This window comes from Dreissena polymorpha, chromosome 7, assembly GCF_020536995.1.
Source record: "Dreissena polymorpha isolate Duluth1 chromosome 7, UMN_Dpol_1.0, whole genome shotgun sequence".
NCBI classification, from domain to species: domain Eukaryota; kingdom Metazoa; phylum Mollusca; class Bivalvia; order Myida; family Dreissenidae; genus Dreissena; species Dreissena polymorpha.
This window is the reverse complement of record NC_068361.1, coordinates 1,507,498-1,643,626: the sequence shown is the minus strand read 5'-3', so window position 1 is coordinate 1,643,626 and position 136,129 is coordinate 1,507,498. Positions and strand designations below refer to the sequence as shown.

The following is a 136,129-nucleotide window of genomic DNA, read 5'->3' as shown; positions in this document are numbered from 1 at the left end:
TGTGAATGAGTGTCACATAATATTTAAACATGTTTAACAGCATGTCATGTAAGAAAAAAAAACATTATGAAAAAAAAAAACACTTAAAAGACACTCAGGACGAATCTATATATTTTAACATACATTTTTGGACACAATAAAACACTTGAATGAATGTTTTTTTAACAGAATATAAACAACTAAGAAAATCAATCAAAACATAAATAGATAGATAGATGGATAAATAAATAAATAAATGAAATAATAAAATATCCGACAAACGCAAAGGTCGTGACAATATTTGGGTAGTTAGTATAATCTTAAACAAATATACAGTAGACGAAAGTAATAACTCATCAAACGGAATGTACGGTATAATAATACATCAAATTGATTTTTTGCATTTTATTTTTAAACATAATTTCAGCAAGCTATGATATGTAAAATATAAATGCATGTGTTTGTACACAAATAATTATAGGAATGTCATGTTGTTCGTTTCACAGATAAATGCAGATAAACTTTATAATAAAGTTCGCCACCCTTCAATGATGACTTGTTTAAACCTCGTTTATCATGAAGGCGAAGATTTAAACAACTGCCTCGTCTCGCTAGATTGCTTGTACATAAATCGAAAATGTACATGATACTTTGGTATGTATAACGATGTAGCTTCATATGTACAACCTTGTTGTAATTGAGATGTATGTTGAAAATCAATAAAAAAGAAGATTGATCTGCCGCAGCCGAAAAATTATTGATACATTTATAGATTCACTCCTGTTTCAGAAAGGTCCGACCAAAGTGTGTGTGCTTTTTGAGATCCGAATGCATTATTGAACGTCGACATTCGTTTTAACCCATTTATACCTGGCGTCTAGAAAAAAGGCCTTGGCAAACAGCGTAGACCCAGATGAGACGCCGCGTGATGCAGCGTCTCATCAGGGTCTGCGCTGTTTGCTTAAAGGAATTTCTGTAAGAAATATTCTAATTATAGAAATAAATATATTAGACATCCCTAATTTTGGAAATATAAAATTGATCCAATTTAGAAGGATGGGAGAGTCCACTAGGCATAAATGGGTTAATATCGACTCTTTGATCCGAATTGCAGAAGCACGAAACATGACTTGTAACGATACGCGCGGGGAATGCCATCACTGAAGCGGCACGACGTTCAACGATACAAATGACACTCAACGACATAAATATATTCTCAGGCTTTGGAAATATCATCTAAACGCTTGAAAGAAATGTTTTCAATTTTCAAAAGACATCTTTTAAACAGTGTCGGCATCGAAAAACTTCCTTCGACTGAACACCTTTTTATCTGATGTAACTTCCCTAAACAGATCGGTCAAGGAAGTGTGAATCAAAATGAACATTGCATGGTCACCGAGCAACGGCCAATACAATAGCCGGTGTACTACATATATGATGTGGTTGTAATACCTTTATAATTGTGAATGACATCAAACACAAATATTTAATGAAAGCAGTAACAGGAAACAAAAGATAGCAACGTTCAACAAGCATATTCGCTTCCAACAGATTTTATATGAATAAATTGAATACTTAAAAACAGTGTCATTTGCGTAATGAGAAGTTAGTAGGGCCGGAGCGAAATGTTGATATAGTGTGATACTTGCGTTTTGAGGATGGCAACCTATGTGCATTGATTTGACAGGCTCAGTGCTCAGCTCGTAGCAAAGCACCTACGTCATTACATACTGCTTGTCAAGCCTCAACTTATTTTAGGTCTAATTAGTTATGGTCGAAAAAAGTTTATTTTCCCGTTTATTCTCTTGACTGTAAATTGCATTAAATTAGTTCATTGATGTCGAAATTGCATTCAGTAAAAAGCAAGCATTCCTAACAATATGTACTTCTTACTCTGGAATGGTTTGGGGGGGGGGGGGGGGCGTTAGTGATGAGTAAGGTGGGTTCAAAGAGACATGGTCATGGAGAACAATAAAAAAAATATGAAGAGTTAAATAAGTAGGTAGTCATGAAGACCGGAATATCTAGGTTTATACAAATGAGATTTAGTAAATTCAATATTTCACATTAACGCTGTTATTTTAGTCGTATCCAGTGTTTGATATGTAAGGAATTAATTTTCCTCTTCGATATCCGTTATGAACCAGTCTCATTCCTCACGCTTACAAACTTGAAATACGAGATTTTATTCTTCTAATGAATGGGGGCACAATTATTTTAATGAGGCAAAACAGTAAGTCATAAATCGTTACGATTTATTTGATTTCGTAACATTCTGATTTATGGAGCTTATAACGGCCACCGGAAAAACTTTGCGAAACCGAAATTTCGCAAACTTAAGTACCCTTTTTCCTAAAGATTTGCTACTTTGAGACATAGTATGCGATAAAAGTCTTATCGTTGATTAATAATTGGTTATTTTCACTCAAAAAACGCGTTTTCTTCACTATGAAATTTATAAGCAAAGTTGGGGTTCCCATGGGATTTTTGCATTTTCCCATGGGATTTTCGATTTTCCCATGGGTTTTTTTCTCCCATGGGATTTTTTTTCTCCCATAATTTGCAAATGGGAGAAAAATCCCATGGGATTTTGAACATTTTAAAAAACGTGTTTTATTTGCGTTTGCAAGTATTTTAACGTTATTTAAGGACTGTATATTGGTTTTATGCCAATTATATATAAAAATATTTAGTAATAAAAAAATCCCATTTTAAAATTTCTTATTTTGGGAGATTTATTCATGAAACTTTCAGAAACATCATATTTTATGAAATGATGAACAACTACGATGTTTTAATGCGTTTAGTCGTGTTTAAAAAAAAAAAATCCCATTTTTTCTCCCATGGGATTTTTTCTCCCATGGGATTTTTTTCCAATGGGATTTTTCAGTTTCGTAAGCCGATTAAGTTTCTTAATGCGAAAAACAACAATAAAGGAAATAATAATTATAATTTTGAATAATAAATTGAATAATATAAATAACATGAATATTTTTAAAATGAGTTACAATTAAAGGTTTATGCTAGTAGAACTTATAATTTCTTGTTCGAGCAGATGGTTGAGTCCAATTGGTGAGTATGCCAGCTTAGAACCAGTATAAATGCATCGCAGACAGACAACGCTGCCATACTGTACACACCGCTGAGTAACAATCTTTATTGCATTTCATTTTGCAACAGAAAATGAACTCCGTAGTATAATTGATCTTATATATGCCCTCTGCTTTTGAAAGCGTGCAACACATTAACATAACAATAAGTCCATGCCAAAAACTATGTGCAAATTCCATTCAAAGCTATATACACATTATAAAGGTCAGATGACCCGCGTCATGCGAAAATGGGTCTTATGTCATATGCGGCCGAAGTTGGTCCATCCTAGCTTGTCCAACCGCGCAGTCTGGTCAGGTACTACGCTGACTGATATATAAAGTCAAGCCATGATTCGTGGTCTCATATCCAAACTCGGTAGCTTCTGTGCGAAACTTTCACCGGAAACGACGGCACCGAGACGGGCGCTCGAACTTTGCGGATGCGCGTTATATGTTATATATAATAGCGCGATGTGTTTTTTCTTGCCTCAAATTAGTAAGCCCAATCAGCGTTTTATTGTGTTCTTTGCTTCTACTATTAACAAGAACTTCAACTGATACGAACATGAATTTTATTTTAATATGTTTATTTAATGATCGGAAAACTCATTGTATATTTAGACTACTACTTATAAAACAAAGTCGGGTTTTCAACATCTGTTTTCGGCATATAAATTGTTATTCCAAACCAGATTTTACGCACTTTACTGTACAAAATACCGTTAGGGCCACCGTGGATACTGATTAAAATCCAGAGGGCGAGAATGCGAGTAGAGGGAAAACTAGGCTTCTGGGACAGAACCGTTTCCCATCCGTTTCCCATCCGTTTCCCATCCGTGTCCCAGGAAATTCTATATATAAATGTATAATATCTTTTTCAAGATATTATATATCCCCCAGGAAATTCTATATATATATAAATGTATAATATCTTTTTCAAGATATTACATATTTCCGAAAAGTCAAGCTCGGGGCGGCATCCCATTCGCAAACGCGGCGGCTCGAGGACTTTTGACCACTACCATTATTCGTGAAGGCCTTTGAAAAATATTTCGTTTATATGTTTAATTTCAAAGTCTTGGTAAACAATGTCGTTTGGTTTGATCATTCCGAGTAAGAATGCCGTGGTAATAGCACCTTTGCGATATTTTTTCTCCTTTATATCACACTTTAAGTTTAACACGTATTTGTCAATTAACCTAAGTTGATCCCGTTTTTTAACGTTTACCCACTGTTTCATTGACTTTTTAATGGATGCTTCCATCTTTTCAAACTCATTGTTTTTAGTCCCGAGCATTTGATTAAGTTCATCATGCAGTTGGACGCTGTATGTTTTTGGTATTTTAAACGTTTTATTGAATTTTAATAAGGTAGACGTTCCATCGTCATTGTCAATAATCATACCACATTTTCCGAACCCTAGAAGCTCCAAATACCTCTTATTTTCCTTATCAGTTTCACGCTTACTACATTCTAGAAAAAACGGATAAAATCTCATTTTTTATATTAAGGATGCTTTAGTTAAATTAGTTTGATAAAGCATACATTTGCATATATTGAATACCAATTTTCTCATCAGGTGCACCTGAGCTTATAGTAAGTCTATAAAATTTATAATCATCAATAGTTGTAGAAGGTGGAAAAGGCGGTATAGAAAAAAACGTAACAGCAGAACTTGTACCATACAGCTTATCTTTAGATTGAAGAAGAATACGCCATTCTTTAGCATTTTTGCTACCTTCAAAAAGCCATTTTGTAATTGTCATATCTTTTTCAGCTAATAGCGCAATTCTCCAAATTTTTACTAGTTCAGGACACTCAATTGTAATCCATCCTGAACCAGTAATAATCCACGCATCATTAGTAAGTTGAGTAAAAGCATTATATGGTTTAAAAACTTGACCAATTACTGGGCTTGAAGTAACAATAAACCCAGTTACACTAACACTTCCTTCCAAAATAGGAATATATCCACTTAAACATGGCACACTTATGTTTTCTTTAGCTATACTAATATGCTTATCAACATAATGTTTAGTTGCAGCGTCTTGATTGTCTGAAGGATCCAATACATTGATTATTTTGTTAGAACTCATTTCTAGTATACCAGTTAAAGTACCACCTGCTAATGGAAGATGCTTATCAACATAATGTTTAGTTGCAGCGTCTTGATCGTCTGAAGGATCTAATACATTGATTATTTTGTTAGAGTTTATATTTAGTACACCTGTTAAAGCACCACCTGCTAATGGAAGATGCTTATCAACATAACTTTTAGTTGCAGCGCCTTGAGCTGCAGAAGGATCCAATAAATTAGTTATAGCGCGACCATTCATGTCTAAAGTACCAGTCATAGTCTTTGAAACAGCGCGAGTATCAACATAATTTTTTGTTGCAGCATCCTGAGCATTCATAGGATCCAATACATTGATTATATTGTGAGAATCCATATTAATATTTGCGTCAGCGGTATTTTTACCATCTCGCCTTAAGAACGTATTAATGGCCTGTGATAATGTAACCCCTCCTGAAATCACTCTTTGCGACGATCCGACGTTTGTTTTACCAAATATGTTTACAGACATTTTTTTTTTAATACAATGAGTTTATCACATGTTGTAAGCTTACGCTCTCACATTGTTTAAGAATGTAAAGACATAGGTGACCACAAAATACCTCACCATCCGTTTGTACTCTTTCGCTATTATAATACACAGGATTCCTTATATAGCTGACGAGTTCAACAGGCGGTGCTAACCCATAACTGTCAAAGTACAGTTTTTCATGACCGTTTTTGATCCATGCAGTCCAGTGTGTACCATTTCCTCGCGAGTCGCATAGATTTAGAATTCCACACTCTTCCTTTTTAGGGCTTTTCGGAAGTTCATCGCGAACATAGACACCCCTAAAGTGTTTAATTTTTAACTTTTTAGCGGCATCTATTAACTGGAAATTGGATAGAGGTTCGTTTGGTAAGACAACTCCTTCAACATTAATATACTTTTCGGTATTAAAACTCATTTTATATAGTGCTATTAATGTTTTGTTTTTATGACCGTTTTTGATTCATGCCGTCCAGTGTGTTCCCGGCATATTGGGATGACGTGGATAATTGTCGCGCACATACCTTACTCTAACGTTTAAGCTTTTTAGTTGCTTTGCGACATCAATAAGTTGTGATGTGCTTGAGAACGTGCTGTATATGGGGATGTGGGGGATAACACGCCCACCCACGCTATTAAACTTTTTTATTATTATTTTTTGATTGTCTGTGAGATTATTGTTCATTTTGTTTTTTTTTAAGGAGGTTATGTCCATAAGCCATTGTATGAATACCGTCTTTTAGTATAACACGCTTATCATCATTTGCGCTAAGAGCTACCTTATTGACCGTTTCAGTATATATTTCATGAGCGTATGATCTGATAACGTTCATTGGTCTTAGCACTTTTTGACAAGAAAACAGCGTGTTTTTATAATCGTTGTGCGTAATGGTGTTTTCGATAACGCTCTTTTTTACCCCCTTACACTTTTTGTTTTCCTTTCCTTCATACATTTTACAAGAATACAGTTTAGCTCGGAGTCCAACAAATTCCTCTATTTGTTTTCCAGCTGCCTCATCTTTAAACATTCCGATAACCTTTTTGTTCACACCCGTTTTAATTCCTGAGGGGTGATCTTTTGGATAATCGCTTGTATCAAACAGTCTTTCAACATCGTTTGAAATGTCTGCATAAAAATCTTTAGTTTTAATTTCGTAGACAAGACTGTCTGTGTCGGTAAACAATAGCTTTGCCATTTGTCCATATTTAGCCTTGATGTAATTATAGTGAAACTCATACATGATTGTCTTGCTCAAGTCTAGAATAGACATTCCGAGATAAATGGGTTTGTTATAACATAACTTGGTTTTTCTCATATGTACTGCTATTAAATTTTCATCAAATATAGTCAAGCGGTCAAAATTAACCATTGCAATGAGCTTTTCCGCCTGTGTATTATTATTAACCAATCGGATATCAACACGATTTTCGATGTTCTCCATTGTTTTTCCAAACACACTGTTGTTCATCAACTTGAAGAAGTCTTTTTCAAAGTTGTTAGCTGCAGCTGTTCGCAATTTAGTGTTCAAGTCGATATATGTTTTTAACCAAGGGCTTTCATTAAACCTAATTCCTTTGTGAATTTTGGTAACTTTGAGCCCTAGCTTTTCATACTGCTGTAAGTTTTCATAATGTACTACATACTTGGTTTTGTTTTTCAAGTTTGGAATAAGCTTTTTAACTTTTGATCCCTTAGGTATAATGTTTTCAGGGGCTAATGGGTAGTCATTATGAAGATTATGTAATTCATCAGGATATTCCAAGTCAACTTCTAAAATACACCCCTGTCCTTCTGTGCATGAAATGTTTTTCCAATCGTTAAGCTCATTTTCATTCATCCACTTAAACCCCCCGGTTGGAAGTGGCTTACTCATCGCGCTTCCGTAGAGATTGTTAGCATCCAGATAAATGATAAACGATGAGTCTTTGCTTTCATCATAATCATTACCCATATACTTATTGTTTCCAATACCAAAACGCGTTGAAATTGTACTAACCCCACCTCGAATACCTTGCTTTAACATTAGCAACACGTCATATTCGTTTATAAGCTCAAGTTTTACCTTTGTCAACTTAAGACACGCATCCATAGATAGTCCAGGCGCTGTATAATACCATGCCGGATCTAGTTTATAGTATTTATTGCTGGCATCTCTGAAGTTTTCGAAAACGTCGGCTAGCAGCAAGACATCGCTTTTTATGTAGAGTTCAAGGTAGTCTCTTATTGATTTACAGTTAAAAGCCTTCCATACCTTGTTAGCAAATTCATATTCATCATTACTAATAGCCTTACCCGAGAGATTTGAGTAGAATGCTTCCTTTGGGGGTAATGACGTTTCTTCGAGTTTTTCAACAGAGCTCACATAATCATATGGAAAGATGCCCTTTTGTTTCAAGAGTGTAAACTCATTACCGCTATAGATCTTACCCAATTCATGAAACTGATCATCGGTAAGATTTCCTGATAAAGAATCCAAACTAAATTGCATAAACCTATAGGTATCGATAAACCTAATATCACGATAAATAGGCTTTTTTCGTCCTTTTTTGTTTGTATACGTGTCAACAACAACCTTTTTACTGAACGAAATATACTTTTCCTCGTTATTTGGAATGCAGCTAATTTTTCCTCCAATACTTAACTTTTTAATAAATAGATGACAGTCATATCCAGAAAGATTGTGTAGTAATACTGGAATAAATTTAGGGATTTTATACCCTAAATTACACTTTGAATGTGCCGCTCCTCTAAACTTTCCAGTCAAGTGACAATGATTGCGAACCTTTGTATAGCTATCAGTGTTGTCTTCTAACCTAAACTTGCCTTTGTCACCTTCGCATATACAACATGTGGTTGCAGCATCGTATTTAGCTTGATCATCTTTTGTGAATATTTTTTCCGCGGAAAATTTAAATTTGTTGTAAATATCCTTAGTGGTTTGTTCAACAGAGTTAACAAATAATTGCGCGACATCATCTGTTTGATTCTTAGCTGAATACACAACAGGCTCTCGACTATACAATGAGCCATCAGAGCATACCACGTGATAGCAAAACGCGCTAGGCGTATGCTTTTGGAACTTGTGTGTAAACGACGTCGCAGGATTCGGATTACAAGAACTAATAGGCTCGATAAACGATTCGAAGTCTGCATATATTATAAACGGAACCCTCATTGATCTACAGTAATGCTTGAAATACTCTGTGGCTCCCTCTGCTGGCATCACTATTTTTTGTGCGCCGTGTAATGAACACTATTCATTGTGTTTTTGAAGACCCTCAACTGTTCGATAACCTGTTAAGCACCTTTTACAATAATACATTTTATTGTGACTGGTTTCAGTTCGTCCTGAAGCTAATTTGTTAAAATTTTTAATTAAGCAATAATGTTTTGTTTTTCCATTTGAAATCAGCAATAAATCAATAGCCTTTTCACTTTTGTTTTTACTTATTATTAGTGGGAAAATATCCATTTCTTTAGAATTATAACCGAATATATTGATGTTCAAGTTGTTGTTTCTTTCAAATTTACTTATTACATTTTCATCCACTGCAACTGGAAATTTAATACCATCCCAATTTAACGACTTTGCGTGTTTCTTTAATTCTTCGGTTATTCTTTCGGAATGTTTTACAATAGGATTTAATGCTCTCGCGATGCACCACTTGAAACATTCGTTATCTTCATTTTTTATGTTAATAATTGCCTTTTTAGCAGCCAACTCTTTCGGCAATGGAATGTATGATTTACCTTTTAACGGCTTATACGTACCGGTGTTAATTTCCAGTCTAATGACGGACTTAAGCCTCCAATTGCTTCCCTTCATTTGAAAATTTGCAAACGATTCCAAAATCCTATCTACCATTTGGGTAAATAATTCAGCAACATCAGTTCCCTCCAATACTATTTCAGTTCTTGAAACAAAGGGTATTTTTTCGATTACACCAGTTTCATGTTCCATAGAATGCCGCTCCATTTCACACACTAGCACTAGATTCATTTTTATTTGACGATGTTTGCTCATAAACTTTACAACTTCAGGTTTAACAATATCTAAAAATGTTGGAGCATCAGTTTTTTCAACCCCATCAATAACATATTGCCTTGCAAAACGTTTAAGTGCAGTTTTACTTTCTTTAATTACTATGGCACTTTCACTAATTTTAATATCACGTTCACTTCTTTGCTGCTTCTTATAGTAATTATTATAAATAGATTCGACTTCTGCTTTAAACGCATTAGCCTTTTCGCTTATTGCTTTTCTTAAAGGCTCTGGTGTATGTGTAATAATCCAATCATAGCTATTTTTTGCAGCTGTCTTTACAGGTTTAACAGCCCAATCATAGCTATTTTTTACAGCAGTCTTTACAGGTTTAACAGCCCAATTAAATAACCTATTTATCATAGTAGGTTTTTTAGCTGGTTCAGCCCTTGTATCCTCCCTCGCATTTTCCCATACATCATTATCCATTGCATCCTCCCTTGCATTTTCCCATACATCATCACCCGAATCCTCATCGTTGTGTCTGCTCAGCCTCGCTATCAACTCAGCTTTTGTGAGCTTCGCATATCCGCACAGACCCTGATCTTTTGCGGCTTTCTTCAACTCTTTTACAGTTTTGTTATTCATTTTATATATATAAAAAAAAATATTTAGATCATTTCAATTTTTTTTATAAGCATGTGTTTTGCTTATAAAAACATGACCTCATACCTCATTCCATTTACCACTTGTCCGTTGTTTCTCTTTTTTATATTACAACCAAGCGCTTTTATTGCTTGGTATTTTGAGTTATAGGTTGTTTCCTCTCCAGTTTCAACATTCGTTAACTTAACAATTACTTTAGGCGAAAACTGTATAGGTCTGCCCCGCGGTCTTTTTTCATTAGGTTCTGGTATAACAACATCTTCTCGTTTCCAATCTAGTCCGTTTTCCTTTGCAATCAACATTAACTCCATTATACTTTGATTAGTCGTAGCAGGAACGTTAATACTTTCTAGCATTTTAATTAATACTTTCTTTGTGTACTTCATTTTTTTTATATAAAAAAAAAACTTAAGCTAATTTATTGTTTTATTATTTCATTACTATATACATTTTAGATCCGTCAGAGGTAAATTTTATCATTTGGTCGGAAATAACAACTGCGTACGCTTCTGTTCCCGGTGGCACATTCTGGTGGAATGTTGCCTGGATTTGCATTTCTACCGATGCATATTTTAACCGCTCACTTTGTTTGCTGACATCAAACACCATAATAGGAAACAGGTCTTTGAAATCCATCGGTGTAATGTTACTCTGTGTTACCAGCGGATCCATTCCATAAAACTTTTCGCTAAATCTAGCCGCTTCATAGTAAGCTCGTGAGAATTTTTGGTTTGGAAAAGATAAGTTGTAATCAGCCTCAGGGTATCGTTGATTGTTAACAGTCACGTACATGTTATGAAGATCGCGATGATCGAATATCGATGTATTTTCTGTTTGATTATTTCTGCGATTAGTTTGGAATCCTACCAAAATGTATCGCGGTTTTTCGGTTGGTGTTCTTACACTTAGTCTCCAGTTGAACGATGTAGACTGTGGCACTGTAATACTTTCGCAATGTCTAGACCTAAAAGGAACGGGTACTGTTACCTTTGATTCAATTGATTTGTACAGTTGAAATTTTTCACTATCTGCAGGTAAAATCTGAGGCATAAACCATGACAATTTATCAATGCTTACTTTACCCGCATCTTCGTCATTGTGTCTAAAGATGGCATCGTCGTCAGTTTTTCTAACAAGTGCGAGCGTATGTTTAAATCCATACACAATCTTGTCATAGTCATCACAAAAGCCGAAAATGTGTTTCAGCGGAACAACGAACGAGAATGTTCCCCTAGGGTTAGGCGCCTTAATAAGGTATGCCTGCCTGATTTTAAAGCCTGCGTTATTTTCCAAATGAGCTGTTGTCGTCGTATCTTTACTCCAAAGCTGATTGAGTCCTTGCGCTTTTGAAAACCCATCCGGATACTTTAGCATTCCAATCATGGTCGTAGCCTGTCCAGGATGATTCAACGATTCTATTTGTTGATCGGATAGCTTATACGTAATATTGGAAAATAAATGCATAAGCCCATTGTTTGTTAACGCTATTACGTCATCGTTTGCGTATGCATCCCCATTAGCTTTAGTTAGTTTACCTTCAATGAGTAGGTACGATTCCGCAGGATGAGCAAATACATCATACATCCCGATATCGATATTTATGGTACCCGGTGAATTTAAATTCGTACCATTTACAGACTCATACGCCTTAAACTCATATTTTTCAATGGATTCATCAACGGTTATAGCTTCTGTAAAATTTAATATTTCGCTCGACATTCTTACTTTTTATAAGAAAGAATTTTTTTTTTTAAGCCAGACGAAGACCGGATCCTGTGTTCAACCTTTTTACAAGATCTTGAATTGATATTGCGTTTGCCCTTGCGGTACCTCTCTTCACCCCGATGCCGTAACCCGCAAGCAAGTTGTTAATGTTTGTTTCTTTAATAGAACCCATATTTACGAGAGACGCTAACGCATCCCTCGATTCTTGCGTTACTTCGTGATTTTTTGGCGCATTATATCCATCAATCAAAGCTTTAGCTTTGGCTATAGCTACATCTTTTCCAACATCAATAGCTTTTAAACCAACTTCATTTACAACCGACTTTCCGGCTTCGATAGCCGTTTTACCTATTTCTGTTTTCGATGCGCTACTCACTTTTGATGCCACCGTTTTTGCGACATTTGCAGCAGTTTTCGCAGCCGTTGATCCTACCATTCGCTTAAAGAAATTTGAGACGGTATCAAACATTCCAGAACCGCCGATAACGTATTTTTTTTTATACCTGCGTTTAACAATCATTTTTTAAATACGTAACATTAATTTTTTATAATATTCTTTGTCTATTACCGCTTGTCTCACCAGTTCATCTGCTATGTCTATGATTTCATTTTTTACTCCAGTATTACCTGCATTATAACTATTAACTCGTAATGTAAGCATTTCAACGAGTCTGTTTGGATCAGAAGGCATTAACGCTATTCCTTCTCCTTTCTTCTTGAATAATGAACTTATTTTGTGTGTCTTTTTAGGTTTTAAATATGCTTCATAGATTGGTTTAATAATTTTTCTGTACTTTTCTCCAGAACTTGATTTAACCTTTCCCGTGTCAGGATTCACAATAGCATTGGTGTTTAGTAAAATTGTTTTGTAGGAGTCAATGTCTTGTGAAGTATATTTATCGGAATCAGGATATTTCGATGTTATTAGCTCCCAAAGTCCTAGGGTTCCATTATAGTTTGTTTCTCCAACAATTATATCATCTCCAGATAGTTTTACCTCTGAATCTCCAATATAAAAAGCGCCACCTTTATCATACAGTCCAAATGTTTTATCGGTTAATTGTTTGCCTGCCATCGATCTCAAGTATTCAGTTGCTATTGAACCTAGTTCTATTAATGTTTCTTTCGGTCTTTTATCCTCTTCTGCTTGTATGCTTGGGTATTGAGGGAAAGTAATGGCATTTGGTGTTGTAGCTGCTAATGCTGCTGGCAGTGCTTGTATCGCACTTGACGTTGCTTCTTTTAACTCTCTTTGCGAATCGGTGATAGGTTTGTAAAGTTTTGTTAGTTCTATGTGTTGATCAATGTCTCCTAGCTTTTCAGATAAAGAGTCTTGACGAATTTTATTTCTTAACATAAGATACTCATGCACCATGGAGTCCCTTTTTTCCGGATCTGTTATCTTTAAAAACGACATTTTTAAATAGAAATAATAATGTTTTTAGACGTAATTTGAGACGTAATTTTTGACATAATTTTTGACGTAATTTTTGACGTGATTTTTAACGTAATTTTTGACGTGAATTGAGACGTAATTTTTGACGTGATTTGAGACGTAATTTTATACGTTAAAAATTACGTCGATTGAGAGGTGTTCGTCTGTTTTTCTTTCGATTTACTAAACGTGTTTTGAAACAACAAAATTGCATCTTCACGTCCTTTCGCAATAAGGGACTGTTTTGTTTCCTCGTCTATACCTACTCTTATTTTAGATCTTATTTCTTCTTTCATCTGATTGAATTTGTTTAGTTCACTTAGAATCAGTGAGTATTCTTTATCGGAAATTTGATCGTCTGCCAATGCCGTTGATATAAGATCACTTATTGTGTTTAATTTTGCTTCTGCAAGTGTTTTAATTTTTTCGTTTTTTTCAGCTTTTATTAATAGCTTTTTATTGGTTTGACCTCCAATGATAGACAATAGTCCTATACCTATTGCAGCTCCCTCCATTGCTATTGCAACTGGTGCCGCAATGATTGTGCTCAATACTCCTATCCCCGCCGCACCTAGCACCATTGAAGAAACAACAAGAGCGTTGTCCACTCCTGCTATAACTCTCACTCCTCTGTGATACTTTTTAGACAAGTTTGCACGCTTGTCTCTTTCTGTGGCAATTTCTTTTTGAATTTCGTTTATCTTTTGAAGCCTGCATGACTGAGCAGTTCCTTCATCGCTAGTCGGTTCTGGAGGAGCCGACGGAACGGCAACTGGTGGTAAAGATGGATATAATTTAGCAATACATTTTGACTCTTTGTACTCCATTTTTATATTTGTAAAAATATTTGTTAAAGCGACTGATGTGTAACAAAGCAAAAAGATTCACCTTCAACAATATCAACTGCAACGTCTAAGTTGTTGTTTTGAATTGTAACAATTATGTCGTCAACAGATTCAGCAATAATTCCATCATGTAAGCTACATCTCTTTTCCTTTAAACTTTGTTTGAGCGATACCGAACAAACACCTTGAACTAGCCGTAAACCTATTTTTAATTTAATAGGAAGTGCTTCTTTCGGTTTAATAGTGAGCGATTGCTGCATCGAAATAATCCATTTACCATTCAGTTGTTTTGCAGGATGTGCAAGATTCTCGTGTGGCAGCCATTTAACTGACGCTGGTGTTGGTCGTTTATGCTTTTGAATAAATTTGTGAATTGGTGGCATACTATATCTTTGCATTTTTATATATGTGAATATTTTTTATAAAAGCATTCCTAGTATTGGAATACTGCTAAATGGTGAATTCGGTCCTAGTAGCAATCCTGATCCTGCTCTCATGTACATTCCTTTTCCAGATTTAAGATACAGCCCCTGTCCTAACGAACTACCTTTCTTCCACGGAGCTAAATACAATCCTTTACCTGCTTGTATTACTTTACAACCGCTTCCGTTTTTCTTTAAATACAAAACACCCGATCCACTAATTTTGTCGACAACTTTACTACCGGCTGCGGCTCCAACGCCGGTTAGCAAACCGGTTGCAAGTCCTGGTAAAACGCTTGACATAAGAAACTTACCCGCGGTAGCCAACATCGGCAAAATAGCTCCAATAAATCCCCCTTCAACTGTTTTGTTGTGTTCTATTTGTGTTTTTGACATTTTAATCGTCACTCCTTTACCACTTTGGTAAGCTTTTGTCATTTTGTTAATCTGTGCTTGAGTGAGGGCTAGCACGTGTTCTCCAGATAAATCCTCGTGTGATAGGCGAATAGACACGGGAGCTCCTGATTGAATAGCTTTTTTGATTTTTTCTCTCTGACCTTCGCTAATATTTACTGGTACATTTACGAAACGACTCATTTTATATATGATATAAAAAAACTTTTTTACTTTTCTTTTATATGAAATTTAATAAAAATATTTTCACCACGCATATTTACAAGTTTTCCGTTCTGGTCAATGAGTTTTGTCTCAATTGACGAAATTGTCGACAAATTAACAGGTAAATAAACCAAATTAGCTGGTGTTTCCATAATTTTATACCCAGGTCCAACCGAAGGGAAAAAGCTGTATATTACGTTTTCAGTCGAATTGTTAACATATGATGAGCTAATTATATCACTAGTTACTTTCAAGCTACTAATACTTAATATTTCGACAATATTTTCTGCCTCATTATATCCTGATGAGTATATTTCTGCATTAAAACCCAATACCGATCTTATAGAGTTTGCTGGTGTAAAGTCTATTTTATAATCTGTTGCTATATTTAGTACTGTTCTGAGTGTGTTGTCGTTCGGCTCTAGGGTTATATCGTTCTCGTCCGTGGCAGATTTGTAATGATTATTCTCCTTCATTATTCGTTGAATGTAATCGCCTATATCTTCCAATTCGTATGAACCTTCGGGAATATTTATATCATACCAATCATTTCCGTTGTTAGGGCTATAGCGAAAGTTATTGTTTGAAGAGTCTATATTTGGAAATGAATAGTAGGTCTCCAAACTAACTAAGGCCATTTCATATGTTTTGTCTACATCTAGTTGAATTGGTGGTCCTAAAGAAGTACAAATTCTTGAGCTATTACCCTGCAATATAATGTAAAAAGAATTTTTCGGACTGGTATTAATTCTAATTTGTTTTATTTCCGCCAACATTTGTTCTAGTACTCGTTCCATTTTATATATATTTTTTTTTATTATTGAGGTATGTAAAAATAGTCAAATCCTGATCTATACTTACCATTATTTTTTTTACTAGTAAGATCTATAACAGCAAATCCATGAGGACGGTCCCAGGCTACTTTACAAAAATTTCTAAATTCTTCTTTTGACATATCAGTTGAAACGTGATCGTAGTAGATGTGATTAATATTTTTCATGTCCTGTGGAAACAAACACATAAAGTTTGCATTTTCACGTATTGTTTGTCTTGGAAGTTTAAAGTAGTTTTGTGCGAGATAAAAGCAGTCTACATTGCTGTGGCGTCCTCTTATGTAATAAGTTTCACATTTGTTTTGTTTTTCCAACTGAAGGTCGTCAAAAATCATTAAATTCTTTTTAGAGCTATTCAAGTCTCTAGGATCAGGTACATCATCAGACGTTTCAAAAAACTTACATTCAATATCAGCTGGCTTATCTAAACTTTTAGCAATTAATTCAACTAAAAGAGCTGGTGAAAGGTCATTCTCTATTATATAGTCTTGTTCGGCAAACAATTTCAGAATCTCTTCTTTAGGCAGCTTTTCTTCAAACGCTTTCTTAATAATTCTGTACTCCGGCTGAAATAGCGACTTGCCAAAAACTTGCAAGTTGTTGTAGTCTAACCAACCTGGTCGTAGTAAAAGGTTTAACAATAGTATAGTTTTTCCGCATCCGCTTTTACCAATAATAAGACCTCGTATTGATCTCGGTAAAAGTCTACTGTTGCATCTTTTTGAAAAATCATCATTCCACGAAAGATCTGTAACTTCCATTTTTAAATATAAATTATTTTTTCATAAAAAAATGTATTGTGTAAAGTGCAAAAGCAAAACTGAAACGGTTGATGTAAAAAATGTTGTCAGTAAGAACAATAAACCAATGCTTCGCGGAAAGTGCTCCGTTTGCGGTTGTGTTAAAACACAGTTTGTAAAAATGCATACTAAAACTGGCGGAGACTTGGTTTCGACGTTGAATAAGGTGACGAGTAAAGTCAAGCTTCCGTGGGCTAAATTTCCCGGTGAAATGCATATTCCAGGAATGAACTTTGCAGGACCTGGAACTAATTTAAACGAGAGATTAACTTCAACTGGCGCATATAAAGACTGGAGTAAACCAGTTGATCGAGTTGATAATGCCGCATACCTTCATGATTTAGCTTACCAACACTTTCCAGATACAGCAGGTAGAAACGTAGCTGATCAAATTATGCTTGAACAAATGGATGCTATTAAAGACCCAACACTCCGTGAAAAAATTGAGCGTAGTATAATAAAGCCGATAATATCTACCAAGGCAAAGTTTGGGTTGGGTTATAATGGGAAAAAAAGTCGTGGCTAAAGAAATAAAATGGTCTGATCAGCTCGCAGTCGAACTGCATAGACCCGTTGTAAAACGTTTTAGAAAAAGAATAGTCGTTGCCCATGGCATTGATAACATATGGGCTGCGGATTTAGTTGACATGCAAGCTTTTGCTAAGTTTAATAATGGTGTAAAATACTTGCTTACAGTTATTGATGTATTTTCAAAATATGGATGGATTGTTCCATTAAAGAGTAAAACCGGAGTTGAGGTTGCTAAAGCATTTAACAAAATATTTAAAAACAGACAACCTCAAAAGTTGTGGGTCGATAAAGGAAAGGAGTTCTACAATAAAAACGTTATGGCGTTGGGAGTCAAGTTGTATTCCACAGAAAACGAAGAGAAAAGTTCCGTGGTAGAGCGATGGAACAGAACAATGAAGGAAAAAATGTTCAAATACTTTTCAGCCAACTCTACCAAAAAATATGTTGATGTCTTAGATGAAATGGTCAATGACTATAACAACACAAAGCATTCATCAATCAAAATGACACCTGATGATGCTAGTGATAAAAAAAATGAAAGTGTTGTTTGGGTAAATTTGTACTCCAAACACCCACAAAAGTACGGTAAGCCAATATTTGAAGTCGGCGATAAGGTAAGAATAACTAAGAAAAAGGGAATATTTGAAAAAGGATATACACCTAGATGGACTGAGGAGGTGTTTACAGTGTCACAAGTTCAATATACAGATCCGCCAACGTATAAAATCACTGATTATAATGATGAGGAAATACAGGGTACGTTTTATGAACAAGAACTACAAAAAACAAGTCAAGAAGTATATAGAATTGAAAAAGTTATTCAAAAACGCGGGAACAAGTCGTTAGTCAAGTGGCTTGGATATCCCGAATCGTTTAATTCATGGGTTGACAATAAAAGCCTAATAGATTTATAATAGTCATTTTCATACCCAAGTGAGGGTTTGGAAATGGACCTTAATCCTTTTTAAAATCAAGTACAGGATGATTTTTATAGAGACAACTGTTTTTCTTAGATTTTAAACGTATAGCTTTTCGAGTATTCATTCTTTTTTGATCATGTTGAAATTTTTGTAAAACTTTATTTAAATGCTCATTTGGTGGTGGTGGATTTTCAATTTGCTGAATACGCCGTTGAATCAATTCTTGTACCGTTTGGTCATCCATTTTATATAGTAAAAAAAATACTTAAGTCATTTTCATTTTTTTTTTTTGTAAAAATCACGAATAATGGTAGTGGTCAAAAGTCCTCGAGCCGCCGCGTTTGCGAATGGGATGCCGCCCCGAGCTTGACTTTTCGGAAATATGTAATATCTTGAAAAAGATATTATACATTTATATATATATAGAATTTCCTGGGGGATATATAATATCTTGAAAAAGATATTATACATTTATATATAGAATTTCCTGGGACACGGATGGGAAACGGATGGGAAACGGATGGGAAACGGTTCTGTCCCAGAAGCCTAGTTTTCCCTCTACTAATGCGAGAACGCGAAAGTACGATGACGACTGTGCGACAATACGATGGCGATAATGCGTTCGTACGATTGCGAAAACGCGCTAGTACGATGACGACAATGCGACAATACAATGGCGGCAGTGCGATAGTACGGGGGCGACAATGCGATAGTCATATCGTACTGTCGCCGTGGTATCATCGCAATGTCGCCATCGTTCTATCGCATTGTCGCCATCGTATTGTCGCACTGTCGCCATCGCATTTTCGAATTGCCGCCATCATACTATCGCGTTATCGCATTGGCACCATCGTACTATCGCACTGTCGGCTATCGCCATCGTATTGTCGCACTGTCGTCATCGTATTTTCGCACTGTCGTCATCGTATTATCGCACTATCGAACTGTAGTATTGTCGCCATCGTACTATCTCACTGTCGCCATCGTATTGTCGCACTGTCGTCATCGCACTGTCTGATTGTCGTCATCGTATTATCGCGTTCTCGCATTGTCGCCATCGTACTATCGCATTGTCGCCATCGTATTGTCACCCTGTCATCATCGTATTGTCACATTGTCGCCATCGTACTATCGCGTTCTCGCGTTCTCGCCCTCTGGATTTTAATGTGTAACCACGATGGCACTAACGGTATTCCGTAATACTGCTAAAGCACAGTATGATTAGGTCACTCCCAATGCTCAAATCTCTATGTCTATTTTAGTAACAACACATGTCTATGGAAGGATATTTAGGTAAAAGTTACATCATTCGTGGTGAATATTTACATTATGACTGATGCTTATTCTAATTTGCTTTATGACAATTCCAACATGCTTGTTGTCTATTCGTTTATACTTGATGATTGCTGCAACATTATATCATTCATGAATAATATTTACATTATGCGTGATGTTTATTCTAGCATGCTTCATGACAGTTCCAACATGCTTGTTCTCTATCGGTTATACTTGATGATTGTTTCAACATGCTTGGTGACTATCCAATGTTTGTGTGTTCATTATTCCTGAAACCAGTCATAATCGGTTTTGCCACTAAGCGTCATTAACAACGGCAGTTAGCAACAGGCAGTAAGCAGAATGCAAGTTACTAAATTATGACATCAGGTGGCGCGCGTTTATTTTCCGTATGTTGAATAAATTACTTTTCGGAAAAAAAAGCGAAAACATCCGAATCATTTTGACTAGTAAACTGAATAAGCTGAATTAGTTCCCTTCGTTATATAATCTCCATTAAACTAAATACGTTCATTATTGCCATGAAGACCAGTAAGTTTACACAATGAATTGACTGCCGTGAATGTTTTTGATATTTGTAAGATGCAATTGGCACTCAAGAAATTATACATGTATTTTATTCAGAACATAACGGGGCTGATGTGTTGGAATTGTGGCCCTTCCCTAGTCCAAATAATTACAGTAGACGTAATCTACCGATGTGCATTGCATATCGACCTCATATTTATAAAGTAGCCCAAACCCCCATTGCCACAGACCTGTGCGTGAAACTTTCAGATTTCTCTAGTCTATTTACCATGCTATAATTACAATTTCTATAAACACATATTTATCATTTTATGACTATATAATGTCTGTGGTATACAGAGAAACCTGAAAGTTACAAGTACTCGTGTCTAGTACTGTACAACTATTGTACTCCTCGTTGAGAAAACAACTACTTCATCTACATGTATTAAAATATCATAAAACATAATTTTCAATCAAGTTGGAAAAAATCAATAAATAAATGTCATATAAACAGGTTTGTCATGAACGTTGACGTCGCTCTTGGTTACCAGAAAAATTCCCACGCACGGATTTCAACCGTCATTGTTTACAATCAATTAAGTGCATAAGTACTTGAATTTGTATAGTGTTTTTTAAAAGTGTCCAGCTACAGGTGGTTAGCGTGTGGCTATAATACTAGTTAGTGAAAACATATTTTGGAATGATAAGTAATCATATTATAACTAAAAATCAACTTTTCTTAAAAAAAATACGTTAAATATATATTCAACAAGGTATCCAACTCGAAATCATCCGAAAACGGGATGCATCGTTTTAAACAGCCATTACTTCATCAATTTTGCAGCGATTTTCACGATCTTGGTCTTATTCAACGCAGAAATTAATTTCCTTTCTGGAAATGTATATGTCTTGCAATATTTTTACAAATACTGGGTCAACTTTTAAAAAATAACACGATACACAACTCGCGTGACCCAGCTGTGATCGATCAGACAGTATTCATGACTGAAATCTTCACGGGGAAATGGGCATTTTCCCTGCAAAGTTCACGAACCTCGATACCATTATTCAATAAAACGTATGAAAAAACATTCTTACCGTGCTTGCCGTAGAATTATGCATCAAAACTAACTGTCCAGCGCATTTTCAAACCTTTGTTTACATACATTTCAACCAACTGACATTTTAAACACAAGAGTGATTTCATTGCTCCAATGCGGAGTTGTGTCTTTACAACTGGAGATTTCATTCATAAATACGGTCTGATCGATAACAACTGGGTCAAGCGAATTATGTATAGCTTTATTTCTTAAAATTTGACCCAGCATGTGTAGAAATATAACAATATATATATACATTTCCTAAAAAGAAATTCATTTCTGCGTTGAATAAGACCGGGTCATGAAAATCGCTGCAAAATTAATTTAGTAATGGCTGCTCAAAACGATGCACCCCGTTTTCGGATGATTTCGAGTTGGATACCTTGTTATATATAAAACGGTAGTGATTTTTTTTTTATATAGAAAATTTTATTTTTCGTTTTAATATGATTATTTATCATTCAAAAAGATGTTTTCACTAATTATTATCATAGCCACACGCTAACCACCTGTGTGTCCAGCACGTGTGCCGGGAGAACAGGGCTTAATGTATTTTTTGTTAAGCTCTATAATATTTATATCCAATCTGTATGAAAAAATGTCGGTGAACATTATTCCGGTGTTAATTTTTGAATTGAGGCAGATAATGGAAAACGTTCGGCTTTTCGACTGTTGTAAAGATGGTCTGTTATTCATAATAACGTTAAAGTGCTGTTGATTTCATAATTGTAATGAGGGCCTAGACGAGTGGGAACTCATTGATAAAATGTTTACATTATATGCATTGATATTGAGTTTTACGCATGATCACACATTTTGAATTCTTATTTTATTTTTCCAATGTGTAACCGTACGCACAGAATTTAAGTCTACTTTTTTACTAAATTTAATTCAATTTTTTACGACTTTAAGCGTCTTATCTGGAGCTCTGCATACATGCATTAGTAGCATATATTGAAATATATCCATAGACTTTCTTTGGTTATTGAAGGTAAATTACTGTACAAAAATTATGGTTAGTCATTAACCAAAAAAAAGCTAAGTCTACAAACACGCGGTTAATTTCGGTTCAGTAGCAAATATCTTACAAAGGTGCGCAACTTCTCCTATAACATAAAATTTCCGTTATACGCCGTAAATTTCCGTAGTCCTCCGTAGCATTTCGGAATGACTGTCAATTGACATCATTGTATCATGCATGATAGTATGTTGCTTTGTGCTTGGGTGAAACTCACATCTTACCATCGCGTTAATTTATTAAACGCATTAATATTTGATTTCATTATGCACTGCGCCTATTGCACATGTCTCTCTGCACAAACCAACATACACATATGCAGCATGCAATTAACGAACAAGAATGTTGCATCTGTACACATGCATGATACCATTAAGCAGAATGTAAATAGACATTGGACATCAGGCAAGATGTAAGTGTCATCAAGCATGAAAAGGTGTCTACATACTAATTGAAAGTACCATCAAGAATCATGACACAGTCACAAAGAAGGATGTAATTTTTACCTAAATACCCTTCCATATTTGTCGGCACTGTGTGTTTGCTTAATTTCACTGAAGAACGTCTACTGGTAAATCTTACAAAAAAAGTGATAAATAAGACAGAGTAGCAATTTTTTCGGCGTTGCTGTTTAACGTCAAATTTGGCCTTTCAACGAACTTCTTAAAAGCCCATTGAATTTTAATGAAGAAGTTTCCCGCTTGTAGGTCCGAATGAATTAAATCAAATTTTGCAATTGGCAATTTGATAGAAATCCCCATAAAACATTGCACATAGCTTTCTGAAATAAACAGGCCACATTGAACGCATTCACGATATCCAACAGCTCTCTTTGCAAAGACCTATCTAGTGTTTCTTGGCCGTGTAAGATCTATAATTAGAACATCGTCACCTAAACATCTACTAATAGAAGAGCATATTTTGGGGAAACAAATTCAATAAGAGTATAAAACGTCCACGATCAATAATGTGTAGTTTATTAAAGATATCACGGCAGTAAAAACATAGCACTTTAAAGAGACCACAATCTGGTACATTTGGTCAATTGTTGCGTCCGTGGCGGACAATACATTTTTAAAAAGAAAGCGTACAAAAAAGCAAACACAAAGTTCTTCGTAAGCTTGTTTTAATCTTAAAAACACATAATCGTCATTCCAGTCAAATACAATACTAACAGTCAGCACTCTAGAGATCAAAATTGCGGATATAAATATTTAATTCAGGGATATCAAGTGTATCAAGTTCGAATTCCGGAAAAAATAGCCGGTTGTCTGGGGCATTAGGTCCCTTACAGGGATAAAAGGTAAATCCCCGCCCGAGCCGTAGCTAACTGATTTATTGTAGTCTTTCTAGTTGCAATTTCTGGTGAGTACAATGCGGAATATTACGGATATTTGCAACATGTCGAAGATTTTCGGAAAGTAGCGAAGAGGTTTTCGTCAGTTAATATTCATGTCCGTGCCGGCCGCTAACTTATCAGAATCAATAAAAAAGAACCAGGAAAAATCGGTACCGATCGCAAATTTCCGGAATTCCGATAAAGCTTCAACATAATTTGTTCTCAAATGATCGCGTACTCGAACGAATCTGTCCCTACGCCTCCAACTCCCTTTAAATCTCATCGGACGTACATTGATCTCAAAATCTATCCTTGACGACTCAAATCATATTTCCTGAATAGTTTGGCCTATTGACGTCCCTGTAATTATAACAATGGTCTTTTGGATAAACACCGCTAAGTTGTTGCAATATAATAACCGTTTAAAATAGTTACCGGTTTTCATTTAATAAAATGATTAAGTCATATTCGAGATTTCAGCGATTGCCAATATTTTGCTTTTGTTTCTCATAAGCATATGGTGCTTGGTATCTGCTATTGACTCCTATGTAGATTGCAAATATTACATAACCCTTACAGCGGCCGAGCGCAGATATCTGCATTTGGCCGCTAAAAAGAAAAATCTTTGCGCATTAATTTAATTCAAATCTCATTATCATAATCAAAATCATCATCATCGTCGTCGTCGTCACTACTACCACCACCACCATCATCATCATCATCATCATCATCTTCTTCTTCTTCTTCTTCGTCCTCCTCCTCCTCCTCATCATCATTAACAACAACAGCAACACCAACTTAACATCATCATCAAACAACAATAAACATCGGTAGCATACAATGTGCTTCATCAACCATACATAATTATATGCGTTAAAACACCATAATAGAACAGCATGAATGAAGCTGTCTATTACTCTTTTATATTTCCTATACCAATATTTTTTTTTCGTTAATTGAAGGACTAGTTGAAATCTTCTATAAAAGCCCTCCCACCCCCCAAAAATAAAAAAAATAAAACATAATAATAATAATAACCCTAGCAAACAACAATAAACATAGGTTAGTTAGTATACACTGTGCTTTAGCAACCATGCACAATGAATGTTTATGACTTCGGACCGTTGTGATCAAATTTAAAAAAGCAAGATGGTATGTATGCGGCACACAACACATAGATAATTATAGTTTTATACCTTAAACGTAGTTCATCAAAATAAAGATAAGTTATTATCTATGTAATACTTAAATTAGGTTTATAACGTATGCATATTTGTCTAAAACTTGTGAAATGTGATTCGTAAGCCGACGACAACATTATCATTCGGACCCTTCTCCCCACCTAACAATCGAGATTAAACACCTGTGGAGATCCCGATCTTATCAATGAATAAACCGGTTCAATGATGTCAAGTCAAATAAAACATACTATTACTATCCAAATAAATATCTATCAAAAAATGTAAATTGATATACCTACTTAACTAAAACTAAACTTAAACGATTAGCAAGAAAAATATATAAAGAAGAAGCAGGCAAAGTAGACAAATTAATTGTAACATATGTTTTCTCAGTCTCCCACTGTTGAACAATATAAATAGTATTTATCGCCACCCCAAAAGGGATCTTTATCACACGTTTGGCTCAACTAATATATAATTGTGACAGGACAAACTGTCAACAAATACCTTGTTAATGTTTTATACATAACTCCAATCAAAGGTCAACTTCCAAGGAAACTGCGGCATGTTAAAACTGTTGATTATGACAAAATGTTGTTTAGTACAAATCAGTACAATAGCGTCTGTTATGTGGCCTATACTAATCCAGTTAAATAAAACTTTAATCGCAGAAAAGTTTAGATTCTTTACACCTTTAAAGGGGCCTTTTCACAGATTTTGGCATTTTTTTTAACTTATTCATTAAATGCTTTATATTGATAAATGTAAACATTGGATCATAAAAGCTCCAGTAAAAAATCAAGAAAAAAAAAAGAAAGGAAATGTACATTGCCCGGAGCAGGGTTCGAACCAGTGACCCCTGGAGTCCTGGCAGAGTCCTGTAGTATAAACGCTTATGCCTACTGAGCTATTCCGCCGAGTACACATTCTCGACGTATTTTATACCTTATATAAGCAATCTTCGTAGTTTCACAAAATTTAACGACAAAAACAGAACTCTCCAAATTATTCAAACGTTTCGCGTTGCAACGCTTTATAATTTTTAGGTTTTAAAATCGTCAAAAGATGCATATAATGGCTATATTAGAGCATGGTTAATGTTCAGTATTACTGTTTCCTCACAAATATCATAACTAAAACGAAAACTTACGAATCTGAAACAACTTTTTTCAATTTTGTCAATTTACCAAAGCGTGAAAAGATCCCTTTAAGAAAATATATATAACAGTTCTTTCCTGTTTTAACAAAATGATACATTTAAAAATAAATTATGAAGCATCGCTAGCAATATTAGAAAGAGAAGTAGAAGGAGAATTATTATCAATAGTAGCAGTAGCAGCAGCAGCAGCAGTAGCAGCAGCAGCAGCAGCAGTAGCAGTAGCAGAATCAGTAGCAGTAGCAGTAGCAGTAGCAGTAGCACTAGCAGTAGAAGTAGCAGTATCAGTAGCCGTATCAGTAGCAGTAGCAGTAACAGTAGCAGCAGCAACAGCAGCAGCAGCAGCAGCAGCAGCAGTAGCAGTAGCACTATCAGAAGCAACAGCAGCAGCGGCAGTGGCAGCGGCAGTGGCAGTGGCAGTAGCAGTGGCAGTAGCAGTGGCAGTAGCAGTGGCAGTAGCAGTGGCAGTAGCAGTAGCACTATCAGTAGCAGCAGCAGCAGCAGCACTGGCAGCGGCAGTGGCAGTGGCAGCGGCAGTGGCAGTGGCCGCGGCAGTGGCAGCGGCAGTGGCAGCGGCAGTGGCAGTGGCAGCGTCAGCGGCAGCAGTAGCAGTAGCAGTAAGAGTAGCCGAAGCAGTAGCAGTAGCGGCTTTTTGCTTTTTTGTTTTAGAAGTGTTTGTCGTATAAGAAGAACGCAAGGAAGACAAATTAATTGTAACATGTGTTATCTTAGTCTCCGTTGTAGTAGTATTTGTTGTATCTACACAGCCATTTTTCAGTCACCTGAGAGACATGTTTTTATAAGAGATTTAATTGTGGACCAATACATCGTGTATTAATATCAGTGTACCCACTGGGACACCACATGGGGCGAGGATTAACAGATAAACTAGGCCTTCAATTAATTATGCGCCTAGAGGCAAACAATACTATAACTTACTGATAATTTTAGGATTGGGATGTGTTTGTATCTTATTTGAAATTAGCTAGCTTAATTCAAAAACTAATTATAGCCTCAATATTATCACAAGAACATCATCACATATTCATTGTGCAATATATAATCATATCACCATCACAATATGCCAGAGCGTTAGTATTTATTGTGCATACATATCCTACAGCAACATTTACAAAACTTATTACAAACCAACCGCTCAAGCTTTAATTAAGATTGATTTCAATTTATATTATGACATACATTAAAGATCACTGTCAATTAATTAAAAAATAGCTTGATGCTTCGTACTCAGCGATTTAATTAAAAGAAACGTTGCGTACACAATAATTGGGGTTAATAAAAAAAGTCTGCAATTAAAATAATCAAATTTAAATAATACTAGATTTAGTTTCAAATTGTCGCTCAAAAAATGTATCAGTTATATCAGTTACTAGGGAATCGATTTGTTTAATCTCCGCAATCCAATAATAATTATGGTGTTTGTATGACAAATTAATAGCTATTCGTCATTGAATGTATGATACTCATAAAAATATTGAAACAATAACCACAACAACAACAACATATGTGATTATGTATATATCTTCTTCAGATACTCTGTGTCATACTTTCAAAATTATCCTCATAAGATTCATAATAATAAAATAAACACTATTGCAATCTTAGTAAAAACCAACTTAGCCGTTATGCTAATGATTTTATGTTCAGTATGCGTGTACATTTCAATATTATATAACAACAAGTGTTCACAAATACCTATGTTTAATAAATATTAAAAACATGAGAACCAATGAAGGTATTTCATTTTAATAGACTAGTTTTACCGTGTGTGTACATTCATATAAAATCTTTTGAAAATCACACTTGAGATAATGTCTTTAGGTTTTGCTATTTCTAATCGATTTAAACACCATAAAACCACCGTATTTTCTCTTACATTCTAAATTTTCTTACATTTCCTGTTTAAGCCAAAATATTTATGTTTTCATGATTCTAAATTTTCGGACATACGGATTTTCGTACAGTCAGTTAAACAGCGCTATTTTATTTTGACCCTGTTTTTGCTTATCTGATGACCCTTCGGTCATGCATTTTTACAACCGGATTAAAGTAATAAAACAGAATCATGCCTAAGGGCAATCGACCATTACATTTGCGTACTTGGGTAAATTACCTTGTAAACCTCTAATAAGCAATGGTTCCTTCCAACAGCGTTTGAAATGATATCGTATTAAGAAAGCCAAACGTTTATTGTTTTTACTTTTTATATATTATTTCAGTTGATTGCAAAGCTGTTAAGTTGCATTTTTAAAGTAAAGAACGAAGGGAACAACACAATAAAATTATGTACACTGATGTATTATTTCTACTTCAATTAAATAATTGACAAACAAACATAACACACTTGTCTCTAAATATTTTTCGTATTTAAATTTTCCAACACGAAAAACAATATCTTTAAGTGAACGGAAACTTATAATTATTACGGCATATAGTAAAAGCAGAGTTGTCTGAACCATAAGTAAAATAAAAAATAAAAAATGACACAGCTTATTTTTCCCTCAAGTGTTAATGATAATATGGATAAACAATTAAAAATACATATAGTCAATTGTGTTGATTACTCGTTATTGAAATATTGCAATGCCAATTATAAGACATCTGATTAAAAACAAAATGTATGGTGGAATACCTAATCTGGAAATACAAACTAATGATACTATTAATGCAACAACAACAATCACATCTTTTCAAGCGCAATCAGAAAACTGCTACAGCTTTGTATTAACAAACATAAATATGTTTGTGCTTATAGATTTAGATAAACTTCAAATCTTTAAGCGTGCTATGAATTGAATATAATTTATATTTAAAAGTTTTGCTACTCTGTTGATAACTAGCAACAGCAAAAAGGAAGATACCATTTTTTATCATCTAATTTTATTTATATTTCATTGTTTATTTGTTTATGATCACAAGGATTGTTTGGATAACAGAGTGTGTCTAGATATACCGGTACCCTTAAAAATATTTTTATGAATTGCAATTAAGCGCAGAAATTAAACAGGCCCTAATACAGACACCATTTTTATCGGAATGCGATTATAGTTTCAATAGCAACTCGTAACGCTTTTTGGATTGAATGTGTAATGACTACTTTTAGCGACAAATTGACTTGGTCAAATACTGCATCTTAAACGGATAAATAAAATTGAAACCATTTATTTTCAATATTATCAACATTATTATTTAGTTATTAATACATTAAGCAGCAAACTCTATTAATCAAAAAGATTTGATATAACATCCGAATTCACTGCAAAAATGAGCTGAGCGATAGGTTTTACGGTTGTTGAAATTGTTCATGATGAGAATGACGATGACGACGATGATGACGATGACGACGACGAGGAGGAGAAAAACGACGATAACAATGACGATGATGATGATGATGATGACACTGATGATGATGATCACGACGATGACGACCATAACGATGTTGTTGGTGATAGTGACGATAATGCTGCTGCTGTTGCTGATGACGATGCTGCTGCTGATGATGCGGTGGAGACGGAGGAGCAGGACGAGGACGAGGACGAGGGCGACGACGACGACGACGACGACAACGACGACGATGATGATGATGATGATGATGATGATGATGATGATGATGATGATGATGACGATGATGATGACGATGATGATGATGATGATGATGATGATGATGATGATGATGATGATGATGATGATGATGATGATGATGATGATAATGATGATGATGATGATAATGATGAGATGATGATTATGTTGATGATGATGATCATGATAACGTTGATAACGATGATGTTGATGAAAATAACGATACTGTAAGTAGTAAATTAACTCATTAATTTTTATTATAATACACAAGCACATGCTAATGGATCTGTATCCGCAAGGCGGTCAAATGAAAACTCACTTGGTATAAATATGAAAAATTGAATCAAAATATCATAATGCGGAGTGTTAAAATGTGTTCAAATCTAGCGAAATTGTTGCAGTACTTTTCTACCGAAACCAATGCTTAGCCCAGTTATTTTAAAAATAATTTCAAAATACCACGATACACGTCAATTGGCTAACAAATACATTTGTAAGTTTAACCTCACTCAAAAACAGTATTTATTGAAGACAGGGCGTCAACAATGTCCGAGTTTCTTCAACGTAGCTTAAGTACCTAAAGTACCTTTCCGTTTGATTTATCGCAGGATCCTGGGTCCGCACCCACAGTCTTTTAAAGTGTCTGCATTAAAAAAGATAATAATTGTTGTTTGTAATAATCTTTGACAGCTCATAAAAACATGTAAATCCTCAATTCGTAGAGTTTCAGTATGATTTCATTTATTTAAAAAATAAAGACGGTTAACATATTTTATACACACATATATTAGTAGCTATACGCCATATAACATAGGACATAATGTATATTATAAATCAAAGCGCTGAAGGCACTTTAGTTGTTCGCTGTTGTCGTCCTTGATTAGCTTGTTCGCATTGCATATGCTAATCATTGTGCACAGGCTAATCTTATTTGACGTGCATTAAGCCTCGTTTTCCATGAAAGCAGCCAATATGTGCATATTTTAATGATAAACACTAGACTGGCCAATGGCGTTTACAAGCTGGTATATACATTCACTGCTAGAGCAGAATCATTTGTCGTCTGCTGCAGACAGGCAGTGGTAATCGTTCCTAGCAGAGTGAGTTGTGGTTCTTGCCGTACTTAAGTCTTCTAAGCACCTACTGATTTGCATTTATTACCCATTCTCTTGAAACGCCGACTAATAAAGTGCGATAAACCGCCTTTAAGCACTTGGCACATTAACAAATAAGAACATTCCACACCTAACCGAGAACCGACGTCTTTAATCGCGAAACTATTACCAGAAATTGAATACCGCCAGAAACAACAATGAGCTCACTTCGATTAAATATAAATACATGTACACTATATTCATTGCGTCCTAAGCAATCAAACATATCAACCGAAAATACCAGCGAATACAGTATTATATATGACATCGATCTTATATATCGCCTCAGATATGCGAGAGCGCCACGATGAGTGAAGAGTGGTCCTACTGGCCTCTTCACGAGATTTGTGTAGCCCGACCTGAATGATGAATGAAATGGATGTAGTAACAGTTATATGAACACGATATATCCGTACCAATATCCATGTGAGCATATACTAATAATAATTAATTTTTTAATCGCCATAAGCTTGAAAATAAACGTAAATAGATACAACAAAGACCAATTCGGAGACTTTAAATTTTTTTAAATTACCTCCCCTGCAATAGAAAATATATATGGAGACTCGCATTCTATGGAATATCAAAATCTCAATATATCTTTCTCCGAATTTTTTTTCTGGTAAAAATCATCTTAAATTTAGCTGTATATTCGTATGTAATTAATTAAACAAGAGTTATAAAAAGGCATTGCAAAAAATATCGCGTTTTACTTGAATAAGTTACCTCCCTTAAGCCTATCGGAATATCAAAAATACGTATATAAACAAAACGCGTTCCTTGCATAAGTGATAATAAAGCGCGTGCCCGTGCCACTCGTCCTCCAAATACTTACTAAATATAGTACAACGTATCTACAATCATTGCGACTAACTCATACCTCAGTAAATAAGTAACCAGGATAAATATACGTTTAGGTAATTAAGATATAAAACATACATATAAAAATTTACATGTTCCCTGTCTGTCACGTTATGGCTAAATTGATTAATTTACTGCTGAAAATACGAATGATGCATGTTGCATTTTTAGTTTTATTTCAAAAAGTAAACGGTAAATCTGTCTATTTTTTGGTATTTTTGCTGTATATAGTGTTTCTATAAAAACCTAATTTAAAATATAACTTAAATGATACTATTTTGAATTTTATGACACTTTGTTTTTAACCGACCCAATTTTTACTAGGCTGAAATCACTTACATTTCATGGCGCTATTCCATAGATTAAAATTTGTAAAAAATAAATGTCTGTAAAAGAATACTTATTTCATCTTGTTTAAACTTTAAACACCTTTACTGCATCTGTACACACCAACTGCATGCCCATATTTGGGAATTTGAATGAATTATGGAACTTTTATATACCCCAGGGGTGGAAATAAACTGGACAAAAGCCGAGCGTGAGGGTGGTTTTGAAAAAATCGGTTTATTTTTTTTTAAGCATGGAAAGCTACCTACAAATTTGCATGTAGTTTAGTGAAATGATGCTGATTAGGAAAATAATTAATTAAATTATATTTGGATATGTGCCCATTAGAGGTGCGCAAGCTTAAAAAGTTAGAATTACCGAAATTCCCGTTCTTACACGTTGTAGCATGGATCGGGTATTGAACACGATACACGTGTGTATTAGCACCCTACTGTAGTCCCGGCGGGGTTATCAACTGCACCAATAGACCGGTAAGCAACCAGGGGAATATCATATGAAAAAAGAACTATCATGCATGTTTGATTTGTTAAAGTGTGTCACAAAATTTCCCTAACTGCCGATGTCGGCTATAATTTCGGTATAAACATGCAAAGAAATTAACATATATATAATGTTAATGCCGATATGTTATTGGACATTTTGTATGTCAAATGTTCATTATTTGTATTAAAATTAAGACGATTGTATTGAACACGATACACGTGTGTATTAGCACCCTACTGTAGTCCCGGCGGGGTTATCAACTGCACCAATACACCGGTAAGCAACCAGGGGAATATCATATGAAAAAAGAACTATCATGCATGTTTGATGTGTTAAAGTGTGTCACTAAATTTCCCTAACTGCCGATGTCGGCTATAATTTCGGTATAAACATGCACAGAAATTAACATATATATAATGTTATTGCCGGTATGTTATTGGACATTTTGTATGTTCATTATTTGTATTAAAATTAAGACGATGCTTATTTGCCAGAAAGCGTTTATTTCAAATTCAAAACAAGCAATAATCATACATAATACCAAAATATAAAACTAACAAAATGACAACACTCTCGCTTAACGCAACGTTCAGAAGCACGCGCACTTAACAAAATTATTGCAACTAATGCAAGCTGTAATTAATATGTGACTACTTGCTATACAACCAGTATCATGCGAAAATTGATCTTATTTAATTGTGGTTCCCTCTTTGAATTTATGTTGCCTGTCGACTTTTAGAATAATGTGTCAGTAAGAAATGTATTGCTTGCTCTACAACCAGCATCATGCGAAAATGGATCTTATTAAATTGTAAATCCCTTTTTGAACTTAAGTTGTCAGTCAACTTTTAGAATAATGTGTCAGTAATAAATGTTTTTCTTCAGTTTCACGTGTTTTTTTTAAAGAAAATTTAGTGAAAGATGCAAATGTGTCTTATTTATTTTTTTCTGTGTCTTCAATGTATCTTATTTATATGTGACTGCGTGCTTATTTTTTTTCAAGAAATGAAAGATGCAAATGTGTCTTATTTTAATTGTATCCATGTCTTAAATGTGGCTTATTTATATAAGATAAAATGATATACTGCCAGTGTCATGCAAAAAAGGATCTAATTTCTTAATATCCACATTCACGCTTTGTTCTTTATTAGCACCGTCTTTAATTAGGCTATCTATTTAAAGTACAGATTACTGTGAACTTAATAATTGTGCAACGGTGATGTTGATCCATTATCGTTGTTAATTTAAAATGTAGACAACAAGTTAGCAATTAATGAAATCAGTTATTTTGGAAGTAAATCTAATTTTTTCTGTACAGTAGCCAGGTGGATGTGTATTGAGCGGATAAGATAGGGATCACCACAACAAGTTTCTAATACACAGTATAGACTTCCCCTATTATTATTAATTACCTGATTGGAATAAATAAAGTGTTAAAGATCATTTCATGTGAAAAGCAGGATTTCTGACATAATTTCAATCGTTTTGCTTTTATACACAATTTCATGGAACAATGAATATATTGGCGCGATGGAACACAATTTATAAATCAAGCTGACAGTATAGTATCATTTTTTAATTATGTGTAATTTAATTCGAATCTCTCCCTTAACTCGTTCAATGACACGTGAACTTATATCAATTATAAAACATCACGTGCATCATTAAATATTTTTTTTTAATTATGAAAACATATATGTTCTACATGGTTTTGTTTAGTTTTTTTTCTCAACCAGAGAGACATTATAAAACATTGTTATATATAAAGCGCTTTACTTTTCTACATAACATAAAGATATATCGATTTTTTTGTTAAGTGTACGTGCTTGACATATTTATAAAAAGGCAGTGTTTATTTTTGTAATAAAATCGAAAATTGACATTTAATTTGATGCAATCCACATTGTTTAGCGGCCAAGCGCAGTATTCCGCTCTCGGCGGCCGATGGTGTATTGCAATATATACAATGAAAAGCTGGGTTTCTGACATAATTTCAATCGTTTTGTTGACGCGGAAGTGCTTTTTGGTGGCCAAAAATACTATTGTTCCCTTTATTTAAACCTAAATCAGTATTTTTTTACACTTGAAGGTTTGTACAGCGGGGATTTCGGTACCGGCGCGGGTTTATGTGCTTGTTAAGAATTACCGAAATCCCCGCTAAGAGGCAACATATTATCCTGATTTATGCTTTGATTAAACATTGATAACTAAATTGCAAAAGTGTATAGCATATTGTAAATAAGGTAGTACGATATCATTTGTTTCATCAGATTTGTTTGGAAAATACTTTCTGAAGACTTATTATTACTATGTCATGTTATATTTACATATACTTTTGTGTAACCAATGTTTTAAATGTACATTTTACCTTTTTTACATTCGTTTACACATTTTTCACATTAATAAACTATTTAATAATGGAAAAAATATTCTGATAAGAGTGTTTAAATGATTAACACTAATATGATTGTGTACAAATCAACATTAATGCAAAGCCAAAACCCAAACATAATGACATATAGACCCTTTAAGGCGTAATATGGGGGATTGGCGTAAACATGGGTGATTTCGACTCTGGGCGTACGAATGTAGCAGTACCGAAATCCCCGCTAATTATTTTCCAAAAGAAGTAACCGAATGGGAGATAATACATGTCACTGGTTGCTAATGAAAAAAAACACTATAATAATTTTGTTGACACTTGAAGGTTTGTACAGCAGGATTTCGGTACCGGCGCGCGTTTAAGTTCTAGTGTAGAATTACCGAAATCCCCACTGAGAGGCAACTTAATGCTGTCAAGAGTGCTTAATAATTAAAATTAATATCATTTTTTTGCACCTTAACATTCATGTGAAGTCAAAAACCATTCATACCGATGACCTATTGACCCTTTAAGGCGTAAATATGGGGATTTCGGTACTAGGCGGGCGAATGTAGAATTACCGAAATCCCCTTTTCATCATCGCACATTAGTGTAACATAAATTTTAACACAATATATGTAGGGAAACTCATATGATTCGCGTAATGTGAAAATGATTATTATGCTATAATTCGACCACGAAACTTGACGTGACCTAATACCGGACATTATGGAATGGAGCTACGCTTGCCGTATTTGACATAAGACCCATTTTCGCAAATTATCTTATCAATGCTTATATGAATTTGATTGCTATAATCTAATGCGTATTCGACACGGAATCATTGTCAAGGTTTTTCATTTTGTCAATATTTATCATAGCAGGGGACATTGCTGACATCAATATGGATACTGTTTTCATTTTCTGTCGAGAAATGATATGACTTATTATCAAGATTATTTTATAGTACGGTAGCGTTCTCTTCACAAGTGAGATTTATTTGTACTGGTAAATTGCTCTTATACTCACAATTCGGACTCGACGATCGGCTCGAATAAAAATGTTAGTCGCTTAAAAGTACAAATTCATCATATTGAGCACGATTATTATTATTATTATTATTATTATTATTATTATTATTATTATTATTATTATTATAATTATTATTATTATATAGCTTTTAGAAACTTATACCTTAAAAAAAATCCCATTGGAAAAAAATCCCATGGGAAAAAAAATCCCATGGGACAAAAAAATCCCATGGGACAAAAAAATCCCATGGGATTTTTTTATTATTTTAAAACACGATATAACGCGTTGAAATCGCGAGAAATGCTCATCATTTGTTAAAAGGTAGTATTTCTGAAGGTTACATGAATAAATCTCTAAAAATCAGAAAAAAATCCCATGGGATTTTTTTTCCCATAAAAAAATGGGATTTTTTTTCTATCAAAGTAAATTGAACGAAAATAAGCACAAATGCTTTAACAATGCTTAAAATCGATAACTAAGCACAAACGAACGTGTTTTATGTTTTTGAAAATCCCATGGGATTTTTTCTCCCATAAAAAAAGCTGGAGAAAAATCCCATGGGAGAAACCAAAATTCCCATGGGATAATGAAAAATCCCATGGGATATTACAAAAATCCCATGGGACCCAACTTTGCAAATAAAGTTCATAGTGAAGAAAACGCATTTAACAAGCAAAAATAACCAATTATTAATCACAAGTTAGACTTTTATCTTATACTTTATCACAAATAAGCAAACCTTCAAGAAAAAGGGTACTTAAGTTTGCGAAATTTCGGTTTCGCAAAGTTTTTCCGGTGGCCGTTTTATTTGAGTAGCTTTCAGATTGGAATCAAACTTGTGGCAACCATTATTCATATATTACATTGTACTATTTGTTTTGTTTTTGTTAAATATTTAGTCTTTAATAACCTCGTCCATAGGTATGTGTAGGCCGAGGCCATCCTGCTCCATACCTTACAAAAGATTGTGTTAGTAGCTCAAGATTAATATATATAGATATACATATACATAAACATTGCAAAAAGTCATACACGAATTAATTGTATTATAAATCAAGTATTTTAATTAAAGTACATGCACAAATAACACAAATAATTTTTATTTATCTGGGAGGTTAATAAAGATTCATGTGTATGTAAATACACAATTTAAAAAAGTTTGAAGAAAAAAGGCAAGTCACCAGTGTACTAAAAATACGTTTACTTGTACATATTTTGTAACAATGAGATATATTGGCTTGGGTTTATTCTATGAGTATTCTTACAACTGACCAATGAGGGAATTCATTATTTTGAATAGTTGTCCGCTTTTGGATTTCCCATGATAAAAGTAGACTTCACTTAAGTCCTGGGACATTGGGGATTTTGTTTGTTTGTTTACACATGAAGACATATTTTTTTAATTACAAGAAGCAATATATTGATAGGATTCATTTTTTCCATACAAATTCCTAGAATCATGTCTTGGCAAGAGAGTGAAGGCATATTGACATTATTTATATTCAATACGTTCGAAACGTGTTGAACAATTATTTGGATGTGCTCACAACCCCAGAAAAGATGAGTTAAAGTTTCCTCATTTTTATTACAAAATGAAATACATTTATAATCATCAACAATTTCATTTTAAAAAGCATATTTAGTACCTAAAATTCAATGTTTTATTCTAGTATGTAACCATTGTAAATATGTATCTCTGGTTATTTACAAAACAAAGTTGTACACATACTTCTAGTCAGTATTATTAAATATTGCATTCCAGTTTGTTTCACTTGAAGGTTTTTCAGTGTTTGAAATGAGAGTTTCATATACAAGTTTATTTTGTTTCTGGGCAAAAACAAATTAAAGGTACCAAGAAATATAAGTTCCATCATTGGATGTTGCTTTTACAGATGCAAAATCTGAGTTTTTAATGAACTTTGCTACAGATCTTTTTAGACCTTCGTAAAATAAAGAATTGATATGTTTACCTGTACAAGCTTCAATTTATTGCTTAGACTTGCATTATTCAGAGGTACATAATATGTCTCTTATAAATCGTATGCCACGTTCATAATACTTATTTCATAAATACTATTATCACCGATCTTAAAGCTGTTGTTATAAAAATGTGGCATGTCAAGTATATCATCAGGTTCTATAATATTTCATCACAACCTTCCAGAAAGATTTGTGATTTTCAAAAATGTTGTCTATATAAGTATTTGCCATATTTATCATTTTTTAACATCAAACAGTGAATACACAAGTTGGAAACATTTTCCTGTACATGTTATTAATTTCCCTATCCATGTTAGCTTCATTCTTTTTTTAAATGAGGTAAACATCAATCATATCGAGCCCCCCATCTTCATAAGATTTTATAAGTATATTATGCTTAATTTTATTAGGTCCATTCCATATGAAGTTGTTAAAACAATTTTGTATTTGTTTCAAAATATTGGATCATGGGCTAGGAAGGGAAATAAATAAGTGTGTAAAAAGGGGAAGCAACACTATTTAAACTATGATTATCTTTCCTAATGGTGTAAGATATCTTCTTTTCCAAAATTGTATTACACTTTGTAAACTTGCTATTTTGTTTAGAAAATTTAACTCAACCATTTTTTTAAAATCTACATTGCACTGTACTATTGCCGTACATACATAATAACTATCTTATGTGTCATTATCGTTTCCAGAACTGTAAGTTTCACGTGGTAGGCAGCTGAAACATCTACTTTCTTCTAAATGTTTACATGTGAAGGAAAAAATATCGGCATCCCTTCTGGCCGAAAGTTGCTTGTTATCTTCTTTAATATTTCTCTTGCATTTAATAACTGAGTACATCTGATATGATGGAAGGCATGTATCTTCTGAATGACACATACAGTTTTATTGCCAATAGGGAGCCATCTTGTTCAGCTCCTCTTGTCCAATACCATGTTCGAAGGCGGGCGGCAATTCAGTGAAGTTTTAAGTATTTAAACAGTTTGACAGCATATTCTAGTGCAGTACTAGGTCTGAAGTCCCGTTTGCAAATTTTGGGTTGAGAGATTTTCTCACTTGATGTGAGTTAATTAGTTGTTATACATGATAAATCACCGAGGTTCACACTGCCAGGAGCCTCAAAATACCAAAATCCAATATGGCCGCCGACGGCCATGTTGAACAAGAAAAAAATATTGCCTTTTGGAGTAAAATCAAAATTTTACCTCTTTATTGTGTATTTCTATGTATTCAATGTAATATGATACATCAGCGACCTTGAGTTGACATTGGACAGTAAAAGCCAGTGTATAAACTTTAATGTGACACATTTTGACGTAATTAATTCGATTACAATATTGTTGTGCACGTTTTACGTTATATTGGTACATTTAGATAATTTAGGCATGTTGTACTCACAGACAAATTACTAGTAATTTGAAAATTTTCACATTCGGTGAAAAAATACTACAGTATGCCCAGTTTTCTCAGAACACGACTCATATCAATGTCTCCTAGCACTGCTTGGAAGCACACGTCTGTGTCTTTACCAATTGGGCCGCGTTCTGAGAAAATTCGGCTGAATGCATGTGCGTAAAGTGTCGTCCCAGATTAGCCTTTGCAGTCCGCACAGGCTAATCAGGGACGACACTTTCCGCTTTTATGGTATTTTTCGTTTAAAGGAAGTCTCTTCTTCACGAACATCCAGTTAAGGCGGAAAGTGTAGTCCCTGATTAACCTGTGCGAACTGCACAAGCTTATCTGGGTTGACACTTTACGCACATGCATTAAGCCCAGTTTTCTCAGAACACGACCCATGGATGTCGTTAGACTTTGAGGCACATGAATTACGGTATTTCTAGATAATTACATCAGCATTATACAAGGCATGTTTTAATTTCAGACATATCATTTTCTTTAATAATTATATAGTATATAGTACAGTATAATATGACCAAAATTACACGATACTTTTGTAAATAGAAAACATACTACATTGCATCTGTTTATCTGAAAATACCAAGGGACTACTTAAAAAACGAACCAGTCGATCCAATTAAAATTGAACTAGACCAATCAGGATGAATTTATGAAAGCTATTGAAGTAAACTTCCAGTGAGCATCCCTGTTTTGAAAGAATGAATATTAACACCCGACATTGTAATGTAATACAAAGAGGCACGCATAGGCTTCCGTAGAAAGGTTCATCGAATAAATAAAAACCTTGAACAGTTTAACTATACAATATTTAAAATAAAATACCTTCGATATATCTTACAATAGTAAATTCAATATGTATTAAAATACTGAAAATGGCATTTTTATTTGATTTCTTTTGTAACCAATCAACAACTATTAAGAAACATACTTCCGTGTTCACACTTAAGCTAGATTTTTTTAAAGATTTCTTTTGTAACCAATCAACAACGATTAAGAAACATACTTCCGTTTTCACATTTTACCCATATATGCCTAGCGTCTAGAAAAAAGGCCTTAGCAAACAGCGCAGACCCTGATGAGACGCCGCATCATGCGGCGTCTCATCAGGGTCTGCGCTGTTTGCTTAAACGACTTTCTGTAAGAAATATTCTAAATATAGAAATAAGTATACTAGACATCCTCAATTTTGGAAATAATTGATCCAATTTAGAAGGATGGAAGTGTCCACTAGGCATTAATGGGTTAAGCTAGATTTATATCACTGTGAATCAGCAGACGAGTCATTTGTACAGAGAAGTCTGGGTATAGCCGATGTATCACGATTGGGGATTTATATGACTCAGGCATCAAACGGTTCTCCACTTCACATGCAGGTATGGTTTCTTGTTATTATATTATATTAATATAATATTGAATAATATCTTTAATATATCCTTTAATATAATATCTTTTTTTATCTAAGTCATTGCCAATTGATTTTTAGTTATAATTATCTATTGGAAAAGAATATTTGTTATAATCATATCAGTTTAACTTTTTTTTAAATTATCGTGACGATATTTCATTTAACATCGCCAGTTGTTCAAATAAGTTTGAGTATTGTTATACATTGCTGTATTGTATCATATGTCATTGTACAACGCCATTGAATATTTATTTTATAGAAATAGGCGTTTAATCAAATACAAAGTTTCAAGTTTCTTGTTGTTTATGTATTCCACCATCAAATTTAATTTAAAACAATATAACTCGTTAAAAAGTTACTTATAATAACATACATAATGATGTCTACAAAAGTAAAACCAAGCTATATTTATCCGGAGGATCATATACAACAATTTGCTTATAGATGTGTACACTGAAAATAGAGAACAAAAAGGAAGACCGACCAATAGCTATGCAGAGTTTGGGGTCATATTGTAAATTGTTTTAAAATTGTCCTTTATGTTTCCAAGTGATTTTATTTAGAATAAATTATTTGTTTTAAGTTAGATTCTGTTTTGAAAATATGTATACACACCGAAGGCGCTCGCAATGTTTTTTTAATTAATATTTTTTTAGTAACCCGTTGTTTATTATAATGCATACACATACTAATCAATAAAAATCTTCTTAGAGAAAGTCTTCTTAAAAAAAGATAATTCGACTATGTACATAGATGTCAATATCTATGTACATAGTCGAACTATCTTTGTTTTAAGAAGACTTTTTGTTGGAATACTGTTATTGCTTTAGTATGTGTATGAATTATATTAAACAACGGATAACTAAAAAAAATATAATAGATAAATAAACTATAGCCATCGAGCGCCTATGATACAATCTTGAATCGTTGCTCTAATAATCGTAACAATCGTAAGTGTTATAAGCATAATGCTACGTGTTTGTTTAAACGATTGGATTGAATAAATGAGTCATGCCGATAATTTTAGAAATGTTGGATTCCCATTAGGTGATTGCATTTATTGAATGTGCGTTTTATTTTTATGTTGCAATACGCTTTGTTACATTTATTGGCGTATTTTGGTTGATTTTGTTTTTGATGCACATTAAATGAGTCGTGTTCTGACAAAATATGTGCATTCGTTATAAAACGCTTGAATATTTGAGTCGTGTTCTGAAAAAACTTGGCATAATGCATGTGCGTAAAGCGTCGTCCCAGATTAGCCTGTGCAGTCCGCACAGGCTAATCAGGGACGACACTTTCCGCTTTTATGACATTTTTCGTTAAAATGAAGTCTCTCCTTAGCAAGAATCCATTTTAGGCGGAAATGGTCGTCCCTGATTAGCCTGTGCGGACTGCACAGGCTAATCTGGGACGACACTACGCACATGCATTATGCCCAGTTTTCTTAGAACACGACTCAAATATTCAAGCGTTTTATAACAAATGCACTTATTTTGTCAAGTTGTCTTTGCACTCTTGTGGAACACTGTTAGCAAGAGAACAGTATTTTCAGACGTCACAGTTGTTTTATGTGTTAATACAGGGATCATCTGCACACAAAGTGTTGTATTCAAATTAAATATATGAATTACTTTAATATTGAGATTCCGTCTAACATTGTTATCTAGTAATTGAATTCCAATTATAAATATGTAAGGGAGAGAGGATAACAGCGTCGTTCACCCTTTTTAACGAACATAAGTCAATAATATATCAATTGTTGATTATGCATTAAAGGCTCATAAAAGGTGACGATCCGTAATTATTACCGATTTAATATTTTTTTGCATATTTTGTTTATAAAGGTTATCAAAAAACATTTTATATATATATATATATATATATATATATATATATATATATATATATATATATATATATATATATATATATATATATATATATATAGTTATATATATATATATATATATATATATAGTTATATATATATATATATATATATAGTTATATATATATATATATATATAGTTATATAAGTAAAATGCAATAATCCAGATTGTGAATATTATATAATAAAAGCAAAAACACGTGTCTGGGATTTTAAACATATATTGATTTAGCCAACGCGTTTCGCATAGCTCATCAGGGCTTAATACAATATATTACAACGTCAAAATGTCATGGAGATAACGTCATATCAATTATGACGTCATAACGTCAATAAATATTAAACGAAATTTAATTTGGGTTTAAATACATGTATAAAATGTTGTTCTTTTGCTAACCTAGCTGAAATATTGTTCGAAAATAGCTTATAAAATGGAAATATTTTAAATTTTGGTTCATTATGTGAACATTCATCTAAATGTTTACTTAAAGGCATCTGTCTTGTTGAGGGGTCTCGCATTTGTTGTTCATGGACAGATCGCCTATTTCTAAGTTTATTGCCAGTTTATATAAGCTTGTCTGTCAATGAGTATGTTACCCTAAATTCCAAATCTGATAATGATAGTATAAAGTAATAATAGTTTTAAAAAATCCCGGGCATACACCGGCATTTTGATCGGAATATGTATATAAATATATGCTACATAATAAGTGGTACATAATATAAAAACATAGAATAAACAACTTGAAAAAATATACATACAACTATGTTACATATACATATGCAAATAATGTAGTAAAGTTACATTATTCAAGATAATGATTATAATAACAAATGTGAACAATGATAAAAAAACATGTATGAGTTCCATTAAAATTTATAAAGAAATATATAAGACGGGGCATTTAACTTGTGTCTCATTGATGTCATGATAGAAATATCAACGGAATGCACTGGTAAACTATCAACAAAGTTTTATATATCATCACAACTGATTGAATGTGTTAATTCTGTTATCTTATTAGCGGGGTGTTAATTAACTCGCATCCGATTGAAGGTGATGATCTGAATACACGCAGCACGCAATCTGATTACCCGCTGCGCACACGCGTCAATATGATATAAATGCTTTTGCTACATGTATCATACCTGGTTTTGTCAAGTGAATAAACATTCAAAACATAAATCATTATAATTCTCTTAGAAAAAAATTATAAATATTTGAATCGTACATATACAAGAATATGAATGCTTTATCAACACATTAACATTTAAGCGATGCAAAAAAACAATCATACCGATGGCATATTGACCGTTTAAGGTGTAAATATGGGGGATTTTCGGTACTCGGCAGTCGTACTTAATATTAAAGTGGATTTCGGGGGATTTCGGTAATTACGGGGATTTCGGTATTTCTACACACCGGTCGATGTAAATAAACTGATTGTTTGTAAACACAATTGACTTGGAGGACACTGTATTTTGAGCTCAAAACAAGTTGAATTGCTATTTTTTTTATGTCCAATAGCATATATAAATATATTGTTTTTTGATAATCTTTATAAATATAATATGCAAAAAATCGGTAACAATTACGGATCGTCACCTTTTATGAGCCTTTAAAGAGGCATGATGAAATGCAACAATAATAAATCATCAACAAAATCGTGTCTTTTATAAATTCGATTTACATATACGGCATCACAGAGTTTAATTTTGAGATCATCGTCACGAAGGACTAGAATAAAGCCATTTTGCTTATTTATACACAGCCAAATTCCATTACTTTATTGTATATGGTTCTAGAAAACTAAATAAAATTTTATTTTGCAACCAAAATTCATAGAATTAATACGGGTATTATTTTTAACAAATACTTCAAGGAACGTGTTTCAGCTCAAAATAAACTTTCGGTCGTTGTTTGAAACTTTGGATCATCATTACGTTTTTAATAATGAAATATTTTGGTTGTCAAATGTAATGACTGGAAGCGACACATGTTTTTCAATGTCCTTGGCTTTCTTATTTCACAAAATGTTTTAAAGCTAGGTAGGTTATCCGTTGATATGATTGGAACTAAACATATTTTGGTATTTTACGTGTTACGTGGTATGAATTACGCATTAAATAAGTTTTTTTTAAATCTAGCAGTAAGCCATATTTTGTTAAAACATCAAACGTAGGCAAAGGCATTTCATCTCAGACGGACATAAAATAAACTTATGTTATAAAAAAAACTTTTTGGAAATCCTTACCTAACGGAAATCCAGAATCATTCCATAATTTATTAAAACGGGCTTTCGTGCTTAATAAGGAAAACTGGTAAAAAATGTAAGCTTCCTGTCTTATTACACAGTTGGTTTAATTTGGAGCATATCAATTCCTAACGTATTATTTGTTGTAGGTTCACCTTGGAACAGAATACTTGGTTATGTTCATCAAATATGAACTTACTTGAGAAACAGATTCTCTATGACATGACACTTTCTTCCGGAAATGGTTGTCAACCGATCCGATGTCACAAATGCATCCTAGCAAGTCGAAGTCCGGTTTTTGAAGCAATGTTCTGTGGACCGCTTGACGAATCCAAAGAGATTATCGAGATCCCTGATATTGAAGAATCGGTTTTGAATTCCTTTGTCAGGTTGTGAGTTGAAATTAAACGTTAAAACAAAAGTGATATAACATTAGTCATTATATTCAGGATAACATCACATTTTTGAATTTGCCATACGTAAAAACCCGAACAGTCACCATATTATATTTCACTTTTTATATCGAAATCACATGTATAATGAACTTACTTAAAAGCGATGAACATTATTTTGTTTCAATTTAACCTACCTTAATATATTGTTGCATTCCTATGAAACTCTAAGGTTTTTTTTCAGGTATATGTACAGTGGAATGGTTGATATCACCACCGACACAGTCATGCAACTTCTGTACGCGGCGAAGAAGTACGATATGCCCAATTTACTGTCCAAGTGCAGATCATTCTTGTATGAAATCTTGTCTAACGAAAATATAAGCACCGTTATAAATCAGTCTATAAGTTTTTACGATTCGATTCTGCAATGTATGTGTTTGAACTTCATTATGGAACAATCAGACGGAGTTTTAAAGTCGGATTTATTCGTCGAAATGTCCCGTTAGGCGCTAAAGGCAGTTTTAATGTGTGATACCTTTGGTGTCAGCGAAGGTCAGCTCTTCCTTGCATGCAAGCGATGGGCTCAACACGAATGCGAGTCCTCTGACCGGGAAATGACGGATGAAAACTTACGCCAAACTCTTGGGGAAGACCTTGTCAACCTTATCAGATTTCCAGCTATGCCGTTGAAGGAGTTCTCTGAATATGTTGCTAGTGGCACATTTCTTCGTCAGACGGAAACTTTACATGTGATTCGTTCCATAGCTGAAGGTATTAATATGTCTTCATTTAATAACCGAGCTCGTATCCCTCCACGAACTATATTCATTGAGCCCGTGGTACTTAACTTTTCGATGCTAAAAAAACGTCGAGTTTCAGTCAACCAGATTCCTTTTTTCTCATAAATATCGGTTAACCCATTTATGCCTAGTGGACTTTCTCATCCATCAAAATTGGATCAATTTATTTCCAAAATAAAGGATGTCTAGTATATTTATTTCTGTATTTAGAATTTTTCTTAAGCAAACAGCACAGACCCAGATGAGACGTCGCATCATGCGGCGTCTCATCTGGGTCTACGCTGTTTGCCAAGGTCTTTTTTCTAGACGCTAGGCATAAATGGGTTAACTTTACCATAATATTTGTATTACCAGTGTACACCGTTTTGTTTCATGCCCATTGTTTCGATAATAGCCAGTATAGAGATAATAATCGTTGTTTGTGGATAAGTTATCAAAATGTCGCAGTTTAATTAATATTTTTTTATTATAAAACAGCATGTTCTTTCAAGTAAAACATCAGGATCTCTTTAAAATCTTTATAAAAAAAACAACGTTAAATTGTGGAACTATTTCGAAAATCGCGAAGGAATTTGTGGATAAGTTATCAAATGTGGCAGTTTAATTAATCTTTTATAATAAAACAGCATGTTGTTTTAAGAAAAAAAGGATTGCTTTAAAATCTTAAAAAAGCAACATCAGATTTTGCTACAGTTTCGAAAATCACGAAAGAATATTTTCATAACGTTTTCCAATATAAGGGTGGATTTCTCCAAAAAGACGCAAAGTAAGATTATCTTACTATTTCGAACGATTTTACGGCCGCATTTGGATCCGCAAAAAACTTTGATTTAAACCTGATGATTTGGAGTTTAGTGCTCATTTGATAATTAAAGTTTAACTGAAAAAATCCACAAAGCAAAACACAATCATTTCAATGGATTGTATGGTTATGTTTACAAACAATTCTGAATAGATTAATACAAATTATAACGTTTTCAAAAGGTCAAACCAATTGAAATAAAACGACGTGTTGATATTGCTGAGACGGTAAATGCATATGTGTGCAGAATGTCGACAAACATGTTTTCACAAAACTTCAAAACATAAATAAAATATATGATTAAGCTTAAACAAGACACATATATGTTTTATATTACTCATTTATTAAGTCATTTTGATGATGTTATAATACACAAATGTGTACCGTTGAAATTTCTCTCGCGTATGTGTTTTGTTATTTGTACTTTACAGAAAATGTGGTATCTTTCGGTGAATTATTGATTATATTTTTTACTTGTAGCACTATAAAACATTTTCTTTCACTTTTGGCAACGCAATTCTTGACAATATAGTTTTCTATAACAACTCGTGATATAAAATATACAAGGCATTATTTCATAGTATATGAAGTCGGGCGTGTGCGATTTTAAACGTTCAACATTAACAAATAAAAAAAGTCGTGAGCGTTTTCAAACTTCGGATTTCTGTAAAAGTGTAATTGTAATAAAAGAGTTTTCGCCAAACTACATATCTCTGAAACAACAACATTCGGATGTGTTATATTGGGTATGTTACAATATATAATTGCCCTCTTCTTTTATTAATCGAATGATCTTGTGATCTTGAAAAAGAGTTTAACATTATGTTCCATGTTTTTGTCGTTATGCATAATTTCTGTTCCCCCTGGCGTCAAAAGTGTAACGTTTCATGGTCACAATGTACATTGTTTCAACTTTCTAGATATGTCTTAATTCGGTCTCGGGGGATTCGTCACTACTGTGACTAGTCCTGTATAATATTAGAGGGGGTTTTCACGTGATAGTCAAGATGGCGACGTTCACGCAGAGACATATATTTTTGCCGTTTTAAACCCTTTATTACTCCTGTTTAATTTTGTAACGACGCTAAATTTCCAGCCATATCAGTTAAAAAGTGTTTGCGTTTATTTTGTATGTAAAATCGCTTTGTATCTCGACTTTACTCCCCGGAAATTTTCTAAGTGGAGCCCTAATTAGGTCATCCCGCTAATATAGTTCGCACCGAGTAAAGTCGAGATATAGAGCGAATATTACTATGAAATAAACGTCAGTACCTTTATTGCTAATATGGCGGGAAAGTCGGCGGAATTTAAATAATAACACAAGTTATTAAAGGGTATAAAACTGCGAAATTAAAACCTCGGCATGGACGTCGCTATCTTGATAATCACGTTATAACCCCCGCTGAATATATCGAAACGTACATTTTACATGTATGTAAGAAACACAACCTTAGTTTTACTTTATACCTCAGTATGCATGTATATAGTAGCTTCTATTGGCCATTTACAACAGTTCATTGTGTATTCTAATAATCTTGTTTTTGAACACATTAACATTTCCATTAACAATGGTAACCTCAATCAACTGTGTTGGTTTTGTTTAAAATTTTCCATCAGTTTATATAAATAACATTCCATAAACATTTATTTTAATCATACTTTAATATGTTACATGTAAACAATTAATTTTTCAACGTCTATTTTATTCGATTGTTATTCATGAATTTGAAAGTGTTATGTTAATATGAAGTCATTAAAGATTCGAGTTCATATAGTTTTCAAAATGTCATAATTTTACCAAGTCATACTTTTTATTTCAAGATTCTTTAATAATAATAAAAGAAAGAAAACAATACATACAAATATATGCCTTCCTTACATATGAACCCAGGAAACTTTAAATAAAAATCGCTAAGACTAAATCATTCAGGCTTTAAAATAATAAAGCGTATATTAAAGGCTAATTTCATTATATGCGTATTTCGAAAATTGCCGATGAAAAGCGTTGCTAACGCCTATTTGCTTTACCGTCTTTAATTTAAAATATTCTCATTTTACGAACGGAACATTCTTTTTTTAATTGTCTCAGCAGGTAGTCTTTTGCGCTTGTTTTAATGTAATGTCAACATTTGTTTTTCAATCGATATATTACATTTCTTTAAAATTGTCAATTTGTCAAACTGTGAAATAATCGCTTTAATAGTTTAAACATGAAATCTAATAATATTCTTCAATCTGTTTGGATGTTAAAAAGATGTAATTATGTGATCTAATTCGTTACATTTCTTCTGTCGATGGATGACATATTGGCATTCAAGCGAGTCCTTTGAATATTAAAAAGAATTAGTCATATAAAGGCTGTATTCACATTGAGCTCCGCAATCGTATAAACTCTTGAAAGATGGTTTAGTTTATGAGTCAGTCCTATCAAACTGATTTCACTATCGTGTTTGTTTTGTGATCACGTTCGAAATTTATACAATATCGATTAATAGCAATGTTGAAGAATATATGTCCATCACTGGCAAGTATTACTTCTTTTAAAGAAATGCTCATCAATTGTGAACAAATGTATGTTTCAATAATTGTTTAATAGCATGTGCACATTATTTCCATAGTTTGACATTTTTAGATTTCAAAATATGGCCTTGCTATTGTTATATTTATTTAACTGCCGTTTTAATTTAGCTGCTCTCTTAAACTCTGTAGTCTCTCTGTAATCTGTTATTATATCAGGTTTTGAATCACAAATCTTTTAGAAAAGTTGTGTTATATCATTTATTAATATCTTTATTCAGATGTAGTGGGATTCAAGAAAAATTGTTAAATCAATTTAGTAAGTGCAGATGTGTTTATTACGCTGATTTTCCGAATTATTGTATTTTTAAAGGAGCCTTTTCACAGATTTTGGCATGTTTTAAAGTTTGTCATTAAATTCTTATATTAATAAATGTAAAGATTGGATATAAAAAGCTCCAATAAAATATCAAGAATGCAATTTAAAAAAAAAAGACAAAAAGTATAAGTCAAAAGCTCGAACCACTAACCCATGGAGTCCTGGAGTAAAAGTCTACCAACTTAGACCACTCGGCCATCCGTGCTCATCCCATGAAGAATGTATTTTATACTATATATATATGCAATCCTCGTAGTTTCATAAAAATATAATGACAACAACAGAACACTCCAAATTATTCAATCGTTTCGCGTTGCAGCGCTTTATAATGTTCAGATTTTAAATCGTCAAAAGATGCATAAAATGGCTATTTTAGAGCATGGTAAATGTTCATTATAACTGTTTCCTCACAAACATAATAATTCAAACGAACATTTGCGATTCTGAAACGTTTTTTTTTTAAATTGTGTCTATTTACCAAAATTTGAAAAGGCCCCTTTAAAGTTTTCATCGAGATTGTTTAATATATTCAATATTAGACATCTGATTGTTCTACACATTATACCGGTGATTTCGTTCAATAGGAAGTCAAAATAAATGTTTGATCTTTTTGACATTTGTTTTATGTATTTGTTCCAGCTTTTTGAAACATTTTCTAACTGATTTACTTGCTAAAAAAATCGAAATGTTACACATTTAATCCATTTGTTTTCACGTTCATAGCTACGAACGCGTTATCGTCCAATCCACAGAAAACGAAGAAAACAGTTTGAAAATTTGGCTCTGCGTCGCTCACAAGAGTTTACTAGAAATGGCGCGGTAGAGACCGACGCGTATCCCCACGCCGCATGTTTTACCCAGAGGGCGCCCCAGGGTTGGTACTTGGGCCCTGCATAGTTGAGATTGACCGTATTGCCATAAGAGATGTTCATTATAAATTTGAAGTAAATCAGTGTAGAAATGAAGAAGTTATGGTAAAAGGCAATTTTTGGTGGGCGTGGTCTATGTGGGCGGGAATGCCCCAGGGTTGGTAATGGGGCCATGCATAGTTGAGATTGACCGTATTGTCATAAGAGTTGTTCAGTATCAATTTGAAGAAAATCTGTGTAGAAATGAATACGTTATTGTAAAAGGCAATTTTGAGTGGGCGTTGTCTATGTGGGCGGGGTCGCCCCAGGGTTGGTAATGGGACCATGCATAGTTGAGATTGACCGTATTGTCATAAGAGATGTTGAGTATCAATTTGAAGTGAATCGGTGTAGAAATGAAGAAGTTAATGATAAGTAACATAAAAAAATGAGTGAAAATTTCTGACCCGGCCCCACCCCAACCCCCATAACTTTTTACCCAGGGGTCAGATCAAAATTCCAAATAGTGCAGGGTGGCACATATGCTTATAGCTACCATGTGTGTAAGTTTCAAGGTTCTAGTGCTTATAGTGTAGGAGGAGATAGTGGCCAGGACGGACGGACAGACAGACAGACGGCGGAGATAACCACAATAACCCCACGCTTTTTAAAAAGCGTGGGGATAAAAACACGCGTTTGGGGTTACCAACTGTGATTTCAATTTTTATATGTTGAAGGTGATGGAAATGCATGTAATAAATGGCAGACGAAATAAGAAATATCACTCAAATGAACACCATTTACTAATATGAGCATCAGCACACATACACACATATTATACACTTTATCCTTTGAGCAATTGAAATATGGTAACATCAGAGGAATTTAGTAACACGCATATGTCTATCACATATATATCAACATAAATGCAACGGACAAATTTATAATATTCACATCTATCTACATGGTTACATATAACAAGGATAAAGCTCACATTTCAAGTCTGACAATTGTGTTTGAACTATGATTTTACCTTTTTTTCATTTATTTAATAAAATATATATCTTCAAGATATCGGATTTACTGCAAACCTTTACTATTTACCAGTCCACGCAAAATACTACCTTTGGTCTGGGGTTAGCAAGGGTGGTAAAAGCTTACAATATGTCTTCACTTAAATCGTCGATATTCAGTTTGTGTTTATTTGCGCACTTTCTGTAATGAACGTGATGTTCTCATAGTATGGACGACTAATAATTTAGGAAACAGCGATGACAAACCATAATAAAATAGATTTTAAAAAAGTCAGCAAAAGCGTTGCAATGGATAGTGATTGTATTGTATCGTCGCTGTTATTGTATCAACGCATGCTATCACATTTCCTTGGAAATTCAGTTACGGGTGGAGGAGCATTGCAAACGAACAAATCATCTCGGATATAGCGGATTTTCGCCTGTTCTGCTTTCCGAGGAATGATGTTGAACTTCTCTATCGATGCAGATAAATTTGGATAGACCATGTTCATACTCGCCCAACTATGTTTCGGCGCAGTCCGCGAGTGTTTTCTGAAAGAAGGGGGAGGTGGGCATAAAAGTCTTTGATAAGTTGACAGTATGCGATTTTAAATTATAACTAAATTTTCATAACGACACTTAAACATAAGTATCAATAAATATCTGTGGTGTTGCGTGAATTTCACCAACATCAAACGTCATAGCGTAGTGATAATATGCAGTTGTATAAGTAATAGTAGCAGTAATCGTAGTAATAGAACGAATTATGTCCGGAAATGGTATATTAACATCCAAAATGCTTGTCACGTGATTTGTTATGCATAGGTAAGTATACGAAGTAATACTGTGCTGATAGTTTGATTTTCTATGAGTTAATTTAATCGAGAATTTACCCTCCAATAGTTTCATAATTAAGTCGCGAGTGTAAAAGAAGTGATTACACAAACTCAAGATATTCTATTCCACTGTTATCATTGTTATTTATAGCAACTTCCATATACGGTTGAACGCGTACCTTGTTTTCTTGTAGCACCGCATTGCAACAACGACACCAATAGCAGCAACCGCAGAAACAACCGCTGAGATGGCAATCGTTAATGCTAAAAGAAAACACAATGTGCCAGTTTTGTCATTATTACAAAACAGCTCTATTTACTCACATTTGATATTTTTTAAATAAATAAGTGTGAATAAATAGTACTTTTTTTCTATTTAAAACTACGACCTAAACGAATAAATGTACACGTGCTTTAAAAATAAACAAGAAGTATGTTGAACAAACATGAAAATGCATTTTCTTTAAAGATAAATGTTTTTTTTATAGTTACAGCATTTTAAGAGCGTATTGCTTCAGCCATTACAATGCTAGTATATATCACTCGATATGTTCAGTATATGTTCAGTATGTTTCACCAGTTAATATATTGCTAGTATATAATATTGTATTGTTTTGGGCACAGCATCTAAGAAAATTGTCAACATTTTAATTCTTAAAACGTACTCGAATGTCGCACTCAAGAGCTCCTGTACTCATGCGCGAACGTAGATGTACATATAAAACACATATTAACTATTGTACGTACTGTTTGAATCGGCTCTGTTACCGTCTAACTTGTTAACACTCTCAGCTGACGTTGTGGTTAAAACTGAGGAAAAAAATGACACGGTTTATAGGAAGTTGATATGAATTATTAATGTTGTTCGAACATTATCTTTGCAAATTTAAAATGTTCACATTTCAGTGAACTGTGCACGTCGTCATGATTGTTCTCAAATTCAATTCAAAGGCACTACACTTATTTACAGCTAACTGTACTCAAAGAGAAAATAAATATGTTTTAGTTTGGGTTACAAACGTATGTGAATACGCATCAATATTAAATGGGGCTGACTACTTGATATTGATGTTCAGAAGATTTTACAGTAAAGCCTTAATCATAAAATATTCCTTCTTGTTGGCCAGTAGCATGTTATATCAAACATCGATGTATTAGTGTGGCCACAAGATTATCATTTGAAGGAATTAAGCGAGACAATTTCTTATGCATGTCATGACATTGATTAGGCAGAGAACTCTTTTGTTTTAACGACATGCATTGTACACTACATTGTACCTTAAATTTAATGCAATACACGTTGTGTGCCAAATATAAATATTAACATGCGGGTTTACTTCTTAGTCAGTACAAGCTACCACATACAGGGTATAGAAGATTAACTGTTCAACATAAGTCGACCACATGCTTTAATAACATTTAGACGGTGCTTGTGAAAGTTAATTTGTTGTATTTGTTTAGAAAATTAAAAATTAAATTATGGCTTTGGAAATCAAGCTCATTTAAATAACAAAATAGTAGCTAATTTGCATTTAGTCGGATGGTTGGTTGTAAATCGTGGAACATTTGTTATTTATTGATTTTATTTGTATACACATTTAAACAAAACAGTAAGTGCGGTCAATATGTATAAATGTATACAGCAATACATATATGTACCATTACACATAGAAGGATGTATGCTTTGAAGTCCTTCTGTAGTCAAGCCCGATGGACATGGTGTACATTCTGGGCTCGTAAAGTCCTCTTTGTAGGTACCACGTGGACAGCGTTCACAGAAATAGTCTACCGGGTAACTGCCTGGGCCGCATTGTACTGTAATACAAACATTTCATGCTTATCTATGAGATATTGATAATTGTTGGGGAAATCATTGCACATATACGTCTTCCTTGCGTGAATATGGACTACTTATTTATTTTATTTGATTTAAAATGATCTGAATACAATCATGTCCTGTCACCATTAACCTTAGTACATCATAAAATGAATATGCAGATACAAACAGATTTTTGACGATGCTGGAACAGCATCGTCCAAGGTTTGATAACCAGTAAAAAAATTCTTCACAATAGCAACCTTTGTAAAAGACCGAGCCAGTCCGATTGAGATAACTCGATTTTTCAGTTACTTCCCTTGGCATTCGCCACTGCGTAGGAGATTGCTCGTTGATTTTCATTGATAACATTCTCCAAGCAGAGTTGTCGTTCGTGTTGATAAAGGTAAATATTAATAGAAAAACATATCCTGGGGAAACAGATTCAATAAGTGTATCAGAACGTTAATTTCAAATTAGTAATTTTACATCCATTTTATTTTTATGGACCAATGAACAACTATATATTTTCTCTTTTTTGTTTGATATTTGTTCTCGATATAGTAAATAAATTGCGAATAAAAACATGTAAAATTAACTTTTTACGTGATCACAAAACTAAAGAATGCGAACAATTTCGAACCTGCAAATTGTAAACGCTGCACTGCTATGATATATATAGATAAAACAACATTTCTTTGCGTAATTGTCCGTCCCGCTAGCGCAGTGGTAAGGACGTTTGCTTTTTCACCTTTACGACACCGGTTCGATTCCCGCTCCCGGCGCAATGTTATATTTTGTCTGTTTTGTGGTCACCATTCCGGACAGGTGTTTTTTTCCGGATAATCGCATCCCCCCCCGCAGCATTTGACCATATAAAAAATTACAAAGTATTTCAGTACAAAACAAATAGCTGGAAATTGCAGCTATCATTCTAAATTCGCCCCAACTGTCGTCAATCTAGTCTTATTAGGTAGGAGTGCTGGACACACTCCGGGTCCCAACATTATGCAGCCTCAGCGCGGAGGTAACTCATTACCTTGGAAAAACACAAATACACACACTGGGTGCAGCCTAGGCGCGTATTGACTCAAACAAGGCAACAAACTCAAGTGCGGGCACAATCATTTAAAATTTACATATTGAATACGATATTCTAACAGAAATTACACAACCACCTAAGTGTACATACCATGTTTGATATTTCGTTCGATTGTTAGATTTCAGCATAAACATGTAAAAGGTCATTTCGCTATTAGTTAATCCATATGTTCGTGGGCGAACTCGGATAGTCAAGTGCTCATACGATTGAGCTCACATGGTCCGGCTATGTGCTTATACCTACTTTCGAGAATCATCATGAAGGTATTGCCATACTTAATGAACAAGAATGTGACCGGCCTCCCAGTTTCGCTCAATGGGTGAAGTTACCCACGGGTACTACTTCCCCGTACCCCTAAACTTTTTTTCGTACCAAAAATGTTTCGTACGCAAATTTTTTTCGTACCATCGTACCAAATTATTTTTCGTACCCAAAATGTTGTACCCAAATTTTTTATCGTACCCAAATGTTCGTATCAACATACACAATTTTGGTTATATAGATAAACTTTAATTGATGTTTTATATCCATCCTCTTCAAAAGCATCGTCACACCAGTACTGCCAGTACTTTGATTTTTTATAGTTTCGTAACTACACTGGTAAACATTCCTTTTAAATCATATACCTTATTGATTCGCGCGACGTTTGGTCATCCGCAAATGTATAGAGGCAATTTAATCAGGCAATTCCTAAATGGTACCGATAACAACCCCACGACATTGGAGCTGGACATTCGGTACACAAGTTTTTCAAATATCAAGAGTATTAAAGTCCTCATTTAGATCAATTATAAAATGACAGCCTTCTTATTTTCAGGGCAAATTTTCCAATCCATTACAGTTGGGTTTTTGGAATGAATAGGGTATAAAACAATTAATGTATACCATCTATACTGTGTAAAACTCTCTTTAATTTTGTCATGTTTGCATTTTAAGTAAGGATCCCATGTTCAATCAGTTCACGAACATACATTAATATTCAATCATTGTGTGAACGTTACCCTGTACGTTTTGTCTAAGCCAATACCTTACTGTAAATGTAAATGTATGTCTTGTTCAAGACGACTCAAACACGCATGTTTACTGGTCTTTTAAAGTAAAGATATAACCTTAATTTGGTTAAGGACATTCAAGTTTGTTTGAATTTGAACAAAAAATGTAGATCACTTACTGCGCTTGTTCTGCAAAAAATCTAGCGTATTTTCGACGGTTACACTCAACTCTGTTATGCATCTCAACAACGTTAAGCACTTTTTCAGGTTTAATATAGAACTTTTGTATAACAATTTAAACAGGAATGTTTATACAAGTTTGAAACATCTGCAAAGTTACGATCAGACTATGAATTTTAGAATTGCAAATCTCTGATCAGTTTATAGCGTTAGGTGAATCCTCAATATTCGAACGGATCACAAAAACATACTTGTGCACAATTACCAAAATACACTTAAGAAATGAATCTGTAAAAGCGAGCCATATTGTATCAACGTTCAATTAGAAAATCATCATATTTTTTCCACTACAATACGGTTATCAGTTGAATGAACTCTGTTTATTGAAATTAAATGGCACGTGACGTCCACCAAGCATGTGCAGCAACTTGTGCAGGAATTTGTGTTTACCGGAAATTGTGTTATCGTCAACACAAGAAAATGTTACCATATATTTTACAAGAATTGCAATGTCTTTGTAAAATAAACACCCTATTACTTTTTAACTACATGAGTGTTTGTGTTTCACTTAAAATTACCACAGAAGTAGTCCATTTCTACGGTTCCTGGCGGACAATCAACCTCGCCCTCTACCTGAGTCCCGTTCGGTCCGATATCATAAAGTGTTTCGTCCACCTTAATAGAAAACCGGGTCTCGTTGACGCGACGCTGCAGCGTGTAGTAAGTCTCCTCAAGGATATCATAGCACCAGCTGGGATCTTAATAATGCAATTGATGGAGTGATTCTTTTTTCAAATGACATTGCAAGAGTAATCATTTCATTAAATAATATGGCAAAAACGAAACAGCCAGTTGTATTTAAGAAAATTATACCGATTAAAACTTATGTCATATTATTTTACATGTTGACTCGTTTCAAGAAAGCGTTAGTTTAGTAGCATTTAGTACAAGTGTTATGAATATCGTATTATTCGACATCAAACATTTAAAAAGGTGGGGATTTTTTTAATAACTTAAGAGAAATACTTTTTATCACATTTGAAATACAATAGTTTAAATAATGAAATATTATGTTCTTTTTGACATTCATTCATAATAAATTAAATAATGTGTATGATATATGTACGAAAACGAAGACAACAATCCGACTCTCGTATTACAACAATAAATATTGTATCGCGAAAAGTCGTATATTAAATATATGTCGAGCTGTGAAACACGTTTTTTCAAAACCAACCTTTAGATGGTGTACATGACAATTCAACAAGAAATCCAACATGTGGAGTATTACTCCGTGTATGTCTACTGGTCGTCGCTGTATTTGTCACCTTCAGCGAAGAAACACTACAGCTTCCGTTCTGGACGCACTGTAACTCATCTAATTGAGTCTGAACTGTGGACCTTATGACCGCCTGAACATTGGTATGGGAAATTGCTGCCACGTCTGGTGTGAGGTCTTCGTATGTACCCGCGTATTTCATTGTATTGCCTTCGGCGAGTTTGATCTCTTTGAATGTATTTGAAGAAAAACTTTGTTTTGTATGGATATAATACAATACTAGTGAAGCGACGGTTTTTGCGTTACAAATCTACAAAATGTAGATAATAATCTAGATCACTTAAATATATTTTTACATTTATGTCTTCAACGAACCAGTATTTAAACTAAAGATTGCCTTGTAGAATTGTGTCGATGCAAGAGGTAAACATTACCATCTTACCGGTGCAGGTACCGATCTTTGAGTCTGGGTTCTCGTCGCTGCGAATGTTCCACACATACCCGGTGTCCGGGCCGCACATTATGTTATCTAGAAACAGGTCCGAGTCAAAAGCATATCCGTCGTCACAGAAAGGGTAGCACTGTCGAATGGTTCCCATCACCCAAGAGCAGTTTATGGACCCGCGTTCAGGATTTGGTGGATCCTTGTCGCACTCTATAAGCGGCAAACAGCTACTAACTTTTACATTGGATCGTAAAATGCAACAGTAGGAAATATTTACATAAGCAATCCTATTTACCAGATCGTCTGCAAACATAATAAAGCAATATATCGATGCACTTTTATAATTGTTTCCCAAAAAATTCAACACAATTTCTTATGGATGTGTTACCGGTTATACTTACCGTACACACATGCGTCCGTTAATTGGCAAATCTGCAAATCCGTTGCGTCCCCTGTACAATTCGCCCCGCCGTTCTTTGGTTCCGGGTCGGAGCACTCCCGAACACGGACCTGATGTCCAGAGTCGCACGTGACTGAGCACGGTCCCCAAATACCCAAGGAAGTCCAACCGCCATCAACTGCCAGAAATAGCATGCTCATTTAGACTACCCGAGTTAAGTTGATTTGCTAGTATATTAGTGTTGCATATACATGTAACACTCTTTAAATCTGCGAAAACAATACTAGAAAATATATAATACTGCAGATATCACCGACAACAAAACCGATTTATTGTAAAAAGAGGTGATGTTTTACTGTGAGCACTGTATTTCAAAGTACCTATAATTGTCTCGCAAAACGCTCCAGTGAATTCAAAACTGCATACACAAGTGTACGATTCTTCTCCATCTATGCACGTAGCGCCATTTTGGCATGAGTGCCCAACGCAATCGTCGATATTCACGTCGCACATGTCTCCCGTGTAAGCCTTCTTGCTAGAGCATTTAAACATGTCTTTCCCATCTAGGCATGTGCCTTCATTCTCGCAAGGAGTGCTTGCACAGTTGTCAATATCTGCAATGTATATTCGACTATCACTTTAAACCTTTATTCAATACCGCACAGTTATTATTATTATAATTAACCGTTATTTTTTAAATTGAACAATATAAAGAGATAAAAGCAGACCAAGACAATGTGCAATCATTTATTTAAAGCGATGTGCAAAAAGTACTCGAATTACTCAAAACGAGATATATATATATATATATATATATATATATATATATATATATATATATATATATATATATATATATATATATATATATAATGAAGAATTTCGATTTAAAATGAAGTGTGTGCCCACACCCAACTAAACATATTTTTTATTAAGGGTCTACTGAACATTTATTTTTTTGCAAATTATAGCCGTTTATTGTGTTTGTTCACAAAATAAAAACCGATTTGTGTGCGAAAATGATCGGTTCATACAATACCAGATTAATGTTTAATACAGCTTAAAAATAAGACAAATAATCATGTACCCATCAAAGGCAAATAAATCTAGTATTCCTCATAATAACTGTTGCCTAATTCATCGAATATATTCTGCAACATGTAACTTCTCTGTTATTCTAATAAATTACTATAAGCATGTCTTTACAATTCAGAAATGATGGTTTAGTCAAGATTCGTAAAAAATGCTTAAATAAATGTGTCCTTAAAACATTGCTTGGATAAATGCAAAGGTTGTGTCGCAAAGAGGTTGTATTGGAGTTTGAATGACTTTGTGTCTTTCATACGTATTTAAACTATCAACTTATGTATTATATTCTCATTCAAATATGTTATTACGATGCTTGGGAAAGATCGCGGGTAAACGCCGATTATCCTGGCATGGTATCATTTTATAAGTCAGGTTTAAAAAAAATCCCGTAACACATATAACCATTATTGAATATTCAAGATAATACGGCAGTTTCAATGTATCAAGGACGCCGTTTAAAGCACTTAATAACCAACAATCCGGACCATTAATTCGACCTATAGATACAACCATAGACAATTAATCATTTTAAAGATCTAGATTTTGATACAACACATAAAGCTAAATCACTATATCAAATGGTCTATTAATGCCTAATTGGTCTGATATATCAATGACCCTACCTATGCCAATTTCTGGTATTGTTGTATGTTTCTTTTAATTGTCTATGTAACTAATATGCCTACGTGGTCCTCATAAAACTAGGACACTGAAAGTCGTGTGTGTTCGTATATCGCTGGTATTGTTACTAATGACAACAGTAAATATACGGTTACGTCTTTAAAGGTGAGCTAAAGGTGTTATATGCATCGATCTCTGAACGAAATTGACCCATTTCGAGCTTGGGCAAGTTATTCTCCAGATAAACATTCTGGTTATATTGAAATTGACGCAACACGTCGTAAAAAACGTAAACCGCACGCATCACACCGCACAACGCCGGACATATGGTGAACACAACAGGTCAAATTGAGCTAAACAATTGAAATATACATTAAACAATCTTTCTAACATGTCATATTCAAGATTACGAATCTTTTGTGGGACGTAAATATTTCATTATGCGGGAGACTGTAAAACATATCAGCACTATCCATCAAGTAAAGCTGCTTATCAAAAGTGGCTTTCTGTGTTTACTTCTTTTGCGAAATAGTTTTTATTCTGTCCTTTACATAATAGAGAAGGCATTTCGCGGATTGTCTGGAAAAATATGTTTCATGCCAAGGATTTTTGCATACATGTGTAGTTCATGCATTGAAACTTGTTTCCCTTAAAATGAAATAGTCGGTTTTAAACCGCTGAAAAAAGGTCCAACGCTAATATTTGTGTAATCTGACTACATGACTACATGTGTTCAGCATTATCTATCATTAAATATCGAATATTTCGATAATGTCATTTAAAAGTAAATGAACGCCCAATTAAACCAAACACACAAAATTGAGTGGAAACACACGAATATCAATCTTCACATTTAATAATCTCAACGTGACTTTGACACACTTAACTAAAAGTATATCATAAAAATAACAAAATATCAGATATGTCATGGATTCGTGATAATTGTTGTTCATCCCCAGTGTATACTATCTATATAAACAATTTTAAAACTTACCATCGCATTTGGACGCAGCTTCTGAAACTGTCTCCAAGCAATCATATTACCTCGTTGATCGTTCACGCATCTTGGCAAAGTAAGTATTTCAGAATCATTGAAACTTACGTCCCAAAGATTCAATGACGTCACACTTCCGACATACGTGTCTCCTTGTTTGAAAATTATTTAAATAGTTTCATATAAATGACAAATACATGTATAGTGTAACATGTATAAATGAAATGTGAAAAAGAAACGAATAATAACACTTCTATACACTAATTTGTTTTACAAAGTTATGCCAAACATTGTTAGTTTTTCGCTCTGAATCAATATCCATTATATGTCGTGTACGGTTAATTTATAACCATATAGTAAAGCGACTTTATGTGTATAATACGATCTATTTAATCTGTCCTTAACGAATACTCCGATAACATCCGTTCCCGATTCTGAATCAAGATAATATATATCGTGCATTAGTGATATTGATTATATGACGACACCTGAATATAATCATGCATAGAACGGACGCAATTCGTTCTTTACCGATAGTCATATGGTAATTGCACATAGCCACAAGGTGGCTGTATGCATGTAGTTTAGTTCGAAACGAACATTTGGCATTTTCGTTTACAATCCATTATAATTTGTATATTAAGAGCCCAGCTTTTTGTGTTTAATCATGAATTAAAATATGTATTGACATTGACATCTTTTAGCATAAATAAAATTGTTAATACCAGGTTCGAATTTGAATCACTTAGGCAAATAGTTAGTGCTTATACTGTATTTTGTAAATTTTATTGATAATATACTTAAATACTGTATTTAAGGCTTAAATTAGTTATAAACATATTAAAAAAGAATTAAAAATAAACAGTCAAAAATAATAATATTTTTGAAAACACCCACAAAAACAAGCTCATCTTGAACCAGTAAATTTCGGTTCGCGAACCCTACATTCATCCACTGCACCACCCTCGTTTTCTTTAACGACACATTTGATTGATGGGCATAAATTAATGAGGGTCTTGTTAACTAAATCGTACACTACCAAAATTCAATCAACTGGAATCATCCACCGAAAGTCACATTATCATTAAAATAAGTTATGCGGTCAGAACTTCTCGGGAATTACCTCCTATCAACAGTTTGTAATCTCCAGAGGTCAATACCGTCTCATAGGCACAAGCTTGTGAGGATTTAATCTCAGTGCCGCCGTCAACAAAGATGATAATATTGTTATCTTTTACTTGTAAGGAAATGTGGTGCCATCGAGGGTTATCCAAAATGCCATACACAGGAAAGGACAAATTGAACCTGTTGAAAAAAAATGCATAGTACACGACAAGAATATCAATCAGGTACGACATGTATGTACGTAAAACCTGATGACCAAACTTCAAAGTGAGTATGATAATTACACAAATGTTTAATGCGAACGTAATCGGTGCTCAAAACATGTGTAAGATACATACCCACAAAGTGTTACGTTAATGAAACCTTTACTAGTTCCAAGGCTAAGCACGGGTTTTTCGTTCGCGTCAGTGATAACCATTATGCGGTCACAGTTGCTACACTTCATCCAGAGGGACAGGTAGAGGCTCGTTATGTTGGAGGTGGGCGTGAACACCACAGAGGCGTTCCCGTAAGAATATTTATCACTGGAAAACTCAAGGTCGAAATCTGGAAGTTATCATAGTAATTGCAGGAAAAAATAACTATTACGTCGATTTAATAAGCGTGTTTGTTACTAGTAGCAATTTATAATGATGATAGTTTGCTAGGGTCATCCTTTGCTGATATTCAAATAAAATACAAATAAAGAGTCGCCGGTGCTGTTTATTCTTTATTATGCATTCAAAATCGCGTCTGTTAAAACGTTTGGATAACCTCATAACTATATGAAATACATGACAAAATTATGCAAATTAGTGAGAAAACTGTTGGAAATAACTTATATCCCTAGACATGTGACAACTACTGATAAGTTTTGGGGAAAATTCAAACCTATAGATAACTTCAAAATTGTTAAATTAGTATTCTTGTCTTCTTGATATTTTAATTTATTTGTTAATATTTTCTCACGTGATATACGTCTCGTTATTTATTCGAATATTAAACAAAAGCATATACATATTGCGCAACCTGTGTTACAATAAAAACAAAATAGCATGATACGCTTGTCGCGTCCGTGTTAAAGCCGACAATTATGTTTTATTTTCTCAGTTTGACTTTTCCTTACCAATCACTTTTCACGAGAAACGGAACAAAAAACATTATTCGAAAATAAATAATATAATTCACTATTTTGTATCAAATATTGTTCAAGAATCAAAAGTACTTTATGTTATCGGTAGCATTTGATTTATGATTAACGTCTATTATAATACCATAACACTCATCCGTTGATGTTGCAGCTATATTCGCTCGTGTTGTCTTTGATCCAGTGCACGAGCTGCATTGTGTTTGTCCGTATCCCGCAGAATAGGAACCCATATCACACGGGGAGCAAGGAATGGTTCCGGTTTCCGAAACATATCCAGGTTGACATGTCTCTTTTTTATAATGCAATCAAAAAGAAAACTTCATTCAATGATTGTCTCAATTGCTTCACATAATCATTTCGTTATTTGTTATTGTTTTAAAGAAAACACTTATTGGTCGTTATGGTAAAGTTGCCTTACCAACGCATTGATTTGCGTCGATTGATGCAACCTCTGGCGTGCTAGTACCGGCTGGACACTCAAGGCATTCTATCTGCCCGGATATGGGTTGGTACTGACCTCTCGGACATGATCTGCATTCGTTATCGCCCACATCATGGTATGTTCCCTTTGAGCATATAACTAAAAATGTTTCGAAATGGTGAGTTTGGTTTCAAATATTAACCTTTTATATATAAGAAGATAGTGATTGTATAAGCAAAACATTGCTCATGTTTTGTGCTACCACAATTATAGTGTTAATAGTATTGATCTGTACGTCTCTCTAGATTAATAAGTACACGTTTTAATGTATATATAATTTATGTTATGAAGAAGCAGTGCATTTAAATGAAATTCTCATAATAAAACAAACGTGTTGTTAGACGGTCAATTTTGATGTTACGAATCAACAGCATTTGGAAGTCTAAAAAATGAGATATCATATATAGCAAGAAGGAAACAAACGGAAAAACATACAGCTACACTACTATTAATATGTCAAGAGTGCTTTAACTAGCTTAATGATGTTCTATAAGTTTGCAAAATTGGATATCGTCATTGAATGTTTGCCCATAGTGTTTTACTTCAAATCATAACATTTGTTAACGACTTGTACTTACCACAACTAAGCGTGAACCTATCCGCATATGAGCCAAGTGGACATGTGATGCTGGGATTGGAGACTTGAATCGAGGTTAGTTTCAGAGTCATCCCTCCACCCATGTCGAGACTGACGTTGCTTTCTGCACGTGTCTGGTATATCCGCTCCTGCATCATTATTGCTTCGGCCGGTGAAATTTTGTTCTTACCTTCTGTCGCGACAGTTAAGACAACCGATACCGACATTGTGCTTCGTTCTGATCGACGTTCTCTCGTATGGACAGTTTCGTTGAAACAGTCTACCTGTAGTTAACTTCTGTTTAATAGTCGTGTTCATTGTGTATGTATCGTTGATTTGCATAAAAAAATAGAATGTGAAGGCATGTAACACATGAATTAGGAATTTATCTTATAAGACAACACTCTAAGAATGTGAACTTTGTGCCGTACTTATAATAATATTTTGCAGATATTTAACGATCTCAGATACACATGTATAGACTCGTACAATGCAACGAGGTGATAGAATACGTTATCTGGATCTGTACACATTGCTAGCTGAACTTTTTATTTAAAGCCAATGGGCTCTTTAAAAATGCATACATGCCTCTACGGAAGAAACACTGCAATTTGTGGCCGAGCATACATTTCCTAAACTGGCTTGTAAGGCGGCTATGAAGTTTATTTTAATACGTTCTTTTGCAGCCCAACACTCGCCATCAAAATAGTAGTACTCTTCAAGCTTGTAATTGATAAAAGAATTCTCGGAATCCCATTCTAAACAAAGGAAAAGCGTCAGCACATATGTAACGGTTACAAAAATATACGGAAAACTAGCAGAGTTATTGCATTTAGACTAGTAGCGTACAATAATATTAACAAATAGTATAAACATGTTTAAAACGACAATGCAACACATAATCTATTGAAACTGAAGCTCCAAAACATCTTCGGAAGGAAACTTCTTGAGTTAAGGGGGAAATAAAAAGTACACACCTGTACATTGTGGCAATTTTCCGTCTCCATTAAGTCCAGAGAAATCTCCCTTTGTGTCACTGCATGTCAGCATTGGGTTGAATCCAGAATCCTGAACCACATATCCTTGCTGACACATTAACACGCAATATGCTCCACCCGCCCACGTGTCGCACGAAAGTGCCCCGTGTATAGGAGGACTCGGACGGATACATCTCTCCTCACCTGAAACCGACATACAGGCATCTCAGTCATAACTATGTAGTAATTGTTGATATATTTCAGTCATGTTAAGGCAGTGCACTAATTACACCTGTCTCAAGCTAGCTGGAGATCCAATACAAATACTATACAATACGTTGAACACTACCATTCGTGATATATATGCATGGAGGATAATTGCTGTTCCTATAATTTGTGACCAATCACAACACAACAATCACAAACCATAACAGCGACCCACAATCGAGCCCGCAATCCTCTTTTTTATGTTTGCCTTAACATGTTCGGGTAACGCAATTGAAGACACCGTACGTACGTTGACAGAATGGTTGTGATGACCCAAATGTTCATCGTCCATACATGACGTTATCGGAACCAAATGCCTCGCAATACACCTCCTCAGGGCCTTTCAAAGCTGCCCCTTCTCGACATGAGAATATACATTTTGACCCGTAGTTCACTCCATTGGGACATGAGACCGTCGTGAGAGGTCGTGGAAATAAATTAGTGCACGTGATCTCTGAAATGACATTTTAATATAGCCAAGGACAAATGAATTTTCTCAAATGAAACTTGGAATAAGAAAAGGTTTAATTCTGCAAATTTAAGTTATTGTAAATTTTCCGTTTGAGTGTTAATATCAATTCGATAACTAAACCACTCACGTTTTACAGTAAACTGAATCTCACAAGTTGCGGTATTGTTTTCGTTGTCCCACGCCTGGTACACCACCATGATTTCGCCAACTCGGACCACGGATCCTGGCGAGGGACCCTGAACCAGACGTGCAGAGGTGCCTCCCAGTCCAGAGTTGTCCGAGTGGACGGGATTCTGTCTTTCTGTGTTGTATATCCATTTAAAATCATTATTTTTTTCTGTTTATTATACGACTTCCCCGTATGGTAATGACGACATCTGGACCGTTAAGTTCACTTTGATTTACTATGCTTTCTGGATGCACCAGTGGGGGCCTCTTAAGATATGCAGCACAACATTGCTTCTTAGTGTTATCGGGCCTCTTATGTATATCCAATAGTATCAGAACCAATAATTGGATTCCTTATGTTGTTAACACCGTGTCGCGGTTTTTAAGCTGAATTTACCTTATGTCTCTAACCTACACAATTTTGTTCACGTACCGTTCCCTCATAAGTCAACGGACATATTACCACACTAAACTATAGGGTATTTCACTGACTTATCGGATTACTGACACGAGCCACAAGGATATCTCACTATCTCTGAATATTCTAAAACTCGCACCACCGACACGAATAACAGATTACATATACATATTTTTTCTAATATTTCTATCGCTTTTTAACTACACTCCCTTTGTTCATATACTCTCTTTTCTTATTCCCTTCCCACCCGTAATTGACAATAACACGTGCGCAACTAAGACATACAGTTCCGTTCTAAACTTTTCCTTTTTTGGATTCTCGCAACCCCTTATCTCCCCTCTCCCACACAATTGCCCCTTCTCAACTCCCCTATGTAGCTGTCAACTATGTACAAATTTTATCCTTGTAGTTGTAGTGTCAAGTATGATTGTCAATATACAGAAGGGGACCAGATGAAAGGGATAGCGTAACATGTGCAGCCTTGGGCCCCAAAGCAGCTTAATCCGGCCCTGCCAATTCCGCACGAATAGATAACATTTAATGTACAATATTCGTTTGTTTTGAGTGGCATTTGTGACGAATATGTCTCAAGTGTGATATATTCACTTTAGTGTGTCACTCGTGTTACATATTCGATGAAAGGTTCATGAGAGTTCCACTTTCCAATTACAGTTTCAACTAATAACAATTGAGTTCTAGTATCATTTATAACAAATATGGGAAATTGTTGTAATGGATCTGTATCATATGCATATTCGTCAGTAAAACACACACCAAACACACATAACACCAGATATATTGTTATCTATCGAATAAATAACGAAATAAAATGATTAAAGTCGTGATTTATCGAAAATTGCTTTCAGCTGGTAAAAGTTCTTTTAAAAAAGCTGAACAAAGTGAAAGATATTATTTTAATGGCGTAAAGTAGTTTTACAAATGTTGTATTCGTACTTAAACGTTCTAGTCATTCCATTCTGTTGTTGTCGTCCAATGGATTCATGTTGAATATGGGTTGCCGGGGTCTTGTTGTTCGCGAAAATAACTAAGGCTAATAGTGGTAAAAATCGGTGTGCAGGGTACTATTATTCACCAAATCACACTCAATCCGCATTTGCGCAGAGAAAGAGTATATCATACTTAATATAACATTTTTGCATCAACAGCATAGTCCACTGCGTATTACATTTAGATCGCGTAAGAAAGCTCTCCTTGAAAGTCACAGTGGCATTTTAGCAAATATATGTATTCGCAAAGACGCAGCGGGACCTTTAAATGATTTCTGAAATACACAAAGACATGCAGAACCATAATTTCATGATTTGAAACAAAACAATATTTAAAAAAAATGTTTTATTTGTATATGCAGATAAATTCCATTTCAGTACAATTTCATAATGATAAGTAATACACTGTTTATGGAAAAAAAACTGACAATCTGGCATAATTTAACCATATTCGCTTAAACTAAATAGAAAACAACCAAATGGTTTGCTTTGATCATTTACGAAATTATTTTGAGTCATAAATGTTTAAATATTGCTTATATTACTATTAAAACCAGCTTTTCGCATCGATGGCAAACTTTGTATATTGACTCCGAACTCGGTCCGGGAAAGACATAATGGACTTTCGATAATCGTAGATAACACAGTATTGCCTTCAATATGATGATGATAAATTACAAAGTTTGACTTGTATTTTCTATCGAAAAGAACTGTGCTTAGATATCCATTGATTAAAAAAAATAAAAAAAATGTAAAAACCACTTTTTTCGAAAATATGTATTATGCCATATGCGGCCAGCGTAGTTTTACGCCAGTCTGCGCATCTCGCAGTCTGGTCAGGAGATACATTATGAGACCACATAATCTTACGTTATTAATAGCTATTCGATCAGCCAAATAAAACCCTGCGCAGTACCCCACACAAATTTGTTATATCTGTTTGGATATCTGAAATTGCATCAATATTCTAAAATCACACCGACTTCAAATGTATGTATTTAAACCGATTACACATGTTGCAAAACTTGTTCAATTTTTTATAGTATATGCAAAGTTATATACAATATGAATTCAGTACCGATTAAAACTGCACGTTAACAACATTGTTTAATTCAAAACTTAAAGCAATATGCTTAGCAGAAGACATACCATGTCAACACATTATCAACCCAACCAACATGACATAAATAAAACGGAATACGTGATATCAAAACACTATCAATTAAAACTGCATGACTTGAACAAAACATAATAGTATAAGTAATTAACAACACATGATTCAGTCTAAAAGCACGGAATACACTAAGCAGTAAACATGAAGTCAGAACATATTATAAATCAACTATCAATAGCATATACTTGGCAGGATACATGAAATTACAATTAATAATACATATTTAATCCATACAACTGAAAAGAGCTCAACATAACAAATGAACCAACAAAACAACATCTATCCAAACTATAAACAATAGGCAATACATTACAATACATTATCGACAAAAGCTGCATACAAGTGTCTGAAAAGTATTCATGATATTTTAATGATATTTATTTATAGAAATTGCATGACTTGTGTGTAACAATATACATGAAAAATTACAAAACACACTTTATTACAAATGAATTGTGTATTATGCAGAGATTATATATTTATATATAACACATCGACTTGCCGTCAATTGTTCAGCATGGAATACGTCTAGCAGTACACTGGACATAGAAAGTCACAATTATTCAAACCTGCAATAAACGTTCTAAGCAGGCAACTAGTTATTTAACAAGATATAATTCAAAATTGTATGAGATAACCTTGCATGATTATATCACTACAATGCCACTTATTGAAATATATTAGAACAGTTAGAATTATAAAATGAACCTGAAAACTTGTTTTGTACCGTATCTGGGGTTATATGACAGCCAGTTTCTTAATTGGCAAATCATTGACTGCCCCAAATTCAAGATAGAAAAACATCCATGCAAAGTTTAATAGTTTTAACTATAATTGATACATTTTAATACCAATATGTGCTGCCCAGTTAAGTCGAAGCAGCAGTTATTTAACTACTTTTTAAAACTTCGATTCGATCAATAACTAACTCCAGTGCGGGTATCACAAGGGACAATTGACTCTCAGGTGCAACAAATAAAGTCACACCATTATGTTTTACTTCTTCCTCAAATTCATTGCAACGGAATACAATTTGACCACTGTTTAGTACCTTTATCGTATATAGTTTGCCCTTAACTAAAGGAATGTTTTTTGTTATTTTAATGACTTCGTAATTATTCCCATTGAAATTCAGGGTTACTGTTGTCTTGTGGACCTTCAAACCGTCTTCAAATATTTCAATTGTAGCTTTTGTAGAACCATCGTGTACAGGTAAGCACATAGCGACCCCACTAAGAGCGCAATCATCTGATACAGAAAACTAAAGTTGTTTCCCTTAACATTGATTTGAGGGCTAACACCAAAAGAAAAACCACCTCCACGGTCATTTACAAATGTTTCACATCGTATAAAAAGACATTCCATAGTAAGACTAATACGAGGCTCGCTCTTGAATAACGAAACAGTTTTCTGTGTAATAATGGAACGGAAAACATCGATGATATCCGACTGACACAGCAAGCTTGTTCCCGCTACATTCTCGGCAAATTCATTTCCAGACATAGCGGGAAATCTAATCAAATCTATCAATTCTTTTCCCAGTACGTCTCGTATATCAGAATCGGTCTCACTGCGACTAGAGGACTTACAGGCGTGTCTTGCCCATCGTATACATCCATTGAATAGTTCGCATTCGCTGGTCCCAAAATTGTCACACATTAAAATTGCCTTGAGTGCTGACCTTGATATTTCGACAAATGATTCTGTTTCCAAAACGTCTTTCGATTGTCTCATTATAAGTTTCAAACATATTTTTTGAAAATCCATATTATCAAACGCAATGGCTTGATCCAAGACAGTGCATACGTTTATAGCACTCATTTCAATATCCAAGAACGATCTACATTTTGTTTGTAACCCCAGCACATCGTACTTTTTCGCCGCATACATAAGATGTAGGACTGTCTCAGCAGTGATCTCAACACAGTTACTGTATAGGTATCTACAATTGAAAGTTTATTTTGTGTACTGATAGGTTTCTTAAGTGAGACAATTGTTTAAACAATAAGCAAAAATACGTTACGTTTAATTAAACAAGAGCTGTGTTGGTCAGAAACACAATGCCCCTACTGCGCCGCTTTGAAATACATTTTTTAATGATTATATCCCTTTAACAAATAATACTTCCCTTGTGAAAATGATCTGTACCAGCCAAATGATATCAAATAGAAATTATATCCCTTTAAAGCTTGTAACTTCCCTTGGATTTTGTTTTTGACCTTTGACTTTGAAGGATGACATTGACCCTTCACTCAGGCTTTCACCGCTCAAAATATGCAGCTCCATGAAACTTCACATGCATGCCAAATATCAAGTTGCTAGCTTCAATATTGCAAAAGTTATGGCCAATTTTAAAGTTTTCGGACGGACGCACAGACTGACAGACAGACTGACTGACAGTTCAAATATGCCACCCTACCGGGGGCATAAAAAAGTCTTTGTTACAATTTGAATTGTACTGATTCATTCAATTGAGACATTACCATTTAACATTCATACATAACACCAAAACAATAAATTACCATGTACATGTAGGTATATGTTAATATTTAGGTATTGTCGAGATGCAGCATTTGCATTAATTTACCTTTCCGTTGGTAAAATATACCAGGCTTTTTCCGCTCCATATTGGGAAAACGCCACACTAGAATTTTGGGAATTTCGCGTCGTGAAAAATGCCATCTTGGGAAAAAAACAGGAATATCAGTGAAACTGATGGATGCTCCCCGATGATGCGCTTTGTCAATCGATATGTTAATAACCACATAAAAGAATCTATTATTTGCCTCGGTGACCTTGACCTTGACCCAAGTGACCTCAAACCTCATCAAAAGGTAGAGGTCCATACAAGGTACCTACATGTCAAATATATAAGAGAACGGTAAAATATTGAAGACGTTATGAGAAACTGTAACAAAATTGTGACAGAAAAATCTATTATTAGCCTCGGTAACCTTGACCTTGACCCCAGTGGCCTCAAACTTCATCAAAAGTTAGAGGTCCATGCAAGGTACCTACATGTCAAATATGTAAGAGATCGGTAAAATATTGAAGGCGTTATGAGAAACTGTAACACAATTGTGACAGAACAATCTATCTTTAACCTCGGTAACCTTAACCTTGACCCCAGTGACCTCAAACCTCATCTTAAGGTAGAGGACTATGAAAGGTACCTACATGCCAAATATGTAAGAGATCGGAAAAACATTGAAGGTGCTATGATCAACTGTAATAAAATTGTGACGGAAAAATCTATTATTACCCTCGGTGACCTTGACCCCAGTGACCTCAAAAATCATCAAAAGGTAGAGGTCCATGCACGGTACCAGCATGCCAAATATGTAAGGGAATATAAAATATATAGATGTAAAATATTGAAGGCGCTATGAGAAACTGTAACAAAAGTGTGACGGAAGGAAGGAAGTAAGGAAATAAGGAACCCCAAACTGGCAAATATATGCCCCCCAAAATTTTCGGGGAGCATAATTAATCGCAAAACTGGCTCAATTGGGAAAAAATAATCGCATGTAAATAGTGTTTCTTATATTTCAAAGAAGCCGTTAACTGATAAATAACAACTATTTTGTAACCATATTATCATTAAAATATTGCAAAATATTATGAACATTTGTGATAATGTGTGCATTAACCATGCCTTCATGTATGATAATAAAATATAAACAAACACAGTGTCAGTATTCAAAATACCCAATGTTTAGTTTGCAGATTAAGGAAACGTTATTTTGCACATTTTTAGCGGTCGAAAAAAATCAACTTTGCAATCGTTGGAAGTTGGAATTGGGATTTTTTTTTCAATTGGGAAAAAAACAACCAGATTGGCATTGGAATAGGGCCCATTTTCGGACCCGTGGCATAGGGCGGAAAAGGCCTGGCAGATTAAGGAAACTTTTTTTTGCGCATTTTTAGCGGCCGAAAAAATCAAAGTTGCAATCGTTGGAAGTTTGAATTGGGAATTTTTGTTTCAATTGGAAAAAAATCACAACCAGATTAGCATTGGGAATGGGGCCCAAACTCGGACCCGTGGCATAGGGCGGAAAAGGCCTGTATACAATCTCGAGTAGCTATATGAACTCTAAACAAATACACAATTGAAAAAGTATGTAAATATATACCTAACAAATGATTTCAGGATTGATTCCTCAATATCCGATATATTGATGACGTCATTTGTTTCTGCAAGTGGTCCACATAACATGGCCTCGAAAACTGAGCTACGACTGACGAGGATAAATTTGTGACACTTGATCGGGTCAGTGGAATGCTTTCCTACCAATGTGACATCACAAAGTAGCTGTTTCTCGAGCATTGCTAAATTGGTTAACAAAAACGAGTCAGAGTGTTGCCAGGCTGTCTCCATGTTGTACATAACTGCAGTAGAACAGTGAAATAAATTAGAATAGTTTATATAAACAAAGAAAATCAAGATGACCAAACAACGCTCACCCGTTTAACCACTTAATAAGACAGTTTTTTGTTAAAACATAGTGCCTGTTTGTCCATTTTTTTTAACGGATTCTCCTCCTGCATTGATAAGTGCAAACATGAGTTAAAATTAGCAAAGCTGTACATTGTATTAGCATGTACCAAAGCCGCTAACAGAATTATTGTCCATACACAAATTTAGTTGTGACTGAAATTGACCTTTTTCTTACATGTTTATAGAGACAACCTTTTTGGAAGAATAGTTGTTTGTGCGAACCTCTACCACGGTTGTTGAAATCAAGTTCATCCGTCAATAAACATTGCTACCAAACAGCTGGGCTAATTGTATTATAAACATAGCGATACAACTTTAAAACTTGCATTGAAAACGCACAGCCCAAGAGGATTTGAATTGATTGTGTTATATCGTATGGTTGTCCTGTACAAGGTTTGATAAAATTGTTCCGCTGATGTAGAAATTCGCCATACTCTGAGGGTAATTTGTTTCCCTTATATTTGTTTTGTGAATTTTTATTTTTATTTTCTACCATTATACAAACTTAAAAGCCTATTTCAGTTTCGGGTATTATTTATAATATACTGTACATATTTGTTTCGAATTCTGTCTTATATATCAAAACTGTGCAAACTTAAATAAATCTCCCAGCTAATTTCTCTAGTATCGCAATGTCAATATAGCTTCAAAGCATCATGGCCCTAGCATTTTTCTTTGGGTTGCAGTAGAGAAGTTGCAGAAGCAGGTGATGGTATTTTATGAATTACTATTGGTTCAAATTCTTCACTTGTGAGAAATTCAGGTAAGTGTTCTTAAGTTATATTTTACAATTTATACCAAACCACGTGTTGGTGTCTCCGATTTGTTTTGTGTTTCTAATTAAATGCTTAACATTTGTTGTCCATGTGAATGAATCAGCTATTTATAGTTTTCTAATAAGGAGTTATTCAATCATAACCAAATAAAGTCTTCGGCAGTACAAATTCTCTATATAGCTGCTGCTTGTTGTGTAGGGGAACATGTAAACTTAACTATCATGCATACAATGGATCATCGTTGTTTAAACCATATGTTCAAAGTTGATATCTGGATCACAAATGTTGTTTTCCAGTCATTGTAACAACAGACAGAAAGATTGACAGTCAGAAAATTTATAACATATATTAAGGCATTTTGCCAGACTAATACGTTGTAATGACCTATTTCGTGAAATAGCGTCAAATGGTAAACCTTTTAATGGACTTCATCTTGTTTACACTTCAGTTCTTACATTCAATCATCCATTCAGCATTATTCCATGCGATGTTTTATTTATTAAAGATAATATCATGATAATATAGAGATAAAAAGTATAAAAGGGGCAATAATTCTTTCAAAATGCCAGAGTTATATAACTTTGCCTGCACATTCCCCTTATGATAGTTATTAAGTGTTGCAAGTATGAAAGCAATAGCTTTGTTACTTTTGGAATAAAGTGGCCTTAATCACAAAACTTAACCAAATTTTCAAAGGGCACATAATTCTGTCAAAATGCCAGTCAGAGTTATCTTACTTTGCTAACCCAGTCCCTTCATGATAGTAAGTAAGTGCGACATGTTTAAATGCAATAGTTATGATACTTTATGAGAAAAGTGGACCTAAACACAAAAATCAACCGGACGCCGACGCAGACGCCGACGCAGACGCCGACGCTGACGCCGACGCTCAGGTGAATTACTACCTCAATTAAAAACAAACCTCGAATGATATGCCCAAATATTCTGAATTTTAGTAAACATCACCACATAAGTAAATATTTTATAAAACGTGTTTATGTCCATTTAAAAGAACAATTTCCACCAAAATCACCTACTTTTGAACGTATTTCAAAAGATATAGAACTCCACAAAAAAGGCCGCTAAATGCGGCGTGCAATGTGCCCTATACTATAGGAGATAAGAAGAGTTGAAAAATCTTTATTGACACAGCTTTATCAGACCTCGGAAAGGCAAACATTTCAGGCTTGTTCAAATATAAAATCAACTTCCAAACTACACATACTTAACTGATAACTGACTGCAGAACAAGCCAGCAAGATAACCTCTCCCAAAATCGATTCTACGATATCAATTTACTCTTAGCTAAGACATTGTTTATGTGGGAAATCTGGCACAAGCACCATTTAAATTTTAAATTGCATACTTTTTCAAATATAGATTCACCAATATTCTGTTGACTCCATTATATTTTTTAATTATACACTAACAAACAAAACTTAAAATGCCCATACGTATATAAATTCCATGTGAATGTTTCAATCACACACTTCCGCAAACTGAAACGCCATATGTATGAATCCATTTGAATTTTTAATCAAACAGATTGTGCATGTGTTCAAACTTATACAGTTATTTTAGCAATTCAAAATAATCCAACTGTGATAAACAGCTCTTGTGTAATCGCACACATTATTCAAAATCAAACAGCATCCACCACTGAAAAGTGCACTTTTTAAAAATCAACTTTGTTTAATGATATTAAATATCAAGCAGATACAAATGTCTGGAGAACAAAGATGATATGCTGGCAAAGGTTTACAACTTGTCAGAAAGAACACCAAACACGAAATGCCTGTCTATAAAATGATTAATTACTATATAAACACGTTGGGTGTCTCTGTATTTACCAGAACATTGACTAGTACAAAAAGGGATAGAAACAGGATTATAGTAGTATTTCTTTTGACCTTGCAGTCAAGGATAACCCATGAAAGTGCAAGCACTTATTTCCAATGGGGTCCTTTGGTTTTGCTAAAGAGACAGCAAGCAGAAGAGACAGTTTTGAGATACAAGGAATCCGGGTGAAGTACCCTAGCTCTTTGCGAATAGATCCATTGTTTCTTTTACGTGTTCAATGTATAAATAACTGATGTGCATAATCATCATGTTACTTCTTCAGGTGTGTTTAATAAATTTTGTTCACGGGACTAAAAATATCTTACCGTTTAAAAAAACATATTGCTATAAATTTACAAATCTTTAGAATAATATATCAAATCCTAATAAAAATTGAGAGAAAGTACTGTATCAACTTAACCATTGTACTTTAACACATTACTTGTAATTCACCTCGATACGTTATAGCGTGTGAGACATTATTTAAATATGTATATATGGTACTGGCTGACCAAGTTAGACGTATTTTTCAATAAAAAATTTCTGAGTGTAGGTCGATACCCCCATCCCCCTCCACTAAGAATAAATAAATAAATAAAATAAATAAAAAGATGAATAATTAAAATTGTTCAGAAACAGGTCCATGTTAAGGTTTTTTTCTGCTGTGTAAAAAGGCCGTAAAACGGACCCGATCCCAAAGTAAACAGACCCTATCCCAAACCGAAATTATGAAAAAATGCCCAATATCAAAAAAAGAAGTGTCTTACGTCTTATGATTATTAGACTCTATATCTCAACTTTATTTTTTAAACAACCTACAAAATATATAACCATAATTAAAAAGATTTGTATCCAAAATGGCCAGGAAAAGACCTGTTGTGGCAATATTTGTTCATAAAACAAGAGGGCCAAGATGGCCCTAGTTCGCTCACCTGTTTTTACAAGGCCTTGTTCATTGCTTACCGGTAGTTGAACATTCAGTACTCTAGAGCATATACGATTGGTTCTCCTCTGTTTACTTTTGCAGTGTGAGCATATGATTAATTCTGATTGAGTACTGTCCATTTGCATGGGTTGTTTGCAATGCAAACATTTGCAAGAAATGCTAATTTTACATGTGTTTACAAGGTTTTTGTAAGATTTTGACCTAGAAATGTGGCCTCTAGAGTGTTTACAAGGTTTCTCTATAGCTAAATAAGGAATACTGCCCCGCCCACTGGCGGCCATGTTTTTCAACGGACCGGAACCACTTTTGAACTCAACCAACATATCATCAAGACAAACATTTTGACAAAGTTACATGACGATTGGGCATGAAATGTACTTCTACAGTGTTTACAAGGTTTTTCTTTTTTTAGCCTAGTGACCTAGTTTCTGACACAGCATGACATAGTTTAGAACTCGATCGAGGTATCATTGGGACAAATCGTCTGACCAAGTTTCATGAAGATCGGACAAAAAATGTGGCCTCTAGAGTGTTTACAAGGTTTCTCTTTAGCCAAATAAGGAAAACTGCCCCGCCCACTGGCGGCCATGTTTTTCAACGGACCGGAACCACTTTTGAACTCAACCAACATATCATAAACACAAACATTTTGACAAATTTACATGAAGATTGGGCATGAAATGTGACTTCTACAGTGTTTACAAGGTTTTTATTTTTTTGACCTAGTGACCTAGTTTTTGACTCAGCATGACCTAGTTTCACTCGATCGAGGTATCATTGGGACAAATCTTCTGACCAAGTTTTATGAAGATCGGACAAGAAATGTGGCCTCTAGAGTGTTTACAAACCAAATGTGAACGACGGACGGACAGACCACGGACAAAGACCGATCACAAAAGCTCACCTGAGCAATCAGGTGAGCTAAAAAATTCCAAACTGGTCCTTTTTGTCGATAAAATTATCCTAAATTTGCCACTTTTATTGATTAAAAAATCCCAATTTGAGCAGACTCCTTTAAGCACAATGGGCCATTATGGCTGGAAAACCCCCTCATGTTTCAACCAAATCTCTTCAGTTATCTCTAAGATATCGCATGGTCCAGTTTTGAGTTTTATTATTTAGTCAATATTTTGGTAAATGATGAAGATCATTGCCACATGTACAACAATGCATCAAATACTGACAAAATAGTCATTGCCATAGAAGAAAAATACGCATGAATCTGTGTAATTACGATTGTGCAAGATAAACCAAGAACATTAATTTCGGACGCAATTCATGGCAACATATGAGCCTCTCGATCTTCCGTAGTTTTTGTTGAAAGTGTAAAATGGTTGTATACTTTATCAGTTTGATGTCTGTTTGAAAGTTTTGTAACACTTAACACTGTAATAACAGCTTTTTATATATTTATTCTAAACGCGTACAATGCTGTTAACGTTATCGCAAAATGTTAAGGTGGATTTGGTGTTCGTTAACCTACATATTCGAAAGTGCAAGCTTCATCACTCAAACATTCATGTCTGCGTTGGAACTGTAGCTCACAAATTTAATTGTTACATGTTATTCAAACATCAAAAAATACAACCACATACCTGAGACCAAAAATAATGTGGTCAATCCGATAAACAGTCGATAAAACTGAGGATGTTTACTTGCCACGTACCGAGTTTCTGGCAGAGTTAATCTCCCTATTTGTTTAGGTTACAGTATACTTAATGATCGTGTAATGCTGTACTCTTAAATAAATCATGGTTAACTCGAAAGGGAAGGGACCGTCAACCAGATTGACGAAAAAAACAACACGAAAGGTTTTAAAATACCGGGTTTTTTGTTACAAGTATAAGTTAATATTGATCTAAATATCACGACTTGTATGTTAAATTACTTGAAAAAAGTTGTTAAAGGCCCTATAAAGGTGACGGTCCGTAATTATTTACCAATTTTTATTTTTTTTATCATATTTTATTTATAAAGGTTATTAAATATATATATATATATATATATATATATATATATATATATATATATATATATATATATATATATATATATATACTCAGTTTTATATCCAGTAGGGATAAAGATATACATATTTCATAGTAAAAACACTCTTTTATTAATATTTCGCCCAAACGGGCTTTATCAAAGTTTACAAACACGAATTCACTACATAGTTATAACTGTTGTATACACCAATAAAGTAAATGTTTTACAACGTCAAATATGACAGAAAATGACGTCATGACGTCGTACTTTACCATGCGATATACAATTGCGCCAAAATACATAATATACATGACATTTCGTTGTATGGTTCTTATACTTGATCAGAATTGATCAGAATTGAATTTGATAATAAAAAGTATTACAACAACATCATATTGTTATATCAATAATAATAACTATATTAATGATAACAATAATTACTATAATAATAATATAGATATTTACTGTACCAACCTAAAAATAATATTCACAAAATCAAAATTCCTATTTTGTAGTCAGCACTATTACTATAATATCTCAACCCTAATTCTTATTGACTATATTTATCAACATTTAAACAAATTGAAATGATTAATAATTAATTATTTATAATAATTTTAATTCCAATCTTTTAAATGAAGTTAAATTCTAATGTATTGTGTTCATACATATGCACACATATATACGCATTCCTTCACACATGTACATATTCACTCATATACCTGCACATATATTTACAGGTACACAAATAAACACCTACATGTGTACATACATACACATATACATATATATACACACCCACACATATACTCATATATACACACATACATATCCACCCTCTCACATACTTACGCTCGCATGCACTATTGTTGGAGAATTATGCATTTTGAAAATAGTTATCGTTACTTAAACTGTCTACACGAATCTCGTATTGGCCTACACTATCGCCTATAATTCTGCCATACTAAATCGGAAGCTGCTTTTGTGTTAAGTCCATTTGGAACTTCTGTCTTTAACAAATGAATCCAGTTAAGTTCTTTTATCTTGCGGTAGTAATCCGAATTGTCTCTAATATTTTGTAAAACACATACTCCCATGTCTTCTACACTATGTTGTCCGGAGTTAAAATGCTCAGCAACAGGTTTGCTTCTGTGGTGCCTTGTATCTGCCTCATGCTCCTTTAATCGTTCTTTTAGTGAGCGTGATGTTTCCCCCACATAAACTATTTTGCCACACTGTATACAGTTTATTCCATAGATGACGTTACATGCTTCACAGGTCTGCCTTTTGCTAATGGTCACTCCACTCACCCCTCCACGGTTGTGCAACCCCCTTGTTAGCATGTCACACACTACACACTTTTTGGTGCATCTTTCTACTGGATTGACCTCCCTTGTCATAGTACGATTGGTTTTTTCATGCACTAATATATCTGCTATGTTCTTGTCTCGTCTGTATGCAACAATAGGCATTTCATAAAAAACTTCCTTCATTCTATTCGACTCGTGCAGTAGAGGTAGGTGCTTTTTCACAATATCGTGTATGCGTGGTAGTTTTTTCGAGTACGTAAGTACAAGTGGAACTCTTTTCATGTTTTTCTTCTTGTCTTCACTTGGTTTCAAAAGAGTATCCCTATCCAGCTTGTCTGCTCGATCAAATTGCCTGTCAATGATCTTTCCGCTATAGCCACGTTTACGAAGATAGTGTTTTAATTTTTTCTTATGGACCTGATAATCTGTATCTTTAGAACAGATTCTTTTCAGTCTAATGGCTTGACTATATGGAATGGCTTCTTTTGTTTTTCTTGGATGGCTTGATTTGTAGTTTAAATACATGTGCTTGTCTGAGGGTTTTGTGTATAAAGATGTTATTACTTTCCTATCTTCTATCTTCACGATAGTATCCAGAAATTCTATTTCTTTCCCACCAACTCTCATTTCTACTTGAATACTTTCATCAATCTGGTTTGCAAACATAAGGAACTCATTAAGTTTTTCCAGTCCATGTGTCCAAAATCCAAATCCATCGTCGATGTATCTTTTGTAAAAGATTGGTATGAACTCATTCTTCATTAGTTCTTCATCCCATTTACGCATATAGGCACATGCAAAATTCCTCCCCAACTTTGAGCCTATGGCAACTCCTTTTCTTTGTTTATACTCAGTCCCATTGAATGTTATAATATTGTTGTCAAGAACGGTGGTTATCATTTCTTCTATTGCTTTTGAAGGGATGGTTTTGTCTGTTCTAGTTTCAAGTGCTTCTCTACATGCCTCTAAGCCTTTTTGTTTAGGAATGGATGGATAAAGTTTGATAACATCAAAGCAGAAAAGCATTGTATTTTCTGGAATTTCATTGGGGATTTCTTGCAGTTTTGTCAGAAAATCTGTTGTATCTTTAATATAACTTGGTGTTGTTTCTACAAACTCATTCAACTCTTTCTCTGCAACTTCTGCCATGTTTTCTGTGGCCGTCCTAATGCCATTCACTATTGTCCGGTATGGATTGTTATTTTTATGGATTTTTGGATTTCCTTTTAACTTTGCTTCTTGGGGGTGTTTTGGTATTAAGTAATCTTTTAGTTCCTGGTCAATAAGGCCGTCTCTATATAATTTATTTGCTACCTTTTTAACCGCCCTGCTTGCTTCATGTTTACACTTTCCGTTGTTTTTTTCATAAGAATCACATTCATTCATTTCCTTCTCCAGATTTTTGATATAGTCCTCGGTATTAACGACCACAACTCCTGATCCTTTGTCTGCGGGTCGAATGATTATACTTGAATCATTCAGCAAGCTTTGTAAGGCCTTTGATTCTTTGTCACTTATATTTGACTGAACTCTGTCTTTAAGTCCATATAGTATCTCTCGTTTTACCGCGTCAATATATGTATCAAGACTTTTTTCTCTTTACAAAAAGTACAAAAATAAAGCGATATTTTTTCTTGAAAATGGAACATGGACATTTTGATTCATTAAGAGTGAAAAGTAAATAAAAAGTATCACATGACCGAATTGAAGATACGTCTCAGTTTGACTGGTTCGATATGGAACAACTTCCCGAAAAGCCCCATGTCAAAACAGTATCGCATGATGAAATGGTACGAATTCCGAAACCATCTGAAGTGGAACATGCATGTTTTAAGGACAAAAAGAAGGTTATAAACAAAGACAATCCACACAAAGATACAGGCAGAGACTTGGTAACAAAGGATCAGTTTTCAACAATCATAAACTTATCTTCCAGGGATTTAACATTTAATGAAAAAGAAATTCTATCAAAAGGTTTAAAATTCATACCTACAACTAACAAATATGACATCACAAAACTGCAAAGCGATCTCTGTGAGTGGGAAAGACGCATGCGTCTTAAAGAGTATTTCCATGATAAACAAAATGGTCAGGAGAAAGATAATATCAAACCATGGATGAAGAAAAAAAGTAGATTTACACCAACACCTGGGAGAGAAAAAAGTCTTGATACATATATTGACGCGGTAAAACGAGAGATACTATATGGACTTAAAGACAGAGTTCAGTCAAATATAAGTGACAAAGAATCAAAGGCCTTACAAAGCTTGCTGAATGATTCAAGTATAATCATTCGACCCGCAGACAAAGGATCAGGAGTTGTGGTCGTTAATACCGAGGACTATATCAAAAATCTGGAGAAGGAAATGAATGAATGTGATTCTTATGAAAAAAACAACGGAAAGTGTAAACATGAAGCAAGCAGGGCGGTTAAAAAGGTAGCAAATAAATTATATAGAGACGGCCTTATTGACCAGGAACTGAAAGATTACTTAATACCAAAACACCCCCAAGAAGCAAAGTTAAAAGGAAATCCAAAAATCCATAAAAATAACAATCCATACCGGACAATAGTGAATGGCATTAGGACGGCCACAGAAAACATGGCAGAAGTTGCAGAGAAAGAGTTGAATGAGTTTGTAGAAACAACACCAAGTTATATTAAAGATACAACAGATTTTCTGACAAAACTGCAAGAAATCCCCAATGAAATTCCAGAAAATACAATGCTTTTCTGCTTTGATGTTATCAAACTTTATCCATCCATTCCTAAACAAAAAGGCTTAGAGGCATGTAGAGAAGCACTTGAAACTAGAACAGACAAAACCATCCCTTCAAAAGCAATAGAAGAAATGATAACCACCGTTCTTGACAACAATATTATAACATTCAATGGGACTGAGTATAAACAAAGAAAAGGAGTTGCCATAGGCTCAAAGTTGGGGAGGAATTTTGCATGTGCCTATATGCGTAAATGGGATGAAGAACTAATGAAGAATGAGTTCATACCAATCTTTTACAAAAGATACATCGACGATGGATTTGGATTTTGGACACATGGACTGGAAAAACTTAATGAGTTCCTTATGTTTGCAAACCAGATTGATGAAAGTATTCAAGTAGAAATGAGAGTTGGTGGGAAAGAAATAGAATTTCTGGATACTATCGTGAAGATAGAAGATAGGAAAGTAATAACATCTTTATACACAAAACCCTCAGACAAGCACATGTATTTAAACTACAAATCAAGCCATCCAAGAAAAACAAAAGAAGCCATTCCATATAGTCAAGCCATTAGACTGAAAAGAATCTGTTCTAAAGATACAGATTATCAGGTCCATAAGAAAAAATTAAAACACTATCTTCGTAAACGTGGCTATAGCGGAAAGATCATTGACAGGCAATTTGATCGAGCAGACAAGCTGGATAGGGATACTCTTTTGAAACCAAGTGAAGACAAGAAGAAAAACATGAAAAGAGTTCCACTTGTACTTACGTACTCGAAAAAACTACCACGCATACACGATATTGTGAAAAAGCACCTACCTCTACTGCACGAGTCGAATAGAATGAAGGAAGTTTTTAATGAATGCCTATTGTTGCATACAGACGAGACAAGAACATAGCAGATATATTAGTGCATGAAAAAACCAATCGTACTATGACAAGGGAGGTCAATCCAGTAGAAAGATGCACCAAAAAGTGTGTAGTGTGTGACATGCTAACAAGGGGGTTGCACAACCGTGGAGGGGTGAGTGGAGTGACCATTAGCAAAAGGCAGACCTGTGAAGCATGTAACGTCATCTATGGAATAAACTGTATACAGTGTGGCAAAATAGTTTATGTGGGGGAAACATCACGCTCACTAAAAGAACGATTAAAGGAGCATGAGGCAGATACAAGGCACCACAGAAGCAAACCTGTTGCTGAGCATTTTAACTCCGGACAACATAGTGTAGAAGACATGGGAGTATGTGTTTTACAAAATATTAGAGACAAATCGGATTACTACCGCAAGATAAAAGAACTTAACTGGATTCAATTGTTAAAGACAGAAGTTCCAAATGGACTTAACACAAAAGCAGCTTCCGATTTAGTATGGCAGAATTATAGGCGATAGTGTAGGCCAATACGAGATTCGTGTAGACAGTTTAAGTAACGATAACTATTTTCAAAATGCATAATTCTCCAACAATAGTGCATGCGAGCGTAAGTATGTGAGAGGGTGGATATGTATGTGTGTATATATGAGTATATGTGTGGGTGTGTATATATATATGTATATGTGTATGTATGTACACATGTAGGTGTTTATTTGTGTACCTGTAATTATATGTGCAGGTATATGAGTGAATATGTACATGTGTGAAGGAATGCGTATATATGTGTGCATATGTATGAACACAATACATTAGAATTTAACTTCATTTAAAAGATTGGAATTAAAATTATTATAAATAATTAATTATTAATCATTTCAATTTGTTTAAATGTTGATAAATATAGTCAATAAGAATTAGGGTTGAGATATTATAGTAATAGTGCTGACTACAAAATAGGAATTTTGATTTTGTGAATATTATTTTTAGGTTGGTACAGTAAATATCTATATTATTATTATAGTAATTATTGTTATCATTAATATAGTTATTATTATTGATATAACAATATGATGTTGTTGTAATACTTTTTATTATCAAATTCAATTCTGATCAATTCTGATCAAGTATAAGAACCATACAACGAAATGTCATGTATATTATGTATTTTGGCGCAATTGTATATCGCATGGTAAAGTACGACGTCATGACGTCATTTCCTGTCATATTTGACGTTGTAAAACATTTACTTTATTGGTGTATACAACAGTTATAACTATGTAGTGAATTCGTGTTTGTAAACTTTGATAAAGCCCGTTTGGGCGAAATATTAATAAAAGAGTGTTTTTACTATGAAATATATATATATATATATTTTATAACCTTTATAAATAAAATATGATAAAAAAATTAATGAGGCAACACATCACGTTAGTTGCAAAGTTGTAAACATTTCTTCCAATTATGAAACGGGTATATCTTCCATAATTCTTGACAACGTTGCACCTAAGCTGTGTTATTGGCATTTTTTTATGCAAGAGTAACTGAAATCCGGTAAAAAATAGACCATTTTATATGCATAATAATTGGATTTGTCACCTTTATAGGGCCTTTAAGTTTGCATATTTTCAGTATATTCGGTAATACAATTTTACTGGGTATGTGTACCAGGTAACTACCAGTTAACTAATAACTATCAATAACGCAAGTAGATTGATCATCATCGTCACGTGGTAAACCCAGGATCACATTGTGCATGCGTAGTGAATTGTATATATTATATATATAAAATGATCAATCTACTTGCGTTATTTTTAGTGTGCATATCGTTATGTCACCTATTTTCGTGGTGTACTTTCGATTTCACATCGCGAAATTTTATACCGAATATACTGAAAGTATTAAAACTTAACATTTTTTTCAAGTAATGTAATACACCAGTTGTGGTATTTTAATCAATATAAACTAATAATTGAAAAAATACGGTATTTTAGAACTTTTCTTTTTTCGTCATTCGTGGTTTACGGTCCCTTTAACACTACAGTATAAATTGTTCGCGGAGTATGTCTGCTATATGGTCCTATGCCCTTATTTACCGGTATTTCCTCATAAATAACAGAAACGCATGAAATAAATGATGTTTCAATTTCACAGTCATTTATTTATGTACTCATTGTCTACTTTCTAATGCCTCATACGATAGGTTTTGGACAGGATTAAAGCGATTGTACAAACTTCGAAACACTATATCTTTTATCAGACAAGAAAAACTCGTTATGTCTTCATCCAACGATTGTGGGCAAGAACGCATGTCGTCGGTCCCTATATAGAATGCGTAACGCAAAATAATGAAATCTGGAGTGTATATGAACGCAAGTGGATCAACTACACGAGGCAAAAATGTCGGTCAAAAGTCGGAATGGCCGAGTGATTCAAATGGATTTCTTTTTGTTTAAGAGATCCGAGGTTTCAATTAAATAGAATCAACATTGTTGTTAAGTTCCGAGGTTTTAATAAGATTGATCCAACATTGTTATGTAATTTTTATTAGATCATTTTTGACCCACGTTTTGTATAAATTGCGATTAATGGTCTCTTACAAATCTTAACAGTGTGCGTACATTTTTTTGAAATGAAAAAAGTTTATATCAGCAATAATTCGGGAGAACACCTAACTTACGCGTGGTGTTTGTACCAAGCAATTGATTGAGAGGTTCCCATATAGCTGTATATAATGTCTTTTAAGGGTAGCATACACATATTAAAGAAAAATATTAACTTCAACTTAAAATGTCATACTGCTTTAAGGAAATTCAAGCATGTGTGCCTTGCCTAGAACATGTAAGCTTCAATTTATTTATTTTAGCTCGATTGTATCGATAACCTTAAGCTTATTTAGAAATTATTGAATCCGTTTCCTGGGAAGAACCAGCACTTGTTGCCAAATGTGGGAATCTGGAGAACGCTTCAATAGTGCGTTCGAACCCGAAACCTCATTATCCCTAGATAGACGCTACGCCTCCGCGACCTCATTTAGGAAGGTCACTTTAGAAATAGAAAATGTAAGACATTAAAACGTAAATCTTCATTTGAACCTTTTAATGTTTTTAACTATAAGGATATATCATCTAGCGCCATCCTTGCAAAAATATACCAATTCACCATTAATGAAATTCATGTATATTTATATAGACTATTAAAATACTATTACCAACTTACTAGTGAATTAAAGAACCTCGGTGATAAGTATGGTACTTGAAGTAATGAGGAGTTAACGAGTTAATATAATTATTAACATCGTCATGATAGCACTAGATTGCTCACCTGTATAATCGGACGTTGCCAGCTTCGAGCCCTATGGGATGATTTAAACAATGTTTGTACTAATTGACGATAATTTTATTTCGCAAGCCAAATATCAAAGCAGTTTGTTTCGTGTTTTCAGGTAAGTTTATTTAGAAATCATGTATAATGTATTATGAAATTTCAGTCAAACATCACATGGCCATGTAAGTTAATATAATTGATGTAACCCTTGGGCGCGTTTTGATCTCAGGGAAACGATTTAAACAAACTAAGTAGAAGACATCTGTACGTTATTATATAATATATATATATATATATATATATATATATATATATATATATATATATATATATATATATATATATATATATTAAGTATTAAACATGGTATCATTGTGCTGTCAAAGGAGATAAGCAATAAAGTATACACTTCTTTAATCATCAGGTGACCCTGAGGGAAGGCTAGTTTTAACCAGTAGGACATGATTCGATCAAACGTTGAACAGGACCTCTATCTGATATTACAGACCACGTATCAAAGTTCTGAACATGTGGTTTCAGGGATTATGTTTGAAGTCATTTACTTTCTGAGTCTACATAAATACTGTGACCTCTGGGGCGTTACCAGTTTCGACCACACGGATATGATTTGACAACCTTAGAAGAGAACCATTATACAAAATAACAGTCTATATAAAATATTTGACCCCTGGGGTCAGAAAAGAAAATGTTTTAGACATTTAAATATATCTAAATCAACTGACACCTTGAGGAGATGCCAGATTTGACACCATAGGCATGATGTACACAAACCTAGTATGGAGCACTTTACTGTATTACACAACAAATACTAAACCCTGCATTTACGGGTTCAGAAAAAAAGGATTTTCGATTTTTATTATTCAACTATATGTTTGAGTCTGGTGACAGGACCTGAACAATTTGATAGTTACCCACGAATTTCGCTTTTGTCTTAAAAACTCGACTTTTGTTGGGAAAAAAAAACAAACATACGGAGCAGCAACTTTACACGTTGGTTTATATGTTTAAAAAAGTTAAGTCTCTTAGCAGTAATTTATTGATAGAGGTCGTGGTTAATCATTCATTTTCTGGGTAAAAGATGTGCCACAACTCCGGTTGTGTAAAAAAAAGCCGAACCAAAATATGACGGAGAGCAACTTCGCATGCTGTAAGATGTTTGTAAAGTTTTAAGTCGTCAGGTTATAAGCAGCAATAATGTTTAAGTAATTGGCCACAAAGGTACAACATTGTATTTTTTTGTATATAAAGGTGGCCTCAACTCCGGCTGTGTCACAAATACCAGAACCAAAATAAGGAGGTAAACAAGTTTGTACACTGATTATTATGATTATAAATTTGTAGCAGTCTGACAGTAATACATTTTAGTTACGCATGTTACAAACGGTGGGACAGACAGAACGCGGAAAGCGCGGACGGACAAGGGAATCCATCTGCCGCATTCCCTATTATAAAGTACGGCAATATAATCGTTCACCGAATATCGAAGTGTTTTATTTACGTGCCTCTCAGCTAGGCGACATGTTCTCGTTTCTCACATTCCCGCGTATGCGACTCTGATTGGTGCTCACACTATCCCACTTACCAGAGATCTGGAAGTGCTTCTCCAAATAGGACATCCAACCATGACTTTTTCTCACTATTCTCTGAATATTAACTGGTCCCGTAAATTAGGAATTTTAACTCCAATTAACATTACATTCTGACAAAGCATATCATCGCTTAATTGATATCTTAAAAATAACTATTATATATAAAACCTACATACAACATAAAGTACTTAACTTAATGATTTCTTGATTTATATATTTTGAATAGTATCGAGTTACATGATATTATAATAAAGCATTACACAGAAAGAGATCACTTGAATTATTAAAACAACTTCACATTCTTTACTTCTATACTCGATAGCTCTAGTAACAAACATCTGAAAGTCAAACAATCAATTTTTGTTTTGCGCCTGGATTCGAAAATGAGATATTTTTAATATTAGGAATATGACCGAAAAGGGGCTATACAATCATTTACAATACCCCATAAAATTTGCCATATACAATTGAATATCTGAAATTGCAACAATATTTCAAAATATAACCAACTACAAATGTATGTACTCATAAAACATACATGTTACAACACAATATAAAAGTTCATAATAAATGGTTTGTTATATACAATATTTACACAGTTCTGATTAAAACTGCATTTTTACATCACTGTTTAATTCAAACTTAAAGGGGCCTTTTCACAGATTTTGGCATGCATTGAAGTTTGCCATTAAATGCTTTATATTGATAAATGTAAACATTGGATACAAAACGCTCAAGTAAAAAATAAAGAATACAATTTATAAAAAAAAGGTAACCCTCAACAGGGCTTGAACCACTGACCCCTGGAGTCCTGGAGTAAAAAGTCTATCACCTAGTCCACTCGGCCATTCTTTCGAATGCAATGTCAGAGGAATTTTATACTTTATATAAGCAATCCTCGTAGTTTCACAAAATTTAACGACAACAACAGAACTATCCAAATTATTACTTCATTTCGCGTTGCAACGCTTTATAATTTTCGGGCTTTTAAATCGTTAAAAGACGCATAGAATGGTTATTTTTGAGCATGGTAAATGTTCAGAATTACTGTTTCTTCAAAAATATCATAACTAAAATGAAAATTTGCGAATCTGAAACAACTTTTTTCGATTTCGTCAATTTACCCAAACGTGAAAAGGCCCCTTTAAACCAATAAGCCGAGCAGTAGACACACAATGACAACACATTATTAAACCAACCAACATGACTTAAATTAAACGAAAACGTCAAATAAAAACAATATCAAAATTGCATAAAACGAACAAAGCATAACAGTATTAGTAATTTACAACACATGATCCATTCGAAAAGCATGTTATACGCTGAGTAGTATAAATGAAGTTAGAACGTATTATACATTAATATTGCATAACAAATACTTGGAAGGATACATGCAATTGCAATACATATGCAATGCAGACAACTAAAAATGCTCAACAGAACAAATGATATAACAAAACTATATCCATCCAAACCATATAAACTAAGCATGACATTACAATACAATGTCGACAAAAGCTGCATTAAAGTTACTGAAAAAGTATGCATGATCTTTTAATGTCATCTATTAATAGAAACTGCATGACTTGTGAATTGCAAACTACTATTAATTACAAATGCGTTGAATATTATGCCAAGATGATGTATTATAACACATCGACTTGCAATCAATTTTTCTGCATGGAATACGCCTAGCAGTACACTGGATACAGCAAGTCACAGTTATTCAAACCTGCATTACACGTTATAAGCAGGCAAAACGTTATTTAACAAGATATCATTCACAATTGTGTGAAATAACCGTGCATGATTATATCACTACAATGCCACTTATTGAAATCTATTAGAGCAGTTAGAATTATAGAATGAACAATTGTTTTGTACCGCCTCCGGGTATATTTAAAAGCCAGTTCCTAAATTGGCAAGTAATTGACTGTACAAAATCCAAGACCGGAAAACATTAATGCAAACACGTCTAGCAGTACACTGGACACAGCAATCACAACATAAACATGCATTCAATGCTCTATACAGGTAACATGTTATTTAACAAGATATCATTGAAACTTGATAACCGTGCATGATCATATCACTGCAATGCCAATTATTGAAATATATTAGAACACTTAGAATTAAAGAATGACCAAGAAAAATTGTTTTGTACCGCCTCTGGGGTTATCTTACAGTCAGTTCCTTAATTCGCAAATCATTGACTGTCGCAAATTCAAGACCGGAAAACATCGATGTAAAGTTTAATAGTTTTAACATTAATTGATACATTTTAATACCAATATGTAGGGTCCAGTTAAGTCGAAGCAGCAGTTATTTAACTACTTTTTTAAAACTTCGAAACGATCAATAACTAACTCCAGTGCGGGTATCACAAGGGAAAATTTACTCTCATGTGCAACAAATAAAGTCACAGAATTAGGTTTTACTTTTTCCTTAAATTCATTGCAAATGAATACAATTTGCCCGCTGTTTAGTACCTTTATCGAATATCGTTTGCCCTTAACTAAAGGAATGTTTTATTTTTTATTTTAATAACTTCGTAATTATTCCCATTAAAATTCAGAGTTACGTCTGTCGAGTAAACTTTAACGCTGTCTTCAAATATTTCACTTTTATAAACTGTAGAACCGTCTCCTACAGGTGAGCACATAGCGACCCCACTAAGGGCGCAATTATCTGACACAGAAAAACTAAGGTTGTGTTCCGTAGCGTCTAAAAGAGGGCCAAAAGAAACGTCCTAGCCGCCTATGTTATGAAGTGTTTCACACCCTTTAAAAAGACATTCCATAGTAAGACTAATACGTGGCTCGCTCTTGAATAACGCAACATTTTTCTGTGTAGTAATGGAACGGAAAACATCGATGATATCCGACTGACACAGCAAGCTTGTTCCCGCTACATTCTCGGCAAATTCATTTCCAGACATAGCGGGAAATCTAATCAAATCTATCAATTCTTTTCCCGGTACGTCTCGTATATCAGAATCGGTCTCGCTGCGACCAGAGGACTTACAGGCGTGTCTGGCCCATCGTATACATCCATTGATTAGTTCGCATTCGCTGGTTCCAAAATTGTCACACATTACAGTTGCCTTGAGCGCTTACCTTGACATTTCAACAAAACATTATGTTCCCAAAACGTCTTCCGATTGTCTCATAATAAAATTTAAACACAAGTTTTGAAGATCCATATCATCAAATGTAATGGTTTGATCCAAGATAGTGCATACGTTTTCCACACTCATGTCAACATCCAAGAACGATCTACATTTTGTTTGTAACCCGAGCACATCGTACTTTTTCGCCGCGTACATAAGATGTAGGACTGTCTCGACAGAGATCTCAACAATGCCACCGTATAGGTATCTACAATTGAAAGTTTATTATGTTTACTACTTTGTAGGTTTTTTTAGGGAGACGTGTGTTTACAAAACAAGCGAAAAGACGTTACATTTAATTTCAAATATGGCATTAATTGTAAAAAACTTTTTTTTTGTTTCACTTAGAATTGTACTGATTCATTAAATTAAGGAATAAATTACGTCATCACGAAACTAATAGAAAATCATGTACATGTAGATATATGTTAATATTGTCGTATGGTCGCGATGCAGCTTTTTAATAATTGACTATTCCGTTGTTAAAACATACCATATCCAGAAGCTATATGATACTCTTAACAAATACACAATACAAAAATTATTTAAGTATATACCTAACAAATGGTTTCAGGATTGATTCCTCAATATCCGATATGCTGATGACGTCATTTGTTTCTGCAAGTGGTCCACAGAACATGGCCTCAAAAACTGTACTGCGACTGACTAGAACAAATTTGTGGCACTTGATCGGGTAAGTGGAATCCTTTGCAACCAATGTGACCTAACATAGTAGCTGTTTCTCGAGCATCGCTAAGTTGGTTGACGAAAATGAGTTGCCACGCTGTCGCCATGTTGTACGTTACTGCTGTATTACAGTAATTGAAAATTAAAATAGTTTTCAAGAACAAAAAAAAACCAAGATCAATATATAACGCTCACCTGTTTTACCACATAATAAGACAGTTTTTGTAATAACAAAGTGCCTGTTCGTCCATTTTCGTTTAACGGAATCTCCTACTGAATTGATCAGCGCAAACATGAGAAAACTTGGCAAAGTAGCGTCTTGCATTATAATGTACCAAAGCCGCTAAAACATTTTTTTTCCATAAAAAATTCTAGTTGCAACTGAAATTGACTTTTTCTAACATGTTTGTGAAAAACTCTACCACGGTTGTTCAAACCATGTTGATGTGTAAATAAACAAAGCTACCAAAGAGCTGGGCTTATTGCATTAATATACATAGCGAGACAATTTAAAATATTGCTTTGAAAACGCACAGCCCACGTTATTTGGTATTTGTGTTGTTATATCGGACGGTTGTCCTGTACAAGGTTTAAATAAAGGACAAACTAATTGTATATAATTCAGGGCTATAGATAACTTTTGGGGTATATTGGGTAATTTATCCCCTGTTTTGACAAAAATTGTTTTTTTGTAAATTCAATTGAGTTTTAGGACAAATTTTCACCCCCTACTTATGAGCTCAATTGGTTTTTTCATCCCCGATTTTTTTAATTCAATTGGGATATTTTAGGCATGACATATATAATATAATAAGAATCTACTAATGTTACTATATTATTAATACAAATGGAATTCAAAAAGGTACCTATACATAACACAAACAATTACTGAATTTCTGATCAAAGTCCATTCTTTTTTGCGTTGAATAAGAACGAGTTCGTGAAAATCGCTGCACAATTGATGAAATTATGGCTGTTCAAAGCGATGCAACCCGTTTTCGGGTAATTTTGAGTTGAGGTTACATTACACTTAATCATTGTGTATCCCTCCGTGGTCCATACGAAAGAAGTGCCTATTTCTAAAAAGTTCCTTTTCTCTTCTTGAATAAAAGTCATTTAACAATGTGAGACATGTATTTTGTGGTTATTTGTAATATCCTGTATATGTCTGGAGTACTTTGATGCCTTGGATTAGAAGCTTACTTAAAAGATGAACTTTTGAGGGGGTGTTTTCTATTGTGTGGGGCTTTTCCGAAACACGTTTTTTACGGTGGGTTCAATCGACAGCAATTTACTTTCTTAGAAGTTGCGAAACGGTATGTTTTTATTATGCAATTATACGGTATGCAATTATTGAAAGAAGACAGATCCATCTTTAAAATGATACCAAGATCGGAAAAAATGATACGTCGGAAAAGCAAGAAAAATGCTGTGAAAGTTGGCAGTTTTATAATAGGACTCTATGGTAATTATAATTAGTGTAATATAACCTTAAAAAAGCACATTTACTGTCCCTTGAGCCGCAGATGGTGAGTAATCAGTCAGCTGTCTTGCTCTTGATTTTGATTGTGTTTCTAATTAAATGCGTGAACATTGTTAGTTCAAGTGAATGAATAAGCTATTAATAGTTTTCTCATAAATAGTAAACCAAACATTACTAAATATAGTCTTCGACAGTACAAGTTGTCTATAAAGCTGCTGCTCGTTGTGTATCATTTGTATCCTATACGCATACCATATCATAGACATAAGGGAAATATGTAAATTAACAAGACTATTGTCAAGCAATATAGTCCCCTACCGGTGAAACTCCACCATTTTCAGCAATATTTCTAGTTTATTTGTTGCCATAGCAACCATAATTATTGACGTACGAACAAAATGAAATAAGGTGCATAATCTCCTTATTGCCATCTATCCATCTGTCAAGTTTCTTGAAAAAATATTTAGAACTTTTTAAGTCATCGCAGGATCCACCATTTTCAGCAATATTTTTAGTCTATCTGTTGCCATAGCAACCAGAATTCTTGACGTATGAACAAAATGAATTGACGTGCATAATCTCCATATTGCCATCTGTTTATGTTTCAAGTTTCATGAAAAAATATGAAGAACTTTTTAAGTTATCGCAGGATCTAGAAAAATGTGACAGACAGACAAACTCACAGACAGACACACAGAGCGCAAACCGTAAGTTCCCTCCGGTTTCACCGGTAGGGGACAAAAATACATACAATTGGTCATGGTACTTTTAAACGTTTTCACAAAGTTGTGGAGATCCGTATCACAAATGGTTTTGATTTCTTTCCATTCATGGAGATGAAAAGGCGAAAAAATGGGCAATCATACAACAGGTAAACATATATTGAGCATTAAGCCAGTCTTATACATTTTGTTGACCTACTTCGTGAAATATAGTCGAAAAGTAACCTTTTAAGGGATATGTTGTTTGAACTTAAGTTCTTTCATTCAATAATCATTTTAGCATTAGTCCATGAGGTGTTGTATTTATTAAATATAATATGTTGGTGGTATAGAGAAAAAGTATATGTAAGCATATGAAATGATTAATTACCATATAAACACGTTGGGTGTCTCTGTATTTACCAAAACAGTACAAGAAGGGACATAAATAGGATTATACATACTCTTTAAGAGTGAAGCATGACATTGGAGGGCGTGGGGCCATATTGTAAGAGATTGGGAATTAAAATAGACAGACTCCCCACCCCTGCAAGTTTGCATATGCTTAATCCCTAATATAGACCAAGGTAAGTTAAGTGATTACTTCTTGTATAACTTTGAGTTATTACACTTTTCAGTTTTGATTACTTTGTCAAGGTTCGGCATTATATTAAGAAGCGGCGACCGTCGTGTTAAACCCCTGGTGAAATATAACAAGATGTGCATATAATCATCATGTTACTTCTTCAGGTTTTTTTAAACTTTTGTTCACGGGACTGAACACATCTTACCGTTTCAAAAGAAAACATATTGCTATTTATTTACAAATCTTTAAAATATTATTTCAAATCCTAATGAAAATTAAGAGAAAATACTGTATCAACTTAACCATTGTACTTTAACACATTGCTTGCAATTCGACTCAATACGTTGTAGCGTGTGAAACATTATTTAAATGAGTATTTATGGTACTGGCTGACCTTTAAATGTATATATATGGTACTGGCTGACCAAGTGAGACGTATTGTTCAACACAAAATTTCTGAGTGTAAGTCGATACCCCCACCCCTCTCCCCTAAGAATAAATTAAAAATTAAGAATTAATAAATTAAACGATGAATAATGACAAATATTTTCAGAAACATCTCCATGTTTAGGGTTTGTTCTGCTATGTTAAAAAGGCCGTAAAACGGACCCGATCCAAAAGCAAACGGACCCTATCCCAAAACGAAATTATGAAAACAATCACAATATCCAAAAAAGAAGTGGCTTATGAATGATGATTATTCGACTCTATATCTCAATTGTATTTTTTAAACAACCTATACAATATAACCATAATTTATAAGATTTTTTTCCAAAATGACCAGGAAAAGACCTGTTGTGTCGATATTTGTTGATTAAAAAAATCCAAATTTGTTCTTTTTTGTCATAAAATGTTCCCACATTTGCCACTTTTATCGATTAAAAATCCCAATTTGACCAGACTCCTTTTACCAAAATGGCTGGAAACCCTTCTCATGTTTTAACCAAATCACTTCAGTTATGTCTAAGATATCGCATGGTCCAGTTTTGAGTTTAAATATTTGGTCAATATTTTGGTAAATGATGAAGGTCATTGCCACATGTACAACAATGCATCAAAACTGACAAAATAGTCATTGCCATAGAAGAAAAATTCATGAAACTTTCTCATTACGAGTGTGCAGGACACACAGGAACATTAATTTCGGACGAAATACATGACAACATATGACGTTCACGCTCTTCCGTAGTTTTTGTGAAAAGAGCAATAATGGTTGTATACTTTATCTGTTTTGATAGTTTTGTAACACTTATCACTGTAATAACAACTTTTTATATTTTTATTCTAAACGCGTACAATGCTGGTAACGTTATCGCAAACCTTTTAGGTTGATTTGGTGTTCGTTTACCTACATATTGGGAAGCACAGGCTTCATCACTCAAACATTCATGTCTGCGTTTGAACTGTGGCTCACATAATTAAATTGTTACATGCTATTTAAACATCATAAATACAACCACTTATCTGTGACCAAAAATACTGTGGACAATGCGATAAACAGTTGGTAAAATTGAAGATGTTTACTTGCCACATACCGAGTTTCTTTTATATTTTAATCAATATAAACTAATAATTGTAACACATAAGGTATTTCTTTTCTTTTCATCGTCGACGTGATTGACGGTACCTTTAAGCCAATGTACTACTAAAGTCGATATAAATCGTGTAACCATGTGGCCAGTTTTGATGTATAGAACAGAATTCGAAGAAATTATGTACAGTAACTAATCAATAATACCCGAACATGAAATAGGCTCTCGAGTTTGTCTTTTAGAAGAAAACAATTCACAAAACAAATAAAAGGGTAAAAAATTACCCTCAAAGAACGGTAATTTCTACATCAGGGGATTACGTTTAACAATATAAAGAAGTGAAACTCCAGCCGCTGGAGCAGTATTAAAGTCTTATTATATCAGGGCTATAGATAACAAGCGTACTTGCGTTATTACGCAATTAAAATAACCAAAAACGTAATTAAATTCAAAATAAAGCGTACAAAAATGCAAATAAAACTTTAAAAACGTAATTCCCGTTATAAACCTTGCATCACGAAACGCATATCTTACGAACACCGGGCGTATTTTTTAGACTGGTTATTTTCGGTACAAAAATGTATCGGATAGTTAATATGCCGTCCTATGAAGAAAAGAAGGTTATCAGCGGTTATCAATCTTTGGGGTATTATTGTAATTATTCGTAGACCCGTCCGATTTCTACTTTCATTTTCGAGGTATTCAATGTTATATTACACTTATTCCAATTTCCATAGGGTCCCATTATAAAACTGCCAACTTTCACAGCATTTTTCTTGCCTTTCCGACGTATCATTTTTTCCGAACCTGGTATCATTTTAACGATGGATATTTCCTCTTCCAATAATTGCATTCAAAAACATAACGTCTCGCAACTTCTAAGAAAGTAAATTGCTGTCGAATGAACCCACCGTTTCGGAAGCCTAATTTCGACAAAAGCAATAGAAAACAACCGTACGAAATGTTGGGGCGGAAATGGGATGGAAATGAGGCGGAATTCGGACGAAAACTATTGTTTCCGAGCGGACTGGAGGCGGAAATTGATTTCCGCCCCAAAAAGACCATTCTCTTGATTTTTTTTCAGGTGGAACTCATTAGCTTCCGGACCGAAATAAGACTCAGGCGAAATTCCATACTTAAACATTTTTCTGGAGCGGATTTTCTGACTAAGAAAATTAACTCGGGCGGAATTTAGTACTTATACATTTCTCTGGGGCACAATGTTGGACTTAGAAAACTATTGATGAAGAATGTCTAAATGGGACTTTAAGATAATTAATAAAAATAGTTCTGATTTCAGTATCTCACAGGTTGTTGTAGGTAACATTTGCTATACACAAGGAAAACAACATTTATATTTAATTCATACAATAGTTAACGCATGCAAAAAGGCTAAAATGAGCTTGAAATGACACAAATTTAAGGCTGGAATGACTGAAAAAATAGGACTTACCAACAAATTCAGCTGCACGTTTTTCACTCCTAAAAATTTGGAGGAAAATAATTAATTTAGTTAGATATACTGTTCTGGATGAAATTAATGTATATTTTGGCTCAGAATTATTTTAATGAGACCTTATAATTAATCACTTTTTATGATAATTTACCTAAAAACATTTAAAGTACATGTAAATCTACTATGTATTTAAAATATCATTGAATTAAGAGTCTTAGAGTAAATTTGATTAAGGGATGCATGATGCAAGTTGAAAATTGTTGTGAAATGCAGTAAATTTTTCCCTGTTTATCAGTAGTGTTTTGTTTTGCAATGTCAATTTGGTGGCTGTATCTTTGTATTCCCCCAGTTGTAAACAAAGAATGCATGGGTAATATGATCCTATAACCTGATAGGACAGACACTGGTTCATTGTGAGTCAGAATTTTGAAAATAAGAGCGCGGTGTTTGCAAGACCTGTTACTGGCTTCAAAATTTGAAATGCAGTTTCAAAGCATTGATTGGACTTTATTTACTTGGAGTTTTAATAATATCATGATTAAATCTTACTTTGATGAACATTCTGAAATAATTAAGTAAAATGTGGAAGTCAACATTCAGTGTGTAAAAAAGGCTGAAAAGAGCGAGTCAGTGAGTTATGATGGAACTGTTTGATGCTCTGAACTACTAAACAGGTTTGTTTCTATATTTACTTTGTATTGTTTTCTTATAATGCTGTGTTTATCATAGTTATATTGTTTAACAGTAATATCTGTTTTGGAGGGTGGTTTTAACCTATAACATTTAAAATGAATGCTCAAGCTAGTTATCTTTGCAGTTAATTTCACATTATATAAAAAACATAATGCAGTATATGGTGTCTATATCTTGTTGAATGTTTTTTGCCAGATCGAGATTTTTGTCATTTGTGAAATAGAAACCTAGGTTTTTAGCTCCATCAGAGGTCCAGATAAAGTGTTTGTATTCCTTAAATTTAATTAGTGAATGTTTAAGTGAATCAACAAGCATACTTGTTGATTTTTTAAGTATTGAGTTTAAAGCCACTATTTCACTACAGTCAATGTATTGCATTTATTAAAGCAGTGAATGAGTTAATTGTTCGATCAATGAAGTATGTTGTGTCATCTACAAAAAAGGTTTGTTTTATGACTGACTGTATCTGGATAATGATTGAAAGGTGCATGTTGTTTTGTGATTTAAAAAAAGTTCTTTAGCTTTTGTGACTTCTAAATGTCAATTCATCAGCAGCTTAAGTAGTTCATAATACCCCCCCCCCCCCTCGGAATCATTCTCATATTATCCTGTCATTTCCGGCTCATTAGCATATTCCGCCCCAAATTCCGCCCCGTGTCAGCATGCACAAATAATTTCCGCCCGGAAATCTTTTCCGCCTCATGAGCATATTTCGCCCCAAATTCCACCCAATTTCCGCCAAGTTTCCGCCTCGTTTCCGCATGAAAACATTATGTATTGAACCACTATATTCCGGGCGGAATCAACAATTTTCCATGCGGAACTGTCAAGACAATTCCGTCTCAATTCCGGGCGGAACATCCCCAAACGTTCATCTTTTAAGTTAGCTTCCAATCCAAGGCATCAACGCATTCTAGACACATACAGGTTATTACAAATAACCACAAAAGACATGTCTCACATTGTTAAATGACTTTTATTCAAGACGATAAAAGGAACTCTTTAGAAATAGGCACTACTTTCGAACGTACCACGGAGTGATACACAATGATTTAGTGTAATGTAACCTTTAAGGGAAACTGACTTTGTCCTCTCTTTTTCAAACTTTCTCCACATGAGATTTGAACCATTTCCACAATGAATATGCAATTTCAGTGCATTCGGATGGGGATAAAGGCCTTAAAATTGCCATTTAAAGCGGTGACTAAATTGGCCGCAGCCAAGTCGCAAAGCATGATTTTAAGCTAAGTGAAAACAGCTGATTTTGTGTCTCCAATTATTGTTATGCGTAACTTTAAAGGCAAAAACTGGTATCATTGCATGCGAAATTCGCCAATACATCAGCAAAAGGCCCAAATAAATGTATTGATTGTGAATCAGTGTACTGTTCGTGATGAAAAATGATATATTTTTTTTAATTTAAGCACTTTTTTCAATGAAAAACTCACAGCATATAAAATCATGTTTATCAAGAAAATTATTATTAAATGCTTCACTGTCAATCAAAGCATACAAAGTGCAATTAAAATAATGAATGCTTTTATGATGATAGGCATTATGTGCAGCTTTCAAGCCTATACAAGCCTGCTACCCAAAATTAACACTTATAAAGGCGCAAATTGCTCCTGCAACAGCTTACGATACAAAGTGACATTTGTTGCGCATCAAGATAGTCTCTCTTCTAAAGATAAGTCCTGTTAGCTACATTAAATTAAGTGTCTCCTCTGAAATCCAGTGTTGAAAGCTTAAGTTGTTGCAAATATGCCCACAGTCCGCAAGCAAAAAGCATGTTTGCTAAGGAATTCCAATGCGATGGCCACACTAATGTCGTGACGGGAAAGTCATTTGTGTGTGATTCCTCTGTAGTTCAGTGTACATTCATTCCACTACCTGGGGATGACTATCAGGATCAAATTTCCTAGCTTAGTGAAGTGTTGACCTATCAGGATGTTGATGGATCGTCCACAAGCGCTGCACCACTGCGGCATCAGTTCAGGACACGGAGTCGGATTGAGGTGTATATAAACCCGGAGTCAGGCAAGGGTCATCCAGACCTATAATAAAAAAAATGTTTAGGACCCTAAAACTGGCAATAATGTTCAACACTGAGATAAGGAAACACACAGATGAGACACCATGCCATGGCTTTCTCATTATTGACACGGTAAACTCGAGGAGCTGCGGACTTGGCTCTAATCAAAACAGGTTCGCTCTATCAATCCAAGCAAGATGGCATGTTAGAGTTAAAAAGAGCAAACAAAACATACAAAAGAAATATAAAGAAAATTAGAAATTAAATGTCCAAAGTAATTTCAAGTAGTATTTTTTGTCTACAAGGGTTGCTGTGGAAAATACTGCTTAATACCTATTTTGGCCTGTCGGGTTTGTGCTGGCAAGAATAAATCGAAGTTTTATATGCCAGAGAACTGTAGGCTTAAGACAACACTATCTGATGAAGTACTGCTTTAAGCATGCATTCAAATTGTACTTTGACCCGATAGCATTGACAGCACAAAGCTTCAGACCTCCACCCAAAAGTGTGAGGCTGTCAATAGTGCTTACCAGACCGCAATTCCCAATACCGTGACTTTCTCCCGGAACTGCACAGGCCGCATCCGCAGCACAATCCTTAAGCTCAATCATGGTCTGGCTGTCTCTGCAATAGTGAAATTTGTATTGACAGGTGCACATTTATCTCAAGGTTCTAGCTTATTGCCTATCTTATTAAAAGCAAACATAATGACATGCTAAAGAAGACATGTGCATTTCTGAAAAGACATACGACTGCCCGATACTTGTTTATGAAAAGGCGCTATGGTCTTCACTCTGAAATTCTACCCTAAGTGCTTAACAGATCCAAAGCCATATCTTACAGCTTCATGGCCCCACCTACAGCTTAATGTGCTTAATAAGTTGAACATAAAGTTATTTGTCTGAAGAACTAGTGCTACTAGCTCATCAGCTATGTTGCTCCACTTGCCGCTATTCTGTAAAATAGTGTTTATATGGAAATACCTAGTCTACCTCATGTACCGCACCACAACGCCCACTGTAAATACACAGCTAAGTTAGTACTTAAGCCCGCAAACTGAAATTCATGTTTAAATTAAACAATCAGTATGATGACTCCCATTGAAATCATTTCCAGTGCACCAGTCAAAGCAAGACAGCTAGCTGATTGTTGACCATCTGTGGCTCAAGGGACAAAAGGTCAGGCCTACAAACAAAGAGAAAAATGGCATAAATTGGTTGCATTCATGTAATTAAATTTAGCATATTTTTCATCTTCTTCCCCACCCGAAACTTCAATTTATGAAAAAAAAAAATATTTACATTCAAGATCTGTTGGAAATGTAACCCTTACTTGTCCATACCAGGTCCCCTCCCCATCCGGAACAGTCCAAAACCACCTAAAACATCCCTTTGGACCAAAATATTGACATGTCTTACCTATTTTAGCACCCAAATCATAAAAAAAAATTCATTAAAATGCATGTTCTGCTTGTCTCGCTTACAGTAAAATCCCTGTGACCTTGACATTGCAGTAAATGTGCTGTTTTAAGGTTATATTACACTAATTCTAATTCCCATAGGGTCCCATTATAAAACTGCCAACTTTCACAGCATTTTTCTTGCCTTTCCGACTTATTAGTTTTTCCGAAATTGGTATCATTTTAAAGATGGGTCTGTCCCAATTGCATCAAAAACATACCGTTTCGCAACTTTTAAGGAAGTAAATCGCTGTCGAATGAACCCACCGTAAAAAAAAAGTGTTTCGGAAGCCTAATTTCGAAAAAAGCCCCACACAATAGAAAACATCTCCCCCCCCCCCCCCCCCCCCCCTCAAAAGTTCATCTTTTAAGTTAGCTTCTTATCCAAGGCATCAAAGTACTCTAGAAACATACAGAATATTACAAATAACTTCTTTCGAACGGACCACGGAGGGATACACAATAATTTAGTGTAATGTAACCTCAACTCAAAATTACCCCAAAACGGGGTGCATCGCTTTGAACAGCCATAACTTCATCAATCGTGCATCGATTTTCGCGAACTCGGTCTTATTTAACGCAAAAATGAATGAACTTTGATCGGAAATTCAGTAATTGTTTGTGTTATGTAAAGGAACCTTTTTAAATCCCATTTGTATAAATACTATAGTAACATTAGAAGATTCTTATTATATTATATATGTCATTCCCTAAATTACCCTATCGAGTTTAAAAACCGGGGTGAAAAAACCAATTGAGCTCAAAAGTAGTGGGTGAAAATTTGTCCTAAAACTCTATTGAATTTACAAAAAAACAATTGTTGTCAAAAACAGGGGGTAAATTACCAAATATACCCCAAAAGTTATCTATAGCCCTGTTATATACAATTAGTTTGTCCTTTATTAAAACCTTGTACAGGACAACCGTCCTATATAACAACACAAATACCAAACCACGTGGGTTGTGCGTTTTCAAAGCAATATTTTTAATTGTCTTGCTATGTATATTAATGCAATAAGCCGAGCCTTTTGGTAGCTTTGTTTATTGACAGAGCAACATGTTTTGAACAACCGTGGTAGAGTTTCTCACAAACATATTAGACACAGTCAATTTCAGTTGCAATTCGAATTTTGTATGGAAAAAATGTTTTAGCGGCTTTGGTACATTATAATGCAAGGTTCTACTTTGCCAAGTTTACTCATGTTTGCGCTTATAAATTCAGGAGGAGATTCCGTTAAAAGAAAATGGACGAACAGGCACTTTGTTATTACAAAAAATGTCTTATTAGGTGGTAAAACAGGTGATCGTTATATATTGATATTGGTTTTCTTTTTTCTTTAAAACTATTTTAATTTTCAATTACTGTAATACAGCAGTAACGTACAACATGGCAACAGCCTGGCAACACTCGTACTCATTTTCGTTCACCAACATAGCGATGCTCGAGAAACAGCTACTCTGTGACGTCACATTGGTTGCAAAGGATTCCAATAACCCGATCAATTGCCACACATTTGTTCTAGTCAGTCGCAGTACAGTTTTTGAGGCCATGTTCTGTGGACCACTTGCAGAAACAAATGACGTCATCAGCATATCGGATATTGAGAAAACTATCCTGAAACCATTTGTTAGGTATATATTTACATACGTTTTGCATTGTGTATTTCTTAAGAGTATCATATAGCTTCTCGATATGGTATGTTTTAACAACGGAAAAGTCAATTAATAAAAAGCTGCATCTCGACCATACGACAATATTAACATATATCTACATGTTCATGATTTTCTATTAGTTTGGTGATGACGTAATTTATTCCTTAATTTAATGAATCAGTACAATTCTAAGTGAAACAAAGAAACAAGTTTTTTACAATTAATGTCATTATTTAAATTAAATGTAACGTCTTTGTCCTTGTTGATTACAATGTAAACAAATGTCTGATTAAAGAAACCTACAAAGTAGTATACATAATAAACTTTCAATTGTAGTCACCTATACAGCGACTGTTTTGAGATCTCTGCCGAGACAGTCCTTTATCTTATGTACGCGGCGAGAAAGTACGATGTGGTGGGGTTACAAACAAAATGTAGTTCGTTCTTGGATATTGAAATGAGTGTGGAAAACGTATGCACTATCTTGGATCAAGCCATCACGTTTGATGATATGGATCTTAAAAAGATGTGTTTGAATTTGATAATGAGACAATAGGAAGGCGTGTTGGGAACAGAATCATTTGTCGAAATGTCAAGGTCAGCACTCAAGGCAATTTTAATGTGTGACAATTTTGGAACCAGCGAATGCGAACTATTCAACGGATGTAAGCGATGGGCTAAACACGCGTGTACATCCTCTGGTCGCATGAGAAAGATACTGATTTATGAGACGTACTGGAAAAAGAATTGATATATTTGATTAGATTTCCCGCTATGTCTGGAAAGGAATTTGCTGAGAATGTAGCGGGAACTCGCTTGCTGGGTGAGTCGGATATCATCGATATATTGCCTGCAATAAATACGCAGGAACCTGTTTCGTTATTAAAGGGGCCTTTTCACAGATTTTGGCATTTTTTAAACTTATTCATTAAATGCTTTATATTGATAAATGTAAACATTGGATCGTAAAAGCTCCAGTAAAAAATCAAGAAAAAAAATTAAAAAAGGAAAAGAACATTGCCCGGAGCAGGTTTCGAACCAGTGACCCCTTGTGTCCTGCCAGAGTCCTGAAGTAAAAACGCTTTAGCCTACTGAGCTATTCCGCCGAGTACACATTCTTAACGTATTTTGTACATTATATAAGCAATCTTCGTAGTTTCACAAAATTTAACGACAAAAACAGAACACTCCAAATTATTCAATCGTTTCGCGTTGCAACGCTTTATAATTTTTAGGTTTTAAAATCGTCAAAAGATGCATATAATGGCTATATTAGAGCATGGTAAATGTTCAGTATTACTGTTTCCTCACAAATATCATAACTAAAACGAAAACTTACGAATCTGAAACAACTTTTTTCAATTTTGTCAATTTACCAAAGCGTGAAAAGATCCCTTTAAAGAGCGAGCCTCTTATTAGTCTAACTATGGAATATCTTTCAAACGGTGTGAAACATTTGTAAGTGGCATTGGAGGCGGCTTTGGCTTTAGTGTTAGCCCTCAAATCAATGGAAAGGAACACAACCTCAGTTTCTCTGTGTCAGATAATTGCGTCCTTAGTGGGGTCGCTATATGCTTACCTGTCCAAGACGGTTCTACAAATGCTTAAAGTGATATATATGAAGACGGCGTGAAAGTTCAATCAACAGAAGTAATTCTGAATTACAATGGGAATAATTATGAAGTCCTTAAAATAAAATAAAAACATTCCTTCACTTAAGGGCAAACTTTATAAGATAACTGTATTATACAATGGGCACATGTTATTCCGTTGCAATGAATTTAAGGAAGAAGTAAAACATAATTCTGTGACTTTATTTGTTGCACATGAGAGTAAATTTTCCCTTGTGATACCCGCACTGGAGATAGTTATTGATCGTTTCGAAGTTTTATAAAAGTTGTTAAATAACTGCTGCTACCTATTAAACTTTGCATCGATGTTTTCCGGTCTTGAATTTGGGACAGTCAATGATTTGCCAATCTAGGAACTGGCTGTTAGATAACCCCAGAAACGGTACAAAACTAGTTTTTTGTTCATTCTATAACTCTAATGGTTCTAACAGATGTCAATATGTGGCAGTGTAGTGATATAATCGTGCACGGTTATCGCATAAAATTCTGAATGCTATCTTGTACAATAATGTGTTGCCTGCTTAGAACGTGTAATGCAGGTTTGAATAATTGTGACTTTCTGTGTCCAGTGTACTGCAAGGCGTGTTCCATGTAGAAAAAATGATTGCAAGTCGATGTGTTATAATTAAATATATCATCTTGGCATAATATACAACGCATTCGTAATTAATAGTAGTTTGTATTTTATCATGTGTACTGTTAAACACATGTCATGCAGTTTCTATTAATAGATGACATTAAAAGATCACGAATACTTTTCAGTAACTTTCATGCAGCTTTTGTCGATGATGTATTGTCATGTCATGCTTAGTTTATATGGTTTGGATGGATAAAGTTTTGTTGGATCATTTGTTCTGTTAAGCATTTTTAGTTTTCTGCATTGATATGTATTGTAATTTTATGTATCTTTCCAAGTATTTGTTATGCAATATTGATGTATAACATGTTCTAACTTTATTTATACTACTCAGCGTATGAAATGCTTTTCGCATGGATCATTAGTTGTAAATTTCTTATACATTTACCATGCTCCAAAATAACCAGCATATGCGTCTTTTGACGATTGAAAAACCCGTACATTATAAAGCGTTGCAACGCGAAATGAATTAATAATTTGGATAGTTCTGTTGTTGTCGTTAAATTTTGTGAAACTACGATGATTGCTTATATAAAGTATATATACATCTGGAATTGCATTCGAAAGAATGGCCGAGTGGTCTAAGTGGTAGACTTTTTACTCAAGAACTCCAGGGCCCGTATTCACCAACCGATTCTTAGACTTTAGAATACAGAATAGACTTAGAACCAAGAAAAATGTGTTCAGTGTTTGTATATATACAGGCCTCAACTGGTGATTATGTCATTAACAAAATGTTGTATATGAAGAATAATATAGATTGAGATGTTTACTGCAGAGTTTGACTCAAAATAAAAGAAATTCTTGAATATTCTAATTTAAAGAATTTTCTTCATTCTTAGACTTAAGTCTAAGAATTGTTTGGTGAATACGCACCCAGGGGTCAGTGGTCCGAGCCCTGTTGAGGGTTACCTTTTTTTCTTTTTAAAATTTTATTCTTTATTTTTTACTTGAGCTTGTTGTATTCAATGTTTACATTTATCAATATAAAGCATTTAATGACAAACTTCAAAACATGCCAAAATCTGTGAAAAGGCCCCTTTATGTTTTGAATTAAAGAGTGTTGTTAAAATGCAGTATAATCAGAACTGTATTGATATTGTATATAACAAACCATGTATAATGAATTTTTATATTGTGGTGTAACATGTATGTTTTATTTGAAGTTCATACATTTGTAGTTTGTTATATTTTGAAATATTGCTGAAATTTCAGATATTCAATGGTATATGGCAAATTTTATGGGGTACTGTGCAGGATTGTATAGCCCCTTTTCGGTCCTATTCCTAATATTAAAAATATCTCATTTTCGAATCCAGGAGACCAACTAAACTTGATTGTTTGACTTTAAGATGTTTGGTAATAGAGCTATCAAGTATAGAAGTAAAACAGTTGGAGTTGTTTTAATCATTCAAGTGATCTCTTTCTGTGGATTGTTAATATTTAATATCATGTTACCCAATAATATTCAAAATATATAAATCTAGTAATGTTTAATTTAAGTACTTATATGTTTATATGGGTTTTATAAATAGTTATACTAAAGATATCAATCAAGCGATGATATGCTTTTCAGAATGTAATGTTAATTTGAGCTGAAATTCCTAATTTACGGGACCAGTCAAGATTCCCAAAATGGTAAGAGGAGTCAATATTAGAATTTCCTATGTGGAGAAGCAATTCCACCTCTCTGAGATAGTGTGTGCACCAATCTGACTCGCATACGCGGGAGTGAGAAACGAGAACATGTCGCCTAGCTTAGAGTCACGTGAATAAAACACTTCGATATTCAGTGATCGATTATATTGCCGTACTTTATGATAGGGAAAGGGGCATACGGATTCCCGTGTCCGTCCGCGCTTCCCGCCATTCGTCTGTCCCACCGTTTGTGACATGCGTAACTAAAATGTATTACTGTCAGACTGCTACAAATTTATAATCATAATTATCAGTGTACAAACTTGTTTACCTCCATTTTTGGTTCTGATATGTGTGACAGAGCCGGAGTTGAGGCCACCTTTTTATACAAAAAATACAAAATGTGTACCCTTGTGGCCCGTTACTAAAATTATTGCTGCTTATAACCTGACGACCTAAAACTTAACAAACATCTAACAGTATGCAAAGTTGCTCTCTTTCATATTTTGGTTCGGGTTGTTTCTACACTAACGGAGTTGTGGCACAACCTTTAGCCAGAAAATGATTGTTTAACCTGTGTCGCGGCTTCTTTAAATAAATTGTTTCTAGGAGGCTGGACTTGTTCAAACATATAAACCAACGTGTGAAGTTGTATATCCGTATCTTTGGGGAGGATTTTTTCGACAAAAGTCGAGTTTTTAGACAAAAGCGAAGTTCATCGGCAACCTCGTATTATGGACAAATGTTTAGTTTGTTACTTTTTCCAGTTGAGTGTTCATAATATGCTTAGCGCAGGGTGAGCTTTTCTGACCGCCTTTTGTTCGTCTTGCGCCATCATATATCATTCGTCCGCCGTACGTTAACATGTAATTCAAACGATATCTACGGAAAACTGCTGGGAAGATTTTAATGAAACTCCCCAAAAAAAGTCCTGGGGTAACTCTATTTTAAAATCGTTCAGGCCCTCTTACAAGAGTCAAACATATAGTTGAAAAATAAAAATGTATAAACTCCTTTTTTCTGAACCCGGAAATGCAGGGGTTTAATATGTGGTGTGTAACACAGTAAAGTGTTCCTCTATTAAGTTTGTGCACATTATGCCTCAGGTCGTCAAAACGAGCATCGTCCCAATGTGTCAATTGATTAATATAGATTAATACGTTAAATAACTAAAACATACATATCCTTCTCTAAAGCAAAAAATCTCAGCTCAGCCCCTAGATATTTGATTCTTCTTCGAAACAGAAAATCTCAGCTCAGCTCCTAGATATTTGTGCATATGTGTATATTTTATTAAGTTGTTTGAATAACAATAACAATCGCACATGTCTCCGGTTTGTGATAGGTAGCCTATTTGTTAAAAGAATGTCGAAATCAAAGTTATGGTTGGGTTATAAGCGTGAATGTTAAGCAACAACTGTACGTTTAACTGTACAAGGCAGCAGTACAGCAGTTTCATAAAACCCAATGGAACTTTATTATGCTCCTTTCGAAGAAGACGTGGGATATTTTTTTGCTGGATGTCGGTCCGTCCGTCCGTCTGTCTGTAGAGCAGTTCGTTTCCGATCAATAACTTGTAAACGGAATGAACCATAGGCTTGAATCTGTCCATGTGCTTTGGCCTTTGCCAGAAGACGATCCCTATAGAAATTGGGGTCACTATGTCAAAGATCAAGGCCACTGTAACACTATAAGTGTAAACTTGTTTCTAATCAATAACTAGTCAGCTGATTCACCGATTGACTTGATACTTCCTGTGTATAGGCCTTTGACAGTAGATTACCCCTATTAAAATTGGGGTCAGTAGGTCAAAGGTCACTATCACAATAAGTGTGAAGATCGTTTCCGATTAATAACTCGTCAACGAACTGACCGATTGGCTTCACGTGTGCATTTGCCTTGGACAGTAGATAACCCCTAGTAATAATACTATAATATTCTCAACCCATGTACGATGAAATAATTTAACAGAAGTGCATAATTCTGTGTCAACTAAAAAACCTAATTTTAAGTGGCTCAGTAACAATCATATGATAAGATTAACTCTTAGTCAGTTTTGTTGCAAAAAACCTGTGTCAAGTGTGTTTTCGGGGGGGGGGGGGGGGCTGTTTTGAGCTGCAATGTTTCACTTTAGCCATATACTGTCAACCCACCCAACGGCTCTTTTGTTAACGGAACGCAACGACTTATAACATATATTGTTAGAACACAACCGATTTTGTGCGAAATAAAGTTAGAGCAAAACCCACATACATAAAACTTCCAGGCACTGATTGATTGTCACCATAAAAACTCCATTACTGTGCTTTTTTATGCAGAACTTGCTAAATAAGGCATAACTGCTTCGATGAATAATGTTTACACGTATATAGCATACTTTTGACAAATTACTGTATAAACAAACCTCTAAGTACTGGTTTCGTTAAATAACGTAGCGATGATCTTCCAAATTTATTTCGTTTGTGAAATTATAATCACGCGGTGATAAACGGTCATTTAATATTTTTTAATCGACATATAATAAACAAAAAAACATATATTAACAAACCGTGTGTCATTTAACATAGTCAAATGGAAATTGTAGTACGTTTTTATCATAAGGTATAGTACCTAGGAACACTAAGAAGGGTACAACAACGCTTTTCATCGGTAAGTTTCAAACTACGCATATAATGAAATAAGCGTTTAATATACGATTTATTATTAAAAAGTCTGAATGGTTTAGTCTTAGCGATTTTTATTTTAAAACTTTGAACACGTATCTTTAAAAGTCAAATAACAACATAACATAACACTTTTTAAATTCAGGAACATGTGGTCAAATAACACTCAAACAATATAGACGTTGAAATCTTAAAAAAATGGCATTAATAATTTACATGTTACATATTAAAGTATTATTAAAATAAATGTTTCTGGAATGTTTTTTATAAAAACTGAAAGACAAATTTAAACAAAACCAACACAGTTGAATGAGGTTATCATTTGTAATGGAAATAGTCATGTGTTCAAAAAAATGATTACTAGATACAAAATGTACTGTTGTAAATGGCCAATAGAAGCTACAATATACATTCCTGCTGATATGTACAGTGAAGCTAAACTTTTGTTATTTTCATACATGTAAAATCTACGTTTTGATATATTGTACAGAACTAGTCACAGTAGTGACGAATCCCCCGAGACCGAATAAAGACATATCTAGCAAGTTGAAACAATGAACATTTTGACCCTGAAACGTCACAACTGTTGACGCGAAGGGAATTTCTTAACAAAAATTGTACATAGCCACAAAAGAATGGAACATAATGTTAAACTCGTTTTCAAGTTATGACCACAAGATCTTCGATTATTTAAATTAGAGGGCAATTATACATTGATACATACCCAAAATGACACATCTGAACGTTGTTGTTTCAGAGATGTGTAGTTTTGCTAAAATCTTTTTGTTACAATTACAATTTTTAAGAAATTCGAAGTTGGAAAACGCTTACGACTTTTTTTAAATTATTAACGTTGAACGTTTAACATCGCACACGCCCGACTTCATATTCTATGGAATAATACCTCAAATGTGAATGGTGTACGTAGATAAGTGTGGAAGAGCTTCTGTTAACAAGTTTAAGTCAACGTACAGACAAACGGGAAAGGCAGACGAACCGACGTCCATTGTGATTCCAGTTTTTACTTCGTACTTCGTAAAGTAATATGTTGATGATCTACATAATTCAATAAAGCCTGTTTGCGTATATTAAGTATATATAAATATCTTATGTATTGAAAGTCATTTATCCACATTCAGAGATTGGTGTTTACGTGAAATATATTGCATAACTAACTGTTGTTTCAAACAGGAACACAACGTGACTTGATACAAACCAAGTGTACATTTTCATAAACCCGTGTAAACATGTAGCAGGATATTGGTTACTTTCGGTGAATGATCAAATTTTATTTCACGAGTGGTTATAAAAAAAACTATATCTTTAGGAATTGCGCTGTCAAAAGTGTTTTATATTGCTTCAAGTAAAACATATAGTCAATAATTCACCGAAAGATAACACATTTTCTGTTAAGTATATTTTAATGTACATAGAAATTTCAACGGTTCATATTTCTGTATTATAACATCATCAAAATGCCTTAATAAATTAGTCAATTTTTATATGTGCCTTGTTTAAGCTTAATCACATATTTTAATTATGTTTTGAAGTTATGTGAACACATGTCTGTCGACATTCAGCACGCATATGCATTTCCCGACTAAGCAATATCAACACGTCGTTATATTTCAATTAATTTGACCTTTTGAAAACGTTATAATTTGTATTAATCTATTCTGAATTGTTTGTAAACATAAACAAATAATCCATTGAAATCATTGTGTAATTGCTTGGTGGACTTTTAAAAGTTAAACTTAAATTATCAAATGAACACTTAAATCCAAATCATCAGGTTTAAATCCAATTTTTTTGCGGTTCCAAATGCGGCATTAAAACGCGTTCGCATCCAATATATTCAGATCAAACCACAGCGGTGCAGAAAGTCGACAGAAGTTAAATATTATTGAAACAAACGACACCTTCGTAATATACTGGATATTCTAAAATACCAAAGTGTCAAAATATGTCAAATTTCGTATTTGGTAGCTATGAGATATTACCTTACTTTGCGTCTTTTTTGAAATCAATCATTATATTTGAAAACATAATGTAGAATATTCCTTCGCGATTTTTGAAACTGCAGCACAATCTGACGGGTTTTAAAGATTTTTTTAGCAATACTGACGCTTTGCTTGAAACAACGTGCTGTTTTATTTTAAAAGATAAATTAAACTGCGACATTTTGATGACTTTTCTACAAACAACTATTATTACCTCTTTACTGTCTATGTTTTTGAAAATGGGCCTGAAAAAAACGATGTACCACTGGTAATACAAATATTTGAAGTGATACGATCTCGGTTATTAAATGAGGTCATATTTATACGTTCAGCTATGGAACGAAACTCATTTAAAGTTTCCGTCTGACTAAGAAATGTGCCAGTAGCAACATATTCAGAGAACTCCTTCATAGGCATAGCAGGAAATCTGATAAGGTTGACAAGGTCTTCCCCAAGAGTTTGGCGCAAGTTCTCATCCGTCACTTCCCGACCAGCAGACTCGCATGCGTGTTGGGCCCATCGCTTGCATGCAAGGAAAAGTTGATCCTCGCTGACACCAAAGGTATCGCACATTAAAACTGCCTTTAGCGCCGATCGAGACATTTCGACAAATGAATCCGATTTCAAAACTCCATCTGACTGTTTCACAATGAAATCCAAGCACATAGTTTGCAGAATCGAATCGTCAAAATCTATTGCCTGATTAAGTGTGATGCTAATATTTTTGGTAGACATGATTTTGGACAAGAATGATCTGCACTTGGACTGTAAATCAGGCACATCATACTTTTTCGCCGCATACAAAATGTGCATAACTGTGTTGTTGGTGAGATCAACCATACCACTATACATATACCTGAAATAAAAATATTAGGGTTTAGTAAATAATGGTATGTCAAATCGACACAAAGTAATGTTCATATTCACCGCTCTATAATTTCATTGAACATTTAATTTCGATGTAAAAAGACGAATATGTTTAGCTGAATGTTCACGTTTTTAAACAATGCAAATTCTAAAGTGTGATATCGTACTTAATACAATTAAAAATGTAATATCACTATTACGAGTTTACGTTTAATTTCAAATCCTAACCTGACAAAGCAGCTCAGAACCGATTCCTCTATATCTGGCATCTCGATAACCTGTTTGGATTCGGCAAGCGGCCCACAGAACATGGCTTCAAAAACAGGACTGCGACTCGCGAGGATGCATTTATGACATTGGATTGGTTGATTACCATTCCCAGCAGAAAGTGTGACGTCACAGAGAATATGTTTCTCAAGCATGTTTATGTTTGATGAAGATAACCAGGAAGAGTTTTCGTTTTTTTCCATGGTACACCTGTAACACATTATGTTTTAGAATTGAAACTCTCCATATAATTCGACCAATTATACAATCAGAAATGAAATTAATTTAGTAAGTTGAATTACCCAGTTCCTTGACTACTGAGTTGTCATCAGTTTGGGTAAGACGGTGCAAATCTAAAGAGTAGCAACTGTCTATTTCATGAACGCATTTATATTATTGTTGTGGTGTGTTTTGTTTTGTATCATTTATACATTCATATATAGTCGTTGTTAAATGGTGGAAGTTTGACACGCTAGAATAATATCAGAATGATTTTGTTACTTTCGGCATAGCTGTTAAACCCAGCTTTTTACTTTAAATCACCTTTACATAACGCCAACAGACCCGAATCAATACATTCGCAATATTTCATTGGCTGATTTGAGCGTTATCCCCCAATACATTGGCATCATCACCGGGTCGATGTGACACTGTAAATTGTAGGGAAATGCAAACTTCTCTCTGCATGCTCATACGAAACATAGACCCATTTTGGCCCAGTTACAATTACGCATTATCGGTAAATTCCATCTTTCCTTTTCGGGGTCAAAGCTTGGTTAGTAAATCGTAGTGGCAGACGGAATGTCATATAAATAAATGCCTTGTTTCAAGATATTTCAAGATATCACATAACTCGAATTTTAAGGAAAGACAGGAATGAAAACGTTTCAGTTAATGTCATTTGTCTTGGGACAAATCTACCGAAATAGTATAGTGTCTATGATAAAAGGGAAATCGTTTATTTTTTACTAGGCGAACGTGTGGTCTGTCTGTCTGTCTGAAAATCTTTCCTGCAAGCCAGAGTAGGCTACCGATTTCTTTCAGTTTGCTATCTAAAACACAGTGACTGCAATTAGATTTATTAAGATACTTGTCATGCGACAATGAGGCTTATGCTATATGCAATAAGACCAATATTTGAATGACGCGGATATAACTGCGTCTTTATCAAATATTAACCATATGTTACGATTACAAAGTAATAAAAACTAATAAATTATAATAAATCATGTAGTGACACATATTATGTGACCTCAAATTGCAAAATTTGTATCTACGAATATAATAATTTGGTTTATTAAACGTGCACTTCATAACACATATTTCATGCGGTGGATCTGCAAATGAATAAGAACACAACATTACTTAAACTATTTTTTAATTAAATAACGTAATAAAGTACTTATGTTACTTAAAACTATGTGGTAAATTAAAATTCATGGGTATGTAAAATACTAATTGGATTATGTCTTACTAATCTGGTAGAAAACAAACTGTGTGTGTCGACAGCATCTCAGATTTTAAACCTGTGACTTGCGGGGTACCCGAAGGTAGTATTTTGGGACCCCTTCTATTTTTATGCTATGTTAATGACATGTATATAAGTATTGATCCAGACTGTAAATTTATCCTTTATGCTGAAGACAGCGCTATTTTGTATGCACACAAAGATCCACATGTTATATCTGAAAAATTAAGCAGCGTCATGGATTGATGTTCAAATTGGTTAGTTGACAATAAAGTATCCCTACATTTAGGGAAGACTGAATGTATTATATATGGACCAAAGAGAAAGTTAAAACAATTGAAAGATTTTAAAATTAAATGCAATGGGCATACAATTGAACCCACAACTGCTGTCAAATATGTTCGTGTTAGTATTAATAACACATCATCTGGTGATCATATTGTAAACAACATTGTGAGCAAAGTAAACTCTCGTCTTAAATTTATGTATAGAAATGCAAAGTCTTTAGATACAAGGACTAGAAAATATTTATGTTCTTCATTGATTCAGTGTCGCATTAACTATGCTTGTTCCTCTTGGTATCCAAGTTTAAATAAAGGTCTAAATGAAAAATTACAGATATGTCAAAATAAAATTGTCAGATTTATATATGGAATGGGTCCTAGAGAAAGTATTAACCAATGTAACCTGTCAGATATGTCATTGCTAAATGTTGATAATAGAAATAAGCAATTAAGACTGTATTTTGTATTTGAAATTGTTAAAGGTTACGCATGCGCAATTAATTTCCTTCTATATTACATATAAAATAGTTGAAGATCGATATCAATTTTTACCATGATCAAGCAATGACCCATCATACATCATTGGTAATATAAATGCATAATCTTTTGAAAAAATGGATGTCATTAAATTCTATACATTGTAAATCAAAATATTCACCTTAGAATAGGCAAACCGGTTTTGACAGCTGTGGAGGCGACCATTTTGGGCTCAAATAGTATGACCTACTTTCAAAGCCGGGAACCATCAACAGAAAAAGTAGAGCACAAAAATGGCTTTTTTTCTTATTGCTTACAAATATACCTTCAAATTGATACCAAAACATTCCATTTGCAATGTATTTTACAAATCCTATGCAGCATGCACTGAACAATGTGTGCTAAGTATCAAACTGACTGCATGTAACCCTAAAAACAGGAGTTCCGGTTTGGGGTTATGTGACCTTTAAGAGAACCCAACCCCTTCAAATTTAAATTAAAGGCACTTTTCCCACAGGTATAATCTGTTTTGTGAAAGATCACAAAGTTCCGGTACAATGACACACAGTTTAATTAATAGAAGTTGCCGTTGAAAGCGCCATGCGTAACAGCGTTTCGCGTCAAGAATTAAGGTAGAAAAGCCAAACTTGGTTACATCATACATGCAGCACTTAGACTCCATACAAGGCATGACTTTCGATTCTAATAGGCAAAGCTGATCTAACATATGACTTAATAAGTTAAACAAATAATCAATGGCAATATTTGCGCATCAAAGCAGGTTTTGAACTGGATTCGAACAAACTTTTTTAATTTTTTGTGCACATTTTAGGTAAAATCCATGTAGAAGCAGCAATTCTGATGTCATTTGACCCAACAAAAGGGCTTGCTTGCATGGAGAAAATACACACTTGACTTCCTGACAAAAATTCATCGTCAGACATGAGCTTTAAGTCTTTTGTCACACCTGGACCTATGACTCCTCGGCTCGAGTTCCGTCTCGGACAGGCTCCGGAAAGTGTCAGTCTGACCCGGGTGCTCAATTCCGTGTAATCTGAGAAAACAAAAAGGTTTGTTGTGCACATTTACCCATTACGGTGCCAACTAATGTAAGTTAGATACAATTAGAGTAAGCTTTCAATAGTCTGTGTTGCTTTATTTGCTGCAAATGGTTAATTCACCACGCCGGCATCACATTGTCGGCCACACCGGCAAAGTTATCGCCACAAAATGTGGTTTCAGAGCTGCAGTCAATGTAAAACACCCAATTTTCCTAGTTTTGGTGACAAAAGTGTGCCAGGATATCAAAGAAATCATTTTACAATATATTTAATTGAAAATAACGGCGTACTGACCTGCAAAGACACCGATCCTCTCGACACGACTGGGCGAGTGTTGAGGGCCGTCTCCAAATCAGTCATGCTGTACAGTTTTTTTATGGCCTGTCACTTCAGCCGGACTTGTAAACCAATTGGACGACAGTTCAGGCAGAGCTATAGACCCATTTCAACACCGCCTAGTTTACACACTTAGGTTTATGCATAATATTGAGGTCACTTACATACAGATTCCCTGATGTGTTTCACGCAGGGTCTATCACAACAACATTCTTCCAGGAAAGAAAGCATAATATTATTATCATTTTTGTGTTTTCAGCTGAATACTTGATTTTGATTGAACTCAGCAAGATATCCAAACAGGTAAAATAAGGCAAAGTAGTGTTATTCTGAGTAAATCTGCCTGACGGGGTCGAAGGCGAAGGCAGATAGAAGTGTCGGTCCAAAATTGGCGGGCATTTTTAACAGTAAAAGGCTCAAAAAGTAAACAATGATAATAAATACAGATGAAATAAAGACACGCATTAGGTTCATTATTGAGATTGATGCAAATTAATGTCAAAATGGCCCTGAAAAACAATACCGAGTGTTTAAGTAGTCTTAGAATATGTCTCCGGAACAGGTTTCGGTGTGATTTCCCAGCATTTACCCCCCTTATTACCCCAAGTGCAACAGCCCAATTGCAAACAGCCCTAATTTGGGTCAAAATGACATCTGGCAGTTATGTTTTGCAATACAGAGAGTTTTTGATGGTCAAATGTCAAAATTCTGGCAGACGACTAACTTGGTCGGATGTGCTTAAAGGTTACGCATGCGCAATTAATTTCCTTCTATATTACATATAAAATAGTTGAAGTTCGATATCAATTTTTACCATGATCAAGCAATGACCCACTATATCATCATACATCTTTGAAAAGAGAAATGCATAATCTTTTGAAAAAATGGATGTCATTAAATTCTATACATTGTTACTCAAAATATTCACCTTAGAATAGGCAAACCGGTTTTGAAAGCTGTGCAGTCGACCATTTTGGCTCAAATAGTATGACCTACTTTCAAAGCCGGGAACCATCAACAGAAAAAGTAGAGCACAAAAATGGCTTTTTTTCTTATTGCTTACAAATATACCTTCAAATTGATACCAAAAACATTCCATTTGCAATGTATTTTGCAAATCCTATGCAGCATGCACTGAACAATGTGTGCTAAGTATCAAACTGACTGCATGGTACCCTAAAAACAGGAGTTCCGGTTAAGGGTTATGTGACCTTAAGACAAGTGGCTATCATATTTGAAAGAAAATAGTGTATTTGTAAAAGATACCCATTCATATCCAACAAGGGCAAACGCATACAATTTAAGAGTGCCCAAACGCCATGGTAAAGGAAGTGTTACATTTTACTACAGTTCAATTAGCGATTGGAACGCTTTGCCAGATACAATAAAGAGAATTAATAATAAACTTAAGTTCAAATTAGCTGTTAAGAACCATTATTTGTGCTTAGCTAAAACACTTTAATTGTAAATTTTTGTTAGAATATTTGTGCTTTCATTTTGCATACTAAGTTCCCCTAAAGCTGTGAATTTGTTCCAATAATATATCAAATTACTAGTCTGTGATATATGTGACATGTTTAACTGTGATAATCAATATTTTATACACCATTAGAGTATCATTAAATCATATTTCAAGTGTGAGGCAGTTGCTGATCTGTTCCCTTCAAATATAACTTGAGGTGATACGCTTTCTGAAGACTGTTTTTTTTTATCTTATCGCACTTTTGCGTTCACTTTCATTGTACAATCTAATTTCATATCATTTTATGACAGTTTTTATACCATATGTTTAGATTAGCATCAATCTCACAAATACCTTTTATTTCACAAATACTTTTAGTTTAAATTGTTATGTAAATGTGAATGATAACGTGTATATTGTGTTTTTTAAACCTGAATAAAAATCATCATAATCATCAGATAGTGTTTCGAATTAATTGCATCGCATGCTGTATTATGCATGTGTTTCATACATGTATTGATTAGTTTATAAAACATAAATTATTGATTTCACTGTTGTTCAAAACATAACATTACTTTGTATCACTACGTATGTACATAAATGTTCTTATGTGCTGATGTTGATGATAGGGCTTTAGTATTACTCATGTTCATATCGCAATAAATTACCAGGTACTTGTTCATGTATGTGCTGAATATACTAACATCATTTACATGCTTCTGCTAGCCGCTTAGCATAGAAAGACGATGATTGACAGATTACATGTTCCGATAGATTTATGTTTGCTAAACGTGTTTCTGTAATTTTACATAAAGAAGTATGGTGGACTTGCCTTTGTGTCCGTTTGCAATAAACTCGCTCCTATACAGCTACAAACTAAGTGTATGCAGTGTAGACTGTGAGTAATGGGTTGCTACAAAATCATTTTTTTTATTGGGAACACAATTTGTTGTAATGACGGAACATTGCAAGTGTTTAGAGGCGACACAATTTTTAATTAGGCAACCGAAGGTGGCGAAAGAATATTCATATGGAAACGTATGGAAGCGTATATGGTACACCCTGATGCTGTGATGATGTCAACATTCTATGATGGCATGATATTAAACAGATGTCATGGCGTAAAAAATAACTGATCGTGTCGACTAAAACTATAATTGCAAGTCATTTTCACAAGAGCATGACGCCAAAAATTATGTTGATTGTCGACTTGTCATATATATTTTCGGGAACAGCCGGAAACATTTACATCGAGACTTTAACTTAATGTCGTTATGGCGAGGAAAATAAAGAGGGAAAAACCTACAAAACTATGACTATTTTTTACGCCATGACACCTTTTTTATATCATGCCGTCATAGAATGTTGACATCATCACAGTATCAGGGTGTACCATATTTGCTTCCATAGTTTTTATATAATATGAAGACGAGTCGATGTAATTTCAAGTGGACAAAGGGCGTTGTTTAAAAATGTTTGAATAACATATGCATGGATCACTGGACGTCGACATGAATCATGAAGCAATTATGTCGACAAAATATTTTTTGGGGAAAAGCCGGAAACATTTACGTCGATTCTTTAACTAAATGTGGTTATGTTGAATAAACTTAAGTGGAAAAAACCTACAAAACTATGACGACATACCATGTTATTTCACAGTAAGTCGATATAAACTAATCCGGCCTGACCATATTATCGGAGTGTACCATATACGTTTCCGTTAATTTCACACATCACTTCGTTTTGATTATGTTTAATCAGTTTATGCTCGTGTGAACCGTGTAAACATATCTTCAAGATGTCGGATACATTCACGTACACAATGACAATAACAAAGTATTATCTATATTTAGAACATGAAACTTAAGAAGCTTTAAAGCGAGATAAAACATCAAAGATGATCTGTAGTAAATTATTTCGATATAAGATTTCTAAATTCAGTTACGTGTAAATTTATTTAAAAGCACCGGACGGTCGAACCGAACCGTTTTTGTTATCATTAGACCCACGCAAAATGTGTCCGTCTTGTCTGTCGGACTGACAGTCCGATAAAGATAGCAACACTAGGTCCCTTCGCGTACTTGTTATAAATTTCCAAAGTATGCGGGCTAAAAAGCTGAATTCTGGTTGCTCTTAAAGAAGGCAGAACCAGACATCGTAATTGGAAGCGAAACATGGCTGCACCAGGGCTTCTATGAAAGGAAAATAATCCCTCCTGGCTATCACTTTATAGCTAGAAGGGACAGAACCTATAGCCACCACGGCGGGGTTATGATTGCAGATAAGGAAAGCATCGTTGGCACAAAAATAAACATCACAAACACCACTGAGATCTGTGCAGCCTCTATTGAAAGGCCTGGGAGCCAACTCCTAATAGTTTGCGCAGTGTATCGCCCACCTTGCACAGACCAAGCTTACATGGAAGAAATGTGCCTTAAAATCAGGGATATACACTCCAACTACACCAAGTCCACCATCTGGATTGCAGGTGGCATGAATCTCCCGGACATCAACTGGCTCAGCTCTACCATAGATGGGAACTCAAACCCGGTCGGCACTAACCAGCTGTTAATTGACACCATCTTTGATACAGGCTCCGAGCAAGTAGTAACATTTCCAACAAGAAACAACAATACACTCGACCTCTCCATTACAAACAGACCATCTCTCATAGAAAAGTCAAAACCCCTTCCTGGAAAAAGTGAACATGACATCGTCCTTATCCAAACAACTGACAGCGTACCCAAACAACGACCAATCAGCCACAAAATCTTTCTCTGGAAACAAGCCAACATTGAAGGCCTCCAACAAATGGCTAGGAATTCTTCATCTGATTTCACCTCAAAATTCAGCGAGAGGACAGATATCGACACGCTTTGGTCCAACTTCAAAGAATTCTGCACGACAGCCATTGACAGCAATGTACCATCAAACATGACTTCACCAAGATACAGTCAACCCTGGGCAAACAAAAAGATCATACGTCTCTCGAACAAGAAAAAACGTGCATACAGGAAAGCCTGTAAATCCAATGACACCCAAGACAAAGAGCACTACAATCAGCTGCGTAAAAGATCCAAGTACGAGTGCAAGCGAGCTTACAACTCCTATGTAAACAACTTTACAACTGACGGTCATGGCAAGAAACTTTACTCATTCATAAAGAGCAAGCGCTGTGACAGTTATGGTGTTTCCTCACTGAAGAGACATGGCGTAGCACACAGTGACCCCAAAATAAAGGCCACCATACTCAACCAACAGTTTAGTAGTGTGTTCACCACTGAGGACCACAGCTACCGCCCAACATTGATTGGTGACCCATCCCCAACAATGCACAATTTCTCGATAGGACTTGAGGGAGTTAAACGGCTCTTAGAGACTCTTGACCCCCACAAGGCCCCTGGACATGACGGTATACCAACATGGTTCCTGAGAGAGATTGCCATTGAAATAGCCCAAGCGCTCACGCTTGTCTTTGCTGCTTCCCTACAGCAAGGACGCGCCCCAGCTGAATGGGCACATGTAACCCCAGTCTTCAAGAAAGGGGAAAGAAGCAACCCGGCTAACTATCGCCCGATCTCTCTAACATCCGTATGCTGCAAACTTATGGAGCACATCATCCACAGCCAAGTCATGTCTCACCTAGACAAACACAACATCCTACAACATCCTGGCCGACCATTAACACGGCTTTAGGCGAAGACGCAGTTGCGAATCGCAACTTATCCTCACCCTACAGGACCCTGCTGCATCCCTTGACGCTGGCGAACAGATCGATGCGATCCTACTCGACTTCTCGAAAGCCTTCGATGTTGTTCCGCATCAACGACTCCTCATGAAACTGAGCCACTACGGCATCAGAGGCTCAGTCTTTACCTGGACAGAAAGCTTCCTATCTGGTCGAAGCCAACGGGTAATAGTTGAAGGACAGTTCTCCAACTCAGACGACGTCACATCAGGCGTCCCCCAGGGCTCTGTCCTTGGACATCTGCTCTTTCTGGTCTACATCAATGACTTCCCAGGCACCGTAACATCACAGACAGGGCTCTTTGCTAATGACACTCTCCTATACAGAAGGATCAAGACAGCACAAGATGCAGCAACACTCCAATCTGATCTGGATTCCCTACAGAGATGGGAAAAGGACTGGCAGATGTCGTTCAATCCTTCAAAGTGTGAAGTCATACACATCTCCAAAAAGCGGCATCATATAAAGTCAGAGTGCCTTATTCATGGACAGAAGCTTGTACCTGTAAAGGAAGGCAAATACCTTGGTGTGACTATCTCGGATAACTTATCCTGGAAACCACATGTAGCTGCAGCCACCCGAAAGGCAAACAACAGTCTAGGCTTCCTGAGGCGCAACCTGTCTCGATGCCCACCTAGCGTCCAAGCACGTACATACACCACCTAAGTGCGTCCAATAATGGATTATGCTGCTACTGCATGGGATCCTCACACTCAAACGTGTATCGTACAACTTGAAGCAGTCCAGAGACGCGCTGCTCGCTTTGTCAAAGGAGATTACCGAACCACAAGCAGATGATAGCAGACATCGGATGGCAGCCCCTTCAAGCGAGACGCCAAACATCTAAGGTACCATGATGTACCAGATAATCAACAACCTTATTGATATTCCGTCTGACCCCTACATCCGCCCTGCTATGTCATCCACAAGAGGCAGCAGTATTCGATACATCGTACCATTCTGCAGAACGGGCTACCTCCGACACTCCTTCTTCCCGTCAGCAACAATACTGAGGAACCAACTACCTAACCACCTTGTGACGGCTCCCAGTCTGAAGCGTTCAAGGAAGAGATGGGTCCCAGATAGGCCACAATCAATTTGTAAATAGTTTTAAAACTTATTTTATTCTAACTGCGCCACACAGCGATTTTTAACCATTTTCTTGTACGACAATGCCCCAGAGAGGGATACAGTACAATAAACGAAGAAGAAGAAGAAGGACGGTTTTCAGCAAGTCTGTACTTTTGTGACGCACACGTTGTACCTATTTATATACGAAACAGAACGGGACGGCCTAGGCTAAACATAAATTCAGAAACCCGTGATCTCAATTGAAAACCTTAGTTTACGCTCGCGAACCCATGTTCTCGGCGAGACGACGCACATAGACACATATAACTTAGGTTCTCATGAAGTTATCATTTCAGAACCCCGGTTTTCAATCAGACATTTAACGCATATTTATAAAAACACACATTTTCATGAAAACCAATGTTTTCAAATCTAGAACTTAAGTTATCAGATAATAAAGCCAAAACTATTTGCGAGAACCAAAGTCTCGTTTGATATCCAAGGTTTACACAAGAACCTAGGTTCTCGACAGTTTTTCGCGTCGTTCTCACGGATATCCTTAGTTTTCATGAGAACACAAGATTTCATTTGGGATCATAACTTCTGGTAAGAACCTAGGTTCTTACTCTGAGAACCTAGGTTCTCAGTAAAAACCGAGTTTCTTGGGATTATACGTCGAACCGCTTACGATTATCCAGTCTCCCAATGCATCTTGTAAAATAAAGTTTACTTAAAGTGCTTTCATGAATCTACATGATTGGTCTACTTCAATCTTCATTTGAGTGACTGGTACAGTGTATGTTTATTCAATACGTGTAATGTCTTGATATTTGCAAAAGTAGTATTTGTTTCATGTGTACAAGAAAACTGTGATTTGGGTCATATTGTACTTTACACATACATAGAAACTGTAAAAAATTGTTATATATAAACATCCATTTTCTAAATTCACGTAAGTTATCAACAATTGTGTTGATGGTTTTCGTTCATTATATTTGTTTTCTCATTCAGACGTTCCCGATCTTGACACATACACAAAACAATGGAAGCACGAGAAACGAAGAGCCCAAAAGGTTGAAAATATTCATTCTAAAAAAAGACGCCGTGTTTTCATGTACAAATAAGCTTACATGAACATGGTCAGCCTCCATATACGCATGACATCCACACAAAGCCCTGATCGTGGAGGCAAACCTAGCGATGAAATAACGCTTAATGTTATTGATCACTTGTTATCATCATCAGTTCATCATCATTTATTGGCGAATCGGCATATTTGCCTTTGGCCATTGACAATCCATTTGAGTTTAATTATGGCCAAGACATACAAAAATACAACATATAAGCGTACAATACGATACAATAATAACAAAAATTGCATTTGATTAATACAGACCAAGTGATATCAGTTGTAGAGTATATTTGCCAAATAAAATGGAAAGACAGAGTTATTGTAATAGGAAGCAGCATACACAATCAGAAGAATAGGAACTTCCTAGAGGTCAATGCATATTATATCATATTTCCTAATGGGTTATGTTTCCTCTGAAATTAACGCCTAATGCGAAAACGAAAATTAGGAGCTAACAAAGGACAATAGAGGCATACCTTGACATGAAAAAATAGTTAAGAAGATTTTTTTTTATAAATTAATTAACTAAAGAAAACATATATGAATAAAATGGATCGTAAACAATTTACAAAGACCATTCTAGAAGTCAAAGCATACAATGTTATCGAATTAGTTATGTTTCCTCTGTAATTAGCGCCTAGTGCGAAAACGAAAAACTAGCAGCTAACGAAGGACAATAGAAATAAAAATAAACGGGAAAAAAATATAGAAGAAAAAAAAATAAGTTACTTGCATAAAAATAAATAAAATGAAACGAATACAATGAACACAGAACTTAACATATATAGAACGAATATTATTACCATTCACTTCAGCTATCATTTAGTGGAGTGTAGCCTTTCAGTCTTTACCGATTTGAATAAAATTAAATACTACAATCCAATCAATCAGCTCTTAGGTTAGACGCCGCTTGGTGTTTGGTGCTCGATGGACGTTGTGAGGATTAGTTAGTATAACGGGATCTTATCGGGTAAGTGTGTAACGTTTTCATTTGCGGGGAATTTGTAAGATTATATGAATTTATGTCTGCCTTAATGTATGGCTTGATTAGAGCAGTGAGTGGAAGCATTTTTTTGCTTTGAAATTGATATGTTTTCCTCTGATTTGGGTCATGAATGATTTACAAGTATGTTTTAATCGATTTTGTATATTGTTTTTTATTCATTTCGTGTTTTCAGGTGATGCTTGATGGTGCTTGGTCTGTTCGACGTGTATGGATGATAAGACCAATGTTTTAATAGCCTTTATTTAATAGCTGTATTTGAGCTTCTGTATTATTTATCTGATCGTTTAGTAATTTTTAAGGTGTATGGTAATTGTAAAGCCTAAAGGCGTTTTTAATTTTCTGTTTCCAGTTGGGGTATGTCAAAGGATGAACAATGTACATGTGCGTCAGAGGGTAGAGGGACATGTGACAGGGGAGCAGTGAATACAGCATCGATATAACTTCTGGCAAGCAACGAGGACAGTGTTTTTAGACATCTATAGCATCTACGTTCACAAATCATTCGTAGCTAACAGTTCTGATTTAAAGAGACAACATTATACAAGAAAAAGTGAAATAAAATAAAGTAAAAAAGAGAAAAAACTAAAATAAAAATGGAACAAATACAATGTACAATTGATCATACACAGTTCAATACATAGAATATGATAACAAGGTGATGACAAAAAACACTAAGATTCTAACTTGTTTTTTCTAAGTTTCATAGCATTGTATGTGAATTTTGCTGTATTTCGTACTTAACTTACTTTCTTTTCAGATATAATGTATTTTGATTTTATACTATTTGGCCAGTTTGATGAAATGTTATAATCTTTTCTCAGATCTGAATATGCAGTACAACATAATAAAAAGTGGTATTCCGATTCAACAACATTTTGCATACAAAGTTTGCATATTCTGTTTGACCTTTCTATATTGTTATATCTACCAGTTTCAATCTCAAGGGAATGTAATGAAAGTCTGAAACGGGTTAATTCCTTACGATGTTTTTCATTTTTTATATTAACTAGACAATTTTCAAACTCGACATCTTTAAATTTACAAAAGTATTCCATGTAAGGTTGTACTGATAGTGCTTCGTGCCATGACTGAATGTATGAAAACATAGGAAGTGAATAATCGCTTATAGTAAAATCTTAAAGATGATTACCAAAACCAAGCTTGTTAAGCAAAGTAGATAGGGAAGAAAACCACAAACTATTCAAATCACTAATGCGATTCTCTTGAGCAAAGTTAATTTGTTTCATCAAAGTTTCATGCATTAAAGAGTTTGGTGAGTTGAAAATCTTTAGCCAGTACATAATTGATTTTTCTTTACAAATGGTTGTTAACGGAAATCTTCCAAGCTCACCAAGGACAGCAGCATTTGAGGTTTGTTGTTTTACGCCTAGAACATATTTACAGAATTTGATATGCAGTTTGTCTAAATCAGTAAAATTGTAAATTCCCCAAACTTCCGCTCCATATAGCAAAATAGGGACTAAAAGTGCATCAAAAAGTGAAATTACTAAAAATCGACAGCAAGTGGTTGTACGCCTTCAGGGCTTGATCATTCACAATGTTTACTGTATGATTAAATTTACCATTTGACGAGAAAGTAATGCCTAAATAGCAAACGTTGTCGACCACTTCAAGAATCTCATTGTTAATAGTCCAACGAAAGTTACAAATGCTTTTCCTTTTTTCGAAGATGCATATTTTTGTTTTATTTGAATTAATCTTTAAATCCCATTTACATGAATATTGAAATAGAGAATTGAGTTGATTTTGTAGACTGCCAGGATCAGTGGTAAATAAGGCAATGTTGTCCGCAAATAATAACATAAAAACCGATAAGATATCTAAATCATTCTGCATTAGGTTTTTATATTCAATTATCTCTGTGATGTCATTAATGAACAGAATAAACAGAAGAGGGGATAATGGCTCTCCTTGTTTGACAACGAGTGAAATTTCAAAACAGTTTGAGTACGACATATCAGAAGAGTTCGTAATACACGCTTTTACACTACTGTAAATAGATTTGATCATATTAATCATTTAAAAGCTTATTCCTGATTGTATTTATTTTACCCATAATGCATCACGGATTACTGTATCAAAAGCCTTTTCATAGTCTACAAATGCACAGTATAACTTATGTTTTTTTAAGAGTGTGGTTTGTATGAGTGAATGAAGTATAAAAATACAGTCAGCCGTGCTGCGATTTGTTCTGAATCCATACTGAGCTGTGTTAAATGTATGGTTATTTTCGCACCATTTATCAATCCTATTTCTAAGAGCAAGAGAGAAAATTTTGGCAACTATATTTATGAGAGTGATTCCCCTATAATTTGCTGGGTTAGTAATATCTCCTTTTTTAAACATCGGTACAATTGCCCCCTTGCACCATGATTCTGGATATTCACCTCTTCCAAATATAAAATTAAAAACGTTAGTAAGATAAAGAGAAATAAACGTATTTGAATCGATAAAAAAACGGCAGCAATATGTGATAAATCACTACTTTTATTACGTTTGAGACTAGAAATGACTTTACTTATCTCGTCCACTGAAAAATCGCAATCGAGTTCTTCGATGCTTATATTGGCGTCGCCAAGTGAGAGATCATTTGCATCAAAATTGCTAAGGTTTTGTGTATTAGATAAATTTTTGAAATGGCGAATGAACTCGTCGAAATCAATATTGTTAGGTTTTGCTTTCGTGTTATTTTTAAATTTGTTTATGTATTTCCAGAATTTACGGTTATCTGTTTTACTTAGGTTAGATAATGTTTGTTTTTCTTTTGCAAAATAATCCCGCTTTGCTTTATTTTTAATATTCGAATAGTCGTTTCTGGCTTTCAAAAATAGAGCCCTATTTTCATTTCCATTGTTATTGATTAATCGCCGTTTACAACTATAGAATTCGTTTTTGTAATTTGTGCATGTATTGTCGAGCCATGGTAATTGTTTTCTCACGGTGGGAGGTTTTGGGCATTTATTACCAGACTTGGTGATATGTTTACCGTTTACCTCGAAAGAAATATCGTAAATTAACGAGGATAGTCTTTCAATGCATGAGTTAATTTCTATTGCATCGTTAAGCAAATCGCCTACAATTCTGTAAGAGTTAGTTTTGTTTACATTAAATGTTGATGAAAATAGCTCATTTTTTGTACTGTCCCAAATAATTTTGTCGAATGCGTAATCAGTTTTAGTGTTTTTCATCGATTTGCATTTCAATGAAAACTTCTGGGCAATGATCAGAAAATTTGTTAATATCGAGTATTTCGAAATAACTGATTAATTAAAAAATATTGAAATTCACGATAACGTAGTCAACTACGCTAGCAGCTATTTTACTACTTGTATTATTGGAACCTGTGAATTTACCCTGCTCTTTGCGACCGTTAACAATAAAAACGCCGTTTTCTTTACATAACGTTAATAGTCTATTAACAACAGCATTACAGTGAATGTCATATGATGATCTTATTGGCAAATTATCAACGGGAACCTCGCATACCGGCATATCAATATAACGGTCTAGATTAATATTTTGAATAATATCAGGTTTATTGGCTGTTCTTGAGTTTAAATCACCGGTGATAAGTACCTCACCAAATTGACTATATTATCGTGTATCAGACGATAGTTGTTCAAAAAAGTCATAATCAAATAAAGGGGAATTCGGTTGTTTATATACTGTCGAGTCCTTATGCGGAATGTAACAGCTACAGATAAATATATCATTTTCGTACCCCAAAAATGACTTGTTTAGCTTAATCCAGATAATGCCTTTATTGTTTAATTTCTCAAGCGTTATATTCCAAAAAAACTTTCCTTTATAAAAAACGCAGACACCCCCACTATTTCTTTTAGCCTTTTATTACATTTCGGGCGAGGACACGTAAGACAATGAAAGCCTTCAATGTCTACATTGTCAGTTTTTGAACTCCAGGTTTCAGAAAGAAACAACAGATCATAATCATTAACAAATTGTAGAAAATCGGCGTCATTTAATTTACTCAAGAGTCGCTGGATCTTCCATGAGATACAACGGAGCTGCTTCTCGTTGCATTCCTATGGACCGCTTCTCCGTCCGGTTGCAGGATATGCGTTAGGTCGGTTCCTGCTGTGTTGTTGCGGCAGTTCCGGTACTGGACCCGAAGGGGGGCGGTCGTGAGTGTAGCCAACCCTATCGATGTACAGTACGTCGTATGACAGGGATGCATCCTTGCCCTGCTGTCGGGCTTGTACTAGATATGGTATGAGCTTTTTCCGTCGGTCCTGAATGGCTTTCGGAAACTGGTCGCTAACGCTCACGCTAGAGTCTCGCAGTTGATTTCGGGCAGAGTCCTTAATTTTACATTTATCACCATAAAAGTTAAATTTGACAACCACTGGTCGAATTTTCCTTTGTTCAAATTTACCAACCCTATGGGATTTATCAAGTTTAATATCCACTTTGGCAATTACAATTTTGAGGTCATTCTCACAGAAATTTAGAATGTTGTCCACACAATTTTCGGACTTGCGTGACTTAAACGATTGCTCTTCCGGCACATTGAAAAAATAGCAAGTTGTCTCTCATTGAGCGTGATTGAAGATCTATGATGTCCTCGCTGAGCTGTGAATTTAGGCTGTTTAATGAGTCTATTTTTCCTGATAGAATTTTATTGTGTTCACATTGACCACTGACAAGTTTTTCAAAGTGTTTGAGTTGTGATTTTAATTCGTCGCAATTTTGGCTATCAAAAGAACGACTCCTTTCTATTTCCATCAGTTTGTTTTCAGTTACGGTTAATTTTAAATCTAAAGTACTCACCCTGCATTCGATCACTGACATTTTATTGAAGATTTTTATATCCGCTTTAATGTGTTCCAGTTTGCCTAATTTAGAGTCCATGCTTTTCTGTCTTTTTTCAATGGAACAAAGTTTGTTCATGATTTCGCTGTACAGACCTTGGTCTATGGATGTATTTGCGCATGCACTAGGTTGCTGTGATTGTTCGAAGGAAAATACCGGCGACCCTGGGTTTTGGATCAAATATTGTAGGTGCGGGGCGACATAGTAACCTGGAAAAGGGGAGGCTATTCCGGATGGTGACACACCGGATGTCGGTGCAGGAAAGGTGTCCGACGGTGCACTTCCGTTTTGAGGCGGTGTGATGTTTGACATAATTTGACATTTGTCAGGTTGGTTAGACATAGTACCAAGAGACGCCTCTTCCTTTGATCATTTTTTGCCTTTTGTCATCGGTAATGTTTATTGATGGTATCGTTAGCAACTATTATACTATGTCCATCAAAGCGAAGGCTAAGCCTAGATCGGACTATGCTATTGTTCTCGCTTTTTCTCCTCGTGATATTTTTAAGCCGTTAATATCCAATTGAATTGCATATGGACTGCACAAGAAGAGTTCAACATTTAATCACGTGTACAGTTTCAGTGAAAAGTGCTCAGATAAACTTGGATAGCTAATGTTTTTGAGAATACAGCCGTATGACAAATTATAGACAATTTTTTTCATTAAAAAAAGTGCTTTTCCCCTTTAAACAATAACCTTCATTGTTGCACTATTCCGGAGAGAGTTATACATGGAATACACTATCCAATATTCACGCTGAAACACTAAATAGCTTGTCCACAATTAATATTATTCCACAGAGCACATAAAAACGTGACCTCTCTCATTGACAGTCAATAATATCCATCCATATCCGTTATCGGATCAATTTACCTGAAGAAGTAGGATTATATTCGGTATCTTTTGAAATATGGAATCGTATATGGTACACCCTGATGCTGTGATGATGTCAACATTCTATGTCGTCATGATGTGAAAAAGGTGTCATGGCGTAAACAAATAACTCATCGTGTCGACTAAAACTATGTTTAAAAGGGAAAAACCTACAAAACTATGACGACATACCATGCTATTTCACAGTAAGTCAATACTAACTAATCCGGCATGACCATATTATTGGGGTGTACTTATTGTATGACGGCATGAAATGAAAACAATGTCATGGCGTAAAAAATAACCCATCGTGTCGACTAAAACTATGATGGCAAGTCATTTTCACAAGAGGATGAAGCCAAAAATTATGTTGTTTTGTCAAATTAGATCATGACGACTAATTATTTTTTCGGGAATAGCCGGAAACATGTACGGCGAGACTTTAAATTAATGTCGTTATGGCGTGGAAAATTAAGTGGGAAAAAGCTACGAAACTATGTTGACATACCATGTTATTTATGCTATTTATTTATTTAATATTAAAAAATATCTTATTTTTGAATCCAGGCGCCACAAAATGGTTGTTTGTATATTGGAGTTGTTTTAATCATTCAAGTGATCTCTTTCTGTGTTATGTTATTATATAGCATCATTTAAGTAAATAATATTCAAGCTATATATATATATATATATATATATATTTATATATATATATGTAAAGTAATATTAAAGTTAAGTTTTTGTTTGTGTATATTGGTTTTGTAAATGGCTATTTTAAAGATATAAATCAAGCGATGATATACTTCGTCAGAATTTAAAGTTAAGTTACGCTGAAATTCCTAATTGACGGGATCAGTTAAAATTCCCAAACTGCTATGTTGGAATGTCTTATTTGGAGAACCAATTCCACCTCTCTGGTATAGTGTGGAAATAGAAATGTCAGGTAAAGAATTGAAGAATTTGAAGTTGTTTTAATCATTCAAGTGATCTCTTTCTGTGTAATGCTATTTAATAATATCATGTAACTCGATACTCTTCAAAATATATAAATCAAGAAATCCTAAAGTTAAGTTTTTATGGTGTATGTAGGATTTATAAATAGTTATTCTGCAGATATAAATCAAGCAATAATATACTTCATCATAATTTAAAGATAATTGAGGCTGAAATTTGTAATTTAAGGGACAAGTTAATATTCCAAAATTGGTGTGAAAAAGTAATGTTGGAAAGTGTGGAGAAGCACTTCCAGATCTCTGGTAAGTGGTATAGTGTGAGCACCAATCAGACTCGCATACGCGGAAGTGAGAAACGAGAACATGTCGCCTAGCTGAGAGGCACGTAAATAAAACACTTCGATATCCGGTCAGCGATTGTTTTGCCGTACTTTATGATAGGGAAAGCGGCATATAGATTCGCATTTGTCCGTCTGCGCTCGCCGCTTTCCGTCTGTCCCACCTTTGTGTCACGCGCATGTAAAACGTATTAATGTCACACTGCTGCAAGTTTACAAACATAATTATCAGTGTACAAACTTGTGCACGTCGATATTTTGGTTCGGGTGTGTGTGACACAGCTGGAGTTGAGGCCACCTTTATATACAAAAAATACAACTGTACACCTTTGTGGCCAGTTACTTAAACATTATTGCTGCTTACAACCTGACGACTTGAAACTTTATTAACATCTGACAGCATGCGAAGTTGCTCTCCTTCATATTTTGGTTCGGCTTTTGTATACACTACCGGAGTTGTAGCACATTCTTTAGACAGAATATGAATGTTTAACCTGTGTCGCGACTTCTTTAGTTAAATTGCTGCTAGGAGGCTGAACTTGTTAAAACATATAAACCAACTTGTGAAGTTGCACCTCCGTATTGTTGGTGAGTTTTTGCGACAAAATTCGAAACTTCAAAAACCTTTTTTTACCCGAAAATGCAGGGGTTTAATATTTGGTGTGTAACAAAGAGAAGTGTCCCTCTATTACGTTTGTGCACATTATGCCTTTGAGGTCAAAACGAGCATCGTCCCAATGTGTCACTTGATTAATATAGATTTATGCGTTAAATAACTAACACATGTATATTCTTCTCTGAAACAAAAAATTCTCAGCTCAACCCCTAGATATTTGATTCTTCTCTGAATCAGAAAATCTCAGATCATCCCCTAGATATGTGTGTATATATATATATATATATATATATATATATATATATATATATATATATATATATATATATATATATATATATATATATATGTGTATATATATATATATATATATATATATATATTTATTTATATATATATATATATATATATATGTGACGTCGTCAGCAAAAATCAGTTCAATCGACGTTATTTTCAATCTCTTTTAGACAATACTGCCATGAACTCACTCGTGATGAATTGGATTTAGTAATAAAAGCCCACTTGATAACGCTCAGACTTTACGAAACTCCTAAAGACACTTAATTATTATGATTATTATTAATGATGTTTATTATTATTGCATTATTTTGTTATTTTGCTATGAAGTTAAGAAAAAGATATTTATCTTTTCAATCTTGACAATTGTTTTAAAAACTTTAATATATCTTAGGTTGGAAAAAACTACTTCAAGACTGCGAAAAAATGTGAAGTCTTTGGTGTTTGCTGTGAAGGTACAGGTAGGTGTGATTATTAATGTCTAGATCAGTTACATGTCCCATATTGTTCTTAAATATGCAAACATGTGTTGGTGTGACTGTCATTATTTTAGGTGAAATATGAAATACATATTTCTGTATCAAATCACAATTATAGTCAGTTTGCTCTTATTTTCATTTCTTGCTCTTTTGCAGGAAAACAGGTGTTTTACTTAGCGAATGAGGGTGAATCACCTGGGAAAGGCGCACACACTGTTGTTAGCTATGTGCATTACTAGCTTCATCACTATGGCCTAGGGAGGAAGAGGCAGCTTTCTACTTTGACAACTGCTGAACAAAATAAGAACAACTGTGTACTTTGGTATGCATTGTGGAGAGTAAGTGTTGGTAAGAACTTTTACTTATGCATACAATGTTATTGCATGAAAACTTGGTACCATTTTTGCATCTTAAAGGATAAAATTTTGAAAAAAAAAATCAATCCTTATTTACATATAATTATGTTAAAATAGATTTCATATTAAACAATGGAATATTTGATATTAAAAATGTTTGGTAATGCTTTTTGTTTGGTTAACAAATAAGAAGGGCTTAGAATAGACATAATATTTGTGTTTAAGTTTTATTATTTTTTACAGATTGTGAAAATGATATGTTAATATTCTTTCCATTTTCAATTAGGGCTGCACACTCGAAGGAGATACTCGATGATGGTGACTGCGGCCACATCAAGTTCTAGCCTGATTGGCATTTTGGATTATGGAAGTCAAAGTGTAGGTATATTCATCAGTAGATAATGATTTACCATCTGATAATGTTAGTATACATATTGCAATGAGCACTGGCAATTGCCATATATATATATATATATATTTATAAAGTTTTAAGAATAACAATATCAATCGCACATGCCCCCAGTATGTGATAGGTAGCCAATTTCTAAAAAGAATGTCGAAATCAAAGTCATGGTTGGGTTATTAGCGTGAATTTTTTTTAGCGACAACTGTACGTTTAACTGTTCAAGGCAGCAGTCTGCTGAGGCCCCATGGAACTTTATAATGCCCCCTTCGAAGAAGAGTGGGTATTTTGTTTTGCTGGATGTCGGTCGTTCGGTCGATCCGCCCTCTGTCTGTAGACATGTTCGTTTCCGATCAATAACGGAATGACCAATAGGCGTGATACTTTCCATGTGATTTGGCCTTTGCCAGAAGATGATCCCTATAGAAATTATGTCACTATGTCAAAGATCAATGCCACTGTAAGATTTTAAGTGTGAAAACGTTTCTGATCAATAACTAGTCAGCTGATTCACAGATTGTTTCTATACTTCCTGTGTGCATTGGCCTTGGGCAGTAGATTACCCCTATTGAAATTGGGGTCAGGTGGTCATAGGTCACTGTCATAATAAGAGTGAAGATCATTTCAGATCAATAACTCGTCAACGAACTGACTGAGTGGCTTGATACTTCACATGTGCAATTGCCATGGACAGTAGATGACCCCTAGTGAT

The 136,129-nt window shown here is 34.5% G+C and overlaps 3 protein-coding genes across 8 annotated transcripts; all 3 read right to left on the bottom strand.

Annotated features, from left to right (window-relative positions):
• Nucleotides 1–51,377: 51,377 nt before the first annotated feature.
• Nucleotides 51,378–78,914, bottom strand: LOC127836821 (neurogenic locus notch homolog protein 1-like). Of its 3 annotated transcripts, XR_008028938.1 has the most exons (13): nt 78,809–78,914; nt 66,515–66,688; nt 66,166–66,369; nt 65,649–65,852; nt 65,256–65,429; nt 64,673–64,951; nt 64,032–64,193; nt 63,738–63,902; nt 62,823–63,030; nt 62,483–62,664; nt 61,360–61,511; nt 53,189–53,251; nt 52,621–52,705 (listed from the first exon to the last, which is right to left on the bottom strand). XR_008028938.1 is itself a non-coding variant. In XM_052363424.1 (12 exons), exons 4-12 carry the CDS (start codon nt 65,764–65,766, stop codon nt 59,219–59,221), a joined length of 1,491 nt encoding a protein of 496 aa, XP_052219384.1. In that variant the 5' UTR covers nt 65,767–65,852; nt 66,166–66,369; nt 66,515–66,688; nt 78,809–78,914; the 3' UTR covers nt 59,086–59,218. The 3 variants fall into 3 exon arrangements, 2 of the variants coding, with proteins under 2 accessions (XP_052219383.1, XP_052219384.1); XM_052363424.1 differs by lacking the exons at nt 52,621–52,705; nt 53,189–53,251 and adding an exon at nt 59,086–59,269; XM_052363423.1 differs by lacking the exons at nt 62,483–62,664; nt 62,823–63,030; nt 63,738–63,902; ... (5 more) ...; nt 66,515–66,688; nt 78,809–78,914 and adding exons at nt 51,378–52,157; nt 54,101–54,256; nt 57,110–57,289; ... (2 more) ...; nt 58,657–58,833; nt 59,036–59,269 and having other exon boundaries at nt 61,360–62,126.
• On the bottom strand, nt 68,312–78,903 carry LOC127836822 (BTB/POZ domain-containing protein 2-like). Of its 4 annotated transcripts, none has more exons than XM_052363429.1 (3): nt 78,880–78,903; nt 73,288–73,543; nt 68,312–71,096 (listed from the first exon to the last, which is right to left on the bottom strand). In XM_052363429.1, the coding sequence occupies exons 2-3, from the start codon at nt 73,539–73,541 to the stop codon at nt 70,313–70,315; spliced, it is 1,038 nt and encodes a 345-aa protein (XP_052219389.1). In that variant the 5' UTR covers nt 73,542–73,543; nt 78,880–78,903; the 3' UTR covers nt 68,312–70,312. The 4 variants fall into 4 exon arrangements, with proteins under 4 accessions (XP_052219389.1, XP_052219386.1, XP_052219385.1 ...); XM_052363426.1 differs by lacking the exon at nt 78,880–78,903 and adding an exon at nt 75,883–76,107; XM_052363425.1 differs by lacking the exon at nt 78,880–78,903 and adding an exon at nt 75,466–75,544.
• Nucleotides 78,915–88,964: 10,050 nt separating the features above from the next.
• On the bottom strand, nt 88,965–114,410 carry LOC127838121 (BTB/POZ domain-containing protein 2-like). Its single transcript, XM_052365694.1, has 3 exons — nt 114,164–114,410; nt 113,395–113,924; nt 88,965–89,113 (listed from the first exon to the last, which is right to left on the bottom strand). The coding sequence occupies exons 1-3, from the start codon at nt 114,403–114,405 to the stop codon at nt 88,965–88,967; spliced, it is 921 nt and encodes a 306-aa protein (XP_052221654.1). The 5' UTR covers nt 114,406–114,410.
• Between the last annotated feature and the right edge of the window lie 21,719 nt (nt 114,411–136,129).

Bases quoted from the DNA above. Each gene is read 5' to 3' on its own strand.
- LOC127836821 (XM_052363423.1), bottom strand. From the start codon at position 59,207: ATGTTTAAATGCTCTAGCAAGAAGGCTTACACGGGAGACATGTGCGAC. The intron at 58,834-59,035 runs GTACTTTGAAAT...TATTTCTGGCAG, and splicing joins GTTTTGCGAGACAATTATAG to TTGATGGCGGTTGGACTTCC. The intron at 57,290-57,768 runs GTTGGTTTTGAA...TGCATTATTAAG, and splicing joins GTCATGTACACCATCTAAAG to ATCCCAGCTGGTGCTATGAT.
- LOC127838121 (XM_052365694.1), bottom strand. From the start codon at position 114,405: ATGGAAAAAAACGAAAACTCTTCCTGGTTATCTTCATCAAACATAAAC. The intron at 113,925-114,163 runs GTTAGGATTTGA...TTTTTATTTCAG, and splicing joins GTTCTGAGCTGCTTTGTCAG to GTATATGTATAGTGGTATGG. The intron at 89,114-113,394 runs GTATAAATATGA...TTACGGGACCAG, and splicing joins GTTTCGTTCCATAGCTGAAC to TTAATATTCAGAGAATAGTG.
- LOC127836822 (XM_052363429.1), bottom strand. From the start codon at position 73,541: ATGTACAACATGGAGACAGCCTGGCAACACTCTGACTCGTTTTTGTTA. The intron at 71,097-73,287 runs GTATATATTTAC...TTTCAATTGTAG, and splicing joins ATCCTGAAATCATTTGTTAG to ATACCTATACAGTAACTGTG.